This window comes from Ambystoma mexicanum, chromosome 8 (genome assembly GCF_040938575.1).
Source record: "Ambystoma mexicanum isolate Mex_15411 chromosome 8, UKY_AmexF1_1, whole genome shotgun sequence".
NCBI lineage: Eukaryota > Metazoa > Chordata > Amphibia > Caudata > Ambystomatidae > Ambystoma > Ambystoma mexicanum.
In genome coordinates, this window is record NC_090929.1 from 193349226 (window position 1) to 193493404 (window position 144179).

Consider the following 144179-nt stretch of genomic DNA (forward strand, 5'->3'; position numbering starts at 1 on the left):
GTCCTCACTGTCATATTGCTACACTGATTGAGAGCTGGTAGAATTGGAACCATTTGGACAGGGCCTCCAATAAATCTAGTGAAATCCTTTGGGTGCCTTAGCAACATCCTCAGGATTCAAAAAGCTTTCATCCAAAACTGTTCTACTGTCCCCTGTGTCTCTCATGGCAGGAGTATCCTGGCCATTTACAAGAACACTGTCCATATATTACCCTTTGGAGTTATCTGGTATGGAGCTATACACATCCATATTCTGCTTCTTACACAGACCCAGGGACTCTCAGGATACACTGACTTGAACACCCAAGGGATCTTCAGCCAGTAGGTGAAAGTGGACACTAGCCATTTATATTTCTCCCTCAGGGATGAAGGCTAAGGAGGCATTGCTAACCACTGCATGTTTACCCGGGCACCTGGGATCTCCTTTCAGATGGTCTAAAAACCCACAGGCATAGCATTTTCCAAATGCTCTCTAGAATGGGGATTTCTGCTGACTCCCTCTGGTGGGGCACCAGAGGGTTCACTAGACCTACCCATGGGATCTACCCTTATGTGGTTTGTGGGCCTCTTCTTGGTGGTTGGAATTAGAACTATCTTTATTTTCAACTGTGTACTGCTTTCTCTCCTCTTTTTTGTGAGAGGCCCCAGAATCCTTATGAATGGCCCAGTTGGCTACCCACGAGTCAGCTACTCTTGCTAACTTCTTGGAATTAATCTCATTTGAGTCAGCTAAATACTGTCTCAGTTCAGGAGAGCAGGCATCAAAAATAGATTCCAACAAAAATAGATTTCTCATTCCTTCAAAAGTAGTTACTCTGTAACCCTTAACCCATCCATTTAAGTATTTCAAACATTCAAATACCCAGGTAGCCAAAGGGGTACCATCAGTCTTGTTGAGGGTCCTAAACCTCTTAAGGTACTGGGAAGGATTTTTCCCAAATCTAGCTTTAAGAGCTAGCTTCACATTCTCATTCTCCAATCTTTCAAGTTCCCCACCTCCATTACAGCATCAGTTGCAATCTGGGGAAGGCTATATGTTAAGAAGAATTTTCCAGAATGGCTAATTTCCCTTACCTACTGAGTCCCTCGGCAGCTTTGCTGGATTTCTAGGATTTGATTTATTTTTTTCACCTGGTAAGAGTGTGCGCCTTTTTTCCACTCTTACATGTGTTTTGCTTTGTGTGTTTAACATTTTATGTGTTCATGGACTGTGGAGCCTCACCTACTCCATGGGCATCATTTGTTTACTGTGTGTCACACAGCACCTTTAGTGCAGTGACACAGGGTTGTCTTTTTCAGACTTCCCACTCTGAACTCCATTTTCTGAGACTGACTACTGTTTCTCAGAACATGTAAAGTTGCCTTTGACTTTATTTAGTCTTTTTAAATTCACAGACCCAGTACAAACTATCTTACATAGTGTACTGGAAAGGGTTAATAGTTATCCCTTTTTATCTGTCTCTCATGGAACATTATTTCATTCCCCTTTCTTTAAGATTTGGCTGGTGGCAGTGGTATCTACCCTATTTTTCCTACCGCAGTCTATTTAAATAGCCTTGGTACTGTTTTAGGCTAAGTTAGTAGCCTTGAAATTTAAACCCGCTGGACCCCTTTTATTTTATTTCGGTTCTGGCTGGATTTATTTGCCATTTCTTTTTGTAAAGGTCTTTCTCGTGTTTTACTCTGCCTGCCACACCAGGTTTGGTTCCTTTGTTCGGCGTCCTTTGGCGGGCTTCTGTACAGAAGCCCTCCTTATGCACCTGAATGTTTGAGGGGGACCGGATGTGAGGGAGGGGTTTGAGACTCCCTGCAAAGGGTCTCTTTGGAGACCCATGTCGCACTCTGTATGATTGGCTCTGGTGACTGTCCCGCTAGGACATCCACCCTGCTTTGTGATTGATAGCCAGGCTGTGTGAATGGGGGAAAACTGCATAAAAAGCAGGTTTCTGGGACTAGGACGGCAGTGTTGCCACTGGATTGAGAGAACCGAAGAAAATCTGACAGAAGATGACCTCTACCACGACTGAACATACCGGTGAAGCCCTGCTGCGGGTCCGAATCTCTAAACGTCAACACCATGGAAGATCTGCAAGGAATCCTCTCCCCTTGAACTGGTGGGACCAACCAGTTTGCCAAACTGCAAGCCAGGCCTCGGTCCTCTAGTTGAATTTGCTACAGTGAACCGGATAGCCAGAAGGATCAGACCCTGCTTGGGTTTTAAGGAGCGCACCTTTTATTCGTCGCTTTGCTCCGCTGCTGGTTTCTTCCCTGGGCAGTGCAGGAAACTCCAGTTTTCCTCCTTCTTGTCAGTTCGACAGTTGCTTCAGGAACCGTGAGACTGCAGGTTCTGCCAGGAACTTCCGCCTCAGCTACAGCAGTCTTCTGCTCTAAAGCTACTGGTCTAACCCGGTTGTTCGTTTCGTTCGACCGCGGTGAAAACTTTCTCCAATCCGAGGGCTTGTCCTTCTCTACTCTTTAAAGTAACTTTTCTTCCAACCAACTTCATTTCGAATTCTTGGCAAAGACTTATCCGCAAACTACTCTGAACTGTGTTATCCTCTGCAAAGACTCTGGTCCATTGACTTTGGCTCCAGCCCCCTCTTGATTTGATTGCCTCACCATAGTTGCCTTTTCTAGATTGCCATGCTTACTTACCTGTTGGTGCTGCTTAATTTGTGTCTAAACTTGTCTTTCCCTCCCTTTTAATTTAAGTGCCATTTTGCTCACACTTCCTTTTGAGCTTAACTTGTCCAGAATCTATTGGGTGGTGTGTAGTATAAATAGAGTTTCATTTTCTGATACTTTACTTTAGTGAATTGTTTTACAAATGATATGTAAATAAATATATATTCTTTTACTCAGAAAACTTGAGTCAGTGTTTGCTTGAACAATGGTAAATTGCAGTCCTTTGTGTAACTTCTGGTACTGCTCACTTTACTCTTGAGATAAGTCTGGCTGCTCAGCCATCGGTACCACTTTACTGTGTAGTACAAGCTTGTACCAAAGGTGAATTTGTACTGTCACTTGTAGTCTTAATTGTGTGTGCTGTTCCCAAAGGGTACTGCATATGATTCTGCCTAACAATGGGTGTGGCTGTTCTTTACCACTGTTGGGAATGTACCAAAGGCAAAAGCTACCAAAGTGAAATGAAATTAGTGCACCTTTGTACTCGGTTGCAGAATACCTGGACAGTACTCTTACGGGTACTGTACCCCCATGCACCACCACACCAAATCCAACCACTGCAATGCTCTCAGAAAGGTTGTTTGTTTCTTTGCAAGTAGTAGTTTGTGTTCCTCCACCTCATCTTCCTCATCCAATACTGTAACCTCACAGCCTACTTCTGTGGGACACAAAATCCCAGCAGCTACCGTGCAAGCAATAAAAGAGGCTGTTGATCCATATCTTTCGAAGAAAACAATCCTCTGTATATACGGCAACACACCACTCTGCAGGGGGAACAGTTTCAACATGCTTTGGAAGCTGTAATCAAGGAGCATGAGACACACTGCCCCTACCATAGAAGTAAAACACTTGCAACATCTTCCCCTTTCCCCTGTCCAGCTGCCCCTCCATATTAGTGCTTGGTGCCTCTTCCCTCATTTCCCTCCCCAACTTATGTTCTAACCTCTCCTGCAAAATAAAATACATCAAACAACAACAAAAGGAAGCACCTTTCACATTTAAAAAATAGAACTAAAAAACAAATCTTATAGAATCCATCTACTTTACATTTCTCAGTAAAGTACATAGACTCAATAAGATTTTCCAATGAGTCAATGAGCATTTTGTGTTCTGCTAATGGTAATAATGTGGCATTCATCCCCCGTTCCAGGGACTAGAATAGGGGATAACGGGCCGGCAGCCCAAGAGAAGCGAGGGTGGATAATGAGGGCTCTGGACCGTTATCCCCCGTTCCAGCCCCTTCGATAGGGGATGAAGACCATTAGAACACTGGGTTCCCAAAGCGGTAACCTGGGCTGCTAAAAACAAACAAAGGGGTGGTCTCAACCTGTTTAAATGGTTTATAACTTTGTTGCTGTATTACGAATGCGGACATACGTTTTCAGAAAGATTATAGACCCAACCTCGAATGTTTGTGCAAAGTCTGAATGGATTTGGCAAGTGGGTCCAAGTTATATGACTATTGTATGTACGTACATTTTCACACTTTTGAAAAAATAAAACATGGGTGGATTTGCAGCATACTTGTGTAAAGAGCATAGGAAAGGACCTGAAAGCATGGTTTTGCACATGTGTCTGTGTATTATTTTTTTTTAAGTGTTGTAATGTAGGTATAAATCATAGTGATATAGCTTTGGTGACTGAGGTATAGCCTGTGTCCATGGGCAGTGAATAGGATGTCTGGGGTATAGCTTAAGGCCATGACCCAGACAATCTGGCTACTGGCCATGACCACGAGGGTCCAGCAATGGTGTTAAATGGGCAAGACCACCAGGGACCAGCTATATGGTAAAGATTTTCGAAATTGGGATAGGTTTGAATGGGAAAAAGAAATGTGCTTGTGGATACAGGTTGAAGTGCTGGATGGGACTGCAGCAATATGCATGAGGAAGGTCAGCCAGAACTTGAAAGCATGGTTTTGCAAATATGTCCTGGGTTACATTTTTTTCAAAAGTGTAAAATGTAAGTACACAACACTGTGATATAACATTGCCATTAGCAAGAAGAAATGTGTATTGCAATTTGGTTATTGGGGCATGGGGCATGGTCTAAGCGGTAGGTTGAATGGGAAAAAATATTCTGCTTGGGGTTACAGCCTTAGGGTTAGCACCCTACAGGGTTACAGGGGGAGTAGATTACAACAGACTTGCACAACGAGTATTAGCAAGGACCTGAAAGCATGTTTTTATAAATAACTTTTTCACAAGTGTAAGAATGTAAGTACAAAAACTAGTGATATACATTCGGTGTGTGTGTAGTGGGTCTGGCTCTCGGCAAACGCAAATGTCTATTCTGATTTGCTTACTGGGGAATTCAGCATGGCGGAAGCCAATGTCCCATGGATTTGGAGACTGGCCATGGCTGCAAGTCATGAGCATTGGCCATTGGTTACATTATTAGGGTATAGGGGACACTGAGCTAGGATGCAGGGTAGGTCCAGTGAAAATAGGGGTGTTTTGGTTTGGCTGGGGTCATGGTGGAGCCTTATTCTGTAGGCAATTGAACAATGATATCCATCTCCAGCATGCGCTGCTGATAACGACAGACATAAGTATGTGTTGCAAAAAATATGTTTCTTAAAGGAGGTTAATAATTCTTTCATATATATGAAAAGAGGAATTAGTAATAACGTATATACAGTAATGTAACACCATGAAACATTTTGAGTTATAGAAACCTATTAAAGTGACAGAAAAAACTTTGTTAAAGGGATGTTACGGTAAAGATGCATCCCACCCTTGGGACTCCTCTGCATCAGTAGTGAGCCAGTGGCTTCCCACCTTGGCATCCCTTGCCATTTCTCTCTTGGGTTCTCATGAGCACCTGCCCATTCGTACTGCCTCTTCTATGCACTTCTCTCACTGAACAATGCATATGTGCATTTATAGGAGAATTGTGTACAATTGTTTTGTATAAATAACGGAAATGCAGATGCAAAAGATGTGTAGAAGATTGTTAAGTGGCAATTGGTGTGTGAAAGCTTAATATGGTCATAGGGTTCTATGTACAGTTTTTGGAAGTGATTGGTGGATGGATGTGTGACTGTTTGAAAGCAGGCATTGAAGGAGTGTTACAAATATACAATTAAAAAGAAAAAATTAAAAGGGGTGGAAGGGCTGCCCTGTGCGATGGTGTGCATGCACAATATGGGTCTTTCAATAATCCGTGGCCTGGAAAGGGAACTGTGGAGACCATGAATAGTTATAAAGATTCATTGATTATGGTCCTTATTGTATGCTAGAGAAAGGTATTTGGGACAGAAAATTGTTTCTGCCCTTTTATATTTTTCACTACTATTCAACTGTCTATTAACACCCTGAGTTGCGGAGCCAGCTAATCAGATGGCTAGAAACGTGGGCTAGAACCAAGGGTACAAGCCTGTGTTCAAAGCCGCTTGATGGCCAGCTCTCAACGCTGTCATCTTCCCCTCTCCACCCCCCAACCTCTGTCCCATTTATTTATTTTGTTCACCCCCACACCCTTAATTACCTCATTTCGGTGGTGGCGGGTGCCGCTGCCACATTCGCTCCTTCTCTTTGTCTCCTGCAAGCTGCCATAGAAAGGGAAGAGGGGCTCCGTATAGAGCCCCGACTTCCCTTCTCATGGTGGCCATCTTGGAAAAAGATTTTTTTTCCTATAGCTGTAGAACATTTGTGATGTCATCTTTCATGTGTTGGGTGTTAGTCTTAGCAGTGCTCAGTGGTGGCTCGAGTTATGGCTGCTTAGCTTACCATAACTGGCGAATTTCTGGGTTTTTTTGGCTTTACTTGCAACCATAACGACCCTTTAACAAAGATTTTTTATTGAATTTCATAGGTTTGTATTAGTGCAACTCAACCCTAACGTCACTTTGACAACGTTTTTTCAGTGAATTTATATACCAGTTGGCGTATTCTAACTGTTGATAGTTTCATATTTCTGAAGGGCATTTTTTAAAGTAGTTAGATACCTGTTGGTGTACTCTAAGGGCTCGATTCATGGTATAATTTGCGCAGAAAATCATGGACTTGCGTGTGAAATCGTGCACAAGTCTCTGTCTATAAATTCATGTAACACAATGCGCGTGGTTTACCCAGGAATCTGCGCCGGTCCAACACATCACTGCGACACCACAAACGCCTTGCCTGTGAATCCAAGCGAAGGGCCAGCCGGGGCTGTGCAGCCATCTAAAAAGGGTGTTGAACAAGTGAAATGAGGAAGAACAAGTGAACATGTGGGCGTTACGAGGGACGTTGCACAGTCAAACAATCGCACCACCCATACATGCAGAACAACTGTATTCATGGAATTGAACAGGGATTGCCGGCACACGAGAAAGCACCCACAAATAACAAAACAGCTACGCCACGCGATAGCCAGCATAAATCTCAACACGTACTCAAAGAAATGCATATAAAGCATGCACGGCGGCGATCCCGGTTCTGTGTTTCACGTGCCCTGATGCCTGCGGGCTATCTGTACGCTACAAGTACATAAACATAAACATGAACGCATCATTTGTTGCAGTAGTCATCCTGGGGCACTGCAGGAGGAGGAGGATGGCCAGGGACCGGATCTTCCACCCTAGGCCAGCCTTTTTGGGATGCCTGACGACCAGGGCTATGCCAGGCATAGGTTCTGCCCTCATATCAACCTGGACCTGGTCACAGAGTGGGAAGATGACCTCACATCACCCACCCAGTGCTCCCAAGCACTGAGCCCCTTGCAAAGGTGCTCACTGTATTGCATTTTTTGGCCACTGGCTCATTCCCACGGAGTACCACCAAAGTTGGTGGCATTTCACAACCCACACGGTCACACTGCCTACAACAGGTGTTGGCAATAATAACTGCACGTCCATCTGTCCGTTAGTATTCTCTATGCCCTGAAAATCTGCCAAAAGGAAGGCAGTGGTCCATGATTTTTATGTGGTGGTGCATTTCCCAAAAGTGGTAGATGCCAATCGATTGCACTTCTGTTGCTCTATGTCCACCTCGAGCAACAGAGCATATCTACTGCAACCGAAAACACTGGCACTCCATCAATGTTCAGGTTGTGTGTGATGCCAGGGGCATCATTACTTTAATCTATGTCAACTATCCTGGCAGCACCCATGATGGTTACATCTTCAAGATATCCCCCCTACACTGGGCCCTGGAAGCTTGGAACCATAGAAACACATGGCTCATTGGTTAGTAGGAATGGCCATGTACATGCATGAATATGTACATGCATGAATATTTCACACATACAAATAGACACTGTCAACAAATGACAACCATTCTGACCTCTACAGGGGACAGTACCTACCCTATGAGCACATACATGATGACGCCAATGTGCAAACCGAACACACCTGCCGAGGTAAGATACAACACTGCCCATATTGCAACTCAGGGCATAGTGGAGTGCACATTTAGACTGCTCAAGTCAAGTTTCTATTCCTGTGACCACCCTGGTGGTGTGTTGCTATATGCACCACCTGTAGTGTGCAGGATCGTTGTTGCTGCATGTGTCCTGCACAATGTTGCAACATAGCATGGTATCCCATCCACACCGCACAGACCCGCCGCTTGAGTATGGCTGGGCAAAGAGCACGAGGAAAATAACCACTATCTTTGTGTAAAAACGACTAAAAAATATATTAAATTAATGTCATTTCCTCTGATACAAATCATCCATAAATCAAGGGTTTCCTTCATGTCAATTGCATTGTTATAGGATTTAAAATATTTGGTTCTCAGGTCGATTAAACTTTCGCATGACATGATCAAATGGTAATATTTCTTGGAAATGCGTCTCACTATTTGCTCTGGATGCGATAGTGATCATATTTTGTTCATATCCCAAGTCATACAATTTCTTTTTTTTGTTCTTTTATTTTTTTTTAGCCACCTTTTCAAAACCATTATAGATGTTGTTCCTGGATCGCTCCCCAATCTCTGCAATGTGCCCATAGTGCCAATTAATACATTATCTTCTAGGCTTACAAATGCTTTCACGTAGGGCACTATAATTGTCTCTGTTTGCAAAATACACACCTTTTCATAGGATATAACACATTGGCACATATAGGCATTCCATATTCCTTTTATATTGAACTCTAGGTACAAATATTCAACACTTCCACATTGAGGCAAACGCAATAGCTTCCTCAGTAGTTTTGCTTCGAAAACCAGTTGTTTTTCAAATGTATGTCCCATATCTCCACAGCATACAGTAACATAGCCGTGACTTTTGCCATATAGATAGCTAATACTGCCGAGACAGAGTAGCCATTATTTCACCCAATATACATACTTAAAGCATTTGCTGCTACAAGACATCGATTTTTCAATGCTGACCATTGTAGGGCCCAGTCAAACTTCTCATCAATAATGATCCCGAGGTACTTATAGTAAGTAACTTGTTCGACCTTCTTTGAAACCAGATTTTTTTCCTCGGTCTAGGTTTTTTAGAAAATTCCATGATTTTACTTTTATCAATATTGATAGACAGCCCGTAATCAATAGAGTATGCGACTAGAGAGTCGAGCATACGCTGCAGACCTACCGCAGTATAATCTAAAATTAGCAGGTCGTCTGCATATGCAAGCCATCCAATAGCATCCTTGTTTTATCCCACAACAAGTTACCATGAAGTGAGAGAGTCTTCCGATTGCATTCAATCTTATTCGTACAGAGGTATCAGTGTGGAGTAGCATAAACATTCTTAATAAACCTTGTGGAATCCCCCAAGAATTCAGTTTCTGCCATAGTCTGTTACGTAAAATAGTTTCAAAAGCAGCAGAGAAATCAATATACGCACAATATCCATCTAAATTCCGCTTTCCCCATGAATGCTCTACTACAGTTGTTAACATCAGTAAATTGTGAGTAGTGCTAGATTTGTCCCTAAAGCCTATTTGGTTCAATGGTAGGATTTTTTCCTCGCCGATCCATGCATTCAATTCACAAAGCAATACCCTAGTAAAAATCTTAGAGGAGACATCAAGCATCGCTAACATTCGAAACTTTGCCGGCTTGTCCCACGGCCCTTTCTTATGTACTGTTAAGCTATGACTTGTTTTCCACAAGGGAGGAATCATACCAAATTTGGCAATTTCTTTGAATAGTAGCAATAACGCTGCTCGCCATAGATCAGGTTGTTTTTTAATCACAGAGTTGCAAACACCGTCAGGGACTGCATGCGTGAATTCATAAGATTTTCAATAATTGAGATGTCTAGTTCAGTGGCCTTACAATCCCAGATAACATTTGGAATAGGAAAAGATTTTTGGGACAGTTCTAACTTTTCCAAAATGTCATTTATATATTTTCCCCATGTGGAGAGGTTGCACATTCCCCGCCTTGTGCAAATGTGTTTTACCTCCCCTGTGGAGTGCACACGACCTGCTACAACCCAGGCGCCATTCAATGAAGACAATGGGCCAATCCACTGTGCCCACAAAACCACCGTGAGAAAGTGCCATTGGAAGTGCTAAATTGTTTGCATCCCTTAGAAATAAAAGACCTTTCATCTTGTGTTTCCAAAAGAAACATATTGAAGAGGGAGTACACCATTACCACCATACCACCATGCCAAACAATCAATTAAAACACCTCTGTGACACCAAAACCATCACATATTTAATATACAATGTTAATTATACTGTGCTATGGTACATTATGGTATGGTAACGTTTATTCAAAAAGAGTCTATACACAAGGCAACTGTTTCAAAGTGCTCAAGGAGGGATGGAATAAAGGGGAAAAAGAACACTCGTACAGAGCCCTTGATATTCTCAAACGATAATAGTCTGTACAGGCAGAGTAAGTTTATATTATACAATTAACAGTGGAGGTAACAGTGAATAGGTCTGACAATGATTCTACAGTTTTACCAAGTGCATCAATGTGCCATCATGGAAGGAGTGAGGACAGGGTGGAACAGACAGACGATCTACAGGCATGGTACAATCAGACCGAGCAAGTGCATAGATGTTTATAGGGGAGTGTAGGGGAGTGGTAGGTGGTGGATGGAGGGTGGGAACAAGTTTTAGGTGGTTTCCAAGTGCATCCAGTTGGTGGAGGATGGGGTAAGTGCAGAGAGATAGAACTCTCTAGGGTCATTTACAATGTGCAGTTATGATGAGGTGAGTGCAGGACCTGGAGACAAGAGAGCAAAATACTGGTGGGGGTTCAAGGGGCCTGTTAGACCCTGAGGTACATCAGGCAGCCAGTAGGCGAGCTGTACAGTACAAAGGAGGGAGATAGGGATCGAGCATAGGGATAGGTTAGCAGGGAAGAGGGAGCGAGAAGGAAGAGCACAAGAGGAAAGTGTTGAGAAGTTTCCAGAACTTAAGGGGATCTGGCTCCAGACAGAGGATCGCAGGGAGGCTATTCCACAGGTAGGTCCATGCTGAGGAAAAAGGTCTCCCTCCAAATCTCTGCTTGGAGAACTGGCTCACTCGAAGAAGGTTGGAGGTACATGAGGGGAGAGTTTGGGAAGGACAGTATTTAGGTAGGTATCATTACAGATAGGTAGGTCCCAGGCCCCAGAAAGAATCGTGGACAATGCAGAGGGTCTTAAATTTGACCCTTGCAGCCACAAGGAGCCAGTGGAGGGATTTCAGCACCACAGAGATGCGGTCCCTGTTCTTGAGGCCAAGGATAAGTCTTGCGGTTATGTTCTGGATGAGTTGTAGCAGGGTGGTTGATAAAGAGTCAGTTGCAGTAGCCCAGCCTGGAGATAAACAGGGCCCTGGAGACAGTGGGACTCATTATAAGGTTGCCGATCCAGTAATAACAATACCGGTAAGGGAATACTGGCATCGTTTAGCGGACCGGTGCATTATGATCCCTGATGCTGGTGCTACCAGCATCTGCAGGGACCTGTTGTGACTGGGTAGCACCTTCCCGGAATTGGGGCGGGCACGTGGCAGCCGTGACAGTAAGACCGGCTTGCCGTAAGGAAGTGCACATTATGAGGTTCAAGGACATGCACATACCAGCATCCAGATTCCGGTAAGAACGGGTACCATGATGCCGTTAACACCGAGATCGTGGGTCAGCCATTAATAGCAATCTGCTATGTCCAAACCTGCCACAGGGGCATGCAGTCAGCACAGGTGGAGGCAAGGGAGTCTGGCACAGTACGAAAGGTGCACACCCACACACCACACCCCTTCCAAACCCAAAATGCTACCATTACCAGTTGCAATACTAGGGCTGGAAGACATGCCTTCACTGCTACTACTCCAACAGACATTGAACCAGGGAATGCAGCGGAGGCGCAGGAGGAGAAGGAGAGTGAGACAGAGCCAACACATACCACCAGGACAGGCAGTTGTACCCCGCAGGCAGCCACCAATCCCTCGCTTAAGGGCCAGTCCATTTGACCTAACCCCTGCACAGATCCACACCCTGTACCGCCTGGACAGGGACACCATATGCGCAATAGTGGACCGCATCCATGACAACCTGGTAAGCCTCATCAACATCCGGACAGGCATCCCCCTTGCAGAAGGTAGTGTCTGTGCTGCACTTCCTTGCCACAGGCACCTACCAACACGCAGTGGGGCAGCTGCATGGCATCTCACAACCATGTTTCTCCCGTGTGCTGAACCAGGTGCTCGATGCCCTCTTGAAACATGATAGGGACCACAGATATGTACCTCGGACTGTGGAAGAGGTGAATGCATCCAAATTAGCATTCTATGCACTGGAAGGCATGCCAAACATAATTGGTGCTATCGACTGCATCCATCTAGAGCTTGTAGTCCGGCATGGCGAGGAGGTAGTGTACCGAAACAGGAAGTTCTACCATTTCCTGAATGTCCAGATGGGGTGCGATGCAAGGCAATTAATTATGCATTGCTGTGCAAGATTCCCGGGATCCACACATGATGCCATGGTGCTGTGCAACGCCACGCTTTCCCGCTACATTGCACAATGTGCTGCACAATGTACCTGGCTTTTGGGTAAGTCCAACAACAGGGCAATGAGGGGGGGTTGCCTGGGGGGGGACACACGCATAGGCAACCTGTCTGCTGGCTAGGGTATGAGGGGTGTTGCCTGGGGGGTAACACAAGCATAGGCAACCTGTCTGTTGGCTTGGGTATGAGGGGTGTTGTTCGAGGGTGGGGGGGACACAGCGACCTTGGTGGCAAAACTGTGACCCGAATCACCTCGACAGAATGTTCGACACATCCAATGGATGCAGATATGGCATTCCTACACAGCTGTGCATTAATGTAAGCAACATACACAGCACCCACCCCAGCACATGCACCTTGAAACCATCAGGAATGAAACACAAAGTACCACAATGCACCACCCTGCAGGCACAATGCCTGTAATACATGAGCGGAGCAAAGTCCATCACAGCCATGTGCAGCCATGGCAAATCCAACAGTCACACATGGACATTTCTGTCACTGCACCCACCCCACAGGTACACCACAGACCAGTATACCGTCCCAGGCCCCTCAAGTGACACTTACAATTGCAATGGTGCAAGCAAGGGAACTAATGTAATCACTGATCAGTTACCACCACTAACATGTGAGCGAGTGGCGCTGGACCCATCCACAGTACCTCTGCTCCACTATGCCAGTACACACCCATCCCCGTTACATAAATGTTTGCTGTCACTGGCGGACTATACCACCATTGCCATTGGGCCTTGGTCACATGGGGGAAGGCAGTGATGGACAAGGACATGGTGACATCAAGTAGTGGCAAACATGATTAGCAAACCACTGTCTATCATGAAGCACATCAGGCATATATGTCATGATGCACTCCACATGCATAGTACAAATGAACCACACCCATCAGATGTCAGCAGATCATTGTCATTATCGACTCATTTGTGTGAGTGCTGTACTAGGTGGAAAGGTCCCTAAGACTTGAACGGCACACATACCCTCCAAGCATAGACCATTCCTAAGTACACTTACCTAGGTCTTACTATAATGAAATGTGAAGTGCAGTCATGATGAATCTGTGGCATGTGACCATGAACACTATACAGGCATTGCACACAGGAATGACAACAATGTTTACAAATACACTTTCCATTGCTCCCGTGCAGGTGATGCCGGGTATCCCCTGAAGCCATGGCTCCTGACCGCCATCAGGCAACCAGTCAACAGGCACAAAGATGACTACAACCGTGCACATGAACACACTCGTGTCAAGATTGAGCAGACTTTTGGCCTGTTGAAGGCCTGTTGAAGGCCTGTTTTCGCTGCCTCAGCAGATCGGGTTGGGCACTCTTATACAGGCCTGAGAAGGTGGGCAAGATAATGTTGGCATATGCCATGCTGTACAACATGTGCATCCGGCGCAACGTACCCCTGTCCCCTGACACAGACCAGATTCCACCAGAAGATGAGGAGGATGATGGTGGAGAAGATGCATATCGACCACAGCACAATGTGAATGAAGGACATGTAGTATGCCAAACTTTGATTGCACATTACTTTTGATGGACTGGGTAACACAAGGCACTTAGAATGGGGCACACTGAGCAATGGGCACTGTTAAGAAATAAATTGACACACACTCAAAAAGCAATGTCCAGTTATGTGTTTTTTTTATGCATACCCGGTGTATTGAATGTATCAAAACTATGTACAGTGTACAGAAACCAACATGGACCTCTACCCCTCAATATGTAACAATCTACCCCCAACCCTCCACCCCTCAGCATCCCCACACACCCACACCCCCAAATTCCACCCCCCAACCCGCCAACATTCCCACACACCCACGCTCCCACACCCCACCCTCCGAGTGTTAGGGAAAATTCTCTGTTTAGGCTGAATTTCCTAACCTAGTGAGTCCCCCAGCAGCTTTGCTGGATTTCTGGAGTTTGTTTTTTCCATCCTGCCAAGAGTGAGACTCTTTTCTCTCCCACGCTTGGACATGAATGTGAGTAATTCCTTTAAATGTCAATGTGTTCTATGGGCTATGGGGTCTTTTACTCCATAGGGTCTCATGTGTTTTTCTATGTGTGTTACACCGCACCCTCCATGCCGTAGCACTGGGGCGTCCTAGCGGACCTCCATCATAGACTCCATACCCGGGGACTCACTACTGTCTCCCCGGGCATGTAAAGTCACCATTGGCTTTACTAGACCTAAATTTACTTACAGAACTAGTACAAACCATCCTATTGTGGACGTAATAGTAGGGGTAATTTGATTACTCCTGGGTCTGTTATTCGAGGGGGCACTGTCCCGTCCCCCCTCGTCGAGTTTTGGCTGGTGGCAGTGGAAACTACTTGTTATATTTGACCCCGAATATAACCCTATGGGATTCTTCCCATTGTTGGAGATTAATACTTTTTCTCGTTAATCTCTAACATACCACCGGTTTACTTATCTTAAATAAGTCTATCGGGTGGTATTTTCTGCCAGAACTCGGTTTTTAAAATGGTGTCTGTGTTCGTCTCTGTGACTCCTAACCCAAAGGTTGAACCCTTTGTTCCACTTTTGGCGGGCTTTTGTACAGAGACCCTCCAAAGTGGTGCCATTCTGTCTGGGTTACCACAGGGGTGTGGGAGGGGGTTTAGGCACCCTGGACTGAGTTGCCTTGCCAACTCCAGTCACACTCTGGTGTGATTGGCCCAAGTGGTGAGCCACCCCGCTCACCACTTAGCGTGTTTTGATCGACAGCTAGGCTGAATGAATGGGGGTTTTCTGCATAAAAGCAGGGCTTTTCGGACTGGATCTTCAGAAGTCGCCACAGGACCTAAGAATCCGACGAGGGTAAAGCTGAGCCAACCTGCAACGACGATACCTCCAGTGGAGCCCTGCTGAACCGACTCACCACTTCCCGACGACAGAGGAGATCTCCCTGCCGGAGAGTCTCTTCCCCTGACTGGTGGGAACAACCAGTCCCCCTTGCTTTTTCTTCGCTCCAGGACGCAGTGGTCGAATTGCCCGTGCAGAGCACCCCGGCAACCGGATAGCCACTACCCCTGCACCGTGACCAAAAGGTGGTGCCTTGTGACGGAGCACTCTGAGGCTGGTCTCTTCCCTGGTGGTGCAACGATCTTCAACTTTCCTTCGACTACGAGATCATCTCTTCTCTTGGCAAAGACCCGACGTGCATCCACCACCAGGAACAACTTCCCCCGCCAGAGCTGTCTCTCCACAAACAAGGTACCGTGTCCGCCTGGCTTCCCTTTCTGCCGGACAGAGTGAGGTGTCTTAATCCTCGCCTCTCCATTGGGTCGCCTCCAAGCTTTCTTTAACTGTCTGTGCCGAGTGATTTCATAACTTGCCTTTTTCTCTCCCGTCCTAATGAATACTAGAGTGCCATCTAGGTTAAAGCATTCACCTCTGTCTGCAAATAAGTGGTGCCGTTGAACCTAGACTTGTCGAACTATTGTTAGGGGGATTGATCTTTTTCTTATAGTAATCGTGATTGAAGTTGTTTGCCATATTAGTGCCAGAGTGTTTTTCATAGATGTGCTGTTATAAATAAATACCTTTATATCTTTACACCGAAGCCTTGTTCCGTGTTTGCTTGTTCTACTGTGTAGATTGCCCTATCTTGTATACTCCACATACTGCCTAACTCTTCTTGAGAGAAGTCTGACTGCTCAGCCACAGCTACCAAGTGAATCTGTGTAGTACAGACTGCTACCAAGTGGGTTTACTGCCAAACACCTGCAGTCCTAAATCTTTTGCAGTGGTCCCAGAGGGAACTGCACAGGTTTCCGCCTAACACCGGCATATCACACACCCACGCCCCCACCCCCTAACATCCTCACACACCCACACCCCTGATTCCCCACACCACCCCTGCACCCACTCCAAGTTCACTCAACCCCCTCCTGACATGTCAATGTGTGTCAGGCTATTGACGCCCCCTTTTAGGTGGAGGGGGTTGTTCGTCTGGGCGACGCAGACTGCACAGTGACCTCCACACCAGGCTTGTCTGAGTAGAGCATGGCAGTGTTGAGCTGGTCGATAGTGGGGGTTGTGGGTCGGCCTCTGCAGCACGATGTTGGGCCATGGTGGCAACCAACTGGGTGACAGCCTGTGTCATTGCTCCCATGCCCTCACGCACCTGCCGGGCCACACGGTAGACAGCACGGCTTATTGTCCGGTGTTCTCTTGCATGGCCAGGCATGTGGCTTCCCCTTCCACTATGTATTGCTTGACCATATCATGCATGGCCTGCTGGCACTCTTCCATGCGGGTCAACCGCCCCTCCATGGATTGCACCGCCGGTGTTTGCACGGGAGGTGGTGTGTGTGCATGATTGCGGGGCTGCGTGCTACTATGGGCATGTTATGTGTCCACCGGAGCCAGGCTCGGGTGAGAATTGTGGGTTGTCCAGCATGGTTGGGGTGTCCAGCATGTCCTCAGGCAAGCTATAGACTGTGGTGTCTTCTTCCTCCACCTCCTCCACCTCCTCTACGCTGTGTTGTGCAGATTGCGCTGCCTCTCCAAGGTGACTGGTGGCCGTCGACTGTGGCACCTCCACATCACTGGCCGCAGGTGATCCCTCCTCCTCCACCTGGGGAGTTTCCTGTGGGGCTGATGTTTTTTTTTTTTGGTGGGGAGATTTGTGGCTGGTGTGCTTTTGGCATGGGTGCCTTCATGGCAGCAGTGTGTCCTTGCTGGTGCTCCTTCCGGGGTTGTTGGTGGTGGCTGCTTGTAATGTTCTCCAGCCTGTGCGCCCTGGTGTCTGGGGGGCTGTGGCTTGGGAGCAGTGGTTTGCTTATGGCCAGCTTTTGATGTGGAGGGCCTGGAGGCGTTGTCATGGCCTCAGCTCAGGCGTGCTGGTTTCTTTGTTGGTGTTGCAGTGTGTTCTGCCTTGCTGTCTGATCCCATGACTGTGGGGGGGAGAGAGGCAGGGCATCAGTCATGGGTCAACGTACATCCTACATACATTGATGCTACTTCATTTTGAGTCCTGTGCATTCTCGTGTACATGTTGGTGGGGCGGCCATGGTTCTTACAGGAGTTGGGGGCGGGGGGTGCAGTGTTTGGGCATCCTTCTGGTGCAGCCATGATGGGTATGATGTCTGTTGGGTGGCCGAGAGGTGTATCGTGGCTTGCGTGTTGTGGCCATGCCTCAGGGGCCGTGTGCCATGTGGTGTCTAGATGTGGGTCAGACGTGCTTGCACAATGTGCGTTGTTGCACTGGTGTTTAGTGGTGATGTGTGCACCATGCTATGGGATGGCACAGTGGCCAGGCCTTCATCTGTACGGTGATGTATATGTGTGTGTGTGTGTGCATGCAGATGGTGCATGTGTCTGCTATTGGGGACTCATGTGGTTTGTGTCAGTGGGGTTTGTTATGTGTTGTCATGGCAGGGATTTTGGGGTTTTGTAGGGATTGACTTTAAGTCGATGGTGATGGGGCATGTATTTGCCATTTGGACTCCTCCATTGTACTTGGGGTATTGGGTGTGTGTGGTGACTTTTGTATTATGCTAAGGGTCACTCACTGTCATCATCTGATGATGGGACTCCCATCTCGGAATAGCCAATACCCTCGATGGACTCCATGTCAATGATGGAGCTGCAGGCTTCCTCCCAGCGTGCCAGCTTTAAAGGGATGATGCTCCGCCACCTGTTGCCTGAGCCTGGATGTGGTTTGCTGAGAGGATGTTGCAGACATGCAGTCGCAGATCGTCCCAGCGCTTCCTGCAGTGTTTTACTGTGTGTGGGGTCGTCCCCACTGCAGACACCTTCCGCGCCACCTCCTCCCAGATGTTTTTTTTTTATTTGTTACGCACGGCGCAGGTCTGCACAGAACACAACATCTGCGTGCTCGACCAGTGTGTCGGCGAGAATGTTGAGTTCCTCGTCGCTAAAATCTGGCTTCCACAGCCGCACGGTGCCTTTTCGGGTTGCCTTGGCCATCTCCTTGCTGACACAGTCCACAGTTTGCCAATCCATGTGCTGTAGGCAGAGGATTGCAATGTATTGTGTTTTTAATGGATTTCCCGTTCCAGCGCGATGACGTTGCTTCCAGTACCAGTGCTTCCGGTACCGGTATTTACGATACCGGTATCAACGGTACCATTCATTACGGCATCCAGGATGCCAGCGCCCTTATCTACGGCATTGATGATGCCGCTATCGGGGTTTGGAGGGCCTTACCAGCATGCCGGTGCAGCCATTACCGGCATGCCGGTAGGTGCGTGCACACTGACTCAGAATCAACCGTTGATTCTGGCAGCAGTGCTACACAGACACAGTTGCATCGGCATGCCGGTAATTAGATTTATTTTTACCAAGCTACTCGTAATGAGGCTCAGTGACACGCTTAGGGAAAGTGAGAAAATGTAAAGTACCTCTGAGGAGGCATAGCTGATAGTTGGACTTTTTTGAGATGTTCGAAATGTGACATGAGAAGGAGAGAGTGGAGTGGAAGATGACCCCAAGGTTGTTTAGCCTTGCAGGTGGGTGCTGCTGCAGGGACAAGGGAGTCTGGCCAGAGTGAAAGTGGTAAGGCTCGAGCAGGGGTCCCAATGCAAACACTCTCAGTGCTGGTGGTGTTAAGGCTGAGGTTGTTTGCAGCACACCATGACTGAATCGCGGACAGACAGTCGGATATGGTTGAGTAAGAGGAGGCGGCTGAGGGTAGACTGAAAGAAACATGTATGTCATCCATCTAACACTGGAAGTTAGAGATGAAAGTGGCAATCACACGTGCTATGGCAGCCATGTACATGTTTAAGAGCCAGGGGATAGGTTAGATCCCTGATGAATGCCACAGGTTGAAAGAGCGATAGAAGATGAAAAAAATGCTTCAAGTTCCACCTGGGATGGGCGGTCAGAAAGAAAGAAGGATAACCATGCCAGAGCCTGATCTGTGAACCCTATGCACCATACCCACTGTAGTGGTCCACTGCTGCTGTGGTGGATCTGAATAATTAACATACTGCTCAATTGTGTAAGCATTGATAAATCCAGAAGCATCATGCGAGAGCTGCAAGCCATACATGGCCTCAGCTATTTACATGTACATAATCTTCAACAAGCACAAATTACAGAGTGTGCATTATGCACTCAAACATGTCCCTATTGTGGGGTGTACAAACAAAGTGCAGTATACACCGACATTTCCATCAACATTCCATAACAATCTATATAAATTACCATCTTATCTATCCCCTTGGCATGCACTTAACAGTCAAATTTCATTCTAGGAAATAGCCATCATTCTCTGATGTAAGTCTCTGCAAACAAAGAACAACATTAAACATATTTCAGCTAACACATGCATGCCAAAACAAAATGAAGAGCCATGGGCACCCCCAAGTGACGTGGAATACATGCAAACAACTCCCAAGACAATCCTCAACATGTCTCCCTGTACACATCCACAAACACCTGCACACTGCATGCAAATCAAACACAGAATACACACACACTGACAACCAACATCCCCCACACAGCGTGTCCCCCTCAATGACATGCAGCAAATATGCATGCAACATATCCCATTCATTACACAATGTCACATACGCAATGCACACATCACACAACATGCTGCATGAAAATTTAAAGACAGCACATATGCAGATAATTGACAACAACAAAAATCTGGCACACCCCTGGAAGACTACCAATGACATTATAAGGCTGACCATCACCTGCGTAGTATTGGGACAGTGCACTGCACACAGTCATGGGAGCACATTATGAATAAACACATGCTGTTCATTTGTAAGGCACTTATCCAATAACCCCAAATCTTTCAAGTACACATAGGTCAACATGGTGGGGACAGGGGAAGGTAGCTAATGAATTACTAACAGAGATCCACAGTACAATCAATACTACAATGAAATCATAGCAATAACTGGGAGGGGAGACAAACCCACAATGCCTTGTGAGTGTTCACAACGTGCAAGTGTACTGGTGAGGGTGGTAATGGAAAAGGTTCTGATTAGTTCATGGAGAACATCTCGGGGTGAAGTGCTCAGAAAATAATAGAGACATGTAAGTGCAACCTCACGTGTTGAGGCTGAGCGTGAGCAAGTTCAGTATATACACAGTTGATTAGATGATACATGTGGAGGGTCACAGCACCAAGGACACATAAGGGCATGGACATCAGGCATGCTACTGTATCAATAGCACAGAAGAGACGAGGAGAAGGAAGTGGAGAAGAGAAAGGACGATGATTATTAGGAACTTAAGGGGTTCCTGCTCAAGATGCAGAGGGAGAGTGAGGCTATTACACATAAGCCATCACGCAGAGGATATGGATCCACCAACAGCCCTTTCAATACCAAAGTGCTTCACATGCAGGGAGTAGTTGCCAGAGGAACACAGGAATATAGAAGTGGAGTATCTGATCAGTAAGCATTGAAGATAAAGTGGAACTCTGTCCCAGATAGACCTGCGGATGATACACACGGATTACAATGTAGTCAGTGCTGAGACTGTGAACCACTGAAGGCTTTCTAGTGCAGGAGAGATGCGGTCCCTGGGCCAAAGGACAATAATGAATTTTGCCAACCTAATGAGTAAGCTGTAGGGGTCACAGGGTGGACCAAGGAACACTAAGGAGGAGGATGTTGCAATAGTGTAGCCTGTAGAGAACCACAGCACGTGTAACTTTGCGTCTCTGTGTAAAAGACTGGAAGGGTACAGTTAATATGAGACGCAAGAGCTGCTAGTCAGACTTCTTGACAATGTCCCGAATGTGAGGGATGATGGAAAGGGGTAGTCGAAGATGACTCCAAGATTCCTGGCGTACAAGCCGAGGACATTTGCAGTGCTCCAGCCCAGGATGGCTCAGAGGCAGTCAGTGGGAAGGAGGTTGCAAGTGTATCAGTAGGAACTTTGCTGAAGAGTATTGTGTTGTCAGCATAGCACTGGAATTTGTCGGCGATTGAGGAAAGGAAGCGTTGCAACAGGGAAATGTTAAAGATGCATGGCAAAAGAATGCAGACTTGCTGGATGCCACAGGTGGAGGATGAAGTCAGGAAGTAGAAATAGCACATAATGGTTTAGTAGGAATGGTTGGTTAAGAATTAGCCAAACAAGTCCACTGTCCGCTCGTGGTACATTTTAATGAGGATGGAATGGCTCACTGTGTGCAAAGCGGATGAGATATCAAGGACGATGAGACAGCAGGGGATTATGAGTTGAGGGATGCTACCATTTGTTCATGGGTGTTCTGGAGAGCAGTGTCTGTGGTACAGGAAGGTTGGAATCCACACTAGTGTACATGTACACCACCAACAAGTATGTCATGGGCATCCATTTGTGGGAGGGCAAACTTCTCTAGCAGTTTCCTCGGGAAGGCAGTGTTTGAAATGGGGCAGTCATTTGCTGGGCAGGAAGGCTCTGCAGATGGTGTATTAAGGATTGGGCACGCAAGGCGGTGCTTCATTGAGGATGGGAACTATTAGGGAGAATTCTCTGTTTAGGCTGAATTTCCTAACCTAGTGAGTCCCCCAGCAGCTTCCCTGGATTTTTGGGGTTTATTTTTTTCTCCTGCCAAGAGTGAGACTCTTTTACCCTCACTCTTGGGCATGATTTGAGTGTGTTTCTTTGAATCTGGATGTGTTTAATGGGCTATGGGGTCTTTACCTCCATAGGGCTTCATGTGTATTTGTGATGTGTGTTACACAGCACCCTCCGTGCAGTAACACAGGGGTGTCATAGTGACCCCCCAATATAGACTCCATACCCTGGGACTGACTACTGTCTCCCAGGGCATGTAAAGTCACCATTGACTTTACTAGTCTTAAATTCTGAACAAAACCAGTACAAACCATCATATTGTGGACATACTGGCTGGGGCAATTCAATTGCCCCGGGGTCTGTTAGTCGAGGGGGCACGTCTATGTCCCCCCTGATCGAGTTTTGGCTGGTGGCAATGGATACTACTTTTTTATATTCAACCGTGAATATTTTCCTATGGGATTTCCCATTGTTTTAGGCTACTACCTTTATTTAATTATTTACGGTAGCCTCGAACATACCGCCGGTTTATTTGATTAATATTAATTCTCCGGTTGGTATTTTTTGCCAAAACTTGATTCTAAAATGGCGTTTGTGTTCCCTTCTGTGACTCCAACCCAAGTCGAGCCCTTTGTTCCACTTTTTGGCAGGTATCTCCACAGAAGCCCTCACAAAGTGGTGCCACTCTGTCTGGGGTACTTAGGAGGGGTGGAGGCAAATTTAGGCACCCTGGACTGAGTTGCCTAGGTAAATTAAGTCGCACTCTATCCTGATTGGCCCAAGTGGTGAGCCGGCCGGCTCACCACTTAGCATGTTTGAGTGACAGCTAGGCTGAGTGAATGGGGGTTTGCTGCATAAAAGCAGGGCTTTGGGGACTGGAACTTCAGAAGTCGCCAAAGGACCTAAGAATCCGACGAGGGAGAAGCTGAGCCGACCTGCCACGACACCACTAACGGTGGAGTCCTGCTGGACTGCGTCACCACTTTTCCCAACGACAGAGGAGATCTCCCGCCGGAGAGTCTTCTTCCTTTGACTGGTGGGGATAACCAGTTTCACCGTCTTTTTCGCTTTCCCGACATACCTCATGGCCGCCTTGCCCATGCCAAGCACCCCGGCAACCGGGATACCACGTTTTACCACGACCGCAAAACAAAGGTACCACCTTTAACCGGAAAACTCCACCGCTGGTTTCTGCCCTGGTAGTGCAACAACCTTCATCTTTCCTCCAAGTCGAGATTTTCTCTTCCCCTGGACGACGACGCAACGTGCACCCACTACCAGGAACAACTGCCACCGCTTGAGTATCCTTCCCACTTAAGCCCCCGGCTTTCGAACCTGGGTTAGCCTGGGACACCCTGGCTAAACTTTCCTAAGCCTCTCTAAACTCTTTTTGAACCCTCTGCAAGACTTTCTAAGCCTAGTGCAACTGTGTGATCTTGGGCACATTTGTGCTCTGCTCTCTCTAAGAGTTGGCCCAGCCTTTGGACATTGGCTCACCAGTGACTTTTGCTCTTCTGCCTTGCTTGTTGTGTTCCTGAACCTTAGAGTGGTGTACCTTTCCATATTCTGTCTTTCTCTCTCCCTTTCTCACAAACTTATTGGAGTGCAATCTAGTTAAGCACTCACCTCTGTATGAAAATAAGTGGTGTTTTACTGTGTCTTATCCTATAATGGAAAAGGGGTGTATATATTACAATAGTAACTGTGTTTAGAATATTTTACAATAAGAGTGCTGGAGTGTTTCAAACTGTGTGTTTTTAAATAAATAATTATATACTTTGATACCAAAGCTCTGGTCAGTGTGTGCCTGTATTGTTGTATCTGAGTGCCTATTGTGTATACTTTGCATACTGCCTAACTCTTCTTGAGGGAAGTCTGACTGCTCAGCCACAGCTACCAGGTAAATCTGGGTGGTACAGACTGCTACCAAGTGGGTTTGCTGCCAACACCTGTAGTACTAAATCTTTTGCAGTGGTCCCTAAGGGAACTGCACAGGTTTCTGCCTAACAGGAACTAAACAGCAGGAAAGGAGTGGTTGCAGAGACCAGCAAGAGCAGGAGCCAGAGAGCAAATATTCCCCTTGATGGTTCTGGATGAACCAGCACACAATTTTGGATGAGACCTTCAAGGAGTTGACTCCTCTGTTGACTTCTTCTGGGGAGACATGATTGAAGGAGGAGAATGAGAAATGAGGAAGGTGAGTGGTGAGGGGGCATAGGCGCGGATGGTTGTGTTGGAAGAGCCTGTCAAGTAGATTTAGTAAGTCCTGGATATTTAACAAATACATGCTATCCAAGCACATTACAAAGGCACTGTGAAGGAGAAGGTGCAGACGATACAGTGGATGTGTTGGCAAGTACACAAATACTCACCTCTTGCACTCCTGCCAGGACCATGCTTGATGTTACAATGGAATACTGGCCACCGAGGTAACTGGTATCGAGAACATAAGCAGAAGACACAAAGCAATGTGATCCAGCAAACAACAATAAATGCATGCTAAACGTAGGATGAAATACAAAAGATCATGGTCAATGCAGACTTCATTGTGACAACATACAAATGGTCAAATACTGCATTCAAGCAAATGCAGCATTACCATGCACCCAGCTGTGGTGAACTTGAAAATGCAAACACCATGGTGCAGCATGCATGCTGCATGCATGAGAAAACACCAACACCACTAACCCTAATGTGCTTGTACACAACATCACCTCACAAAAAAATGCTTAAATAATCAAGACAGGCCAAATGTGTCATCAACCTATATACCCACAAACACTGCAAATGATGTGAAGTGTCACTCATTGCACATGATCAACGTGCCATGAGACACACATCAGCACAACCAGCATAACCAGTAACAAGCCACAAACAGTCGGCCATGCTACCTACTTCCATACAGCCATGAAAGCCCCACACAGTTAGAATACCCACATATTATATTTTGAAAACAGTGGACCCAGCAATCCATGAAAACACCATGCCCAGACCCATCATCAGAAGAACACCCTGTGAAACATGAACCCCTTTAGAAGTACTGGTGGACCACAAGACAAAGCAAACCCAAGTGAACACACACAGTGCTAGACTCCCAAGCAAACACCACACAATTCTCTGCTAATGGCATTCACTTACTTGTACAGGGAACGCACCTGCCTTGCATTCGATGCACACCATCGGGAGACGCTTCCCCTAAATGAAATAACATGCATAGTAACAACACAAACAACATGCACATCCATGAGAACACATGATTTGATACAGAAAATATGCAGAGACCACCCACTGCAGGAGGAACAAAGTGTGCCAGAGGGTGACTTGCATAGGTGTACAGTGTACCACAACAGAGAGAGGGAGAGAGAGTGACACAGAGAGGAAAGGCCAAGGAAATGCCAGATCAAGGAACACACTGCCTGGATTGGAGATGGACAATGACATGCTGTAACAGCACAATAGGAGCGGCCATAGAGGAATACACATAGAAAGGTAACACAGTGATATGAGCACCACTTAAATAACCATACCGGCATGTTAGCATGCAAAGCATATATAAAACAAGCAAGACATGCAGCAAACATGCACACCAATAACGCAAGCTCAACATGCAAGGCAGTGCCCAAGCTTACCCGCTGACTGCACCGGCATGGCGTCCATCCTGCATCACCTTCACCCAGAACTGTGTCTCCTAATCAGGTACAGGAGGACCAGTGGCTTGTTAGCGCCTTGATGCCTCCAGTTTTTTGATGCGCTCTACAAATCCTATTACATTATATTACTACATTACACAGTGCCTGGTGGAGGGTATGGAGAGCATGGACATCAAAGGGTGCAGGGTGTTTCCCTCGAGACAGCAGTCACCGCCAGATCACAGATTACTGAAACAACCTGGGAGAAGAAATTAAAACAGCCATAGTGAAGTACCATTGACGCAGCACACATTTGCAACGCAACACTAAAACCATAATAACGTGCACATGCCATCCTGTGCACCACCATGCAAACATGCAAGTTGACCTCATTATGCATGCCTGCATGTACACCACTGCACACATCATGGCCTTGAGATGTTAAAAGCACACCTCAAGGAAAATAAAGGAAACACATTTAAAAAAAGAAACCAGGAAAGGGCAAATCAAAAAATACAATGCCAGCACCCAGGCCTGGGGTGAACATAAGTATCTAAAGAAAATATATTAAACAATTCTAAAATGTCCATCGTGGACTGGGGGGGTGGGGCTTAGGTGGTGTCCACCCAGGAGAGGGAGGGGCAGGGTGCATGTCAACTTCCACATGGGTGGATTTTAAAAAAGATGTGCCTGTCGGATACTGATGTTAGCCTCCATGCAAAGCCTGTGGGGGCAACAAGTGGACCGTATTACCTGCAGCTGTTGCTCCACCTGTGTTGCTGGTGGGATCATGGAACTGGTCATCCTATCCATGCCCTCAGTCAAACTATCATAGGCAGCACCCTTTTGGTGCCCGGCACGCAACATCTGCTGCTCCTACACTGTCTGCCCAGCCTTCACACATCCCCTAAGTGTGCAGGGCCCACACCTGACGGAACCAAGAGAGCATGGCCTTTGCTGTGATGCCACTGTCTCTGGCTGCAGGACTGCAACCCTCCCTTAGACATCTGACCCAGGACCAGAAACCAATGCATGGGAGTGTGGCCTTGCATCCGTAACAACCACAGACGGCCCTGACACCACTGACTGGCCTTGTGAAGGCACCTGTCCCCCTACAGATTCACGGGTCCCAACTGCTCCAACAATTGGTGCACTCACATCCACCAGCATTGAGTATTGCACGTACGGTTGAGCACAAGAGCTTCTGGTTTCCCAAGAGTCAGTGTTGTATGCTGAAAATCCCAGGATGTCTGTAGCACAACTGGATTCAACTGGCCTGCCACACCACATCCTCCACTGGTGGTCTGGACCGGCACAGACTCTTCTTCCTGCTCTTCCTCCTCTTCTGCATCTGGTGCCTCCTTACCTGCACAGGGACAGAAAAAAGACATGAGGAGTCATGTGAAACTTGCTGTCATGCAACACAATGCAGGGCGTGGTCATGTGGCTCTATGACATGCTATTACATGTCAACAGGTAGACACACATATTCACATTCAAGTATGCATCCATCACATGGCTCAGCAGTATTTAACTGGCACAGAGACTGCACACAATGGGCACATGTCCTAAGTGTGGAAAAAGGTAAACAGTCCTAGATGAAGTATGACTGTATGAGTAACACCTAGGCAAGGTCTGTGAAGTGGAGAGAGTAAATAAATGCAGTTGGAGATAGGAAGAAGTCACAGTGACCCACACGAGGGACAGGGGCATGGACCCATGGAGTTTATGCTGAGTGTGGGAGGGTAACAGGAATCAGTCCTCACAAAGATTTGACACCAGAGTCATTGCCATAGCTGCAGCGTGGTTGTGCAATCTAGAAATATGCACTGTCAGTCATGGCACGCTATGAGGCGTGTTGGCAGTCTTCTTTGAAGTTCTCTGTAGCATGGAAACACCTACGTACATGTGTGTATAAACAATCTATTCACACATGTATAGACAATCTATACCATGAAGTGCATGAAGTGTAACTGCTTCAGACACAAGCACATGTCTAGCAGAGCAGAGTCACTAACATCACTGATGCAACTAACTAGATGGCACGTTGTGGTAGCATGTTGCAGATTTTGGTTGGGTGTGCTAGTGGGGGATAAGTACTGTCACATGGCCATTTACAACACATGGGTTGTATCCACTCTTGAGTACACTGGACAGGGGTCAGTACACCATGACATGGTTAACCCACGGCAGTCATTATAATGCATGCAGAAGCACAACACAATCATACATCTCCCCACGCTGGTCCAATCGATCAGGAACCTGGGGGTTAAAATCTCTGTCCTTGGATGAGCAGGTGGCCGCAGTATGCAGGGCTGGTCACTTCAAACTCTGCATTTTGCAGAAAGTCCTGCCCTAAATCCCGTTCGAGTATCATGCCCAGGTGGTGGCGGCTCTGGTCTTAAGCAACCTCGAATATTGCAACTCTCTTTATCTGCCACAAATGCGCTACCTGATTAAGAGGCTCCAGTTTTTGTAGAAATGTGGCTGCTCGCTCCATACTTTGCACCCTTTCGGATCTCACATGCCCCCTCTGCCAAATAAACTTCATTGGCTTTTCTTTAAATCCATGTGTATTGTTCACTGTGCTTTTTATGGCATGGGAGCTGAGTATTTGCAAGCTAAATTCATCCCCTATCTTCCGACCTGTCTGTTGAGATCTCAATCTGCTCTTATAGCAGTTCCTCATTACCCTCTGTCATGTAAGGGTGGGCAAGCCATTTCTGTGGTGGCTGCAAGAGCCTGGAATGGCCTTTCTCTGGCCCATCGGTGTACTAGGGACCATCTCACCTTCCACAGATTATTGAAAACCACTCTGTTTTGTAATGGTCAGACTCTGTTATGCTTAAAGTTCTTCTCTACTCACGCGACAGTACCAAGATGTCCTCGGGTGTACATGCGCTTTATCAAGTTTACTTAACATAACATACCATAACATAACTTTGTTATGTTTACCTATACTTACTCAGGATGCAAAATCTTGCTCACTCATCAGACGTGCCTGCGTAATCTGGCAGGCCTGCCATGCCTTGCACATGTTCCAGTAGAATGAATTGGCTCACAGCATGCTCATGCAGGGTGTGCTCCTCCTCCTCTGGTGAACCCCCACCAGTTGCCATAGCAGAGGCAAGGTTGCCACCCATCTTGGACTTGGTGTGATGGGTGAGGTAATTCCAGTGCTTCATGACCTGAGCAAGAGTGTGCTTCTCATACCCTAAGGTGTTTATCTCATCCGTGACATGCTGCCAATGCACCATACATTTAGCAGGTTTATGTGTGCTCCTCGGTTGCAGGCACATGTCATGGTGGTGATCGGTCACGTAGTGCATGAGGATCTGGAGTTCTTCATCATTGAAGTTCTTCTTCCTCAACGTGCCAGTGTGCTGTGCCGTGCCATGGGTTTGAGCCTGTTCCTGCTGTGCAGCCTTTGTCTTCTTGGCACGTGGTTTCAGTGTTGACCCTCTGTGGCTGGGACCACTCAGGGTCCCAGATGCCAGACCACCAGTGGCCTGGGGCAAACAATCACCCACTGGAGCGGGGACAGCAGCTCCCACTGCACGTTTCTTACCCTTCTGGGCTGGGACAGCAGTTTACACTGTGCATCCCTTACCCTTTGGGGCTGGGACAGCAGCTTCCACTGCACATCCTTTACCCTTTGGGACTGGAACAGCAGTTTCCACTGCACGTCCCTCACCCTTCGGTGCTGGGACAGTAGCTTCCACTGCACGTCCCTTACCCTTTGGGGCTGAGACAGCAGATTCCACTGCACGTTCCTTACCCTTCGGGGCTGGCACAGCAGCTTCCACTGGACGTCCCTTATCCTTTGGGACTGGGACAGCAGCTTCCACTGCACGACCCTGGCCACATCTGCCACCTTTCCCTCTTGGTCCCTTTCCACTCATGTTACAGGTGTAAACAGGTGTAATTGAAGAATGGAACGCACATAAATAATTGTCCTGGGCAGTTAGAGTGGGGGGGTAGTGTATGTGATGGAAAACGTACTTTCAAAAAAGTATGTTCAAATATACCCAAGGTGACAAAGACACAGGATGCATAACGCAAAGGCACCCCATAAAAAAGAAAATTCTTATGTGAGACCTCGATAGCTTCCGTGAGAAGAAAAAACATTACACGATACGCAGTGGCACCCAGCAACACAAAAAATGTGTATGCAAACCCCAGAAAGCTACTGTAAAGGTAAGAATAGAGGTACGCAATACACAGGGGCACCCAGAGTATGAACAATGCATACATGACTCATTGTTAGCCTCTGAAAATAAATCCAAAAGTAGATGTGCTTATGTGTGGAGGCAAATCCCCCACCAAAATAAGAAGTTTGTACAGTCCCTGAAGTGAACAAACTCCATGGCACTCCAAAAATCGCAGTCTTTCACTCATCTCTTTACTCCCTTTTGCACATACGATTGGATTTGCTTCTACGCATACTTATGTATCCCCAATTCTGTCGTGCTCAACGCCAGTGTGCAGCGCATTTCACGTAAGTGCCTTTCCTCAGTTTTGATGTGTCTGTGCTTTTTTCTTACACGCTAAGTCCAGTCACCATTTTTCCGGCTGCCCAAGCATTACTACATGGAAGACTCACGCTCCGGCCTCTGAGTGATTTAACCTGCCTCAGACTGCCCTGAGCTACCTACTACCGAGCCATCTGCTGCTGCCTGCCAAGTGTGTGTGCCTGCTGCCCACCTTCCCTGCATTTTGAGTGCCTGCACTTCAGCCATTGTCAGTGCTCCTTTCCTTGGCCCTATGACCATCACAACTGCTTCACTGGATTCCCACTGTGCCATACCACCACCACTGCTCCACAGCCCATCTCCAGGACCACCTTACCCACCCACACCTGCCTCAGGGGTTGCCAGGTCTGCACCATCATCCTGAGACCAAAGTGGCAACCCCATGGCAGCGAGGCAGAGTGGTGGAGAAGGTGTTGGAGAATGTTGATGCTCTCTTCAACCCACCTATGCAACGCAACAGGGAAGGACGTTAGTGGATCTGGGATCGGATAACGGATCCCATCAATGTGGCATCCCAGACCTTCAAGATCGTGCACAAGCGCTGGGAGGACCTGAAATCCAGGACCCACAGCAAAGACCTGCGCTTCTTCAAGGCCGGTGCCATCGCAGAGGTGCACCGTGCATGCAGGTGCTGGCTGTCCATTACCAACATGTTGATCCTGTAGACGTTTTACCCGGCTCTGCACACTCAGGTCTTCGAATTGCGTCAATGTCTGGAGTCGACTGGTGTGTATCCATGTGTTGCTATGCTCTACGGTGCCTGTGCATGTTGCTGCATGCTGGCAGTGAGCCTCTTACACTTACAGCAAGTATATCTCTGAGACGGATATCTGCGTGCATCCCCCAGTCAATGCTATCCTTATGTGAATTGTACCATATGTAATTTGAATGAGATATCACTTGCATTGTGTGTTGTAAGGCTGCCTTTCTGACTGTCCACATGTTTTGCTAATTGTGTCTGAGACATGCCGGTTTGACAAGTGTGACAGTTGAGGTAGTGTTGCATGCGTCATGTGCATACATGATGTTCATGTGTATGTGGCAAAGATGGGAATGTGTGTCTGGCCATCGCTTAGCCCTGGATGCAACACGTGCATTTCAATGTCTGACATAGTTATGTAGCGGGATTACAATTAACGGGTCTCTGATGTGATTGCTCATCACACTGCTTGTAGATTCTCTGTTGATGTGTGTGCATGACATGTGTATGTGCATATGATGCATGTGTGTGTGTATAGCACACACAATTGATTGGTCATGAGAGTGGCACATAGCCTGATGTCAATGTCTGGAGTGATGGGCCCGCATGTATCTGCATGGATGTGGATTGCATGTCCATGTGTGAGGGGGTGGAGGATGATGCTTGTTCCCTTGACTAGTCACGTTCATGTGAATGTTGGTATTGCCACGCACACATTGGTGCAGTACACTGATGTTTCTGTTTTGTGTCTACTTTTCCACAGTTCCATCTGATGAAGAGGGTGGAAGCAGTGCTGTGGAGCATGACAGCAGGGATGCTTGCACCAGGCAGAGGTACAAGGCCCAGCCATGCCCCCATGAGACACATATTCGGGGAGGGAGGCGGCTGGTGCTGCGCGGGTAACATCGGACGATGCTGCTGGGGGTAGGTCCAAGAAGGCGAAGGTGGGAGTGGACTCCTCATCAGCGGGGCAGAGGAGGACAGGTAATACCACGCAGGGGCTATCCATTGGAGGTGGCCGTTGAAGCATAGCCCATGGGCAGAGGTGACAGTGTTGATGTGGCCGTGCCTACTTTGGGGTATGAGGCTGTGCAGGCCACCCTGGGGGTGCCTGTGCAAAGTCTTGATCCTGGGCCAGCGGATGCAACTGTATGAGCCTGTTAGGGAGAATTCTCTGTTTAGGCTGAATTTCCTAACCTAGTGAGTCCCCCAGCTGCTTTGCTGGATTTCTGGAGTTTGTTTTTCCATCCTGCCAAGAGTGAGACTCTTTTTCTCCCACTCTTGGACATGAATGTGTGTAATTCCTTTGAATGTCAATGTGTTCTATGGGCTATGGGGTCTTTTACTCCATAGGGTCTCATATGTTTTGCTATGTGTGTTACACCGCACCCTACGTGCCGTAACACTGGGGCGTCCTAGTGGACCTCCACCATAGACTCCATACCCGGGAACTGACTTTTGTTTCCCCGGGCATGTAAAGTCACCATTGGCTTTACTAGACCTAAATTTACTAACAGAAATAGTACACACCATCTTATTGTGGACGTGCTAGTAGGGGTAATTCGATTACTCCTAGGTCTGTTATTCGAGGGGGCACTGTCCCGTCCCCCCTCATCGAGTTTTGGCTGGTGGCAGTGGAAACTACTTGTTATGTTCGACCCCGGACATAACCCTATGGGATTCTTCCCATTGTTGGAGATTGATACTTTTCCTCGTTAATCTCTAACATACCATCAGTTTACTTATCTTAAATAAGTTTACCGGATGGTATTTTCTGCCAGAACTCGGTTTTTAAAATGGCGTCTGTGTTCGTCTCTGTGACTCCTAAACCAAAGGTTGAGCCCTTTGTTCCACTTTTGGCGGGCTTCTGTACAGAGACCCTCCAAAGTGGTGCCATTCTGTCTGGGTTACCACAGGGGTGTGGGAGGGGGTTTAGGCACCCTGGACCGAGTTGCCTTGCCAACTCCGGTCGTACTCTGGTGTGATTGGCCCAAGTGGTGAGCATCCCCACTCACCACTTAGCATGTGTTGATTGACAGCTAGGCTGAATGAATGGGGGTTTTCTGCATAAAAGCAGGGCTTTTGGGCCTGGATCTTCAGAAGTCACCACAGGACCTAAGAATCAGACGAGGGTAACGCTGAGCCGACCTGCACGACGACACCTCCGGTGGATCCCTGCGGAACCGACTCACCACTTCCCGACGACAGAGGAGATCTCCCTGCCGGAGAGTCTCTTCCCCTGACTGGCGGGAACAACCAGTCCCCTTTGCTTTTTCTTCACTCCAGGACGCAGTGGTCGAATTGCCCGTGCAGAAGCACCTCGGCAACCGGATAGCCACCACCCCTGTACCACGACCAAAAGGTGGTGCCTTGTGACGGAGCACTCCGCGGCTGGTCTCTTCCCTGGTGGTGCACCGGACTTCACTTTTCTTCGACAACGAGATCATCTCTACTCTTGGCAAAGACCCGACGTGCATCCACCACCAGGAACAACTGCCCCGACCGGAGCTGACTCTCCACAATCAAGGTACCGTGTCCACCTGGCTTCCCTTTCTGCCGGATCGAGTGGGGTGTCTTAATCCTCGCCTTTCCTTTGGGTTGCCTCCAAGCTTTCTTTAGCGTATTGTTCTGAACTGGTCCAATCTTCCAATAACAATTTGCTACAAAGACTCGAACGCATTTCCACAAAGAGACTTTTTGGGACATATCGCCTTGCCTCTCTACGAGTGGGCCTGGCCTCTGATCTTTATGATCTATTGTGGTTCTTGGCTTCTTGCCTTGCATTTTCCCGTGAAGTATTGAACTGTGTTGATTTCTTAACCTACTTATTTTTCTCTCTCGCCCTAACGAATACTAGAGTGCCATCTAGGTTGAAGCATACACCTCTGTCTGCAAATAAGTGATGCTGGTAGAAACTAGACTTGTCGAACTATTGTTAGGGGGATTGAACTGGTTTCTTCGTAGAGTAATTGTAATTGAATTGTTTGCCGTGATAGTGCCAGAGTGTTTTCTATAGATGTTTCGTTATAAATAAATACCTTATATCTTTACACCGAAGCCTTGTTGCGTGTTTGCTTGTCTTACTGTGTAGAATTGCCCTATATTGTATACTCCACATACTGCCTAACTCTTCTTGAGGGAAGTCTGACTGCTCAGCCACAGCTACCAAGTGAATCTGTGTGGTACAGACTGCTACCAAGTGGGTTTACTGCCAAACACATGTAGTCCTAAATCTTTTGCAGTGGTCCCAGAGGGAACTGCACAGGTTTCCGCTTAACACTGGTGTACAGCGGTGGGATTTGTATCGAGTATACAGTTTAGAGTGCTTTTCGACACTTTAGGATAACTAACCACAAAGCTTCGCACTAAAAAGCAACTTTCAAAAACATTTCTTCTATGGAAACTTACAGTCAAGAGTCCTTGTCCGGTGAAAATACTGAGAGTTTACGAGCTCTCTGTAGACAAGAGAATCTTTCTGTAAGAGGCAAGAAGTTAGAACTTATAGCGAGATTTCTGGAAAACCAAAGTCTGGGTACGGGTTCCGAGGAACCAATTTCTCCAGCAAATGTAGATAACAGTGATGGTGTTGATCAAAATCATAATTGTGTTGATAGCGATGAAGAGGCTGAAGAGGAAGGAGAGGCTAACGAAACTGTCTCCCCTGCTCCTCTACCTGCCTTACCAGCTGTGCCTACGGGGCCCATACCAGGTCTCACATGTAACCCTGCTTATTTTGAACTTGAAAAAATGAAGCTCGAATTAGAATACAAACGGTTCTTGGCTCAATCTGAATGAAACCAAGAGCTCGAGTTCAGACGGATGAATGCCCAGGCTGAGCAGAAGCAAGCTGAGTTAAGACTCAGAGAAATAGAACTTAATCACGAGTTAGAGATGAAAAAGTTGTCTGTGGAAAATGCTTCTCTCTCCTATGGTTCCTCTAGGAGCTCCAGTCCCAAAAGACCCCGGATGCCGAAGGAATTAGTGGGTATGTATGAACCGAGATTGGATGTGTTGAATTGGTTAAAACTGTTTGAATACAATCATGGGCTCCAGGACATCACCAGGAATGAGTTACTTCCCTGGTTGTTCTCTAGGCTCCCCCCTGTTGCGACTGATGTGGTAATGGAGTTGGAGGAGGCGGATAAGACGGATTACGAAAGTGTGAAACTAGCTTTAATAGCTAGATTCGGGAAGACCCCTTCCCAGTATCTTAAGAGGTTTAGAACCCTCAAAAAGCATGATGGTACCCCTTGGGCTACCTGGGTGAGTGAAGGGTTGAAACACTTAGAGGGATGGATTAAGGGTTACAAAGTGAACACTTATGAGGGTATGAAGAATCTTTTTATGTTGGAGTTGATTTATGATGCCTGTTCTCCTGAGCTCAGACAGCACTTGGCTGATTCGAAGGAATTGGATTCCCGGGAGCTGGCTAAGGCTGCTGACTTATGGGTTGCCAACAGGGCTACTCATAAGGTTTCTGGGGCAACTCAGAAGAAGGATGAGGGAAAACAGCCTAAAAAAGACTCAAAAGAGAATTCGAATAACCCAAATTCCAAAGAGGGCCCCAAACAAAACCAGAAGGGTAAGCCACAAGGAAAACCGCAGCAGAATAGTGTGCCTTCTGGTGTCAAACCGGTAGGGGGCCAGAACAAGCCACCATTCCAAAAAGCATTCGGAAAATGCTTTGTTTGTGGCTCGACTGACCACGTGAAAGGAGATCCCAGATGTAAGGGTAAACCTTCGGGGGTCCAGCTTATCTCCTTAGCCTTCGCTCCAGAGGAGGAAGTCCAAATGGCAAGTGGAAACTTTCTACTGCTAGCTGATGAACCCATTGGAGTCTCAGCCATCGTTTCTTTAGTATCTCTGGGGTTGTGGGAACAACAGAATTTAGATGTCTATAATTCTATCCCCGATAATACTAAAGAGTATTATAAGGACAGTGTCCAGGTGAATGGTCAGGAGACTCCTGCCATTAGAGACACTTGGGCCAGCATAACTGTGGTGTATAAAACGTTTTTTCAGGCTGAGGATGTTGCTAAGGCACCCAAACGCCTCACCAAGTTAGCTGGAGGGCCTGTGCAGATGCTTCCCCAATTACCAGTTCTCATCCAGTGTAACGACATGACTGTGAAGATACCTGTCAGCATACAGAGTGAGGTACCAGGACGCGTACTGTTGGGTAATGATTTGAAAACTCTCGGAGTTGTATCGCATACTCCCAGACCTCCTAGTAAACGGTTACAGGAGCTAACCAGACCCGCAAGAGAGAGGAACATGCGCAGTACTCTCGGGGAGATGATGAAGAAAGATATCACTCCTGCTCCACTGGAATTGTCGGCCGCGGTCTCGAAGAAATCAGAAGCAAAAGGGAAACCTAAGACTTCAACCCCGAAACCCTCAGCCAGCATTTCAGTGCAGCCAACACAGACTTCCCAGCGGTTGTCCAAAGTTACACCCGTAACTCCATCTCCAGCTGAGGCTGAGAGAGAGGTACAACCCTGTGTGGTAGAATTAGACTCTGAGGAAGAGCTAATGGAAGGCCAGGAACTCATTGGAGATCTGGATCCTGTTGACCATCCTGAGCTGCAATCTTTACTGGCAGAAGGTGGACCCAGCAGGGCAGACTTCAGAAAGGGACAGAGAGAATGTCCAACTCTGGAAGGTCTTCGCCACCAGGCAGAAGCTCAGGCTGAAGGGCAAGAGCCTGGGAAATACAGGTTGCACTGGGAAGATGGCCTCTTCTACAGTGAACCGACCGAGTCTGCACCTGGAGACTGCCGACGACTTGTAGTACCCCAAGAGAACAGACCACAGTTCTTGCAGTTAGCCCACGAGATTCCTTTGGCTGGTCACTTGAGTTTCAAGAAGACTAAGGAAAGGCTCTCCCTCTACTTCTATTGGCCAAAGATGGGGGCCGAAGTAGAAAAACACTGCAGGAGCTCCCACACCTGCCAGACCTCTGGTAAGGTTGGCTCCAAGAATGTGGCACCTTTAGTGCCCCTCCCAGTTGTGGGAGTCCTGTTTGAGAGAGTAGGGATTGACACTGTTGGTCCCCTTGATCCTCCAACCTCCTCAGGCAACACCTTTATACTTGTTGTAGTAGACCATGCTACTAGTGTCATGATCACTGCTTCCAAGGAGCCAGGACCAGCCCAACGTCCTTGGAAGCAGGCCCCTAACCCTAATCCTAGGCACCAGCCGGTCCCCACTGGGACCTTTTGGACCTTGTCCTGGCGCCGGTGGCACCAGGCTCATCAAAACCATTGGTCCCGGCACTGGAAGTGCTGGGCTCATAATAGGTGTGAGGATGCTTGGGTGGACTTACCTGCAGCAGACCATGCTGCTTACTTACCAGCCACTTAGAAGCTATCCAAGAACAGGAACTACTTTCTTACCTGGGTGGGGCAGCTCCACTCCCTGGATACAGCACTGGAACTCTTCTGGAAACTGGAACTCTTTTCTTACCTAGGCGGGGCCGTGGAAGAAGACGCCTCATCACTCCAAGGCTATTTAAACCACACCCGATAGATGAAGCGTGCTTCGCGTTATTCTGCATCTGCAGCAGAACGCTCACCGAGTCTGCTCCGGCTTTTCTTCTTCTGATCCTCGACCTGCAAGAATCCTACTTACCATTTCAGTATCCAGACATCATCAGCACCTGCAAAGAACAGAAACAACAGGTTAGCAAGGCGAACTTTACACGCAGTACTTACTCACCTGATCCATCGGCTGTGGCCGCTTCGTCACGCCGCATCTCCACCTGCAAAGGCAAAAGCATTGCCATACTTACCGGCACGCTGTGGATTCCGGATTTCTTCGTTCTGCATCGCCGCCTGTAAAGACAAAGCATCGTTAACAACTTACTGGCATTCCGCGGACTCCGGCGCTGCAAACCAACATCTGAAAGGCAAAAGAAAAGACATTAAGCAGGTATTTACTTACGTCCATCCCGCTCGTCGCAATAAAACGCCTGCAGATACTCCAGCGTCTCTTTAACACAAACTAAGCTGCAAGGAAAGAGACAATTAGAGCGCTTGCCATACTTACAAACTTCCAGGCGCTTTACCTCATCTTCCATCTCAAGAGCCCTGCAATACATAAGGGAAAAGCATTATATAGAGTCTGCATATAAACGTGCCACGCATTTAAAGACTATAAAGACAAAAGGTGTCCAGAAACTCACCGCTCGTGCAGACAACGACGGTAACCATCCTCTGAATTCAAGAGGTCTATGTTTCACCAGTGAAGGAACTGGCAACGGCACCCTGCACCAGACGCAGATGGAGAGCCCAGCATTCACCTATATAAGGTGAGCACGTTGACCTGGGGGCTCTACGAAAAAGCTGGGAAGAGAGAGGGAGAGAGGGACATTCAACTACCCAGACCATTAACCCCCATATTCTTTCACCTGCAGAAACCTCACTCTTCGAGTCCGACACACAGTGCGAAGAGGTTCGACCCCAGAAGCCAATCGAGTCCTGCACATCACTTTTCGAGTCACAGACAGCTTCCTGCCAAGACCTGCGCTTCCGTGGGAATCAGGTGAGCGTTACAGAACGCGAAGCCCACCACAAAACTCCTACCCAGGCGCAATGGAAACCTTAGACACTGATCGACTAGCCCAGTTGCTTGGGGAATTAAGAGCAGAAGTACATGCAGCTCGTCAGGAAACAAACTCTCTAAGAAGAGAACTGATAATTTCCAAGGAGCGAACAGAGGACCTTGCTAGGCAGTTGTTACAAACGCAGGCAGGACAGACACCTTTGCCCGTTCCAGGAGGGAGTTATCCTTCTGCATCAGCTTCAAATCCAGTGCAAATCAATCTGCCCGGTAATGTGCCCTTGGCTCCGCCCGAACGCTTTTCTGGTGATCCAAAGAAATTCGCAGTGTTCATCAACCAGTGCCGCCTACACTTCTTATGTCGACCAGCTGCATTCCCAACAGACCAGACCAAGGTGGCTTTCGTGCTTTCTTATCTCAGTGGCAGCGCTGCAGATTGGTCGATCCCGTTAGTCACCCAGGATGATCCGGTTTTACATGATTTTCAGGCCTTCCAGTCCAGCATGGAGAAACTGTTTGCAAGACATGCACAAGGGCAGGCCTTGGACAATGAACTTCTCTCATTACGACAGGGCAATCAAGACCTCTTGACTTATATAGCCTCCTTCAATAGACTCATAGTGGAAACACAATGGCCCGAGGACAAGAGAATAACGCTTTTCTACAGAGGCCTGCGTGGAGAGCTCAAGGATGTGTTAGCGCAAGTTGTGAATCCTCCACAAGAATGTTCTGATTATATTTACTTAGTTGTCCAATTGGACCATAGACATAGAACAGGAAGGCAGATCGTTCCAGATTTGATACCCGAGTGTTTTCTAAACCACAGACCTCGAATAAGGGAGCTGACACTGTGGAACCCATGCAAATAGGGGGCATGAAAGGACCTTTAACCCAGAAAGAGCGGGAAAGAAGAAGGCAGCTGCAATTATGCCTCTATTGCGGAAACTCAGGACACTTTCTTCGGGACTGTCCAGTGAAACCAGCTAAGAAGACTGTAGGAGCCGCGGATACCTGTACCACAAAGTCAGAGCAGGGAAACGACCTCGCCCGACAAGAGTAGAGGTCCTCTTGCCGAGCGTTAAGATCTGTCCCGTAACCTCGCATTTCGTGATACCCATGGTCCTCATTAGTCCTAAACGTCCGGATCGTTTGCATGCAATTGAAGCTTACATTGACAGCGGAGCAATCGGTAACTATGTGGACCGTGAAATGGTATCAAGGATGAATCTACCCCTTGTCCCTAAGGCAGTAAAAGACGTCATCACTACTGTGGATGGCACGGAGATAGCCTCCGGACCAGTAAAGCATGCCACCAAAGAAGTGACGCTAGTGAGTCAAGATGGACACCGGGAGAGACTCGTGTTCGATGTAATCAAGGCCCCTCAGTTCCAGATCATTCTGGGAATCCCTTGGTTAGAGAAGCACAATCCTCAGATTGAGGAACCAGTTTCCAGAGTGTTTTACCACTTGTTATCCTCGGTCTGATGTTTCACTGGCGGCAATCTCTTCTGAGGAGGTTCCCAAATTACTTCCCGAATACCAGGAATTCCAAGACGTCTTCCGGAAGGATCAAGCTAACACCCTGCTTCCTCATAGGTCTTACGACTGTCAAATAGATCTGATACCTGGAACAACTCCTCCTTGCAGCAGGATTTATGCCCTCACTGAGCCAGAGAACCTTCACCTCAGACAGTATCTGGACCAATACCTAGCTAACGGGTTTATCCGTCCTTCAAAATCTCCAGCTTCATCGGCTTTGTTCTTCGTTCCGAAAAAGGAAGGAGACCTTAGGACTTGCATAGATTACTGCGCCCTGAATCAGATCACCATTAAAAACAGATACCCGTTACCTTTGATCCCTGAACTCCTGGACCAAGTCAAAGATGCATGTATATACAAAAAGCTGGATCTCAGAGGAGCCTACCACTTGGTACGGATAAAAGAGGGCGATGAATGGAAAACGGCCTTCCGCACCAAGTACGGGCTATTCGAATATCAAGTGATGCCCTTTGGACTGTGTAATGCTCCTGCTGCTTTCCAATATTTTATGAACGATGTCCTTAGAGAACTCATAGACGTGTGTGTTGTTGTCTACATTGATGACATCCTCGTCTATTCATCATCTGAAGAAGAACATCAGAGACACGTTAAAAAGGTTCTCGAGAGATTGCGTCAACATAATCTTTTTGCTAAGCTTGAGAAATGCGTTTTTAACGTAACGGAAGTCGAGTTCCTGGGATTCATATTGTCGCCTAACGGAGTCCATATGGATTCAAAGAAAGTTGATGCAATTATCAAGTGGCCATCACCAACCTCTGTAAAAGGAGTTCAAAGCATGTTAGGATTCGCTAACTTTTACCGCAGATTCATTCCTGAATTTTCTCGGATAGTCCAGCCCATCACCGCTCTGTTGAAAAAGAACAAACGTTTTGAGTGGTCTTCTGAAGCAGAACAAGCTTTTCAGGACTTAAAAGCTAAATTCATTTCTGCACCTGTTTTAAAACATCCTCGCCCAGAACTTCCTTACATCGTGGAAACGGATGCTTCTAGTCTTGCAATGGGGGCAGTGTTATCACAAAGAGATCCGGTCACACACCAACTACATCCTGTTGCCTTTTGGTCCCGCAATTTTTCGCCTCCCGAGATCAACTATTCAATTACAGATAAGGAACTTTTGGCCATCAGATCGGCCTTTAAAGCCTAGCGGCATTATCTTCTAGGAGCCAGACACACAGTCACCGTAATGACTGACCACCGCAATTTACAATATCTAAAGACAGCCAAAGCTCAATCTTCCAGACAGCTTCGCTGGGCTCTGTTTCTAGCCGAATTTGACTTTATAATTACTTATCGACCAGGCAGTAAGAACGGAAAAGCAGATGCCCTCTCCCGGATGGGGGTAGATGAACATTTGACCAATCCAGAACCAATACCCATAATTCCAGAACAAAGAATTTTGGGTTTGGTCAGCGCTCAATCTTTTGAAGACATCAAGACCATGGTTAAATCACTCCTAACTCCGGGCGATTTACAAGATTGGCAATTAAAGGGGAAAGAATTTTCAGTGGATCAAGACCTACCATATTTCCGAGGACGATTGCATTTACCATGTGAGAAAATACAAAAACAAGTAATCTCCTGTTATCACGACTCTCTAATGGAGGGTCACCCTGGCATTACCAAAACCATGGAAAAGATTAAAAGACATTTCTGGTGGCCGTCATGGAAAAAGGATATTAGAGACTTTGTAATCTCCTGCGGTGTTTGTGCCCAGAATAAAAGTCAGAAGGAAAAACCAGCCGGCCTACTACAGCCACTAGACATCCCTCCCTGTCCATGGCATACCCTGTCCATGGATTTCATCACGGATTTACCTCCATGCTCGGGGTAAACTACCATTCTAGTAGTCGTGGATCTATTCTCCAAGATGGCTCACTTCATTCCCCTAAAGGGTCTACCATCAGCCTCAGTATTGGCCCGAGAATTCTTAGAAAACATTGTTCGGCTACACGGTTTTCCCTCGGTTTTAGTCTCCGATAGGGGAAGTCAATTCATCTCTCACTTCTGGCGCAGTTGCTGTCGTCTAGCCCAAATTGATGTAAGACTTTCAACTAGTCACCATCCCCAAACTGACGGATAAACAGAAAGGACAAATCAAACTCTAGAGCAATATCTACGTTGCATGCTCCAACAAACTGAAAACCCCTGGAAGGATATTCTTTGGATCGCTGAATACGCTTACAATAATTCGATTCATTCTGGAACAGGGAAGACTCCCTTCTTCTTACTATACGGACACCATCCTAGAACCTCTAACCTGGATCCTCCCCAAGAATTCGAAGCACCTGCTGTGGATCACTTGCACTCGGAGATCACCCGTGCTTTTAAGGAAGCCTCGGCCCATCTGCAAAGAGCTAAAGCTCAATTCAAAAGAGGAGCAGATCGACACCGTAAAGAGGCTCCTCATTACGCTGTAAGAGATCAAGTCTGGCTATCCACTAAGCACCTGCCTCTAAAGGGACCCCGCACCTTCATCCCGAGATACCTTGGACCCTATCTCATATCTGCCATAATTAATCCGGTGGCTGTCAAATTGGAGTTACCTACGCATATGAAAATACACCCAGTATTCCATGTCTCCTTATTAAAACCTGTGCAACCAGAAACCCGATTGACTGAACTCCCAGAACCAGTTTTAGTAGATGGAGAACTTGAATTCGAAGTAAAGAACATCCTAGACTCCAGAATCTCCAAATCTAAGTTATATTATCTGGTTGATTGGAAAGGTTACGGCCCCCAGGAAAGGTCTTGGGAACCTTCAGAATACGTCCACGAACCTCGTCTGGTCAAAAAATTCCATCTGAATCACCCCGACAAGCCGAAACCCCCGGAGAAGACACGCTTAGGAGGGGCCTTGAGGGGGGGTACTGTCATGATCACTGCTTCCAAGGAGCCATGACCAGCCCAAAGTCCTTGGAAGCAGGCCCCTAACCCTAATCCTAGGCACCAGCCGGTCCCCACTGGGACCTTTTGGACCTTGTCCTGGCGCCGGTGGCACCAGGCTCATCAAAACCATTGGTCCCGGCACTGGAAGCGCCGGGCTCATAATAGGTGTGAGGATGCTTGGGTGGACTTACCTGCAGCAGACCATGCTGCTTACTTACCAGCCACTTAGAAGCTATCCAAGAACAGGAACTACTTTCTTACCTGGGTGGGTCAGCTCCACTCCCTGGATACAGCACTGGAACTCTTCTGGAAACTGGAACTCTTTTCTTACCTAGGCGGGGCCGTGGAAGAAGACGCCTCATCACTCCAAGGCTATTTAAACCACACCCGATAGATGAAGCGTGCTTCGCGTTATTCTGCATCTACAGCAGAACGCTCACCGAGTCTGCTCCGGCTTTTCTTCTTCTGATCCTGGACCTGCAAGAATCCTACTTACCATTTCAGTATCCAGACATCATCAGCACCTGCAAAGAGCAGAAACAACAGGTTAGCAAGGCAAACTTTACAAGCAGTACTTACTCACCTGATCCATCGGCTGCGGCCGCTTCATCACGCCGCATCTCCACCTGCAAAGGCAAAAGCATTGCCATACTTACCGGCACGCTGTGGATTCCGGATTTCTTCGTTCTGCATCGCTGCCTGTAAAGACAAAGCATTGTTAACAACTTACTGGCATTCCGCGGACTCCGGCGCTGCAAACCAACATCTGAAAGGCAAAAGAAAAGACATTAAGCAGGTATTTACTTACGTCCATCCCGCTCATCGCAATAAAACGCCTGCAAATACTCAGGCGTCTCTTTAACACGAACTAAGCTGCAAGGAAAGAGACAATTAGAGTGCTTGCCATACTTACAAACTTCCAGGCGCTTTACCTCAACTTCCATCTCAAGAGCCCTGCAATACATAAGGGAAAAGCATTATATAGAGTCTGCATATAAACGTGCCACGCATTTAAAGACTATAAAGACAAAAGGTGTCCAGAAACTCACCGCTCATGCAGACAACGACGGTAACCATCCTCTGAATTCAAGAGGCCTATGTTTCACCAGTGAAGGAACTGGCAACGGCACCCTGCACCAGACGCAGATGGAGAGCCCAGCATTCACCTATATAAGGTGAGCACGTTGACCTGGGGGCTCTACGAAAAAGCTGGGAAGAGAGAGGGAGAGAGGGACATTCAACTACCCAGACCATTAACCCCCATATTCTTTCACCTGCAGAAACCTCACTCTTCGAGTCCGACACACAGTGCGAAGAGGTTCGACCCCAGAAGCCAATCGAGTCCTGCACATCACTTTTCGAGTCACAAACAGCTTCCTGCCAAGACCCGCGCCTCCGTGGGAATCAGGTGAGCATTACAACTAGGTATCCTGAGACAATTCCTATGAGGACTGTCACAGCTCCGGCTGTGGCTAAGGCCCTCCTTGGTATTTTTACTAGGGTCGGGTTTCCTAAGGAAGTAATCTCTGACAGGGGGTCAAACTTTATGTCCCACTACATGAAAGCCATGTGGAAAACCTGTGGAGTTACTTACAAGTTCTCAACGGCTTACCACCCACAAACCAATGGGTTGGTAGAACGGTTCAACCGAACCATGAAGAGCATGATAGGTGCTTAAGAGGAACCCCTTAAACGTAAGTGGGACCTTCTACTGCCATGCCTTCTCTTTGCTTATAGAGAAATCCCTCAGGAGGGAGTAGGTTACTCTCCCTTCGAACCTCTCTATGGTCATCCCGTCAGAGGTCCATTGGCCCTGAATAAGGAGGGGTTGGAGAGTGCTCCTTCCCCCAAGCCAGTCAGAGTGACTGACTACGTGATAGGTCTCCGGAGGAGAATGTCGCACATGATGAAAGAAGCAAGTGGTAACTTGAAAGCTGGACAAGCATTGATCAAGCACCGGCACGATCAAAAGGCTAACATGGTTGAGTTCACTCAAGACCAGCTCGTTCTCGTTATGATCCCAACAAGGCAGAGGGCCTTGCAAGACAAATGGATGGGACCCTTCAGAGTTGTGGGTAAACTCGGAGAGGTTAACTATCTGGTGGACTTGGGCAATCCCAAGGAGGCTCTGACAGTCTTCCACTCCAACCAACTCAAAGCGTATGTCTCACGACCTGATGCAGGAGCGTTGCTTCTAGCATCATCTGAGGAAGAAGAAGAGAGTGAAGCTCTTCCGGATCTCCTCAGAGGCTTGCCTTTGGACGAAAAAATTGAAGGAGTAAATCTATCTTCCAATCTGACACCCGAGCAACAAGAAGAGTGCAAATCCATGTTGAATCAGTTTGCCTCTCTGTTCTCGCTTTCACCAGGCTTGACCCCTTGGGGCCAGCATGACATACTCACTGGTGACTGTCTGCCAGTCAAAAGCAGAGGATACCGAATGTCAGAACACGTACGAACCCATATCAAAGGTGAGGTCAGCAAGATGCTTGATCTCGGGGTAATAGAGCCCTCTACTAGTCCATGGTGTAGCCCAGTTGTATTAGTACCAAAGGCCGGATCTAAAGAGCTTAGATTCTGCGTAGATTATAGAGCTCTTAATGCAGTCACCAAGACTGATGCCCACACTTTGCCAAGAACAGATGAGTTGGTGGATAAACTTGGCGCCACCAAGTTCCTAAGCACATTTGACTTGACGTCAGGCTATTGGCAAATAGCCCTGACAGACCATGACAAGGAGAAAACTGCATTTTCTACCCCCGTTGGCTTATACCAGTTTAAGGTAATGCCTTTCGGATTGAAGAATGCACCTGCTACGTTTCAACTGATGGTAAACCAGGTTCTGAACGGGATGGAGGACTTCTGCCTGGCATACTTGGATGACATCGCAGTGTTCAGCAATTCCTGGGAAGAACATGTAACCCACCTGAGAGATGTTTTGCAGGCTCTTGGACGAGCCAATCTGACCATAAAGGCGAGTAAATGCCAAAGTGGACAGAGTAAGGGAGTTTATCTTGGACATGAGGTAGGAGGTGGAGAAATAAGGCCTTTGCTCCGTAAGATTGAAGCTGTGCAAAATTGGACAACATCTACTACTCAAACCCACGTGAGAGCCTTCCTAGGCCTCACTGGGTATTACAGGAATTTCATAGAGAACTATGGGACCATAGCTTCTCCACTGAATGTCATCACCTCGCCCAAATTTCCTAAAAAGGTTAGATGGAACGAGGAGTGCAATCAGGCTTTTGAAAACCTGAAAAAGGTTCTTTGCCAAGCCCCAGTACTCAGAGCTCCTGATTACCGCCAACACTTCATTGTGCAGACAGATGCTTCAAATGTAGGGATAGGTGCCGTACTCAGTCAACTGGATGGGAAAGGTAGGGAGCACCCCATTTGCTTAATCAGCCGCAAGCTGAAGGATCCTGAAACAAGGTGGGCAACAATCGAAAGAGAGTGCTTTGCTATTGTTTGGGCTCTGAAGAAGTTTAGGCCGTACTTGTATGGTTCTACTTTTGTCATTCAGACTGACCACCAACCCTTGAGATGGTTAATGCAAATGAAAGGGGAAAACCCAAAACTATTGAGATGGTCGATCTGCCTGCAAGGGTTTGATTTCACCATTGAGCACAGGACAGGATGTCACCACCAAAATGCTGATGGTCTCTCTAGGATGTATGTCATTGACTAGAGGTATGAGATTCATCCAGGAGTGGATTAAATCCTCCTGTCCCTTAGTCTGGGGGGGGGGGGCGAGTGTTAGGGAGAATTCTCTGTTTAGGCTGAATTTCCTAACCTAGTGAGTCCCCCAGCAGCTTTGCTGGACTTCTGGAGTTTGTTTTTTCCATCCTGCCAAGAGTGAGACTCTTTTTCTCCCACTCTTGGACATGAATGTGTGTAATTCCTTTGAATGTCAATGTGTTCTATGGGCTATGGGGTCTTTTACTCCATAGGGTCTCATATGTTTTGCTATGTGTGTTACACCGCACCCTATGTGCCGTAACACTGGGGCGTCCTAGCGGACCTCCACCATAGACTCCATACCCGGGGACTGACTACTGTCTCCCCGGGCATGTAAAGTCACCATTGGCTTTACTAGACCTAAATTTACTAACAGAACTAGTACACACCATCTTATTGTGGACGTGCTAGTAGGGGTAATTCGATTACTCCTAGGTCTGTTATTCGAGGGGGCACTGTCCCATCCCCCCACGTCGAGTTTTGGCTGGTGGCAGTGGAAACTACTTGTTATGTTCGACCCCGGACATAACCCTATGGGATTCTTCCCATTGTTGGAGAGTGATACTTTTCCTCGTTAATCTCTAACATACCATCAGTTTACTTATCTTAAATAAGTTTACCGGACGGTATTTTCTGCCAGAACTCGGTTTTTAAAATGGCATCTGTGTTCGTCTCTGTGACTCCTAAACCAAAGGTTGAGCCCTTTGTTCCACTTTTGGCGGGCTTCTGTACAGAGACCCTCCAAAGTGGTGCCATTCTGTCTTGGTTACCACAGGGGTGTGGGAGTGGGTTTAGGCACCATGGACCGAGTTGCATTGCCAACTCCGGTCGCACTCTGGTGTGATTGGCCCAAGTGGTGAGCATCCCCGCTCACCACTTAGCGTGTGTTGATTGACAGCTAGGCTGAATGAATGGGGGTTTTCTGCATAAAAGCAGGGCTTTTGGGACTGGACCCTCAGAAGTCGCCACAGGACCTAAGAATCCGACGAGGGTAACGCTGAGCCGACCTGCACGACGACACCTCTTCCCGACGACAGAGGAGATCTCCCTGCCAGAGAGTCTCTTCCCCTGACTGGTGGGAACAACCAGTCCCCTTTGCTTTTTCTTCGCTCCAGGACGCATTTGTCGAATTGCCCGTGCAGAAGCACCTCGGCAACCGGATAGCCACCACCCCTGTACCGCGAACAAAAGGTGGTGCCTTGTGACAGAGCACTCCGCGGCTGGTCTCTTCCCTGGTGGTGTACCGGACTTCACTTTTCTTGGACGACAAGATCATCTCTACTCTTGGCAAAGACCCGACGTGCATCCACCACCAGGAACAACTGCCCCCGCCGGAGCTGACTCTCCACAATCAAGGTACCGTGTCCACCTGGCTTCCCTTTCTGCCGGATCGAGTGGGGTGTCTTAATCCTCGCCTTTCCTTTGGGTCGCCTCCAAGCTTTCTTTAGCGTATTGTTCTGAACTGGTCCAATCTTCCAATAACAATTTGCTACAAAGACTCGAACGCATTTCCACAAAGAGACTTTTTGGGACATATCGCCTTGCCTCTCTACGAGTGGGCCTGGCCTATGAACTTCATGATGTATTGTGGTTCTTGTCTTCTTGCCTTGCATTTTCCCGTGAAGTATTGAACTGTGTTGATTTCTTAACCTACTTATTTTTCTCTCCCGCCCTAACGAATACTAGAGTGCCATCTAGGTTGAAGCATACACCTCTGTCTGCAAATAAGTGATGCTGGTAGAACCTAGACTTGTCGAACTATTGTTAGGGGGATTGAACTGGTTTCTTCGTAGAGTAATTGTAATTGAATTGTTTGCCGTGATAGTGCCAGAGTGTTTTCTATAGATGTTTCGTTATAAATAAATACCTTTATATCTTTACACCAAAGCCTTGTTGCGTGTTGGCTTGTCTTACTGTGTAGAATTGCCCTATATTGTATACTCCACATACTGCCTAACTCTTCTTGAGGGAAGTCTGACTGCTCAGCCACAGCTACCAAGTGAATCTGTGTGGTACAGACTGCTACCAAGTGGGTTTACTGCCAAACACATGTAGTCCTAAATCTTTTGCAGTGGTCCCAGAGCGAACTGCACAGGCTTCCGCCTAACAGAGCCTGCCAGTATGCCTCCACCCAGAACCAGCCCCTGGTGTCGGCTGTGTCCACACAGACCAACACCCCCTTACCATCTCCTGTTGTCATTCAGCACTATGTTCTACCCCTGCAGGCCGTGGTGGCATGGTGTACAGCCGTCAAACGTGATCTTGTGCAGGCTATACGTAAACTGGCTGCCAATTGAAAAACTTGCACCTGTAACTGGTAATTTCTGTAACCGCTAATGTCTGTAACTTGTAACTGTAACCTGTAACTTATGCTCTAAGCTGTATATATTCTTACTTTTGCGCCCTTATACTCCAGGGTCTGGTGCGCACAATAAATTCCAAACAAACAAACAAACATAATCACGATGAGGTATGCCACCTCATCAGCAGGCTTGCATCATGCCTGTTCTGATTTGTGATGCATGGTCTGTTCACAGATGTGACCCCGTTTCATCTTTCTCCTCTGTGCACCAGTTGTTCTAAGGGGTGCCTTCCGTCCCAGATACCATCAGGGCCCCCTGTGCACCAGTCTCACCCACATTGCCCAGTCTGGTAGAGCCAACACTCCTGCCCGAGTTGGGAGTCGAAGGACAACTGGCTGAGGTGGTCACTGTGCCTACCGAGGCACTGACAGGGTCACAGGCAATGGAGGGACAGCAGACACCCAGAAGCAGGCCACGACCTGTACGCCCCCGGGTATCGGCATCAGCCCGGAGGGCGTACACACAAAGCAGGCACCGGGCACTGTGCCAGCAGCACGCATTAAGGAGTTGGCTACATTTCTCATGGCCCAACATCGAAAGGGGGTAGAAACATGTGGATCTCAGGCAAAGGATGTCTTCCGTGTTCCGGCTACATGGGCAGCAAACCGGATCAGAGAGGCAGCGTGCTCGGGAAGCAAGGAATATGTTGGTCATGGCTGGTCTTGCACTGCGTTGGATGAGGAGGCAGGCTGCCGAGGTGATAGAGACACACATTCTTGAGGCCCTGCAAGCCTTCCAGGCAACAACAGAGGCCCGCCTGGGGGATGAGGGAGTGGTGCTGGACTCAGCCCTGATGGAGAGCCTGAGCGAGATTGTGGATGAGGGGATGGACGAGTCGGCTGCCTGTGTACATAGTTATTTAGGTGTAGGTTTCTTTTCTTTATTTATTATTTTCTCCAGATTTTTCTCACATTCCTTCCCCTTTTTTACTGTATAAAGTTATTAGGTGTAAGGATTCTATTTTTTTACAAATTGTACCTGGATAACTTTAAGCTTCATTTGAACATTTTTCCTCTACATATTTATTCAATATATATATTTGCGTTTGTAAAATTCAACTCTTGGTGCAGTTCACTTTTGTGTCAGCTTGTTTGCTAGTTCTATTTTGAGCCAGTGCATCTCTCCATTGCAAGTCATGTGTCTTGTTGTGTTGTTTAGTTGTTACTGGGTTGGTTGTGGATGGCAGGATGCACATGTGCCTGACATGTGGTGGTGTGTCAGTCAGACGTATGGGTGTGCATTATCTATTTGGATTTGCATTGACCTGTGCTACATCACTCTGTCTTTGGCATCACTGTGGTTGGGGTGGAGGGAGGTGGGCTCACAGTGAGAGTGTACAATGGTCACCGTCATAGCACTTTACTTTGTTATTCCTGTGTAAAACACATGTCATGCATACGCCTTCACCAGCATGTGCTATCACACAATGCCTTCTCTCATGTGTTGGTCAACCTCTGCCACTGGAATGCAGTAATGGCACATATTTGATATTCCAGAGTGGCTGCTCAATTCACCAGTCTCTGTGAGTCATGCTCTCTCTGACTGCCCTACCATCACTCATGCATGGACTGGTCATGTGATAGTTCTGTGACAGGTGTTTTGCCACCCAGCTCACTAATGCTGAGGCTGGGACACACCTGGTCATTGTTTGTGGATCTTGCAACAGGTTTGGGTATGTTTGCTTCTGTTGTGGACACATATTCTTTCACTGTGCTGTGCTTTGATGCCATGACAATGTGGCATAGGCTGCATGCACATGTTTTTGCACTCACTTGTCACATATGTATGTTGGGGGATGATTAAGGTCTAGAAGGTTATGTGAGCATTTCATTTCAGCCACAGACATTCATTGCAGTGGTGATCTGTCAGACTGTCAGGGTACTGCCTGTGGGTGGTGTCCCTTCTGGGGGGAGCTGCCTGGGGGGGATGTGCCATCTGGAGGGGGCTGCCTGTGCGAGTGTCTTCTCTGGAGGGGGCTGCCTGTGGGAGGTGTCACAGGTGGGGGGGCTGAGGGGTTGTGTACCATCTGGAGGGGGCTGCCTGTTTGGGGTTTCACAGGTGAGGGGTCTGAGGGGTGGTGTCCTGTCTGGAGGGAGCTGCCTGTGCGGGGTGTCCCTTGTGTAGGGGGCTGCCTGTGGGGGGTGTTCCTTCTGGAGGGGGCAGCCTGTGGGGGTTGTACCATCTGGAGGGGTTGTCTGTGGGGTGTGTCACAGGTGATGGGTGCTTGGGGTGGTCTCCTGTCTGGAGGGGGCTAACTATGAGGGGGTGTTCCTTCTGAAGAGGGCTGCCTCTGGGGGTTGTCCCAACTGGAGGGGGACTGCCTGTGGAGGGGCCTGCCTGTATCATAGGTGAGGGGTGTCAATCTTGAAAAAATAGACACCCCTCGATCGGAAGGCTGTGTATTATGTTGGCCAAAGACCAACCGTCTCATGCATCTAGTATTAGAAATATATAGCCATAAGCTTGACTAAGGTGCGGCCATTTTGAAGCGACTGAAATCGACATTTTGTTTTTCTCTAACATTTGCTTTTTGCCTCATTTAAAACTGCTTTGCTGAAATGTTATTCTGCTTCACTGGTGCACAATACAAGGCTGCGAGTGGCATGTTGAAACATAACGCAGTAACTCAGACAGAAATGCCCGGTCCCCTCCCTCGCATATCCTTGGAGAGCGAGCAACAAGGCATTTTAATCAGTACAGCAGGTGCCAGCTAGTCTTGGTAAGCACAGTAGAAATGCTAGAGCAAACATTAAATGACTTCAATTATGCTCTTCTTTGCGGCCCCCCTTCCCTGAGCCCGGTACAGCCCTGGAGAGCAAGTTGACCCCCGGCGCTGGAATAGAAACTAGGAGATAGCAAGGCCTGGAATGTGTCTCTCCCTATGCACAGCTTGCTTGCAGAAAACAGAAACATTGTGTTCTTTAAAACACAGACTTAATGTCTGTGGACTTACAAAATTGCAAACTGCTACACAATGAATGTTTGAAGGTATCAAACTCGTCACCATTGTCAATCATCGTGCCTAGTTCAAAGGAAAATGCAATAGGGGCGGTATAAATTGTGACACTACTGATTACTAGATGCTTGTTTTGTATATATGTAACTGTTGTATGAATTTCGCTCTCTTGCGTCCCCCGAGGTCTGGTAGACACACGTTGCGGGACGTGGGTCCAGTTGGCCAACTGAGACTATTTGCTTTGCAATAAACCCTAGATTTTGGGAATACAATCTTGTGTCTGGTATATCAGTTTGTGTGTGGTGATTGTGCCTTGTTGCCACAAACGAGGGTCCCTCAGGGGCTCCTTCAAGGGACCCTCACCCACTTGTTCCATCGTGTACATTGTAAAATAAGGAAGGCAGAAAGAACGGCGAGGATGGGACGATCGAGCCGGGATCAAGAGGTGTTCGGGGTGCCCCTGCATAAGCGATGAGACTCCTATGCAGATCTGCACACATCTGATCCCTGATCAATGTTACCGGCCAGAGAACAAGGAAGCGAGGGTCCCGAAACGAGGCAGAGTGACCCAAGATACGCAGACACAACGTCATTGGTTGTGTCAGTATACAGACGAATTGTGTCTTGAAAAGACAAATTGATTGATCAGATGAGTCGTGCCCCGATTCGTAAGTAATCCTGATATTGGTTGAGAGTTGATTTTGCAAAATCAAACACCCAGTGTAAGTTTGATTAGCCAAGGGTAAGGTTAAAACATGCCTGGGGTATTGTCCACCCTAGTGGTGTTTTCCGCTGCGGCGGACAGTCTTTGGAAACTGGCCAGGTCGCGCCACCGGTGGGAACGCCGGCATATGAGATGTATGTGAAATATGGTGTGGGAGCGATAATGTTTTGTTAGATTTGGCATAAGCAAACCAGAAAGCAGTGGCCGAATCATGGGAGTTTTGAGATGATGAGGATAGATAATTTGGAGAAGGTTATAATAAAAAAGAAAACACGCCCTGCAGCATTTGATATCCTTAGGGACTGGAGGAGGGAAGCCATGCTTCATTTCAGAAGTAGAGAGAAACATGCGCGCAGGCATAACTTGAAGTCAGAAAGAGCAGAAGAAAAAGAGGAGGAGGAGTGGAGTAATAGTTTGAGAAGTTCAAATAGACGCGACCAGTTGAGTATAGAAAAAATATATCCACAACAAGAATTGCATTCATCAGATGAATTGATAGAAAAAATATTGACTGATACGAAACAAGGCCCAAGACGAGAGACGCAAAAGACCGCGTCAGTGGCTATTGCTCAACCCCCTCCTGTTGCTCAGCCCCTCTCATCTGTTCAGATGCTAGCACAGCCACAGGCTGCACATACAGCGCCTCTTGTTAGCCAATCAGCATCGCAACAGATACAGCCCGTTCCCTTTGGTCCCATCCGCACCTCCCTCTCTAGAGATCGTTTCTGTCCCATCTGTCCCTCCTCTAATTGAACTTGAATTTGTTGAAAAAGAAGAAGGGGCCGGACAAAGTGGATGTGCGAGAGTGACTCGTAGTGCGATTAGCAAGGAGAGGAAGTGAGAGTTGCAAGAACAGGCCGAAATGTATATAGATGGGAATGATGAAACGGCAGCGATGGCTTCAATATTTGACTTCAGGAGGAGCAACGAAAGACAGGTAGTGTTGGAATTCATGGGTGAATATTTAGTGGCTAGATGGAAACAGTTAATTGCGAGGTTACCGCCACAACGATTGTTAGATTTGAATGCATTGGCACGTTGTAGAGGGAGAGATGAAGAGATGAGGGAACATGTAGATCGGCTTTTTGAACTGAAGAATGAACTTGATAATGAATATGCTGAAATGTTTGCCACACCTGGGTATGGGAGTAGGGATATTAGAAGAGATAAAACTGAAGCGGTAGAGCCATATATACAGCAGCGATATTTATCGTCATCAAGACAGACAGGTGACCGACTAAGAGTGTGTATACGAGAGGTATTGAAATGGATTTCAGATCCTAGTATTTCCACAATGGAGAAACAAGATATTTGATGAATATACCTTTCCCATGAAAAGAAAAGCACTGCAGATAATGGCTGAACATCTGATAACAACGATATAAATGAGAATAAAGCCAGTCTCTCCGAAATAATAACAGTATATAAGAGGACATTTGAACGCACAACAGGAGAATCAGCCTTATCACTTGACTTGGGAATATTATTAGAGATGAGAGAGGGGGGAGGAAAAGTGAGCGCTGTATTCCCCATGAGAGAAGTCCCACCTACCTTTGTGCCAAAAGTAGAGATTCCTGCATCAGACACAGCAGCAGCGCAGGTAACGCCAGCCCATTATACCTCCCAATAAGTACATGTCCCCTTTTCCAGACAGGAAGTGAACAACATAAAACAGACGATTCCCAATATAAGAAAGAATCCCGCGGGATTTTATAAAGAAGTAGAGTCCTGCTTGCAATCATCCGTGCTCACTATGGGTGACATAGATTTAATATTCCCAGTAATATTACCAGCAGATATATGGAAGCAAATAAGGAAAGTGGATGATGCAACGGCCTATGGCGCCACATGGGCGGATTTAGTACTAGAGGATAGGAATAAAAAGGTGGGAGGGAAACTGGGGCAAATATGGTGGCATTACCAGCACGAATAATACGGAAATTGAAATGTATTGTACCAGAAAAGAGAATTCAATGGGACAAATTGACTGCATGTGTTCAGGGCAAGGATGAGCTAGCCACAGATTATTTTAATAGATTTGAGGAAGTATTTACAGATTTTAGTGGACAGGATGTAAGTACAGAAGCGGGAAAAAGGCTATTTGTTGATAAATATGTGAGAGGGTTAATACTTCCCATACAAAACTTAATAATGACATCGGAAAGTGCATGGCAAGCGAAAACATTGAGTGAAGTGCTACATATGGCTCAATATTATGAGAATAGAGTGAACGCCGAGAAAGAGAGGCGAAGGATAGAACAAATTTAAAGACAAGGGTGCTACTCCAGCAAGTAGCGGGACACAATAGAGGTAGAGAAAATGCCCAAGGCAGAGGTAATTCGAGCATGCATGGAGGGCCCCTGGGATTGAATCAGTGTGCGTATTGCAGAGAGGAAGGTCACTGACGAGCACAATGCCCACATTTGCAAAATAGAAATGGGTATGTCCAGAAAAGACAGCATAGAGGGCATCCAGGAGCAAATGGGCATAACAGGAATAACATGCAGGAACACCATAATAGTCAAGGGAATGGTGCCCAAAACCAGAATAAAACCTCTACTCAGAATCAGAGCCAGGAGAATATGCAAAATGGAAATAGAGGAAGGGGCGGAAATATTTTCGATACATGTGTGAATGAATATCATAATAACAGCAGTGATTACACATCGGATGATGTGTTGTTTCCCCAATAGGACAGCCCAAGACAGGGGTTGGAACCGGTGTCTATTCCCGTTAATCAGAAAGGACCCTATGTAGAAATGAAAGTCGGGGATAGTGAGCACAGATTCCTCATGGATACAGGGGCACAAAAGTGTTCGATAGACCATCACTTGGTTCCAGAGATACCGCTGTCAGGGCAAAGAAATATTTCAGTAGGGTTTGCAGGTACCCCAGTGATTAATCCAGTGTCCCAACCAGTAGCAGTAACATTAGGCCCATTCACTGAATACTGTCCATTCCTTTTAACAGAGAACTGCGGGGAGAATCTGTTGGGATTGAATTTATTGAAAAAACTAAGTGCAGTTATCCACTGTATGCCAGATGGAGTATTTTTGACCATTTTTACACAGGATGTGCCAGTATCTGCATTTTTGTCTAAACCTTTGCCAGGGGAATTAAGTGAAGTGCCAACTTGTATATGGGCGGAAAATGACAATGATGTGGGATGTTTGAAGATAGAGCCAGTGAAAATTACACTAAAAGAAGGAGTAATGTTACCACGCATTCTGCAGTACAAAATCTCAGCGGAAGGAGAAAAAGGATTGAAAAGTATTATGTCTGATTTGGTAAAATTGGGAGTGATTGAAGAAATTACAGGCAGCACGTGTAACAGTCCCATTCTCACGGTGTATAAGAAAGGCGGTAATGAGGTACCATGCCGTTTTATAATTGATCTGCGTGCATTAAACAAGGAAGTAGATCCTCATTTTCCATTGGTCCCAGATGTTACCACAATTTTGACAATGATTCCTGCTTCAGCAGAATATTTTAGCGTTATTGATTTGAAGAATGCTTTCTTCAGTATTCCAGTGCACCAAGAGAGTAGATATTTGTTCGCCTTCACATTAGGAGGACGATCATTTACATTTACGCGCATTCCACAAGGCTACACAGAAAGTCCAGGTATTTACAGTAGAGCTTTGAAAGAACAACTAGATATGCTAGAGTTATCAACAGGTTGTGTATTGTTATACCATATAGACGACTTGTTGATCGTTACAGATACAGAAGAGATTTGTAAAGAGAATACTGTTTTGTTGTTAACACATTTGGCAGTGCATGGCCACAAAGCAAGCTTAAAGAAGTTTCAGTATTGTCAAAAGGAGGTGGTTTATTTGGGTTACCTACTTTCGAGAGAAGGGAGAAGGCTAACGCCAGAGCGAATAGAGAGTATTTCTGGTATGCCTATTCCAAAAACACAAAAAGGAGTCAGAGCTATAATAGGCATGGCTTCTTATTGTCGGCAGTGGATAGTGAATGTTGCTCTAATTGTGAAGCCAATAGTGGAGTTGACGAAGAAGGATGCTGTGATGCCTTTGCAGTGGAGTGAAGAATGTCAGAGAGCATTTGGGTTGCTCAAAACTGCGTTGTGTTCCGCTCCAGTTTTGGGCACACCAAATTATGACATTTTTTTTAGATTGTTTGTACATGAGAATGCCGGCTGCGCGCTGGCTGTTCTAACACAGGAACAAGGTGGAAGAAATAGGCCGTGCAGCTATTTTTCTTTTGCGCTTATGCTATCACCACATTAAAAAGTATTGTGGAAAGTAAAAGAATCCCCTACAACTCCGCACAAGCAGCGGAGATAATAGCCTTGACCAGAGATTGTGAGATTTCAGAGAATTTGAGTGTAAACATATATACTGAAAGCCAATACGCCTTTGGCGTGCTTCAAAGTTATGAAGTAACTTTGGCCGAGTTTGGGCTGTGAGAGGTTTCCTAACATCACATGGGGCTAGAATACAACTTGGCCCTTTGATTGTACGATTATTGTCTGCACTTATGTGTCCAAAGCACCTGGCGATAGTGAAATGGGAGGCGCATAAAAAAGTAACATGCAAAGTGGGAGAGGGAAACGCATTTGCAGACAGAATTGCGAAACAAACTGCCACAGACTTGAATACCAAAATGTTAACAGTACAGACGCAGGAAGTGCCCTGCATGATAGAGAATGGTATTGCCACTGTCAAAGAGATGCAGGCGGAGGCCACTGCTGATGAAATACAAGAGTGGGCTGTGGGCTCTGCTGAATTAGATCTGGAGGGTTGCTGGGTAGACAAGAAGAGTAGGAATTGGATGCTGCCCAACTCCTACGTAACTGCAATCGTCACAATGGCTCACAGCCCTATTCATATTTGTGCCAAAAAGATAGTTCAACACTTAGCCACAGTATGGGAGAATGCGCACATAAAGAAAAATGCTGAGAGGTTGGAGCAAAATTGTATCACGTGTCTACAACACAATGTGGGGAAGGGAATGGTGACTCCAACAGGCAGTTTTTGGCCTCCCTCTATGCCGTTTGAGGTAATCCATTTTGATTTCATAGAAATGGAGAGATGCCAAAACTTGAAGTATTTCCTAGTGGTCATATGTGCATTTAGCAAATGGGTGGAAGCATATCCATTGAAAGACTGCACTGCTATGAGCACGGCGAAAGTAATGTTGAAAGAATACTTCTTCCGTTTTGGCTTGCCCCGTGTCATATGGTCAGATAATGGTCCACATTTTGTGGGCGCAGTAATACTACAGATTTGTGCAGGTCTGCAGATTGAGAAGCGATTCCATTGTTCTAGGCACCCCGTGTCTGCTGGTCTTATTGAACACCACAAGGGCATCTTAAAATCTAAGATAAGTAAGATATGTGCAGGCAACAAGTTAAGCTGGGTAGATGAATTACCGCTAGAGCTACTGTGCACGCGCACTTCTGTGCAGGCAAGAACTGGGCTCTCCCCTTACAAAATCATTATTGGGAGGCCGGCGAATGTATGGTGTGCACCTCAGCCAAAAAGGCTGAGGGAAATCGAATACCCTGTGCTCAGCATCTACTGTAATCTTTTAATACAGAAATTGTGTTTGATTCATCAGCAGGTGCAGGAGGCGTTGCCAATAAGATACACTGGGCAGGGACATGCACTGGAGCCAGGAAACTGGGTGCTAATGAAACAAAAATTTTGAGTGAAAGACATCATTAGCACCCAGATGGCATGGGCCCTATCTGATCCTCCTAACGACGCAGACGGCAATTCGGGTGGATCGGAGGAAAGCGTGGATACACGCGACACACGCCAAGAAGGTCCCACCACCGCTTGAAAAACTGACTGATCAGGACGACCAGAAAGAGACAGCGGTCCCAGAAACGAAAGAAACGATTGCCAGTTCTTTGCCACAAAAAATGGCTGATCCCGAAACAAAGAGGTTTGAAGAGATTGCTGTGAAAGAGGAAGGACAAAGAGCACCCCAACATTGTCCAGCAGATCCTGCATCCCTGCTGGCCGACAACAAGCGTGTACCGCTTTGGGGCCCACCATCTATTACTGCACCACAGCCTGAAACGAAATCTGCATCATCACGTGGGCGCCCGCCATCATCTATCAGAGTGCCACAGGCAGACTCCGAGTTTCAGTCTGGAAGTGCATCCGCACTGTTCATTGATCACACGATACCAGGAGCAAAGCAATACAATTTGCGGCCCAGGAAGAAGGAGTGATCGAACCTGCATTCCTGTTGATTTTCTTTTTGTTGCCTCTCTTTCCTATTCTCGGATGAAGTGGTAACCGGAGGCCTAGAGGAGAGCGTCGTGAGGGTTGTGCAAATCGGACAGCCAATAATCGAGACTCCTCGGTGCTAACACAAAATCCATGTGTCCTGAACCCGTACAGACAAACCGGACGCACATGGTATGAAGGCAATTGATAACTACTCTGGTGTTCTTTTGAGCAAATGTGCAGATGCACAGAGATCTTGCCCAACGTGTAGCAATCTAGGCTGCTAAGAACTGGCAGGAAAGACTGTTGACATTATCAAACTTATTGACATTCCAACGAGTGCAACAACAAGAGACATTCACGACGAACACTGCAGAGGAAGAAGGACTGCGAGAGAAAATGCCGGAACCAGCTTTTGCCTCCTCCCGCACCACTGCTGATAATGAATTAAACATAGAAACTGAAAGATTACACAAAAAGAGTTATCGAAAAAATTGTATGCTAATTCTAACAATAATAATGTACGTAATGAGGATAATAGCCCCAGAAACGACAGTACTGGTATTATGGTACCTGGAAGAAATGCACCCCTTAGAAAGTCTCTTGCCCATAAGAAACAACTCCACCACTGAAAGCCCTGTTCATATAATTACTTACACTCTGTCCCCAATGGAAGAAAGACATAGAGAAGGTTATGGGAATAACACATTACTGCAAATAATGAATATGACACATTCAATTTTGAAAAAGAATAACTGTTTGGTGTGTGCTCACAGCATGGTGGCAAAGGAATTCGTTGATACGTGCAGCCACTAACATTAAGTTCTGCATGCAGTTAATCTCTGAGCAAATTATATTATGGAAAATGGAATAAAAGTGAAACGGGTCAATAAGATAGCACAAACATGAATGAATTTGACGAGATAATTATGAGACCCATTGGTTGCTCCATATTTCATAGAGCACGAATGATAATGCCAAAAGCTACGCCCAAACCAATGCCACAAGACAGATTGTTTGTGCTGGAAAAATCATCAGTAATCATATTTCGTATGAGATCAGAGGGAAATAAAGATGCAGTGCCTCCCTCCTATACAGTAAACTACAGCCCACATTCTGTTCCTTTTTGTTTAAAGAAGAAGGGCTCTTATTCAGTACGGACATTCACTAGATGTATGAATACAGCGATTCTTACTAGGGAAGTAGAACCAGTATATGTAGGTGACCCTGTATATTTTATATGTGGAGAAAAAGTGTATCCTTGGTTGCCTAGAAACTGGGGAGGTACTTGTTATTTAGGACTTTTGTTCCCCGGAGTGTTTCTTCTAAAAACAACGGATATAGCCAAACTATCTAGATCTAGGCCACGAAGGAGTAATGAGGATGGATTAATAGTAGAAGACGTAGCAAAATCATTTGTACCATTTTTGACCCAAGCAATAAACTCCTATAATATACGACAACTATCCAGAATCTTAGAAAAATAAATAAATGGAACAACAGATATATTATACAACATGACATTAGAGGAGAAAGGGATTAGATTAATGACACTTCAGAACAGAATGGCTCTTGATGTAATCCTGATTGATCGTGGTGGTGTTTGGGATCAGCGTGCTGTGTATTTGTAAATGACTCCTCTCCCGCGATTTTTGAAGCGATAAGAAAGCTACATGTCTTAAGCTCTGAACTCCATACCCAAGAAGGAGGATGGGATATAGGCTCTTGGTTCTGGGAGTTATTATATTCATGGGAATGGAAACTATTTGCGATCCTAGTAGCAGTACTAGGAATATTTATGACATGTTGTTGTTGCATACACTGCTTACCTGTAATATGCACCGAAAGTAGTGAAGAGTGTGTGCAGATGATAGAAAAAAAGAGCACTATTAAATCGAGTACCGATGGTAATGAGGAAACAAAGACAGTGAAAGAATTCATGTCCATCAACGTAGATGACAATGAGGAGGAAACTAAAAATGCACAAGATTCAGAATCAGAATCTGAATCAGATACTTGGTCAGAAGAGGATGCAAAGTACGGATAAGACTTTTGGCATACGGCCAAAAGGAGGGTTTGTCGATCTTGAAAAAATAGACACCCCTCGATCGGAAGGCTATGTATTATGTTGGCCGAAGACCAACCGTCTAATGCATCTAGTATTAGAAATATATAGCCATAAGCTTGACTAAGGTGTGGCCATTTTGAAGCGACTGAAATCGCCATTTTGTTTTTTCTCTAACATTTGCTTTTTGCCTCATGTAAAACTTCTTTGCTGAAATGTTATTCTGCTTCACTGGTGCACAATGCAAGGCCGCAAGTGGCATGTTGAAACATAACCCAGTAACTCAGACAGAAATGTCCGGTACCCTCCCTCGCATATCCTTGGAGAGCGAGCAACAAGGCATTTGAATCAGTACAGCAGGTGCCAGCTAGTCTCGGTAAGCAAAGTAGAAATGCTGGAGCAAACATTAAATGACTTGAATTATGCTCTTCTTTGTGGCCCCCCTTCCCTGAGCCCGGAACAGCCCTGGAGAGCAAGTTGACCCCCCGGCGCAGGAACAGAAACTAGGAGATAGCATGGCCTGGAATGTGTCTCTCCCTACGCACAGCTTGCTTGCAGAAAACAGAAGCATTGTGTTCTTTAAAACACAGACTTAATGTCTGTGGGCTTACAAAATAGCAAACTGTTACACAATGAATGTTTGAAGGTATCAAACTCATCACCATTGTCAATCATTGTGCCTAGTTCAAAGGAAAATGCAATAGGGGAGGTATACGTTGTGACGCTACTGATTACTAGATGCTTGTTTTGTATATATGTAACTGTTGTATAAATTTCGCTCTCTTGCGTCCCCCGAAGTCTGGTAGACACACGTCGCGGGGCGTGGGACCAGTTGGACAACTGAGACTATTTGCTTTGCAATAAACCCTAGATTTTGGGAATGCAACCTTGTGTATGGCGTATCAGTTCGTGTGTGGTGATTGTGCCTTGTTTCCACAAACAAGTGTCCCTCAGGCGCCCCTTCAGGGGGGCTGGTGTGTGGACTAAAGTTATTCATAAGCAGTAGGGGGGTATGTGGACAGGATGGGTGCCGAGGGTGTAGAGGGGAACTAATGTTTTTGTAAGGGATGTAGCCTACACTTACAGGGGGGTGCAATTTTGCTGGGGTGAGGGCTGGGCTTGTGAGGGAGGGCATGCATTATCTGGGGTGTGGACTGGGATTGCGAAGTTTTGACCGACAGTTTTTCTGGGGTATGGGCTGGGCTTGCGAGGAAGGGCATGCATTTTTTCTCTGGGGTGCGGCCTGGGATTGCAAGGTTTTGTCATGTGTGCGATTTCATTAGGGTACAGGCTGGGCTTGCGAGGGAGGGCACGTGTTTATGATGGGGTGTAGCCTGGGATTGCAAGGTCTTGTCAAGCAATTTCGCCAGGGTATGGGCTGGGCTTGCGAGGGAGGGCACAGGTTTTCTCTTGGGTGCAGGCTGGGATTGCAAGGTTTTGTTGTTCAATTTTGCTGGGGTACGGCCTGAGATTGCAAGGTTTTATCACATGTTTTCTCTGGGGTGCTGGATGCTGGGCCTGGGGTGGTGCGGAGGCTTGCACTGTGTTAGTCCTTTAACTTGCTTTTTGGTGTGCCTGGGGGTGTGTTGTGGGCATTCCTTGCGCAGCATGTTGTTACTTGTGCAATGGCTAGTAATGCGCCTTGAAATCCATGAATATGCATGGCACGCATTTTTTTTCCACCACTACTCATGCAGAGACCTTCTTGCCGCGCCAGCATTCATCATTTCTGCGCCCCATTCCATGAATCGAGCCCTAAGTATTTTGCTATTCCAAAGTAACATTTTAGTATTATGGATGCTGTTAGATACCAGTTGGCGTATTCTAACTGTTGATAGTTTTATAGTTCTGAAGGGTATTTTTTCAAGCAGTATGGTACATATTGCTCTATTCTAACTATTTTTCTATTCAAAAGTATCATTGCAGTACTATGGATGCAGTTAGATACCTGTTGGGGTATTCTAACTGTTGATTGTTCTACAGGTCAGTGACTAAACTTTGTAGACCTTCATAATCAGTACATTGTAAGTCCTATGGGTGAAACAACAATACTGTGTGTTTTGCACAGTTGTTGTTTTTGTTTGCATAATCGTTGGTTATTAGAAAAAAAATCTAAAAACCATTAAAAGAAATGTACCACATTTATGTGAATTTAACATTCACAGTACTATGTTGGATTGAAGTGTGCAGTCCTTAAGGGAATGTTTAAAGTGCACTAACTGTTGATCGTTTCACTGCTCAGTGACTACATTTAGGTTTAAAGAATATTAAGTAGGCATGTGTTAGATTTGCTGGTAATCTTTGTTATAGAGTAATTGAAGTGTTGTTGCATTCAAACCAACAATATGTTTTGTTAATATATGCAGTTTAGTGAACTGCAGTGGTTGTTGCACCAGCATGGTAGATTATGCCTTCTGTTTTGAAGGTTTTCTTGCCAAGACATACTTGCCCGTGTGTGAAGCTAGTTAGCTTGCAGTTGTTTTTGGTGCCAATTGCATTGTACCTTAAAAGCATTAGTATTATTTGAGTTTTTGTGCAAGGTGGAACGATTGTCTGAATTGCAAAAAGTGCATAATATGGAATGATTTGCATTTTGCACCGGCTGATGAAATGGAATGGATTCACACTTTTTGTCTAGATACATACACAAATTGTTCATTTGGGACGTTCTCCTGTGCAACATGGTTGCAGAGAGTGCATGTCTGTTTCCATGTGTATGAAGTCTGGAAGATTTCATTCATAGGTATCTTTTTGGTATCCAGTACTTGCAGTAAGTACATTAGAAATTATTGTGGATCTTCCAATGTGTTTATGGTGAATTTTAGCTTTCCTGCACAGTAGTCCAATTCTTGCCTTATTCCTGAGACACTGTAAGTATTGTTAGGATTGTTTGTGGCATTTCTATGAAGGACACGCATTTGTAGACATAACTGGTCTGAGCTGTTCAAGTAAATGTTTTGAATGATTGGTGGCAAATGAAACTGCAGGTTGATTGTTACATTTGCATAGCAATTTACAACTGTTGTGTTGGAAAAGTTAAGTGGACCAGAGAGTTCTGACTCTGTCTCATTTGCTGGACCTCCACTTGTTTTAAAAAAAATAATATTCCTCTTTATATCTGCTGCTGGATGTGCACTTGTGTTTGCACTAGCTAGTTTTGTGGTTGTACTACTTCATGGAGTAGCAGTTGATTTTAGTTTCTTTTGTGGTATTGCTCGAAGATATGTTATAAGTTCTGTTTGCATTAATTTTCTTTTCAAAACTTTACTTTTTCAGGAACAGGGTGCATATCGAGATGGGGTGTTTAAAAAGTGTGCATTGGCTGTTGTACTCTAGGATTCAAGGAATGTCAGCCTTGACTTTGTTTGCATCATAATTGACTAGAAACAGTCCTTTGAGTGTATGTAGACATGAACATGCTACATAACTCATACCTTCTTTGAAGACTTTGCATCCAATGTCAATCAATGCCTGATCTAGGGTTAGACCTTGTGATTTGTGAATAGTGACTGCATATGCAAGAGACAGAGAGAATTGCTCTCTTCGTATATACATGTCTTTGAAAAGAAGGAACTGTGCTTTTGAGTGTCCTATCCTTTTAAATTCTGAAAGTTTGTCAAAGTGAATGTTGACAAACTGAATGTTGCTGTCATGTGGATATGTTTGGAAGCCAACAACTGTACAAATTGCTCCATTGACTAAACCTTACTCCAAGACAAGATCATGTTTTAGAATTACTCTGCAGTTTAAATACAACTTTAACATTTTCTCCAAACCAGCTGTTTCGGAGATGTCTCTAAACTATTTAGTCATGCTGTTGCTTGTTGACACATAGGAAGTGTCATGTACTATTGGTTGCATTTATTTTTTAACATTGTTTCATTGAATTGACTACAGCTTGCTAGGGTTGGCATTAAGGACATACATTTTACATTTGCGTGTGCTAAATGTGTCATGCCCATATAGATCATGAATGTGTCTACTGTTTAAGATGGATTGTACATATTTAGAAAGAAGACCAGTTCTAATGCTTTTTAAAATGTTAGTTTAGGCGAGGTCTGCAGACTGACACATGTTTTGAGTTAGTTCTCTGTATTGGAAATGTTGCCAGCGATTTAAATGTTCTTTACTGCCAAGTGTGCTGCTGCACTTTTTGTGTCCTCAGGTTCTAAACATAGGTTCACCTTTCACTGGTGTTTATTGAAAATTGTAGGATATCTCCAAAAACAATAATGTGTTTTCCTGCTAAGAGTTTTTAGCAGTCCATTTTAAGGACTTCTTTAGTCTGAGGTGAATTAAAGCCAACATTTGTTTGGAAACCATGCTTACCTCATCTTTTCAGAGTATGTTCATTTGCTTCAGAATTGTGTATACTTCAGTTGCAGTTTCTGTTTATAGTTTGTAGTACTCTAATTTGTAACAACTCCTATGTTTTAGGCAGCTAAACCTGTGGTGGCTGTTACAACAGCTGAAAGGTTGTTGTTTGTTAACTTTGTAGGAATTTGCTGATGATTTTAATTAAGAATGTTTTTCCAGAACCAGCTTCACCACTTACATAGAGGAGTAGAGGTTTATCGTTTTTCCAGCTACAAGTTTTACTTTCCTGCTTCAAACCATGTTCAATTTCTTTACTCACTTCTAGGAAAATCCTACATTGCTGATCATTTATCTGTGATTTCAGCACTGACAAGTTTTATTCTGATTGCTCATATTGATACATGGTGTCCTCTACTTAAGTCATGGGTAATTTTGCTTCATTTACAATGACTGGCTCTCAACGGGTTTCTTGGCTTCCTGTAACAGAAGGTTGACTGCTTCCGGAGTGTCTTCATTGTGTTGTGCTTGAAATTCTTCCTCTTGTTGGCATTCATTGTCCAACATGTTTTTGTGTTGCTTGAAATATTTGGTATACTGCTTTCATTTGCATTGAATGCAGCTTCAAATGATTCATGATTACCTAATACATCCTCTTCTTTTCTCCATGGTTTAAAATGTTTCAGGTGGGCCTAGTTCTCTATGTTGCAGAGTTTTACATGATAATTTCATATGATTAATTAGGCTGGGTTTGGTAAGTTTGACGAGGCTTCCTTCACAAGCTGAGTCCGTGTATTTTACACATTTGTCATCTGTTTTCACTTTATTTGTGCAGAAGAAATGTTGGGCTATGTGGTACAGGCACAGGTTTTCCAAAGCAGTACTTCTGTTTGGGTAGTATGTGTCTAATACATTGTTTTTTAAAATGTCCTGGCTGTTGGGATCATTTATGGCTATTGTTTCTATGTCTTGGTAGGATTTCAGAACTCTTTTTCTGGATGCAGTTGAACCAAGGCTTAGCCAGACTATGTGTTCAGATTTACTATACAAGGCTCTGTCTGTTAAACGGTCTGCAGCTTCATAGCATCCACATTTTCTATGCGACAGAATTTGTATGCCAAATGCTGTAAAATGTTGTGACAGTGTTTTGTCAGATGATATGTCATCTCAGAGGTCTTTTAGGTCAGTTTTTCAGCTTTGGTTAGGTAGGCTGTGACATATCTTGCAACAGCAGTGGAATTATCTGCAGTATATTGTATATCTATGTTTGCATTCCACAAGAAGGCAATGATTGCATTGTAATAATTTATGTACTTTGAAGCTTCGCTTCTTTTAATGCTGTGTTTTTAGGTGATTGCCTTTCACACTGTGTCTAACAGAAGAAAAGAGGCTGTTTACTTGGCCTTTTGCTCTAAATGGTCTAGGGAAACTAAAGCAGCATTCTGTGTACTATTTACCTTTTTTTATAATCTGCACCAGAAGTATTTGCCACACTTATGTTTTTGGAAGTGTAAAATGTGTGTACGTAGGTCAGTATGTGTGGTTTCTGAAGGGATGTCGCAGGATATGTATTTGTGAATAAACTGCAAAGCAGTGGCATCACTGTCATGACCACATTTAGGAGCATCTTTTATCCACAAAGGCATGTGGATACATGGTGATCCTATTGATTGATATTCTTTTCTCCAAAAGAAGTGTTACACTTCTCCAAGGAGAGGGATATTTGTATTACAGATGAAGTGCAGCATGGCAATAATGCAGTGGTGAAAGTATCTTGGTACATTCACAGGGTCAAGAGAGCAGAGTTCTCCTGGTGTGTTTATCTCTATTCCTTCTTTGTTTTGGTTTGCTATCCATAGGCTGTCGTGCAAGTCATCTCACAAGTCATCTCACTCAAAAATTGTTTATATTAATTTTAATCAGAATGTATCCACTAACAAAATTAGTCAGCAAATTACAAAAAGTAATATAAGGTATATCAGTGCAATATGTTTGCAAATTGCAGTGAAAGGTGTGAAAAAATAACACTTGGTAGATTTTAATTTGTCATATTGGCAAGTGTGCATGCACTGTTAATATGCTGAACTTTGATACAGGATCTGGCAATTAAACATGCTGTGGAAATGTGGTTTTCTTTTCTATACCAAAAAAGACACAGAGAATGCTGCTGAAATTGCAAATCTATGTTTTAAAACTGTTATGAAAATGCTCATTAAATGAAAACATTGCAACCACACAACATTATAAGTAATTGCCAATTGATGTCAGGAGGTGGACAAATGAGAGTATGATTATTGAGTAGGTTAATGCAGGGTAAGTGGTAGGAATCCTGTTTATATGCATTTGTAAAAGAGTTGGAAATGTAATTTAAAAAATGTATGCATACATGTACTTTGTGCTGATAGATGCAGATGTGGTTGAATCTGCAAATAGACATCTTGGAGATTTTTACAGTAGTTTTTGATGCAGTTGCTTTTGAGTAGCAGGAGACATGTACTCTGAGTATTCAACAGTACATCTGAAGTGTTGAACTGAGATGAAAGAGTTAAATGTATAGTTTTTGGATGTGATTGGTGAATGGGTGTGTGACTGCTTTAAAGTAGCCAATGAGGGAGTTCTACAAGGATTGAAGTGGAAAGGGAACAAGGGATGTCCTGTTTTATTGTGTCCGTGGATAGTGCGGTAGTCCGCAGACATGGTGTGCCACATCCAGTTCTTTTAAGGGGAAAAGGGGAATGTGGGGATTAGCCAATTAGGTCTTCTGGTTGTGCTTTATAGGAAGAGAGAGTAATAGTTCTTTTCATTGCTGTGTGTAAGGAAGATGGTTGTGTTTGTACAGATGAGAAGGCTTACTTTGTGGATGGTGGGATATTCTTGAATGGAAATTTGAAAAGGTACACATAAATGTGTGGCATTTCTGGTAACTTTGGATTGGAGGGAGTGGAGGCAGTTTGGTGTGATGTGCCTGGGCAAAACTGGGAGACTTTATTTGCACATTGCAAAAATATGTCCAGATTTCATTGTGGTGTATTGTGGAGGACATAGTTTGGGGTATGTCAATGCAATATGTTTGCAAATTGCAGTGATAGCTATGCTGAAAGCACTAATGGAACTGTTTCCATGTGGAAATCTAATCTTTTCACAGACCTCCTAGGGCACTATGGAGATGCACCAATGTCTTTTGTTGTCAACAAGACACAGGAAGGTGCCTTGTGAACAAAGGGGTATGTTTATTTTTGATGGTGTTTGGATGACATCCTTCCCAAATGACAACATTCTGGAGGGTGGTGGATGTACTTTTTTCAGTGATGGCATCACTTTTACTGATTGTGGTAATGCAATCTTTTACGACAATATTCAAAATGCACTCAGAAAGTTCTTGTGAAAATGATGTAGAGTACATGTGAGTAGGTGTAGGAAAGAAAATCTGAAAAGTCCCAAAAAAATAAAAACACAAAAAAAAAGTTTATTTTCAGCGCCACCATAAAGGAGTAAGGGGCCGATTTATGGAGCAAACGTGCGCCGAAATTCCCAGAGCAATCAGGCGCAAGGAGGCGCAAGCGTGAGAAAGCAAGTGCACGCGTGCGATTCAAGGAAGGCGCTCTGCTACTTTCCCACTGGTTGAGTGCCAAATCCGTGCATGGCGCACACTGGCGCACACGTCTCCAAAGAGCGTGCGCTAAGCGCACAGCGAAAGCGCACATAGCGCAGCGCACACAACAAAAGTAGGCGGAACAGGGGGCGTAACACGCGGAATGGGGAATAACGTGTGAAAAAGAAGGCGTAACTGGGGAAGTACTGCAGGGAACTAGTCGGAACGCCCACACGCACGCAAACAACCCGTATTCATGGATTCGAATACGGGAAACCCGCGCACTGCAAAAGACGCGCACAGGCGTCAACGCGTCCACCACACGAAGGCAGGCGGAAGCCACCCCATCCGTGCCCCCTTGTGACTGTCGTTTTTTAATATAATGGTTTTGTAGCTTGGTAATATAATGGTTTGCGCACAGTATAAAAGTGTGCGCAAACAACAAACACGTATATAGAGCTACAATGAATGCCCCATTTGTCGCAGCAGTGATCGTGGGACACCGCAGGAACAGGAGAATAGCCAGGGCACGCATTTTATCACCACGGACAAGCCTTTTTGGCATGCCTGACAACCAGGTCTATGGCAGGTATAGGTTTCCACCCCGTATCATCCTAGAATGGTTAGGGAGTGGGAAGATGACCTAACATCCCCCACCCTCTGCTCCCAAGCATTGAGCCCCTTGGAGAAGGTGCTCAATGTCCTGCATTTTTTGGCCACTGTGTCTTTTCAGTGGACTACTGCCATAGTGGGGGGGGTCTCACAGGCCACGCAGTCACGCTGCCTACACCAGGTCTTGGCAATCATGACTGCACACCCCTCAGTCCGCAGGCACATATACATGCCCAGAACACCCGCAGAAAGGCAGGCCATTTTCCAGGACTTTTACAGGGTGGCACACTTCCCCAAAGTGCTCGGTGCCATAGATTGCACCCATGTGGCCCTACGTCCACCTAGGGCCACTGAGCACATCTACCGAAACCGCAAGCACTGGCATTCCATCACTGTACAGGTGGTATGCGATGCAGAGGGAATCATCACCTCTGTCTATGCAACTACCCTGGCTCCACCCATGACAGTTTCATATACAGAATGTCCACCCTGAGCCGGGCCCTGGAAGCTGGCCAGCATGGCGACACATGGCTCCTATGTGAGTACAAATGCCCGTGCACATGCATGCATGTCACACACACACAGAAATATACAAACCCGAATAATCACAACCATTATCAGCTCTACAGGGGACAGTGCCTACCCTCTGAGGAACCACATGATGACGCCAATCCGGAACCCCACCACACCACCCCAGGTAAGATACAATGCGGCCCATATTGCAACCAGGGCCATAGTGGAGCGCACATTCGGAGTGCTCAAGTCACGCTTCCGCTCCCTTGACCGCTCTGGCGGGCAGCTACTCTATGCACCCCCAGTAGTGTGCAGGATCATTGTGGCAGCATGTGTCCTGCACAATGTCGCAACACGGCAGGGCGTACCGGTGGACATGGTGGTGCCCCCACATCCCCAACCACAGGCACAGGCGCTGCAGATGGGAGGGGATAGGGCACGTGGCGAGGAAGCACGGACCCAGCTTGTGGACAGATTTTTTACCTAAACTCCCCACCCTGCAGAGTCCACACAGGCCTGGCACATACCAGGTGACAATCGATGATGACAAAGAGACAGTGAACTGTATGTCACTCAAACTCTCCAAAACCACAACATGACATGGCAAGTAATAGCCATACACCAACACAGTAACAATAAGGTACACATTGCAATGTGAAAAATGTAAATTGGCATCAGACAATGATACCTGACATGGAAACAGATGAAATGACTAACCAACAACCTCCCCACCAAAATAAGTCATACCCAAATGCATTCTAAAAGTTGCACTTGAAACATAACTATGAATGCCTGTCTACATGCACAATGTGCACTGCAAAATCAACACTGCAGCTACTGTGTGCCGTGTCCACCTCCTGCAACACACTGCTCAGTGCACAGCACAGTGAACAGCCATTGTGTGTGATGCACACCCTGAGCATGACATCTAAGCGACAAACTACATAAAACAACAAATTAGGCATGTACAGGATCCACAAATGGTCAGAGAACATATGCTGCAGGGACACAGTGGGTACCAGAAGGCAAACAGAGTGTACACGTGGACATGGAAGGGTGGTTGTACATGTAGTGAATCATAGTGCGAGCGTATGGGTCAGTAGCGACATGCACTCAACATATGCATGTGAAATCAAGTGACTATCAGTGTCATCTACACATCACATGTCAACATTCACCATGTGTATACCTCAGCATGTCAAACCACAACTATCCCCTCACACCTGAAAGGTAAACACAACACATGAACAGGCATTGATCAGCAGAATACATCATGTACATAGGTAAGCACAATTACAATTTCAGGGTGCCCATCATACTGCAGGGCAAGGCAACTATCAACAACAAAACACCCCCCTCCCTCACAAATCACCATGACCCACTGAACAACTGCATCTGGGTCATTCATCGTACATCCTTGAATTTCACCTGGCCACAGGATCACCCTTCCCCTTTGTCACCATCTCCCACCTTGTGTGTAAAAAGTTGCCAGCACCCTCATAGTCCACCTAGATTTGCAAAAGCACAAAATCCAAGAGAATTCAAAGCAGGACAACACAGAAGCCAAGCAAATACCCTGCAGGCAGTAAAACAAACCAGAACAGCCTCCAGTAGATGACTTCAAGTAGCAGTACGCCACAAAGGCCAAGTACCACCACAATGATGTCAACAACCAAGGTAGCACAGTAAAACAATGTCACAACAGGATCTGAACCATGTATGGTATATAACATAGAATGATGCAACACAAACAGATGTCTACTGTCACAGCTCCTGTGTACAGGCGCAGGAGTGGCACAAAACAACCACACCCACTGTGGTCTGGGTGCCTGCAAGGTCTAACTCACACAGGCCTCTGAGACCCCGAAGGGGAAGGAGGGTCAGGGATATGCAGTCGGCACAGGCACTGGCATACTGGATAACGGGAATGAGGGGCAGCAGAGGGGAGTAGTATTGACAAGGGAAAGTAGGGAATGCACCAAAATGTAGTACACACATTAACACATACACAAATCGACAAAACTTGTTCACATGCACATAGCAGCAAATTACTCAAATGGAAGTCAAAGAGAAACTTATCTCTGGGGTGAGTGCTGGCCTCCTGCCTGCGCACTCTCCCGTCCGGTAACAAGGGGAGTTCAATGCTGCAAAGAGAGCCACAGTAATAATCTGTGCGTGCCCAAAACACACAAACACACTACCGAATATGCCCCAAAGTAACAAAATACAATACAAACAGACAAACTTGTGTGGATGCTTCATACCCATACGTAACATTACCCCTCTGATGGTTCATACACAGTCAATGCAGTAAGTCAGGCACTGGTGGATGCATGGCAAATGGAACAGCAATGTGTCACAATTCACACGACATGCAATGCTCCCTGTGTAAGCAGACAGACGCATATATCAAGGTCTGACTTCAGAACAAGTCCTGTACCACCATGACCAAAATAAAGTAGCCAGTGCATGTATCAATTTCTACTTGGAAATGAAATGCACTGCACCCGAGTCTGTCCCTTGCTGTCTGTCCCTGTGAGCTGCTTCATTCCATATCTCGGAATGCTATATGGCTAATACAAGTGCCTCAATGGACCATGGTGGACCGGAGGGTATGTGCCACATCCCCTGCAGGTGCCCCAGACAACTTTCACATCAACTAGCCATCAGTCCATTAACACATCTGAGCTGCATTGTGCGTTTCTACACAAATATTTGTCCAAGTTCACCATCAGTGCTGCTACTAAGCATGCATGGTCAACTGGCCAGGTGGAAGGTTTGCTGTGTTGTGACCCCCCTGTGCTGCTCACCTTGCCTGGAGTCCCTTGAAACACTTCATCGATTTTCGGATGTATGATCGAAATCCCTGTGCCTTTGCCTGCGAACACATGCGCATGTCGGCAGCACCAAACGTGTCCTGATTCCAGACGTCCAATGGCCTACGTCTGCTGGCAAAGGTGGTCTTGAGGCTCATCCCCCTGCAGAAAGTGCATGAAATAAATGATTAATGCTTAATATTCATCTGTGTGTGTCTCTTCAGGCATTACATGACTGGACCATGTCAGAGACGTACATCAGAAATCACACCATCAGTCTGTCTTTCACAGCAACAGTGTGGAACACACTATCTACGGCATGATTTGCAACAAGCACATGTTCATTAAAGATAAGAATCATACTACACAATGCATAGCAATGAATGTACACATGAATCATTAAACACCCTATCTAGCAAAAGAAGGACAGTGGACAATTGCACCCCAATCATCCCCACTAGGGGTGTTAACACAAGTTCCACAGCAGCAGACATGCCACAGATATGACAGTCCATTGCCCTTGTGTAATAGGCTGTTACACCGAACCATCCTTGCGAGCCCATGGATAAGGAAAGCAGGGCTGGCATATGTGAGTGAAGGACCCCAAGCAGCAAATACATACACAAGACAAGCTTGAAGGGCCCAGCTGGAACAGACAGTGGATGCTTTCAAAAGCCACAAAGCACCACACCGTCACATGAAAGCACAATAGACTAGCAATTTTAAACTATATTAACTAATTACACTAACTATGAAAAACCTACTTTACCTATTTAAACTAACTATCAAACAGAAACTTAACTAACTAAACTAAAAGAAAAATCAAAAATAGCCACATACGACCCGGGGGGGTTAGGCATCCAGGAGGGGGAAGGTACAGGGTGCTACTCAATACCCACATGCGATGATGCTGAGGAAAAAAAAAACCTCCATGGGCTCAACGCAACGCCTGCACAGCCCGACCTATGTGGGAGATAGATTGTCATCCTAGTCTGGCTCTTCCTGGAAAGGAGGACGTGGCACAGGAGCATGACCACGCCTAGCCACAGCTTGCCCCTCGTAGGCAGCAGGCCTGCTGGATGGGTGAGTCTGGTTCTGTGTGGTGATGACATGTAGGTCTGCATGCAGAACCTCCCGTGATACACGTGCTTCCTCTTGCAAGGTAGCACGTGTAACACAGAGTTCCTCCTGCAAGGCCTGGCTTGACAAATGCTGCACCTCCCGGCAAGCATGTAGCTCAGCCAAGATGGTACGCTCAAGTTGTGCAAACCTATCCTCTGCCCGCTCCCTCTGGGACATCAGAAGAACACCCAGAGTGGATCTGAGGGAAGCATGCTCCTCATTCAGGGCCTTCATGTGTGCCTCTGCGTGAGCAGCAATTGCTTGACGCAGGGACGACATTTCAGCCTGGCGTGCCCTGACTGAGGCCACCATGCCCAGCCTGAGTGAGCGGGCCGTGGACCGTGCCGCCTGCTGCTGGAGAAGCACCTGCCTAGCAGGGGCAGCACAGATTGGGCCACACGCTCCATGCTCTCAGCGATGTTCTCCATTACTGCCCCCTGTCGTTCAGAATGGGCAGTCATGTCTTGCTCCCACTCAGTATACTGTGGTTGCGCGTGGTGACCACGTTGCTGGGCTTGACTCCAGCGTGACTCAAGGACCGTGTGTCCTCGTTGTGTTGGCACCGCCCGTGGCTGCACGACTACATGCCCCCGTCAACGTGATGTCCCAGGTGTGATGCTGGAAATGCATCTGAAGGACAGGCCTCTGAATCCTTGTCCTTTACTGCTTTTTACCGTGTGTTCTGTCATGTTTTCTGCCCAGGAGTCCATATGGGACTCCTGGCAGTGCAGCTCTCTCTTTTGGTTTGGTGAACAGACCCATGGGATACCCTTATGGCACCCATGGGTAGGGGTACAACCCTGTACCCCTAGTGTATGTTTTTGGGCGCCTGTGGGTGGCCCACAGAGCAGGGTATGGGCTGGTGGCAGCTCCATGCTGAATTCGACAGGTGCTCTGGGTGTCCTCCATTTTGGGATACCCAGGCCCTGCCATTGGGATCAGTTGATTCCTGATAGGAAACAAGATGGCCCCTGTGGCCTCTTGCTTTCTATTGCCTGTTATCTTGTTTTCCCAAAGTCCTGGGAAGCCCTGTCTCTGTCCCTTCCCCCTGACTGGCTGTTGGGTGGAAGTTCCATATATGGTGTTGTTGTGAAGGCCCAGCTAGACTGACTGGAGCCTTCCCAGTGACTGTATGTTGTGGGTACCTCCTGTGGGTGGGACCTGGGTGAATGGAGTGTGTGACCAATATACACTCCTTGTTGTGGTTGTCTGGTTTCTGGCATGAGAGACAAAGACTGAGACAGCCCTGCCCGAAACTGGCCTGAATGCAGTGTGTAGTGTTGAACGGCTGGGTACTTGTCCCAATCCACATTCCTTGTTGTGAGTGTCTGGAAGGGAGGAGTATGGCCTGAATGCACTGTGTGCATGATTGGTTGACTGACTGCATGAATGCCCCTCTGTATGATTGGCTGCTGAGTGTGTGCCAACAGTGTGGATGAGAGACAGAATAGTATATCTGGGGACCTCTCACCACTGATAGTTGTTTCAGGAACGTGCAGAAACGTTCAGAAGCATCCAGGGGAGTCAGAAGTGTCCAGGAAGGCTCAGGAACGTGCAGACACGTTCAGAAGCGTTCTGGAGTTGAGTCTCCACTCTAAGAGTAACTGGAACTGCTGATCCTCGACGTCCAGCTGGAAGAAGAAGACTTGCTGTGGCATTTGCTTCGACCGATCCGAAGGCTGTCGAAATCGTCGAAGACTGACCCGAGAGAGGACCTGGTAAGGCGCCCTCTTCCCGTGCTCCGAGGGACCATCGAGCACCGCTCCATCTTCGCCGAAGCGCCCTGGAAGACAGACCCCCGAAAGGCTGTCGACCCGAGACGGGACCGCCGAGGAGATCGAAGTGAAGCACCCGGACATCGATGTCGTCGAAGTCCATTGCCGTCGACCAGGGTTCGCAAGTTTGTGTAACCGCTGGAGGCCCATCGAAGTTGTGTTGCCCAGCCGTGGGAACCACTTGACGCTGTGCCGCCGACGACCGGAGCCGTCCGCTCCTTTGCCTAAGAACATTCAATCGAAGGACTCTCTCGACCGCATCGTCGACCGCTTATCCTGCCGGAGAAAGTTGAGGAATACCGACGCGCCGAGGAGAAACCTGCCGGTGGGTTTCCCGCCACCCGAAGACCACAAAGACTCGAACGACTCGACGCCCTTGCTGGGCCCCCGTCTCCACAATCTTTGCGGTCCAGAACTATTGTCACCGAGGCACCCCGCACGCCTCTGCCTTGCAGGACGCCGACGCTCCGACGCCGACGAGCACCGCTCGGACGAAGCTGCCGCCTCATCGACGCCGTTCTACCTTGTTTGTCGACGGACGTTCGACGCCCCGTGTCTCCCGCTTGAAAGGGAAGGCATTCAAGAAGGGCCGTCGATTCCCCGTCGCCGAACACCGAGTTCCTCGACGTTTCTCGACGCCTCTCGACGATCCATGACTCCCGCCTGAAAGGGGGGTCGCTCAAGAAGGATCTGTCGACGCCTCTTCGAAGAACTCGACTCCACCAGGTACATTGGGGGGTAAAAACATTATAGGAGGGAATAAGACTTGCAGAACAATATATGGACTGGGCTGGTGCTACATCTTTATTTTACAGGTTGCCCAGGTGGGGGATCTCCACACAGAGCTGTGCCTAGTGGTAGGGGCCAGTATTCTGCCTATTGCTCAACCATCTTATTTCCCCTCCTCACTCTATTGCTGGTTTCACTCTATTGATCTGTGTGCCATTGCTACAGTATTGTTGATGCACTTTACTAAGATCTAGTACAAAGGGTGGTACCACTTTAGAATTGTATATATTTGTCATTGTTGATTTTCCGGAGTACAAAGTGAGTTATTGTGATAAGTGTACATAACCTTAACTATTGATTATATAAAGACTGTGTTCTAACCAATACAGTGTGTGGATATTCCTTTGTGGGGGCTTGGGGACTACACTGTCCTTAAGAACCAGCCTGCATCACCTCCTGAGAAGCTAGGCCTTGATTGCTCGTCCATTGCTACCGTATTAGAGAATCTTGGCTGGGGTCCTCTGTGCCTCTCTTCTACCATATAGGGAGCAGAAGCACAGACACCCCCCACCGGTGCGTTGCACTGGTGGCCAGCGGTGGGATGCTTATGGTTTTAAGAATCAGTGTATAACGTGCCACTTACAAAGGATATCTGCACTTTATTAAATTAAGGTTTAGTTGTGTACAAGATAACTGCATTACAAACAATGGAATCTATTGCAAATGGCAAATTGACTTGGATGAGCTTGGAGGCTCTCCAGAGTGCTTGTGAAGCCAGGGAGTTAGACTTTGTGGATAAGTCTAGGGCGGAGCTGATAGCTGCCCTGGTGGACTACCAGACTGATGGTGAAACTCTTGATGAGGGGGGGAATGCAACCAATGAGGACTCTGCCCCTGGGGTTTCTGCTGAATCTGTTTCTGGGAATGCCGCCATTCCTGCTGCCTCTGTTCCAAACCCCAGCAATTCCTTGGAGCTTGAGTTATTAAGGATGAAATTGGCCTTTGAATACCGCAAGCTGGAAATAGATGCTGAACTTAAGAAAGAGGAGTTGGCTCAACAAGTAGAGCTCAAGAATAAGGACCTTGAACTCAAGAACCGGGACACTGAATGTCAGAGGATCCAGCTAGAGAAAGCTAGAGTGGAGACTTCAGCTAAAACCAGTGAGAGTGTCAGGTCCCCAGCCACCAAGTTTATGAAAGATTTGGTGGGTGTATTTGTGGAGGGTTCAGATATCCTCCAATGGATTGAAGCGTTTGAAATGGCTTGTGAGATTCATGATGTTGATAAAAGAGATTGGGCTAAGTGTTTGTTAAGCAGAGTGCCTCAAACTGGATATGACTGTATTCTGAAGCTGAGTGTGGAAGAAAGGGGTCAGTATGAGTGTATGAAGTCTGCTTTGATTGCCAAGTTTGGCAAGACACCTACCCAATACCTTAGAAGGTTCAGGGATTTTAAGAAAAAAGAGAATGTGTCTTGGGTTGACTGGGTGAGTGCTGCGCACATGAACATGATGGGGTGGATCGATGGATACAAGGTTAAGACTTTTGTTGAATTGTCCCACCTCTTGTTTTTTGAGCATTTTTCTGAAGCCTGTTCACCAGAGCAGCGTCAGTATGTGGCTGACCAGAACATTTTGGACCCCTTTAAGCTGGCTAGGTTGGCTGACAAGTGGGTCTCCCACCGGGTGTCCCCTAAGGACTCCAGTGGGAAGGACAAGGACAAAGAAAAGGGGGCCTCTCAGAAAGCTGAGGAGTCCCACAAGCAGTCACAGTCGGGTAAACCTAAACCTTCCTCTCCCAAGACCCAAAAATCTAGTGGGGATAAGTCCTCTGTGGGTGGGAATAAGAGTAGTGGTCCACCTGCTGCAAAGCAGGCTCCCAGTGGTTCCAGTACCGTATCCCGCGCTCCTGGCGCTTGTTGGGACTGTGGGGCTCTGGATCACAAAAGGGGTGACTCCAAGTGTAAAGGTAAGGCACTTGGAGTACAGGCTGTCAGCCTGACCTACCCTTACCCCGTGTCTGAGGTGGAGGCCTCTGTCCGCCCCTCCTCTACCGGGATCACATTTTGTGCTCCGGCAGAGATTTCCTTAGTGTCCCTTGGGGCCTGGGACCAGTATGCAGAAGTACTGGCGACTATCCCACAGAACACCCGTAGGTTTTTGAGAAGTGTCCTCTTGAATGGCCAGCCTTCTACTGGTTTGAGAGACACTGGGGCAAGCATGACAGTGGTGGACAGGACCCTGCTCAAGCCAGAGGACTATGTAGGTGCTCCTCTGAGAACCACCAGGTTAGCTGGTGGGCCTCCCAAATCATCACCTGTAGCCTTAGTCACACTCATGATTGGAGACAAGACAGCAAAGCTTCCTGTCCTGGTTCAGGACAATGTCCCTGCTAACATTCTGTTAGGAAATGATCTAGTAGAGTTGGGGTTGATCTCGGATGGTCTCCCCCTGACTGCTGCTGCAGTCACTAGGTCACAGGTGACACAGGGTCTGGCTGTGGGTCAGATACCCGAGCCAAAGGCGAGGCCGAAGGCAAGAAGAAGGAAGACCAAGAAGGCCACCTCTGTGGAGGGAACACCTTCTCTTCCTGCTGTTCCGACAGCACCCATTGGGATCCATGCTCCGGACGAGCTGGGTCCAGTGGAAAACCCAAACTCAACTCCTGTGGGAGAAGAGACAGAAGACTCTCCTGTGGGAGAGGTTCTCAACCCGGAGGATCATCCCGACCTTCAATGCTTGTTAGCTGAAGGGGGACCCTCCCGGGCAGACTTCTGTAAGGGACAGAGAGAGTGCCACTCTCTCGAGGGACTGAGGAGACAGGCCCTGTCCCAGGCACAAGGAGAAGTGCCTAAGGCATTCCGGATTTATTTGGAGGGTGAGCTCCTTGTTTGTGAGCCCACTAAGCCCGAACCTGGTGCCCTCAAGAGGTTGGTGGTACCCCAGGTTTACAGGCCCTTCCTACTGCAGTTGGCGCCTGAGGTGCCCTTGGCTGGTCATCTTGGGACCAAGAAGACTAAGCAGAGGCTCTCTGCCCATTTCTACTGGCCACGGATGGGAGTAGAGGTGGAGTCCCACTGCAGGACCTGCCCAACTTGTCAGTTGTCTGGCAAGACTGGAGGCAGTGTCATTGCCCCACTGCAGCCATTGCCAGTGGTTGGCACACCATTTGAGAGGGTGGGCATCGACATCGTCGGTCCCCTTGACCCTCCCACTTCAGGTGGACATCGGTTCATCCTGGTCTTGGTAGATCATGCCACCAGGTACCCTGAGGCAATACCCCTTCGGACTGTTACTGCCAAGGTGGTTGCCAGGGCTCTCCTGGGCATTTTCACCCGTGTTGGATTCCCCAAGGAGGTTGTCTCTGACAGAGGGTCCAACTTCATGTCTAGTTACATGAAAACCATGTGGAAGGAGTGAGGGATAACCTACAAGTTCTCCACCTCTTACCACCCCCAGACCAATGGTCTGGTCGAGAGATTTAATAAAACTCTCAAGGGCATGCTAGGGGCTTTGGAGGAACCCCTAAGGAGGAAATGGGATCTCCTCCTGCCATGCCTGCTGTTTGCTTACAGAGAGGTACCTCAAGAGGGTGTTGGTTTCAGCCCCTTTGAGTTACTCTTTGGACATCCCGTGAGGGGGCCCCTTGCCTTGATCAGAGAGGGCTTGGAAGCCACCCCTCCCGGTCCCGCCAAGCAAGTGGGGGACTATGTGTTAGGCCTCAGACGAAGGATGACACAGATGATGGGCCAGGCAACAGCAAACCTCAAGGCCAGCCAGGAATTGAATAAGTACTGGCATGACCTTAAAGCCTCGCAAGTGGATTGGACTCCGGGACAGGAAATCCTTGTGATGGAGCCTACCAAGCCTAGAGCTTTGGCGGACAAGTGGACTGGACCCTTCAGGATCATCTCCAAGATGGGCGAAGTCAATTATCTGGTTGACATGGGAGCCTCTGGGGTAGCCCCTCAGATATTCCATGTCAACAGGCTCAAGCCTTTCCACCGGCGAGCAGAAGTCTCATGTCTCTTGCTAGCTTCAGGGCAAGAAGAGGATGAGAGTGAGCCCCTTCCTGATTTGCTGCATAGCAAACCTCAGGATGGCTCAGTGGAGGGAGTACATCTCTCTCCGGATTTGACAACAGAGCAACAGAGGGCCTGCAGGGCTTTGCTCCAACAGTATGCCTCTCTGTTTTCACTGAAGCCAGGCCTTACACCGTGGTGTAAGCATGAAATTGACACTGGTGACAGTGTACCTGTCAAAAGCAGGTGCTACCGTATGTCAGATACCGTCAAGAACCACATCCAGGCTGAGGGCGCCAAGATGTTGGATCTGGGTGTTATTGAACCCTCAACCAGTCCCTGGTCCAGTCCAGTGGTCCTTGTCCCCAAGGCAAGTTCCCAGGCGGGTACCAAGGATTGGAGGTTCTGTGTAGACTACCGAGGAGTCAATGCCGTCACCAAGACTGACGCGCACCCATTGCCCAGGACTGATGAGCTCGTGGACACCATAGGTGCTGCCAAATTTGTGAGCACCTTTGACCTTACCTCAGGCTATTGGCAAATAGCTCTGACGGACCATGCCAAGGAAAAGACGGCCTTCTCAACACCTGAGGGACTCTACCAGTTTAGGGTCATGCCTTTTGGGTTGAAGAATGCCCCTGCCACCTTCCAGAGATTGGTCAACCATGCGCTCAGTGGGCTGGAAGCCTTTTGTGTGGCTTACTTAGACGACATTGCCGTCTACAGTTCCACCTGGGAAGAGCATTTGACACATCTGGATAAGGTGTTGCAGGCCTTGAAAAGGGCTAACCTCACTATCAAGGCCACCAAGTGCCAGATAGCTCAGGGGAAAGTTACCTATCTTGGTCATGAGGTTGGAGGGGGTCAAATCCAACCTCTCTCCAGTAAAGTACAGGATGTACAGAACTGGGAGACTCCCACTACTCAAACCCAGGTGAGAGCCTTTTTGGGCCTCACTGGGTACTATCGCAATTTCGTGGCAGACTATGGAACCATAGCTGCCCCCCTGACAGCTCTGACTTCACCCAAACAGCCTAGGAAGGTTAATTAGACCGAAGACTGTCAGAGGGCCTTTGATGGCTTGAAAGAAAGTCTGTGTAGGGCACATGTGTTGTGTGCGCCTGACTACAGCCGACCCTTTATCGTCCAGACGGATGCCTGCGACACCAGAATTGGAGCTGTCTTGTCCCAGTTAGATGACAAAGGGAGAGAACATCCTATCATATTCATCAGTAGACAACTCAAGGGTAGAGAACTTAGGTGGGCTACTGTTGAAAAGGAGTGTTTTAGCATAGTTTGGAGCCTTAGGCGTTTTAGGCCCTACCTTACGGGGTCTACCTTCAGGGTCCAAACAGATCATAAGCCCCTGAAGTGGCTTATGCAGATGAAGGGTGAGAATCCGAAATTGCTCAGGTGGTCCATTAGCCTGCAAGGGCTAGACTTCACCATAGAGCACAGACCAGGGAAGAGTCACGATAATGCAGATGGCCTTTCCAGAAGGTATGTTGACCGTCTGGATGAGGGTGTCTATCCCGTGGGAGATTAGACACCCTCCACCTCAGTCTGGGGGGGGCGACTGTGATGCTGGAAATGCATCTGAAGGACAGGGCCTCTGAATCCTTGTCCTTTAATGCTTTTTACCGTGTGTTCTGTCATGTTTTCTGCCCAGGAGTCCATATGGGACTCCCGGCAGTGCAGCTCTCTCTTTTGGTTTGGTGAACAGACCCATGGGATACCCTTATGGCACCCATGGGCAGGGGTACAACCCTGTACCCCTAGTGTATGTTTTTGGGCACCTGTGGGTGGCCCACAGAGCAGGGTATGGGCTGGTGGCAGCTCCATGCTGAATTCGACAGGTGCTCTGGGTGTCCTCCATTTTGGGATACCCAGGCCCTGCCATTGGGATCAGTTGATTCCTGATAGGAAACAAGATGGCCCCTGTGGCCTCTTGCTTTCTATTGCCTGTTATCTTGTTTTCCCAAAGTCCTGGGAAGCCCTGTCTCTGTCCCTTCCCCCTGACTGGCTGTTGGGTGGAAGTTCCATATATGGTGTTGTTGTGAAGGCCCAGCTAGACTGACTGGAGCCTTCCCAGTGACTGTATGTTGTGGGTACCTCCTGTGGGTGGGACCTGGGTGAATGGAGTGTGTGACCAATATACACTCCGTGTTGTGGTTGTCTGGTTTCTGGCATGAGAGACAAAGACTGAGACAGCCCCGCCCGAAACTGGCCTGAATGCAGTGTGTAGTGTTGAACGGCTGGGTACTTGTCCCAATCCACATTCCTTATTGTGAGTGTCTGGAAGGGAGGAGTATGGCCTGAATGCACTGTGTGCCTGATTGGTTGACTGACTGCATGAATGCCCCTCTGTATGATTGGCTGCTGAGTGTGTGCCAACAGTGTGGATGAGAGACAGAATAGTATGTCTGCGGACCTCTCACCACTGATAGTTGGTTCAGGAACGTGCAGAAACGTTCAGAAGCATCCAGGGGAGTCAGAAGCATCCAGGAAGGCTCAGGAACGTGCAGACATGTTCAGAAGCGTTCTGGAGTTGAGTCTCCGCTCTAAGAGTAACTGGAACTGATGATCCTCGACGTCCAGCTGGAAGAAGAAGACTTACTGTGGCATTTGCTTCGACCGATCCGAAGGCTGTCGAAATCGTCGAAGACTGCCCCGAGAGAGGACCTGGTAAGGCGTCCTCTTCCCGTGCTCTGAGGGACCATCGAGCACCGCTCCATCTTCGCCGAAGCGCCCTGGAAGACAGACCCCCGAAAGGCTGTCGACCCAAGACGGGACCGCCGAGGAGATCGAAGTGAAGCACCCGGACATCGACGTCGTCGAAGTCCATTGCCGTCGACCAGGGTTCGCAAGTTTGTGTAACCGCTGGAGGCCCGTCGAAGTTGTGTTGCCCAGCCGTGGGAACCACTTGACGCTGTGCCGCCGACGACCGGAGCCGTCCGCTCCTTTGCCTAAGAACATTCAATCGAAGGACTCTCTCGACCGCATCGTCGACCGCTTATCCTGCCGGAGAAAGACGAGGACGACCGACGCGCCGAGGAGAAACCTGCCGGTGGGTTTCCCGCCACCCGAAGACCACAAAGACTCGAACGACTTGATGCCCTTGCTGGGCCCCCGTCTCCACAATCTTTGCGGTCCAGAACTATTGTCACCGAGGCGCCCCGCACGCCTCTGCCTTGCAGGACGCCGACGCTCCGACGCCGACGAGCACCGCTCGGACGAAGCTGCCGCCTCATCGACGCCGTTCTACCTTGTTTGTCGACAGACGTTCGACGCCCCGTGTCTCCCGCTTGAAAGGGAAGGCATTCAAGAAGGGCCGTCGATTCCCCGTCGCCGAACACCGAGTTCCTCGACGTTTCTCGACGCCTCTCGACGATCCATGACTCCCGCCTGAAAGGGGGGTCGCTCAAGAAGGATCTGTCGACGCCTCTTCGAAGAACTCGACTCCACCAGGTACATTGGGGGGGTAAAAACATTATAGGAGGGAATAAGACTTGCAGAACAATATATGGACTGGGCTGGTGCTACATCTTTATTTTACAGGTTGCCCAGGTGGGGGGATCTCCACACAGAGCTGTGCCTAGTGGAAGGGGCCAGTATTCTGCCTATTGCTCAACCATCTTATTTCCCCTCCTCTCTCTATTGCTGGTTTCACTCTATTGATCTGTGTGCCATTGCTACAGTATTGTTGATGCACTTACTAAGATCTAGTACAAAGGGTGGTACCACTTTAGAATTGTATATATTTGTCATTGTTGATTTTCCGGAGTACAAAATGAGTTATTGTGATAAGTGTACATAACCTTAACTATTGATTATATAAAGACTGTGTTCTAACCAATACAGTGTGTGGATATTCCTTTGTGGGGGCTTGGGGACTACACTGTACTTAAGAACCAGCCTGCATCACCTCCTGAGAAGCTAGGCCTTGATTGCTCGTCCATTGCTACCGTATTAGAGAATCTTGGCTGGGGTCCTCTGTGCCTCTCTTCTACCATATAGGGAGCAGAAGCACAGACACCCCCCACCGGTTCGTTGCACCAGGCACATCAGTGACTGGTGTGGAGGGTGACCCTGTGTCCCGATCCACCACGGGCGGACGTACTAAGACTGTCTGACTCCTCAGTGCAGGTGTCGCAGACAGAGGAGTGTCCACATCAGAATCACTCAACCCTGACATATGGACCTGATGCTCATCCAACTCGACATGGTCGTCAGAGTGTTCTTCAGGGCTGGACTCATAGGCAGCCAGAGACAAGATGGACTGTAGCACTTGGGGTTTTTCGTGGACTACCACCCCACGACCCCCACTTGTGCCTGGTTGTGGTAGTGATAACAACCCTGTGCCTGGCATGACAACGCCATCCTCCGGCTCCATTGCGTCATCATCTAAAAAATATAGAGAAAAAAGATCACTACACATGTTAGAAGCACACAACACACATACACACCGACAACAAACACATCAGGCAGACATGTGACACACAAAATAGAACCTGGCATGCATGCTGGGTCAACTTGAATTTGCTTCTGTGATTAGACCTATTGAAAGGTGATAGTTTGCACTGAAGTGGGTCTATGCAGTGCAGAAAATATATATGTTACTCACTACCTACATGTACAAGGACTCCATGGTGTGTCAGAAAATGTGAAGGAGGTGCAAGGGCAATTTCAGACATCACGTGCAATGTGCATTCAATGGGTAGCATATCTACAAGCAAAGCACCCCTCCACCCAAGTGCAAAAGCAGGGATGCCTAGCAAGTCTCAAAAGGCTGAGCATAGACATGTGTATTGACAGCCATTGTTGACTAGCATCAACAGCTTCATGTGAGTCAAGTGAAAACACTGCAAATGATGATGGGACAGTAAGCAGGACACATGATGAAACCTCTGGCGTCCACCCACGTGTGAAGAAGGCACTACACCAGTTGGACAGAGTCATTGGCCTTTAAACAGGCTGAGGCCTGTGACCCTCACAGATTGTCAGACCCTAAACATGTATGCAACGCAGTAATGAGCAACAGTTGACATGGGAAGGCAGATGAAATGCCATGCAATTTAGGTCATCCTGGACTTGTATTACAGTCATCATCCAGTTATGGACACATATGGGCATGTGTGGAATGCACATGGTGCATGAATGGGCACTCATGTCCCTGTGGGGGATCTGACCTCTGCACAGTCCAAGTGAGACACCCTGCATCAAGTACTAAGGATGTACCACAATGGATATGTCTGGCAGATTGGCTGCTGGATGTTAACATGTACACAGGAGGCATGAACAGGGAAGTACCCAACGGCAATATTGTAGCAGACCAGTGCTAAGGTAGAATTGGGGTGCAGAGCAGGGGTTTGAGGGGCAAGGGAGCATGCCTACATTGGGTACCCCCTTGCAGGCAGAGTACACATGCACGACAGTCATGCTATGCACAGTTCCTGGGCTGAGAGGAAGCTCACCCCACGCTACATGCAGAAGTGCCAGTGAGCTGGAACATGGACCGGAGGGGCAAACTGGTAACCAGAATGTGAGTAGGGTGCAAAAGTGGTGATGTGGGCAGTCCCCGTCTGCTCCACATGTCCTCCATCCAGCAGAGTAGACATGCATCAGGGAAGCATTGCATTACTCACACATCATAACCATGTACACATGACATGTAGTGGCCGTCATGCACATCACATCACACCAGTAAAACACACACATCCTCGACAAACATGCATCAACACTCACTGGACTGTGCATCAAAGTCCGGCATCTCTTCCACTCCTTCGACCGATTCTGATGGTATGAACTCCGCAACGAGTGACTCATGCGGAGTGAGGTCTTCCTCCTCCGGTGCAGGCCCACCGCCAGTCACCAGAGTCAAGTTGTAATTTGAAGCATGCTTAGCCTTAGCGCTGCGTTTGAGGTCATTCCAATGCTTTTTTCACTATTGCGCCATGCACACCCCCTGGCCGTATGCACTCTTCCTCCTCTTGGATTGTGGCGCAGACCCTGGCCGGCTGATTGCACCCTGATCAGTATGGCCAGTGGGACTGGTGGATTGAGCCAAGGGAGTGGCAGGTGGCGGGACGACCAAAGGGCTGACTTGTGTCAGTGGCAGCTGGGTGCCCTCTAATGGACCCTGCACAGCAACATCCGCTGTGGCAGGGTCATTGACCACGACTGTTCTGGTTGGCAGACTCACAACCGGGGTGTTGTTGGGTGCATCTGCCCCTGCACTTGCCAACACCCGGCTGTTCGGGCAGCAGATGACATTACTGCCCCAGGGACAAGTGTCTTGGTCAGGGCAGCCCTGCGTGCCGCTACGGTTTCCCTCTGGGACTGTTGGAAATCTTCCAAGGGCTCTTCAATTGCCAATGCAGCCTGCGCTGGAAGACCCTGAGCCTGGGTGGTGGTGTCCACAGCTACACCTGCAGCTACCACTACCCTTGGGCTCATGGCAGTCGAGGAAACAGACTGCCGGGTCACACGGGCGCCAGTGCCAGATGCAGAAGCTGCATCTCCCAGAACCACAGGGGGTGGTGGCATGACTGCAGCGACACATGACACAACATCGTGCTCAAGTGGCGCACCCCTGCCTCTTCCCCCTCTGTGGCCACCCTGGACACCCTGGAGTCCCCCTACTCCCTGGAAATCCTGGCCACGTCCCTGACCACGCCCGCCACAAGGAGTACACCAAGCTGAGGTGCCCCTCACCTTTGGTGGCCTCCCAACCATGGCACAGATGGAGTAGTGCCGGCACAGATGGAGTAGTGCCAATGGGAGGTGTACACCCCAATTGACCTGGGCAATTGGGGTGAAGGGGGTGGGATGCAAGATGTTAACAGCCCCCCTGCACCTGCAAGGCCTTATGTGACCCCGGTGATGTAGTGACAGGTGACGCTACGCTCAGGCACCCCAAAAACGCAGTAAAACCATGCATGCAACCCTGCAGCCTCCGTGCGTGGAATCAACCTCCCGCAGTATGCGGTGGCACCCAGTAACATGAAAAACACGTACGCGTGGGACACGCAGGCTACTATGACCTTGTAAACGGGTGCGATACACAGGGGCACCCGCAGTGGGAAAAATAGCGTGCGCGACTCACCACCTGACTAGCGCGATGCAGGAAAACACGCGTAGCCAATACTCCCGCCAAAAGAAGAGATACGTCCTTGATCGCTGTGAAGATGTGTTGGCACGCGAAACAACACGAAGCAGCTACACACGTCGGTCTCCACAAAAGGCTCATACAGTGAACTGCTGGCCCCGCTCACCTTTAACCCATGCTGAGGGAAACGCCCACGCGCGTCACGTCACTTATGCGCATAGGCCCTACACACATTCACACGCGGACGTGCAGTTTTTACACGTGCCCTGGAGCACTATGCCCACGTCACAAGGGAAACACCCACGCGCGTACGCGCTTACGCGCTAAGGGCCTTTGGTCCAATGAAAACACGTACGTGTGCTGACGCGCTTACGCGCTAAAGGCCTTTCCTCAAATTACACACTGACGTGCAATTTTTTCACGTGCCAAATCACTCCGTATCAAGCTGGCCATGCAAAAACACACAGAAGACCACGCTCCTGCCCAGAAGGCCGAATTACTGCACCCCGGGGCCCCGAGCATGCTCCCACCTGCAATCTGCTGCTACCTGACTGCCTGCTGCCCACGTGCCCTGCCATTTGCTGCCTGCACGTCAGTCAGGGGTGCAGTTGCTGTGACGACCCCTGCTGGAACTGAAGACTCCCGACTGGGATTCCATCACTCCACAGCCCAGCTCCAGGACCCAGTTGCCCATCCACTCATGCCTCAGGGATTGCCATGTCCAGCAGAACACCATCGGGCAGCACTGGCAACCCCCAGCCAGAGAGGCAGAGGGTCACCAGCTTCAGTGCCAGGGAAGTTGGTGTCCTGGTGGAGAAAGTCCTGGGGCAGTATGATGCCCTCTTTGGAAGTTTGTGTGCCGCCAATGAAGGACGGACCAGGATCGGGATGGAGATTGTGACTGCCATCAACGCGGAGGGGGTGGCAGTCCGCAACTTACATCATGTCAAGAAGCACTGGGAGGACTTCAGGTCCAGGACCCTCAACAAGGCCCGGCGCCACGCAAAGGCAGCAGATGCCGAGGGGTGCCGGGGCCAGCTGTCGGACCACCAAATGAGGGTCCTGGAACGCATATGCCCAGCGCTCTACGTCCAGATCCTTGAGAGGCAGACCCGTCTGGAGTCGAGCGGTAAGTGTACATGTAGAGTGATTGGACGCTGTGCGTGTCGTGGTGTGCCAGTAGTGTGCAGGTTGCACATGTGTTTTTGTAGGGTCTGTAGGGATGTGTATGAACATGGGCGTGAGGCTGCCACATGTGTGTCCTCTCATGTGTGAGACACATTGATGGTTTATGTGTTGGTAAGCATGCTGGACAAATGCAGGTGTGGGAGCACACATGTTTGAATTTCTGTGTATGTACATTGGCATGGTTGTGGCATGGATGGTGCTTCCTAATGCATGAATCTGCACTGTGTACATGTGCATGTGTGTGTACTTGACAAGTGTGCAACTGTGATGCAACATGGATGCATGTGACACTGATATGTAGAAGGCTGAATGGCAGATCTGACATGTATGGCGATCTCATCACTGCAACAGTTGGAGGAGATGTAGACATGCATGTAAGTGTGGTGGCGTGCTGCACTCCCTGTGTTTCATGTGATGCCTGGCTCACCTTTGGATTCTCATGCTGTTGTATGTGTATGGATGGTGCTGCCTGTTGTGATATGGCTGTGGAATTGCTTATGTGTGTGATTTGAAATGACATGTGTGTTGGGGATTGTGATGCCATGTCTGAAGTTTGACACTGCCACTCATGTGAAACTGTCATGTGTGTATCAGTCCATTGTACAGTGCCCTGATGCCTGTGTCCTATCTCTCCCTGTCTTCAGCACCAACTGATGAAGAGGGTGGAGAGGGTGCTGTGGAGCACAGCTGCAGGGATCGCACCGTCAGCCGGAGACGCAAGGCCCGGCTCCCCTCCGAGGTTGAGCCGCAGGACTTGCCCGCCACCATTGTATATAGTTAGATAGTGTTAGGTTTCCTTTCCTTTCCTTTTCTTTTTTATTTTGGTTGCACTTGGACAATGCACCATGTTTATGTATATAGTTTTTTTTTAGGTAGTATTTTTGGTAGGTTTCATTTCATCAGTTGGGCTCAAGGACCCTGGATTGTTCATGTGTTCATAGTTGGATTATTCACATTTTTTTTTATTTTCACCATGGAGCAGTGGATTTCTTTTTTCCCTTGGTTTTGCTTTGTTGGACTGTGACTTTGGACACCATTTCTTTTGGATTTCTTTGGATTGTGATTTCTTGTTTTTTAATATTTTACGGACAAGCAGCATTTCTTTAATTATTCCCATTGTTGTGTGTTTTTTTAATTACATTCATGTTGTGTTTAATACATTTATTTCTTCATACTTCAATGTGTGGTATTATCTCATTGGTTTCATGCATGTCATGATATGGGTTTTCACATTCACTTCCACCCATTGTGTGTGTTTGACGGACATGTGTTCATTTACATACTTGCCTTTGGGGTTGTATCATATAATTGCCTTTTCTATGTGGGTGGATGCAATACTTGGTTGGGTCTTTGGGCTGGGGAGGCTGGCCATAAGGGCCATGATTGAGGATCGTCACGAGGGGGCAGGGGGACATGAGTGGGACATGAGTGGGGGCCTGCTGGCTGGTGCCCCTCACTGCTGGGGGGTGGGGGTGCAGTGGGACATGAGTGGGGGCCTGCTGGCAGGTGCCCTACACTGCTGGGGGGTGGGGGTGCAGGGGGACATGAGTGGGGGCCTGCTGGCAGGTGCCCCGCACTGCTGGGGGGTGGGGGTACACGGGGGCATGAGTGGGACATGTGTGGGGGCCTGCTGGCAGGTGCCCCGCACTGCTGGGGGGTGGGGGTGCAGGGGGACATGAGTGGGGGCCTGCTGGCAGGTGCCCTGCACTGCTGGGGGGTGGGGGTGCAGGGGGACATGAGTGGGGGCCTGCTGGCAGGTGCCCTGCACACTGCTGGGGGTGGGGGTGCAGGGGGAAGTGAGTGGGGGCCTGCTGGCAGGTGCCCTGCACTGCTGGGGGGTGGGGGTGCAGGGGGACATGAGTGGGGGCCTGCTGGCAGGTGCCCCGCACTGCTGGGGGGTGGGGGTGCAGGGGGACATGAGTGGGGGCCTGCTGGCAGGTGCCCCGCACTGCCGGGGGGTGGGGGTGCAGGGGGACATGAGTGGGACATGAGTAGGGGCCTGCTGGCAGGTGCCCCGCACTGCTGGGGGGTGGGGGTACAGGGGGACATGAGTGGGACATGTGTGGGGGCCTGCTGGCAGGTGCCCCGCACTGCTGGGGGTTGGGGGTGCAGGGGGACATGAGTGGGGGCCTGCTGGCAGGTTCCCTGCACTGCTGGGGGTTGGGGGTGCAGGGGGACATGAGTGGGGGCCTGCTGGCAGGTGCCCTCCACTGCTGGGGGGTGGGGGTGCTGGGGGACATGAGTGGGGGCCTGCTGGCAGGTGCCCCGCACTGCTGGGGGGTGGGGGTGCAGGGAGACATGAGTTGGTGATCAGTAGTGCAAGCTGACATGTGGCTTGGCTGGGCGGCATGCCCATGGTGGATGGGCTGCCTGCGGGACATGACCAGGGGTACAGGGTAGTCCCATGTGGTGTGGGCTGCCTGCAGGGGCCGTGGAGGGTGTAGAGGGAACACCTGGGAGGACCCACACTGCCAATTCATGTGTAGGACTCCCCTCGCACCCCCGAAATACACATACCCTGCTCATATCACGTGTGAGACTTCACGCGAACCCCAGTTATACACGTACCCTGCTCGCAGAGGGCCAATCGTGTGTGAAACTTCCCACGAACCACAGTAATACACGTACCCCACTCGCACAGGGCCAATCGCGTGTGAAACTTCCCGCGAACCCCAGTAATACACGTACCTCACTCGCACAGGGCCAATCGCGTGTGAAACTTCCCGCAAACCCCAGTAATACACGTACCCCACTCACACAGGGCCAATTGCGTGTGAAACTTCCCGCGAACCCCAGTAATACATGTACCCCACTCGCACAGGGCCAATCGCATGTGAAACTTCCCGCGCACCCACAAAATACACATACCCCACTCACACAGGGCCAATTGCGTGTGAAACTTCCCATGAACCCCAGTAATACACGTACCCCACTCGCACAGGGCCAATCGCGTGTGAAACTTCCCGCGAACCCCAGTAATACATGTACCCCACTCGCACAGGCCCTTTCGCCTGTGAAACTTCCCGTGGACCCCCAAAATACATGTACCCCACTCGCACAGGGCCAATCGCGTGTGAAACTTCCTGCAAACCCAAGTATTACACGTCCCCCACTCGCACAGAGGCAATCGCATGTGAAACTTCCCCCGCACCTCTGAAATACACATACCCCACTCGCACAGGGCCAATCGCATGTGAAACTTCCCGCGAACCCCAGTAATACACATACCCCACTCGCACATGGCCAATCGCGTGTGAAACTTCCCGCGAACCCCAGTAATACATGTACCCCACTCGCACAGGCCCTTTCGCCTGTGAAACTTCCCGTGGACCCCCAAAATACATGTACCCCACTCGCACAGGGCCAATCGCGTGTGAAACTTCCTGCAAACCCAAGTATTACACGTCCCCCACTCGCACAGAGGCAATCGCATGTGAAACTTCCCCTGCACCTCTGAAATACACATACTCCACTCGCACAGGGCCAATCGCGTGTGAAACTTCCCGCGAACCCCAGTAATACACATACCCCACTCGCACATGGCCAATCGCGTGTGAAACTTCCCGCAAACCCCAGTAATAAATGTACCCCACTCGCACAGGCCCTTTCGCGTGTGAAACTTCCCGTGGACCCTCAAAATACATGTACCCCACTCGCACAGGGCCAATCGCGTGTGAAACTTCCAGCGAACCCGAGTAATACACGTACCCCACTCGCACAGGGCCAATCGCATGTGAAACTTCCCCCGCACCCCTGAAATACACACACCCCACTCGCACAGGGCCAATCGCGTGTGAAACTTCCCGCAAACCCCAGTAATACACGTACCCCACTCACACAGGCCATTTCGCGTGTGAAACTTCCTGCGCACCCCCGAAATACACGTACCCCACTCGCACAGGGCCAATCGCGTGTGAAACTTCCTGCAAACCCCAGTAATACACGTACCCTACTCGCACAGGCCCTTTCGCGTGTGAAACTTCCTGCGCACTCCCGAAATACACGTACCCCACTCGCACAGGGCCAATCGCGTGTGAAACTTCCCGCAAACCCCAGTTATACACATACCCCACTCGCACAGGCCCTTTCGCGTGTGAAACATCCTGCGCACCCCCGAAATACACATACCCCACTCGCACAGGGCCAATCGCACGTGAAACTTCCCGCGAACCCCAGTAATACACGTACCCCACTCGCACAGGGCCAATCGCATGTGAAACTTCCCCCACACCCCTGAAATACACATACCCCACTCGCACAGGGCCAATCGCGTGTGAAACTTCCCGCGAACCCCAGTAATACACATACCCCATTCGCACATGGCCAATCGCGTGTGAAACTTCCCGCAAACCCCAGTAATACACATATCCCACTCGCACAGGCCCTTTTGCGTGTGAAACTTCCTGCGCACCCCCGAAATACATGTACCCCACTCGCACAGGGCCAATCGCGTGTGAAACATCCCGCAAACCCCAGTAATACACGTACCCCACTCGCACAGGCCCTTTCGCGTGTGAAACTTCCTGCGCACCCCCGAAATACATGTACCCCACTCGCACAGGGCCAATCGCGTGTGAAACTTCCCGCAAACCCCAGTAATACACATATCCCACTCGCACAGGCCCTTTCGCGTGTGAAACTTCCTGCGCACCCCCGAAATACATGTACCCCACTCGCACAGGGACAATCGCGTGTGAAACTTCCCGCAAACCCCAGTAATACACGTACCCCACTCGCACAGGCCCTTTTGCGTGTGAAACTTCCTGCGCACCCCCGAAATACACGTACCCCACTCGCACAGGGCCAATCGCGTGTGAAACTTCCCGCAAACCCCAGTTATACACGTACCCCACTCGCACAGGCCCTTTCACGTGTGAAACATCCTGCGCACCCCCGAAATACACATACCCCACTCGCACAGGGCCAATCGCATGTGAAACTTACCGCGAACCCCAGTAATAAACGTACCCCACTCGCACAGGGCCAATTGCGTGTGAAACTTCCCACGAACCCCAGAAATACACGTACCCCACTCACACAGGCCCTTTCGCGTGTGAAACTTCCCGCGCACCCCCGAAATACACGTACCCCACTCGCACAGGGCCAAACGCGTGTGAAACTTCCCACGAACCCCAGTAATACACGTACCCCACTCGCACTGGCCCTTTTGTGTGTGAAACTTCCCGCAGGCCCCAGTAATACACGTACCCCACTCGCACAGGGCCAATTGCATGTGAAACTTCCCGCAAACCCCAGTAATACACATACCCCACTCTCACAGGGCCAATTGCGTGTGAAACTTCCCACGAACCGCAGTAATACACGTACCCCACTCGCACAGGCCCTGTCTCATGTGAAACTTCCCACGCACCCTGAAATACACGCACCCCACTCGCACAGGACCAATCACATGTGAAACTTCCTGCGAACCCCAGTAATACACGTACCCCACTTACACAGGCCCTTTCGCGTGTGAAATTTCCCGCGAACCCCAGTAATACATGTACCCCACTCGCACAGGGCCAATCGCATGTGAAACTTCCCATGAACCCCAGTAATACACGTACCCCACTCGCACAGGGCCAATCGCGTGTGAAACTTCCCGCGAACCCCAGTAATACATGTACCCCACTCGCACAGGCCCTTTCGCCTGTGAAACTTCCCGTGGACCCCCAAAATACATGTACCCTACTCGCACAGGGCCAATCGCGTGTGAAACTTCCTGCAAACCCAAGTATTACACGTCCCCCACTCGCACAGAGGCAATCGCATGTGAAACTTCCCCCGCACCTCTGAAATACACATACCCCACTCGCACAGGGCCAATCGCATGTGAAACTTCCCGCGAACCCCAGTAATATACATACCCCACTCGCACATGGCCAATCGCGTGTGAAACTTCCCGCGAACCCCAGTAATACATGTACCCCACTCGCACAGGCCCTTTCGCCTGTGAAACTTCCCGTGGACCCCCAAAATACATGTACCCCACTCGCACAGGGCCAATCGCGTGTGAAACTTCCTGCAAACCCAAGTATTACACGTCCCCCACTCGCACAGAGGCAATCGCATGTGAAACTTCCCCCGCACCTCTGAAATACACATACCCCACTCGCACAGGGCCAATCGCGTGTGAAACTTCCCGCGAACCCCAGTAATACACATACCCCACTCGCACATGGCCAATCGCGTGTGAAACTTCCCGCAAACCCCAGTAATAAATGTACCCCACTCGCACAGGCCCTTTCGCGTGTGAAACTTCCCGTGGACCCTCAAAATACATGTACCCCACTCGCACAGGGCCAATCGCGTGTGAAACTTCCAGCGAACCCCAGTAATACACGTACCCCACTCGCACAGGGCCAATCGCATGTGAAACTTCCCCCGCACCCCTGAAATACACACACCCCACTCGCACAGGGCCAATCGCGTGTGAAACTTCCCGCAAACCCCAGTAATACACGTACCCCACTCACACAGGCCATTTCGCGTGTGAAACTTCCTGCGCACCCCCGAAATACACGTACCCCACTCGCACAGGGCCAATCGCGTGTGAAACTTCCTGCAAACCCCAGTAATACACGTACCCTACTCGCACAGGCCCTTTCGCGTGTGAAACTTCCTGCGCACTCCCGAAATACACGTACCCCACTCGCACAGGGCCAATCGCGTGTGAAACTTCCCGCAAACCCCAGTTATACACATACCCCACTCGCACAGGCCCTTTCGCGTGTGAAACATCCTGCGCACCCCCGAAATACACATACCCCACTCGCACAGGGCCAATCGCACGTGAAACTTCCCGCGAACCCCAGTAATACATGTACCCCACTCGCACAGGGCCAATCGCATGTGAAACTTCCCCCACACCCCTGAAATACACATACCCCACTCGCACAGGGCCAATCGCGTGTGAAACTTCCCGCGAACCCCAGTAATACACATACCCCATTCGCACATGGCCAATCGCGTGTGAAACTTCCCGCAAACCCTGTAATACACATATCCCACTCGCACAGGCCCTTTTGCGTGTGAAACTTCCTGCGCACCCCCGAAATACATGTACCCCACTCGCACAGGGCCAATCGCGTGTGAAACTTCCCGCAAACCCCAGTAATACACGTACCCCACTCGCACAGGCCCTTTCGCGTGTGAAACTTCCTGCGCACCCCCGAAATACATGTACCCCACTCGCACAGGGCCAATCGCGTGTGAAACTTCCCGCAAACCCCAGTAATACACATATCCCACTCGCACAGGCCCTTTCGCGTGTGAAACTTCCTGCGCACCCCCGAAATACATGTACCCCACTCGCACAGGGCCAATCGCGTGTGAAACTTCCCGCAAACCCCAGTAATACATGTACCCCACTCGCACAGGCCCTTTTGCGTGTGAAACTTCCTGCGCACCCCCGAAATACACGTACCCCACTCGCACAGGGCCAATCGCGTGTGAAACTTCCCGCAAACCCCAGTTATACACGTACCCCACTCGCACAGGCCCTTTCACGTGTGAAACATCCTGCGCACCCCCGAAATACACATACCCCACTCGCACAGGGCCAATCGCATGTGAAACTTACCGCGAACCCCAGTAATAAACGTACCCCACTCGCACAGGGCCAATTGCGTGTGAAACTTCCCACGAACCCCAGAAATACACGTACCCCACTCACACAGGCCCTTTCGCGTGTGAAACTTCCCGCGCACCCCCGAAATACACGTACCCCACTCGCACAGGGCCAAACGCGTGTGAAACTTCCCACGAACCCCAGTAATACACGTACCCCACTCGCACTGGCCCTTTTGTGTGTGAAACTTCCCGCAGGCCCCAGTAATACACGTACCCCACTCGCACAGGGCCAATTGCATGTGAAACTTCCCGCAAACCCCAGTAATACACATACCCCACTCTCACAGGGCCAATTGCGTGTGAAACTTCCCACGAACCGCAGTAATACACGTACCCCACTCGCACAGGCCCTGTCTCATGTGAAACTTCCCACGCACCCTGAAATACACGCACCCCACTCGCACAAGACCAATCACATGTGAAACTTCCTGCGAACCCCAGTAATACACGTACCCCACTTACACAGGCCCTTTCGCGTGTGAAACTTCCCGCGAACCCCAGTAATACATGTACCCCACTCGCACAGGGCCAATCGCATGTGAAACTTCCCGCGCACCCACAAAATACACATAACCCACTCACACAGGGCCAATCGCGTGTGAAACTTCCCCCGCGAACCCCAGTAATATACATACCCCACTCGCACATGGCCAATCGCGTATGAAACTTCCCGCGAACCCCAGTAATACATGTACCCCACTCGCACAGGCCCTTTCGCCTGTGAAACTTCCCGTGGACCCCCAAAATACATGTACCCCACTCGCACAGGGCCAATCGCGTGTGAAACTTCCTGCAAACCCAAGTATTACACGTCCCCCACTCGCACAGAGGCAATCGCATGTGAAACTTCCCCCGCACCTCTGAAATACACATACCCCACTCGCACAGGGCCAATCGCGTGTGAAACTTCCCGCGAACCCCAGTAATACACATACCCCACTCGCACATGGCCAATCGCGTGTGAAACTTCCCGCAAACCCCAGTAATAAATGTACCCCACTCGCACAGGCCCTTTCGCGTGTGAAACTTCCCGTGGACCCTCAAAATACATGTACCCCACTCGCACAGGGCCAATCGCGTGTGAAAATTCCAGCGAACCCCAGTAATACATGTACCCCACTCGCACAGGGCCAATCGCGTGTGAAACTTCCCACGAACCGCAGTAATACACGTACCCCACTCGCACAGGCCCTGTCTCATGTGAAACTTCCCACGCACCCTGAAATACACGCACCCCACTCGCACAGGACCAATCACATGTGAAACTTCCCGCGAACCCCAGTAATACACATACCCCACTCGCACATGGCCAATCGCGTGTGAAACTTCCCGCGAACCCCAGTAATACATGTACCCCACTCGCACAGGCCCTTTCGCCTGTGAAACTTCCCGTGGACCCCCAAAATACATGTACCCCACTCGCACAGGGCCAATCGCGTGTGAAACTTCCTGCAAACCCAAGTATTACACGTCCCCCACTCGCACAGAGGCAATCGCATGTGAAACTTCCCCTGCACCTCTGAAATACACATACTCCACTCGCACAGGGCCAATCGCGTGTGAAACTTCCCGCGAACCCCAGTAATACACATACCCCACTCGCACATGGCCAATCGCGTGTGAAACTTCCCGCAAACCCCAGTAATAAATGTACCCCACTCGCACAGGCCCTTTCGCGTGTGAAACTTCCCGTGGACCCTCAAAATACATGTACCCCACTCGCACAGGGCCAATCGCGTGTGAAACTTCCAGCGAACCCGAGTAATACACGTACCCCACTCGCACAGGGCCAATCGCATGTGAAACTTCCCCCGCACCCCTGAAATACACACACCCCACTCGCACAGGGCCAATCGCGTGTGAAACTTCCCGCAAACCCCAGTAATACACGTACCCCACTCACACAGGCCATTTCGCGTGTGAAACTTCCTGCGCACCCCCGAAATACACGTACCCCACTCGCACAGGGCCAATCGCGTGTGAAACTTCCTGCAAACCCCAGTAATACACGTACCCTACTCGCACAGGCCCTTTCGCGTGTGAAACTTCCTGCGCACTCCCGAAATACACGTACCCCACTCGCACAGGGCCAATCGCGTGTGAAACTTCCCGCAAACCCCAGTTATACACATACCCCACTCGCACAGGCCCTTTCGCGTGTGAAACATCCTGCGCACCCCCGAAATACACATACCCCACTCGCACAGGGCCAATCGCACGTGAAACTTCCCGCGAACCCCAGTAATACATGTACCCCACTCGCACAGGGCCAATCGCATGTGAAACTTCCCCCACACCCCTGAAATACACATACCCCACTCGCACAGGGCCAATCGCGTGTGAAACTTCCCGCGAACCCCAGTAATACACATACCCCATTCGCACATGGCCAATCGCGTGTGAAACTTCCCGCAAACCCCAGTAATACACATATCCCACTCGCACAGGCCCTTTTGCGTGTGAAACTTCCTGCGCACCCCCGAAATACATGTACCCCACTCGCACAGGGCCAATCGCGTGTGAAACATCCCGCAAACCCCAGTAATACACGTACCCCACTCGCACAGGCCCTTTCGCGTGTGAAACTTCCTGCGCACCCCCGAAATACATGTACCCCACTCGCACAGGGCCAATCGCGTGTGAAACTTCCCGCAAACCCCAGTAATACACATATCCCACTCGCACAGGCCCTTTCGCGTGTGAAACTTCCTGCGCACCCCCGAAATACATGTACCCCACTCGCACAGGGACAATCGCGTGTGAAACTTCCCGCAAACCCCAGTAATACACGTACCCCACTCGCACAGGCCCTTTTGCGTGTGAAACTTCCTGCGCACCCCCGAAATACACGTACCCCACTCGCACAGGGCCAATCGCGTGTGAAACTTCCCGCAAACCCCAGTTATACACGTACCCCACTCGCACAGGCCCTTTCACGTGTGAAACATCCTGCGCACCCCCGAAATACACATACCCCACTCGCACAGGGCCAATCGCATGTGAAACTTACCGCGAACCCCAGTAATAAACGTACCCCACTCGCACAGGGCCAATTGCGTGTGAAACTTCCCACGAACCCCAGAAATACACGTACCCCACTCACACAGGCCCTTTCGCGTGTGAAACTTCCCGCGCACCCCCGAAATACACGTACCCCACTCGCACAGGGCCAAACGCGTGTGAAACTTCCCACGAACCCCAGTAATACACGTACCCCACTCGCACTGGCCCTTTTGTGTGTGAAACTTCCCGCAGGCCCCAGTAATACACGTACCCCACTCGCACAGGGCCAATTGCATGTGAAACTTCCCGCAAACCCCAGTAATACACATACCCCACTCTCACAGGGCCAATTGCGTGTGAAACTTCCCACGAACCGCAGTAATACACGTACCCCACTCGCACAGGCCCTGTCTCATGTGAAACTTCCCACGCACCCTGAAATACACGCACCCCACTCGCACAGGACCAATCACATGTGAAACTTCCTGCGAACCCCAGTAATACACGTACCCCACTTACACAGGCCCTTTCGCGTGTGAAACTTCCCGCGAACCCCAGTAATACATGTACCCCACTCGCACAGGGCCAATCGCATGTGAAACTTCCCATGAACCCCAGTAATACAGGTACCCCACTCGCACAGGGCCAATCGCGTGTGAAACTTCCCGCGAACCCCAGTAATACATGTACCCCACTCGCACAGGCCCTTTCGCCTGTGAAACTTCCCGTGGACCCCCAAAATACATGTACCCCACTCGCACAGGGCCAATCGCGTGTGAAACTTCCTGCAAACCCAAGTATTACACGTCCCCCACTCGCACAGAGGCAATCGCATGTGAAACTTCCCCCGCACCTCTGAAATACACATACCCCACTCGCACAGGGCCAATCGCATGTGAAACTTCCCGCGAACCCCAGTAATATACATACCCCACTCGCACATGGCCAATCGCGTGTGAAACTTCCCGCGAACCCCAGTAATACATGTACCCCACTCGCACAGGCCCTTTCGCCTGTGAAACTTCCCGTGGACCCCCAAAATACATGTACCCCACTCGCACAGGGCCAATCGCGTGTGAAACTTCCTGCAAACCCAAGTATTACACGTCCCCCACTCGCACAGAGGCAATCGCATGTGAAACTTCCCCCGCACCTCTGAAATACACATACCCCACTCGCACAGGGCCAATCGCGTGTGAAACTTCCCGCGAACCCCAGTAATACACATACCCCACTCGCACATGGCCAATCGCGTGTGAAACTTCCCGCAAACCCCAGTAATAAATGTACCCCACTCGCACAGGCCCTTTCGCGTGTGAAACTTCCCGTGGACCCTCAAAATACATGTACCCCACTCGCACAGGGCCAATCGCGTGTGAAACTTCCAGCGAACCCCAGTAATACACGTACCCCACTCGCACAGGGCCAATCGCATGTGAAACTTCCCCCGCACCCCTGAAATACACACACCCCACTCGCACAGGGCCAATCGCGTGTGAAACTTCCCGCAAACCCCAGTAATACACGTACCCCACTCACACAGGCCATTTCGCGTGTGAAACTTCCTGCGCACCCCCGAAATACACGTACCCCACTCGCACAGGGCCAATCGCGTGTGAAACTTCCTGCAAACCCCAGTAATACACGTACCCTACTCGCACAGGCCCTTTCGCGTGTGAAACTTCCTGCGCACTCCCGAAATACACGTACCCCACTCGCACAGGGCCAATCGCGTGTGAAACTTCCCGCAAACCCCAGTTATACACATACCCCACTCGCACAGGCCCTTTCGCGTGTGAAACATCCTGCGCACCCCCGAAATACACATACCCCACTCGCACAGGGCCAATCGCACGTGAAACTTCCCGCGAACCCCAGTAATACATGTACCCCACTCGCACAGGGCCAATCGCATGTGAAACTTCCCCCACACCCCTGAAATACACATACCCCACTCGCACAGGGCCAATCGCGTGTGAAACTTCCCGCGAACCCAAGTAATACACATACCCCATTCGCACATGGCCAATCGCGTGTGAAACTTCCCGCAAACCCTGTAATACACATATCCCACTCGCACAGGCCCTTTTGCGTGTGAAACTTCCTGCGCACCCCCGAAATACATGTACCCCACTCGCACAGGGCCAATCGCGTGTGAAACTTCCCGCAAACCCCAGTAATACACGTACCCCACTCGCACAGGCCCTTTCGCGTGTGAAACTTCCTGCGCACCCCCGAAATACATGTACCCCACTCGCACAGGGCCAATCGCGTGTGAAACTTCCCGCAAACCCCAGTAATACACATATCCCACTCGCACAGGCCCTTTCGCGTGTGAAACTTCCTGCGCACCCCCGAAATACATGTACCCCACTCGCACAGGGCCAATCGCGTGTGAAACTTCCCGCAAACCCCAGTAATACATGTACCCCACTCGCACAGGCCCTTTTGCGTGTGAAACTTCCTGCGCACCCCCGAAATACACGTACCCCACTCGCACAGGGCCAATCGCGTGTGAAACTTCCCGCAAACCCCAGTTATACACGTACCCCACTCGCACAGGCCCTTTCACGTGTGAAACATCCTGCGCACCCCCGAAATACACATACCCCACTCGCACAGGGCCAATCGCATGTGAAACTTACCGCGAACCCCAGTAATAAACGTACCCCACTCGCACAGGGCCAATTGCGTGTGAAACTTCCCACGAACCCCAGAAATACACGTACCCCACTCACACAGGCCCTTTCGCGTGTGAAACTTCCCGCGCACCCCCGAAATACACGTACCCCACTCGCACAGGGCCAAACGCGTGTGAAACTTCCCACGAACCCCAGTAATACACGTACCCCACTCGCACTGGCCCTTTTGTGTGTGAAACTTCCCGCAGGCCCCAGTAATACACGTACCCCACTCGCACAGGGCCAATTGCATGTGAAACTTCCCGCAAACCCCAGTAATACACATACCCCACTCTCACAGGGCCAATTGCGTGTGAAACTTCCCACGAACCGCAGTAATACACGTACCCCACTCGCACAGGCCCTGTCTCATGTGAAACTTCCCACGCACCCTGAAATACACGCACCCCACTCGCACAAGACCAATCACATGTGAAACTTCCTGCGAACCCCAGTAATACACGTACCCCACTTACACAGGCCCTTTCGCGTGTGAAACTTCCCGCGAACCCCAGTAATACATGTACCCCACTCGCACAGGGCCAATCGCATGTGAAACTTCCCGCGCACCCACAAAATACACATAACCCACTCACACAGGGCCAATCGCGTGTGAAACTTCCCCCGCGAACCCCAGTAATATACATACCCCACTCGCACATGGCCAATCGCGTATGAAACTTCCCGCGAACCCCAGTAATACATGTACCCCACTCGCACAGGCCCTTTCGCCTGTGAAACTTCCCGTGGACCCCCAAAATACATGTACCCCACTCGCACAGGGCCAATCGCGTGTGAAACTTCCTGCAAACCCAAGTATTACACGTCCCCCACTCGCACAGAGGCAATCGCATGTGAAACTTCCCCCGCACCTCTGAAATACACATACCCCACTCGCACAGGGCCAATCGCGTGTGAAACTTCCCGCGAACCCCAGTAATACACATACCCCACTCGCACATGGCCAATCGCGTGTGAAACTTCCCGCAAACCCCAGTAATAAATGTACCCCACTCGCACAGGCCCTTTCGCGTGTGAAACTTCCCGTGGACCCTCAAAATACATGTACCCCACTCGCACAGGGCCAATCGCGTGTGAAAATTCCAGCGAACCCCAGTAATACATGTACCCCACTCGCACAGGGCCAATCGCGTGTGAAACTTCCCACGAACCGCAGTAATACACGTACCCCACTCGCACAGGCCCTGTCTCATGTGAAACTTCCCACGCACCCTGAAATACACGCACCCCACTCGCACAGGACCAATCACATGTGAAACTTCCTGCGAACCCCAGTAATACACGTACCCCACTTACACAGGCCCTTTCGCGTGTGAAACTTCCCGCAAACCCCAGTAATACACGTACCCCACTCACACAGGGCCAATTGCGTGTGAAACTTCCCGCGAACCCCAGTAATACATGTACCCCACTCGCACAGGGCCAATCGCATGTGAAACTTCCCGCGCACCCACAAAATACACATACCCCACTCACACAGGGCCAATCGCGTGTGAAACTTCCCATGAACCCCAGTAATACACGTACCCCACTCGCACAGGGCCAATCGCGTGTGAAACTTCCCGCGAACCCCAGTAATACATGTACCCCACTCGCACAGGCCCTTTCGCCTGTGAAACTTCCCGTGGACCCCCAAAATACATGTACCCCACTCGCACAGGGCCAATCGCGTGTGAAACTTCCTGCAAACCCAAGTATTACACGTCCCCCACTCGCACAGAGGCAATCGCATGTGAAACCTCCCCCGCACCTCTGAAATACACATACCCCACTCGCACAGGGCCAATCGCATGTGAAACTTCCCGCGAACCCCAGTAATACACATACCCCACTCGCACATGGCCAATCGCGTGTGAAACTTCCCGCGAACCCCAGTAATACATGTACCCCACTCGCACAGGCCCTTTCGCCTGTGAAACTTCCCGTGGACCCCCAAAATACATGTACCCCACTCGCACAGGGCCAATCGCATGTGAAACTTCCTGCAAACCCAAGTATTACACGTCCCCCACTCGCACAGAGGCAATCGCATGTGAAACTTCCCCCGCACCTCTGAAATACACATACCCCACTCGCACAGGGCCAATCGCGTGTGAAACTTCCCGCAAACCCCAGTAATACACATACCCCACTCGCACATAGCCAATCGCGTGTGAAACTTCCCGCAAACCCCAGTAATAAATGTACCCCACTCGCACAGGCCCTTTCGCGTGTGAAACTTCCCGTGGACCCTCAAAATACATGTACCCCACTCGCACAGGGCCAATCGCGTGTGAAACTTCCAGCGAACCCCAGTAATACACGTACCCCACTCGCACAGGGCCAATCGCATGTGAAACTTCCCCCACACCCCTGAAATACACACACCCCACTCGCACAGGGCCATTCGCGTGTGAAACTTCCCGCAAACCCCAGTAATACACGTACCCCATTCACACAAGCCATTTCGCGTGTGAAACTTCCTGCGCACCCCCGAAATACACGTACCCCACTCGCACAGGGCCAATCGCGTGTGAAACTTCCTGCAAACCCCAGTAATACACGTACCCTACTCGCACAGGCCCTTTCGCGTGTGAAACTTCCTGCGCACTCCCGAAATACACGTACCCCACTCGCACAGGGCCAATCGCGTGTGAAACTTCCCGCAAACCCCAGTTATACACATACCCCACTCGCACAGGCCCTTTCGCGTGTGAAACATCCTGCGCACCCCCGAAATACACATACCCCACTCGCACAGGGCCAATCGCACGTGAAACTTCCCGCGAACCCCAGTAATACATGTACCCCACTCGCACAGGGCCAATCGCATGTGAAACTTCCCCCACACCCCTGAAATACACATACCCCACTCGCACAGGGCCAATCGCGTGTGAAACTTCCCGCAAACCCCAGTAATACACATACCCCATTCGCACATGGCCAATCGCGTGTGAAACTTCCCGCAAACCCCAGTAATACACATATCCCACTCGCACAGGCCCTTTCGCGTGTGAAACTTCCTGCGCACCCCCGAAATACATGTACCCCACTCGCACAGGGCCAATCGCGTGTGAAACTTCCCGCAAACCCCAGTAATACACGTACCCCACTCGCACAGGCCCTTTCGCGTGTGAAACTTCCTGCGCACCCCCGAAATACACGTACCCCACTCGCACAGGGCCAATCGCGTGTGAAACTTCCCGCAAACCCCAGTAATACACATATCCCACTCGCACAGGCCCTTTCGCGTGTGAAACTTCCTGTGCACCCCCGAAATACATGTACCCCACTCGCACAGGGCCAATCGCGTGTGAAACTTCCCGCAAACCCCAGTAATACACGTACCCCACTCGCACAGGCCCTTTTGCGTGTGAAACTTCCTGCGCACCCCCGAAATACACGTACCCCACTCGCACAGGGCCAATCGCGTGTGAAACTTCCCGCAAACCCCAGTTATACACGTACCCCACTCGCACAGGCCCTTTCACGTGTGAAACATCCTGCGCGCCCCGAAATACACATACCCCACTCGCACAGGGCCAATCGCATGTGAAACTTACCGCGAACCCCAGTAATAAACGTACCCCACTCGCACAGGGCCAATTGCGTGTGAAACTTCCCACGAACCCCAGAAATACACGTACCCCACTCACACAGGCCCTTTCGCGTGTGAAACTTCCCGCGCACCCCCGAAATACACGTACCCCACTCGCACAGGGCCAAACGCGTGTGAAACTTCCCACGAACCCCAGTAATACACGTACCCCACTCGCACTGGCCCTTTTGTGTGTGAAACTTCCCGCAGGCCCCAGTAATACACGTACCCCACTCGCACAGGGCCAATTGCATGTGAAACTTCCCGCAAACCCCAGTAATACACATACCCCACTCTCACAGGGCCAATTGCGTGTGAAACTTCCCACGAACCGCAGTAATACACGTACCCCACTCGCACAGGCCCTGTCTCATGTGAAACTTCCCACGCACCCTGAAATACACGCACCCCACTCGCACAGGACCAATCACATGTGAAACTTCCTGCGAACCCCAGTAATACACGTACCCCACTTACACAGGCCCTTTCGCGTGTGAAACTTCCCGCAAACCCCAGTAATACACGTACCCCACTCGCACAGGGCCAATCGCGTGTGAAACTTCCCGCGAACCCCAGTAATACACATACCCCATTCGCACAGGGCCAATCGCGTGTGAAACTTCCCACAAACCCCAGTAATACACGTACCCCACTCGCACAGGCCTTTTTGCATGTGAAACTTACCGCGCACCACCGAAATACACATAACCCACTCGCACAGGGCCAATTGCGTGTGAAACTTCCTGCGAACCCTAGTAATACACGTACCCCACTTGCACAGGCCCTTTCGCGTGTGAAACTTACCGCGCACCACCGAAATACACATACCCCATTCGCACAGGGCCAATTGCGTGTGAAACTTCCCACGAACCCCAGTAATACACTAACCCCACACAGGCCCTTTCGCGTGTGAAACTTCCCGCGCACCCCCGAAATACACGTACCTCACTCGCACAGGGCCAAATGCGTGTGAAACTTCCAGCGAACCCCAGTAATACACGTACCCCACCCGCACAGGCCCTTTCGCGTGTGAAACTTTCCGCGAACCCCAGTAATACACGTACCCCACTCGCACAGGGCCAATCGCGTGTGAAACTTCCCGCGAAGCCCAGTAAAACACGTACCCCACTCTCACAGGGCCAATCGTGTGTGAAACTTCCCACGAACCCCAGTAATACACGTACCCCACTCGCACAGGCCCTTTCTCATGTGAACATTCTCACGCTCCCCCGAAATACACGTACCCCACTCGCACAGGGCCAATCGCGTGTGAAACTTCCCGCGAACCCCAGTAATACATGTACCCCACTCGCACAGGCCCTTTCGCCTGTGAAACTTCCCATGGACCCCCAAAATACATGTACCCCACTCGCACAGGGCCAATCGAGTGTGAAACTTCCTGCAAACCCAAGTATTACACGTCCCCCACTCGCACAGAGGCAATCGCATGTGAAAGTTCCCCCGCACCTCTGAAATACACATACCCCACTCGCACAGGGCCAATCGCGTGTGAAACTTCCCGCGAACCCCAGTAATACACATACCCCACTCGCACATGGCCAATCGCGTGTGAAACTTCCCGCGAACCCCAGTAATACATGTACCCCACTCGCACAGGCCCTTTCGCCTGTGAAACTTCCCGTGGACCCCCAAAATACATGTACCCCACTCGCACAGGGCCAATCGCGTGTGAAACTTCCTGCAAACCCAAGTATTACACGTCCCCCACTCGCACAGAGGCAATCGCATGTGAAACTTCCCCCGCACCTCTGAAATACACATACCCCACTCGCACAGGGCCAATCGCGTGTGAAACTTCCCGCGAACCCCAGTAATACACGTACCTCACTCGCACAGGGCCAATCGCGTGTGAAACTTCCCGCAAACCCCAGTAATACACGTACCCCACTCACACAGGGCCAATTGCGTGTGAAACTTCCCGCGAACCCCAGTAATACATGTACCCCACTCGCACAGGGCCAATCGCATGTGAAACTTCCCATGAACCCCAGTAATACACGTACCCCACTCGCACAGGGCCAATCGCGTGTGAAACTTCCCGCGAACCCCAGTAATACATGTACCCCACTCGCACAGGCCCTTTCGCCTGTGAAACTTCCCGTGGACCCCCAAAATACATGTACCCCACTCGCACAGGGCCAATCGCGTGCGAAACTTCCTGCAAACCCAAGTATTACACGTCCCCCACTCGCACAGAGGCAATCGCATGTGAAACTTCCCCCGCACCTCTGAAATACACATACCCCACTCGCACAGGGCCAATCGCATGTGAAACTTCCCGCGAACCCCAGTAATACACATACCCCACTCGCACATGGCCAATCGCGTGTGAAACTTCCCGCGAACCCCAGTAATACATGTACCCCACTCGCACAGGCCCTTTCGCCTGTGAAACTTCCCGTGGACCCCCAAAATACATGTACCCCACTCGCACAGGGCCAATCGCGTGTGAAACTTCCTGCAAACCCAAGTATTACACGTCCCCCACTCGCACAGAGGCAATCGCATGTGAAACTTCCCCCGCACCTCTGAAATACACATACCCCACTCGCACAGGGCCAATCGCGTGTGAAACTTCCCGCAAACCCCAGTAATAAATGTACCCCACTCGCACAGGCCCTTTCGCGTGTGAAACTTCCCGTGGACCCTCAAAATACATGTACCCCACTCGCACAGGGCCAATCGCGTGTGAAACTTCCAGCGAACCCCAGTAAGACACGTACCCCACTCGCACAGGGCCAATCGCATGTGAAACTTCCCCCGCACCCCTGAAATACACACACCCCACTCGCACAGGGCCAATCGCGTGTGAAACTTCCCGCAAACCCCAGTAATACACGTACCCCACTCACACAGGCCATTTCGCGTGTGAAACTTCCTGCGCACCCCCGAAATACACGTACCCCACTCGCACAGGGCCAATCGCGTGTGAAACTTCCTGCAAACCCCAGTAATACACGTACCCTACTTGCACAGGCCCTTTCGCGTGTGAAACTTCCTGCGCGCTCCCGAAATACACGTACCCCACTCGCACAGGGCCAATCGCGTGTGAAACTTCCCGCAAACCCCAGTTATACACATACCCCACTCGCACAGGCCCTTTCGCGTGTGAAACATCCTGCGCACCCCCGAAATACACATACCCCACTCGCACAGGGCCAATCGCACGTGAAACTTCCCGCGAACCCCAGTAATACATGTACCCCACTCGCACAGGGCCAATCGCATGTGAAACTTCCCCCACACCCCTGAAATACACATACCCCACTCGCACAGGGCCAATCGCGTGTGAAACTTCCCGCGAACCCCAGTAATACACATACCCCATTCGCACATGGCCAATCGCGTGTGAAACTTCCCGCAAACCCCAGTAATACACATATCCCACTCGCACAGGCCCTTTCGCGTGTGAAACTTCCTGCGCACCCCCGAAATACATGTACCCCACTCGCACAGGGCCAATCGCATGTGAAACTTCCCGCAAACCCCAGTAATACACGTACCCCACTCGCACAGGCCCTTTCGCGTGTGAAACTTCCTGCGCACCCCCGAAATACACGTACCCCACTCGCACAGGGCCAATCGCGTGTGAAACTTCCCGCAAACCCCAGTAATACACATATCCCACTCGCACAGGCCCTTTCGCGTGTGAAACTTCCTGCGCACCCCCGAAATACATGTACCCCACTCACACAGGGCCAATCGCGTGTGAAACTTCCCGCAAACCCCAGTAAAACACGTACCCCACTCGCACAGGCCCTTTTGCGTGTGAAACTTCCTGCGCACCCCCGAAATACACGTACCCCACTCGCACAGGGCCAATCGCGTGTGAAACTTCCCGCAAACCCCAGTTATACACGTACCCCACTTGCACAGGCCCTTTCACGTGTGAAACATCCTGCGCACCCCCGAAATACACATACCCCACTCGCACAGGGCCAATCGCATGTGAAACTTACCGCGAACCCCAGTAATAAACGTACCCCACTCGCACAGGGCCAATTGCGTGTGAAACTTCCCACGAACCCCAGAAATACACGTACCCCACTCACACAGGCCCTTTCGCGTGTGAAACTTCCCGCGCACCCCCGAAATACACGTACCCCACTCGCACAGGGCCAAACGCATGTGAAACTTCCCACGAACCCCAGTAATACACGTACCCCACTCGCACTGGCCCTTTTGTGTGTGAAACTTCCCGCAGGCCCCAGTAATACACGTACCCCACTCGCACAGGGCCAATTGCATGTGAAACTTCCCGCAAACCCCAGTAATACACATACCCCACTCTCACAGGGCCAATTGCGTGTGAAACTTCCCACGAACCCCAGAAATACACGTACCCCACTCACACAGGCCCTTTCGCGTGTGAAACTTCCCGCGCACCCCCGAAATACACGTACCCCACTCGCACAGGGCCAAACGCATGTGAAACTTCCCACGAACCCCAGTAATACACGTACCCCACTCGCACAGGGCCAATTGCATGTGAAACTTCCCGCAAACCCCAGTAATACACATACCCCACTCTCACAGGGCCAATCGCGTGTGAAACTTCCCGCAAACCCCAGTTATACACATACCCCACTCGCACAGGCCCTTTCGCGTGTGAAACATCCTGCGCACCCCCGAAATACACATACCCCACTCGCACAGGGCCAATCGCACGTGAAACTTCCCGCGAACCCCAGTAATACATGTACCCCACTCGCACAGGGCCAATCGCATGTGAAACTTCCCCCACAGCCCTGAAATACACATACCCCACTCGCACAGGGCCAATCGCGTGTGAAACTTCCCGCGAACCCCAGTAATACACATACCCCATTCGCACATGGCCAATCGCGTGTGAAACTTCCCGCAAACCCCAGTAATACACATATCCCACTCGCACAGGCCCTTTCGCGTGTGAAACTTCCTGCGCACCCCCGAAATACATGTACCCCACTCGCACAGGGCCAATCGCATGTGAAACTTCCCGCAAACCCCAGTAATACACGTACCCCACTCGCACAGGCCCTTTCGCGTGTGAAACTTCCTGCGCACCCCCGAAATACACGTACCCCACTCGCACAGGGCCAATCGCGTGTGAAACTTCCCGCAAACCCCAGTAATACACATATCCCACTCGCACAGGCCCTTTCGCGTGTGAAACTTCCTGCGCACCCCCGAAATACATGTACCCCACTCACACAGGGCCAATCGCGTGTGAAACTTCCCGCAAACCCCAGTAAAACACGTACCCCACTCGCACAGGCCCTTTTGCGTGTGAAACTTCCTGCGCACCCCCGAAATACACGTACCCCACTCGCACAGGGCCAATCGCGTGTGAAACTTCCCGCAAACCCCAGTTATACACGTACCCCACTTGCACAGGCCCTTTCACGTGTGAAACATCCTGCGCACCCCCGAAATACACATACCCCACTCGCACAGGGCCAATCGCATGTGAAACTTACCGCGAACCCCAGTAATAAACGTACCCCACTCGCACAGGGCCAATTGCGTGTGAAACTTCCCACGAACCCCAGAAATACACGTACCCCACTCACACAGGCCCTTTCGCGTGTGAAACTTCCCGCGCACCCCCGAAATACACGTACCCCACTCGCACAGGGCCAAACGCATGTGAAACTTCCCACGAACCCCAGTAATACACGTACCCCACTCGCACTGGCCCTTTTGTGTGTGAAACTTCCCGCAGGCCCCAGTAATACACGTACCCCACTCGCACAGGGCCAATTGCATGTGAAACTTCCCGCAAACCCCAGTAATACACATACCCCACTCTCACAGGGCCAATTGCGTGTGAAACTTCCCACGAACCCCAGAAATACACGTACCCCACTCACACAGGCCCTTTCGCGTGTGAAACTTCCCGCGCACCCCCGAAATACACGTACCCCACTCGCACAGGGCCAAACGCATGTGAAACTTCCCACGAACCCCAGTAATACACGTACCCCACTCGCACAGGGCCAATTGCATGTGAAACTTCCCGCAAACCCCAGTAATACACATACCCCACTCTCACAGGGCCAATTGCGTGTGAAACTTCCCACGAACCGCAGTAATACATGTACCCCACTCGCACAGGCCCTGTCTCATGTGAAACTTCCCACGCACCCTGAAATACACGCACCCCACTCGCACAGGACCAATCACATGTGAAACTTCCTGCGAACCCCAGTAATACACGTACCCCACTTACACAGGCCCTTTCGCGTGTGAAACTTCCCGCAAACCCCAGTAATACACGTACCCCACTCGCGCAGGGCCAATCGCGTGTGAAACTTCCCGTGAACCCCAGTAATACACATACCCCATTCGCACAGGGCCAATCGCGTGTGAAACTTCCCACAAACCCCAGTAATACACGTACCCCACTCGCACAGGCCTTTTTGCATGTGAAACTTACCGCGCACCACCGAAATACACATACCCCATTCGCACAGGGCCAATTGCGTGTGAAACTTCCCACGAACCCCAGTAATACACTAACCCCACACAGGCCCTTTCGCGTGTGAAACTTCCCGCGCACCCCCGAAATACACGTACCTCACTCGCACAGGGCCAAATGCGTGTGAAACTTCCAGCGAACCCCAGTAATACACGTACCCCACCCGCACAGGCCCTTTCGCGTGTGAAACTTTCCGCGAACCCCAGTAATACACGTACCCCACTCGCACAGGGCCAATCGCGTGTGAAACTTCCCGCAAACCCCAGTAATACACGTACCCCACTCACACAGGGCCAATTGCGTGTGAAACTTCCCGCGAACCCCAGTAATACATGTACCCCACTCGCACAGGGCCAATCGCATGTGAAACTTCCCGCGCACCCACAAAATACACATACCCCACTCACACAGGGCCAATCGCGTGTGAAACTTCCCATGAACCCCAGTAATACACGTACCCCACTCGCACAGGGCCAATCGCGTGTGAAACTTCCCGCGAACCCCAGTAATACATGTACCCCACTCGCACAGGCCCTTTCGCCTGTGAAACTTCCCGTGGACCCCCAAAATACATGTACCCCACTCGCACAGGGCCAATCGCGTGTGAAACTTCCTGCAAACCCAAGTATTACACGTCCCCCACTCGCACAGAGGCAATCGCATGTGAAACTTCCCCCGCACCTCTGAAATACACATACCCCACTCGCACAGGGCCAATCGCATGTGAAACTTCCCGCGAACCCCAGTAATACACATACCCCACTCGCACATGGCCAATCGCGTGTGAAACTTCCCGCGAACCCCAGTAATACATGTACCCCACTCGCACAGGCCCTTTCGCCTGTGAAACTTCCCGTGGACCCCCAAAATACATGTACCCCACTCGCACAGGGCCAATCGCGTGTGAAACTTCCTGCAAACCCAAGTATTACACGTCCCCCACTCGCACAGAGGCAATCGCATGTGAAACTTCCCCCGCACCTCTGAAATACACATACCCCACTCGCACAGGGCCAATCGCGTGTGAAACTTCCCGCAAACCCCAGTAATAAATGTACCCCACTCGCACAGGCCCTTTCGCGTGTGAAACTTCCCGTGGACCCTCAAAATACATGTACCCCACTCGCACAGGGCCAATCGCGTGTGAAACTTCCAGCGAACCCCAGTAATACACGTACCCCACTCGCACAGGGCCAATCGCATGTGAAACTTCCCCCGCACCCCTGAAATACACACACCCCACTCGCACAGGGCCAATCGCGTGTGAAACTTCCAGCAAACCCCAGTAATACACGTACCCCACTCACACAGGCCATTTCGCGTGTGAAACTTCCTGCGCACCCCCGAAATACACGTACCCCACTCGCACAGGGCCAATCGCGTGTGAAACTTCCTGCAAACCCCAGTAATACACGTACCCTACTCGCACAGGCCCTTTCGCGTGTGAAACTTCCTGCGCGCTCCCAAAATACACGTACCCCACTCGCACAGGGCCAATCGCGTGTGAAACTTCCCGCAAACCCCAGTTATACACATACCCCACTCGCACAGGCCCTTTCACGTGTGAAACATCCTGCGCACCCCCGAAATACACATACCCCACTCGCACAGGGCCAATCGCACGTGAAACTTCCCGCGAACCCCAGTAATACATGTACCCCACTCGCACAGGGCCAATCGCATGTGAAACTTCCCCCACACCCCTGAAATACACATACCCCACTCGCACAGGGCCAATCGCGTGTGAAACTTCCCGCGAACCCCAGTAATACACATACCCCATTCGCACATGGCCAATCGCGTGTGAAACTTCCCGCAAACCCCAGTAATACACATATCCCACTCGCACAGGCCCTTTCGCGTGTGAAACTTCCTGCGCACCCCCGAAATACATGTACCCCACTCGCACAGGGCCAATCGCATGTGAAACTTCCCGCAAACCCCAGTAATACACGTACCCCACTCGCACAGGCCCTTTCGCGTGTGAAACTTCCTGCGCACCCCCGAAATACACGTACCCCACTCGCACAGGGCCAATCGCGTGTGAAACTTCCCGCAAACCCCAGTAATACACATATCCCACTCGCACAGGCCCTTTCGCGTGTGAAACTTCCTGCGCACCTCCGAAATACATGTACCCCACTCGCACAGGGCCAATCGCGTGTGAAACTTCCCGCAAACCCCAGTAAAACACGTACCCCACTCGCACAGGCCCTTTTGCGTGTGAAACTTCCTGCGCACCCCCGAAATACACGTACCCCACTCGCACAGGGCCAATCGCGTGTGAAACTTCCCGCAAACCCCAGTTATACACGTACCCCACTCGCACAGGCCCTTTCACGTGTGAAACATCCTGCGCACCCCCGAAATACACATACCCCACTCGCACAGGGCCAATCGCATGTGAAACTTACCGCGAACCCCAGTAATAAACGTACCCCACTCGCACAGGGCCAATTGCGTGTGAAACTTCCCACGAACCCCAGAAATACACGTACCCCACTCACACAGGCCCTTTCGCGTGTGAAACTTCCCGCGCACCCCCGAAATACACGTACCCCACTCGCACAGGGCCAAACGCGTGTGAAACTTCCCACGAACCCCAGTAATACACGTACCCCACTCGCACTGGCCCTTTTGTGTGTGAAACTTCCCGCAGGCCCCAGTAATACACGTACCCCACTCGCACAGGGCCAATTGCATGTGAAACTTCCCGCAAACCCCAGTAATACACATACCCCACTCTCACAGGGCCAATTGCGTGTGAAACTTCCCACAAACCGCAGTAATACACGTACCCCACTCGCACAGGCCCTGTCTCATGTGAAACTTCCCACGCACCCTGAAATACACGCACCCCACTCGCACAGGACCAATCACATGTGAAACTTCCTGCGAACCCCAGTAATACACGTACCCCACTTACACAGGCCCTTTCGCGTGTGAAACTTCCCGCAAACCCCAGTAATACACGTACCCCACTCGCACAGGGCCAATCGCGTGTGAAACTTCCCGCGAACCCCAGTAATACACATACCCCATTCGCACAGGGCCAATCGCGTGTGAAACTTCCCACAAACCCCAGTAATACACGTACCCCACTCGCACAGGCCTTTTTGCATGTGAAACTTACCGCGCACCACCGAAATACACATAACCCACTCGCACAGGGCCAATTGCGTGTGAAACTTCCTGCGAACCCCAGTAATACACGTACCCCACTTGCACAGGCCCTTTCGCGTGTGAAACTTACCGCGCACCACCGAAATACACATACCCCATTCGCACAGGGCCAATTGCGTGTGAAACTTCCCACGAACCCCAGTAATACACTAACCCCACACAGGCCCTTTCGCGTGTGAAACTTCCCGCGCACCCCCGAAATACACGTACCTCACTCGCACAGGGCCAAATGCGTGTGAAACTTCCAGCGAACCCCAGTAATACACGTACCCCACCCGCACAGGCCCTTTCGCGTGTGAAACTTTCCGCGAACCCCAGTAATACACGTACCCCACTCGCACAGGGCCAATCGCGTGTGAAACTTCCCGCGAAGCCCAGTAAAACACGTACCCCACTCTCACAGGGCCAATCGTGTGTGAAACTTCCCACGAACCCCAGTAATACACGTACCCCACTCGCACAGGCCCTTTCTCATGTGAACATTCTCACGCTCCCCCGAAATACACGTACCCCACTCGCACAGGGCCAATCGCGTGTGAAACTTCCCGCGAACCCCAGTAATACATGTACCCCACTCGCACAGGCCCTTTCGCCTGTGAAACTTCCCGTGGACCCCCAAAATACATGTACCCCACTCGCACAGGGCCAATCGCGTGTGAAACTTCCTGCAAACCCAAGTATTACACGTCCCCCACTCGCACAGAGGCAATCGCATGTGAAACCTCCCCCGCACCTCTGAAATACACATACCCCACTCGCACAGGGCCAATCGCATGTGAAACTTCCCGCGAACCCCAGTAATACACATACCCCACTCGCACATGGCCAATCGCGTGTGAAACTTCCCGCGAACCCCAGTAATACATGTACCCCACTCGCACAGGCCCTTTCGCCTGTGAAACTTCCCGTGGACCCCCAAAATACATGTACCCCACTCGCACAGGGCCAATCGCGTGTGAAACTTCCTGCAAACCCAAGTATTACACGTCCCCCACTCGCACAGAGGCAATCGCATGTGAAACCTCCCCCGCACCTCTGAAATACACATACCCCACTCGCACAGGGCCAATCGCATGTGAAACTTCCCGCGAACCCCAGTAATACACAAACCCCACTCGCACATGGCCAATCGCGTGTGAAACTTCCCGCGAACCCCAGTAATACATGTACCCCACTCGCACAGGCCCTTTCGCCTGTGAAACTTCCCGTGGACCCCCAAAATACATGTACCCCACTCGCACAGGGCCAATCGCATGTGAAACTTCCTGCAAACCCAAGTATTACACGTCCCCCACTCGCACAGAGGCAATCGCATGTGAAACTTCCCCCGCACCTCTGAAATACACATACCCCACTCGCACAGGGCCAATCGCGTGTGAAACTTCCCGCAAACCCCAGTAATACACATACCCCACTCGCACATAGCCAATCGCGTGTGAAACTTCCCGCAAACCCCAGTAATAAATGTACCCCACTCGCACAGGCCCTTTCGCGTGTGAAACTTCCCGTGGACCCTCAAAATACATGTACCCCACTCGCACAGGGCCAATCGCGTGTGAAACTTCCAGCGAACCCCAGTAATACACGTACCCCACTCGCACAGGGCCAATCGCATGTGAAACTTCCCCCACACCCCTGAAATACACACACCCCACTCGCACAGGGCCATTCGCGTGTGAAACTTCCCGCAAACCCCAGTAATACACGTACCCCATTCACACAAGCCATTTCGCGTGTGAAACTTCCTGCGCACCCCCGAAATACACGTACCCCACTCGCACAGGGCCAATCGCGTGTGAAACTTCCTGCAAACCCCAGTAATACACGTACCCTACTCGCACAGGCCCTTTCGCGTGTGAAACTTCCTGCGCACTCCCGAAATACACGTACCCCACTCGCACAGGGCCAATCGCGTGTGAAACTTCCCGCAAACCCCAGTTATACACATACCCCACTCGCACAGGCCCTTTCGCGTGTGAAACATCCTGCGCACCCCCGAAATACACATACCCCACTCGCACAGGGCCAATCGCACGTGAAACTTCCCGCGAACCCCAGTAATACATGTACCCCACTCGCACAGGGCCAATCGCATGTGAAACTTCCCCCACACCCCTGAAATACACATACCCCACTCGCACAGGGCCAATCGCGTGTGAAACTTCCCGCAAACCCCAGTAATACACATACCCCATTCGCACATGGCCAATCGCGTGTGAAACTTCCCGCAAACCCCAGTAATACACATATCCCACTCGCACAGGCCCTTTCGCGTGTGAAACTTCCTGCGCACCCCCGAAATACATGTACCCCACTCGCACAGGGCCAATCGCGTGTGAAACTTCCCGCAAACCCCAGTAATACACGTACCCCACTCGCACAGGCCCTTTCGCGTGTGAAACTTCCTGCGCACCCCCGAAATACACGTACCCCACTCGCACAGGGCCAATCGCGTGTGAAACTTCCCGCAAACCCCAGTAATACACATATCCCACTCGCACAGGCCCTTTCGCGTGTGAAACTTCCTGTGCACCCCCGAAATACATGTACCCCACTCGCACAGGGCCAATCGCGTGTGAAACTTCCCGCAAACCCCAGTAATACACGTACCCCACTCGCACAGGCCCTTTTGCGTGTGAAACTTCCTGCGCACCCCCGAAATACACGTACCCCACTCGCACAGGGCCAATCGCGTGTGAAACTTCCCGCAAACCCCAGTTATACACGTACCCCACTCGCACAGGCCCTTTCACGTGTGAAACATCCTGCGCGCCCCGAAATACACATACCCCACTCGCACAGGGCCAATCGCATGTGAAACTTACCGCGAACCCCAGTAATAAACGTACCCCACTCGCACAGGGCCAATTGCGTGTGAAACTTCCCACGAACCCCAGAAATACACGTACCCCACTCACACAGGCCCTTTCGCGTGTGAAACTTCCCGCGCACCCCCGAAATACACGTACCCCACTCGCACAGGGCCAAACGCGTGTGAAACTTCCCACGAACCCCAGTAATACACGTACCCCACTCGCACTGGCCCTTTTGTGTGTGAAACTTCCCGCAGGCCCCAGTAATACACGTACCCCACTCGCACAGGGCCAATTGCATGTGAAACTTCCCGCAAACCCCAGTAATACACATACCCCACTCTCACAGGGCCAATTGCGTGTGAAACTTCCCACGAACCGCAGTAATACACGTACCCCACTCGCACAGGCCCTGTCTCATGTGAAACTTCCCACGCACCCTGAAATACACGCACCCCACTCGCACAGGACCAATCACATGTGAAACTTCCTGCGAACCCCAGTAATACACGTACCCCACTTACACAGGCCCTTTCGCGTGTGAAACTTCCCGCAAACCCCAGTAATACACGTACCCCACTCGCACAGGGCCAATCGCGTGTGAAACTTCCCGCGAACCCCAGTAATACACATACCCCATTCGCACAGGGCCAATCGCGTGTGAAACTTCCCACAAACCCCAGTAATACACGTACCCCACTCGCACAGGCCTTTTTGCATGTGAAACTTACCGCGCACCACCGAAATACACATAACCCACTCGCACAGGGCCAATTGCGTGTGAAACTTCCTGCGAACCCTAGTAATACACGTACCCCACTTGCACAGGCCCTTTCGCGTGTGAAAATTACCGCGCACCACCGAAATACACATACCCCATTCGCACAGGGCCAATTGCGTGTGAAACTTCCCACGAACCCCAGTAATACACTAACCCCACACAGGCCCTTTCGCGTGTGAAACTTCCCGCGCACCCCCGAAATACACGTACCTCACTCGCACAGGGCCAAATGCGTGTGAAACTTCCAGCGAACCCCAGTAATACACGTACCCCACCCGCACAGGCCCTTTCGCGTGTGAAACTTTCCGCGAACCCCAGTAATACACGTACCCCACTCGCACAGGGCCAATCGCGTGTGAAACTTCCCGCGAAGCCCAGTAAAACACGTACCCCACTCTCACAGGGCCAATCGTGTGTGAAACTTCCCACGAACCCCAGTAATACACGTACCCCACTCGCACAGGCCCTTTCTCATGTGAACATTCTCACGCTCCCCCGAAATACACGTACCCCACTCGCACAGGGCCAATCGCGTGTGAAACTTCCCGCGAACCCCAGTAATACATGTACCCCACTCGCACAGGCCCTTTCGCCTGTGAAACTTCCCGTGGACCCCCAAAATACATGTACCCCACTCGCACAGGGCCAATCGAGTGTGAAACTTCCTGCAAACCCAAGTATTACACGTCCCCCACTCGCACAGAGGCAATCGCATGTGAAACTTCCCCCGCACCTCTGAAATACACATACCCCACTCGCACAGGGCCAATCGCGTGTGAAACTTCCCGCGAACCCCAGTAATACACATACCCCACTCGCACATGGCCAATCGCGTGTGAAACTTCCCGCGAACCCCAGTAATACATGTACCCCACTCGCACAGGCCCTTTCGCCTGTGAAACTTCCCGTGGACCCCCAAAATACATGTACCCCACTCGCACAGGGCCAATCGCGTGTGAAACTTCCTGCAAACCCAAGTATTACACGTCCCCCACTCGCACAGAGGCAATCGCATGTGAAACTTCCCCCGCACCTCTGAAATACACATACCCCACTCGCACAGGGCCAATCGCGTGTGAAACTTCCCGCGAACCCCAGTAATACACGTACCTCACTCGCACAGGGCCAATCGCGTGTGAAACTTCCCGCAAACCCCAGTAATACACGTACCCCACTCACACAGGGCCAATTGCGTGTGAAACTTCCCGCGAACCCCAGTAATACATGTACCCCACTCGCACAGGGCCAATCGCATGTGAAACTTCCCATGAACCCCAGTAATACACGTACCCCACTCGCACAGGGCCAATCGCGTGTGAAACTTCCCGCGAACCCCAGTAATACATGTACCCCACTCGCACAGGCCCTTTCGCCTGTGAAACTTCCCGTGGACCCCCAAAATACATGTACCCCACTCGCACAGGGCCAATCGCGTGCGAAACTTCCTGCAAACCCAAGTATTACACGTCCCCCACTCGCACAGAGGCAATCGCATGTGAAACTTCCCCCGCACCTCTGAAATACACATACCCCACTCGCACAGGGCCAATCGCATGTGAAACTTCCCGCGAACCCCAGTAATACACATACCCCACTCGCACATGGCCAATCGCGTGTGAAACTTCCCGCGAACCCCAGTAATACATGTACCCCACTCACACAGGCCCTTTCGCCTGTGAAACTTCCCGTGGACCCCCAAAATACATGTACCCCACTCGCACAGGGCCAATCGCGTGTGAAACTTCCTGCAAACCCAAGTATTACACGTCCCCCACTCGCACAGAGGCAATCGCATGTGAAACTTCCCCCGCACCTCTGAAATACACATACCCCACTCGCACAGGGCCAATCGCGTGTGAAACTTCCCGCAAACCCCAGTAATAAATGTACCCCACTCGCACAGGCCCTTTCGCGTGTGAAACTTCCCGTGGACCCTCAAAATACATGTACCCCACTCGCACAGGGCCAATCGCGTGTGAAACTTCCAGCGAACCCCAGTAAGACACGTACCCCACTCGCACAGGGCCAATCGCATGTGAAACTTCCCCCGCACCCCTGAAATACACACACCCCACTCGCACAGGGCCAATCGCGTGTGAAACTTCCCGCAAACCCCAGTAATACACGTACCCCACTCACACAGGCCATTTCGCGTGTGAAACTTCCTGCGCACCCCCGAAATACACGTACCCCACTCGCACAGGGCCAATCGCGTGTGAAACTTCCTGCAAACCCCAGTAATACACGTACCCTACTTGCACAGGCCCTTTCGCGTGTGAAACTTCCTGCGCGCTCCCGAAATACACGTACCCCACTCGCACAGGGCCAATCGCGTGTGAAACTTCCCGCAAACCCCAGTTATACACATACCCCACTCGCACAGGCCCTTTCGCGTGTGAAACATCCTGCGCACGCCCGAAATACACATACCCCACTCGCACAGGGCCAATCGCACGTGAAACTTCCCGCGAACCCCAGTAATACATGTACCCCACTCGCACAGGGCCAATCGCATGTGAAACTTCCCCCACACCCCTGAAATACACATACCCCACTCGCACAGGGCCAATCGCGTGTGAAACTTCCCGCAAACCCCAGTAATACACATACCCCATTCGCACATGGCCAATCGCGTGTGAAACTTCCCGCAAACCCCAGTAATACACATATCCCACTCGCACAGGCCCTTTCGCGTGTGAAACTTCCTGCGCACCCCCGAAATACATGTACCCCACTCGCACAGGGCCAATCGCGTGTGAAACTTCCCGCAAACCCCAGTAATACACGTACCCCACTCGCACAGGCCCTTTCGCGTGTGAAACTTCCTGCGCACCCCCGAAATACACGTACCCCACTCGCACAGGGCCAATCGCGTGTGAAACTTCCCGCAAACCCCAGTAATACACATATCCCACTCGCACAGGCCCTTTCGCGTGTGAAACTTCCTGTGCACCCCCGAAATACATGTACCCCACTCGCACAGGGCCAATCGCGTGTGAAACTTCCCGCAAACCCCAGTAATACACGTACCCCACTCGCACAGGCCCTTTTGCGTGTGAAACTTCCTGCGCACCCCCGAAATACACGTACCCCACTCGCACAGGGCCAATCGCGTGTGAAACTTCCCGCAAACCCCAGTTATACACGTACCCCACTCGCACAGGCCCTTTCACGTGTGAAACATCCTGCGCGCCCCGAAATACACATACCCCACTCGCACAGGGCCAATCGCATGTGAAACTTACCGCGAACCCCAGTAATAAACGTACCCCACTCGCACAGGGCCAATTGCGTGTGAAACTTCCCACGAACCCCAGAAATACACGTACCCCACTCACACAGGCCCTTTCGCGTGTGAAACTTCCCGCGCACCCCCGAAATACACGTACCCCACTCGCACAGGGCCAAACGCGTGTGAAACTTCCCACGAACCCCAGTAATACACGTACCCCACTCGCACTGGCCCTTTTGTGTGTGAAACTTCCCGCAGGCCCCAGTAATACACGTACCCCACTCGCACAGGGCCAATTGCATGTGAAACTTCCCGCAAACCCCAGTAATACACATACCCCACTCTCACAGGGCCAATTGCGTGTGAAACTTTCCACGAACCGCAGTAATACACGTACCCCACTCGCACAGGCCCTGTCTCATGTGAAACTTCCCACGCACCCTGAAATACACGCACCCCACTCGCACAGGACCAATCACATGTGAAACTTCCTGCGAACCCCAGTAATACACGTACCCCACTTACACAGGCCCTTTCGCGTGTGAAACTTCCCGCAAACCCCAGTAATACACGTACCCCACTCGCACAGGGCCAATCGCGTGTGAAACTTCCCGCGAACCCCAGTAATACACATACCCCATTCGCACAGGGCCAATCGCGTGTGAAACTTCCCACAAACCCCAGTAATACACGTACCCCACTCGCACAGGCCTTTTTGCATGTGAAACTTACCGCGCACCACCGAAATACACATAACCCACTCGCACAGGGCCAATTGCGTGTGAAACTTCCTGCGAACCCTAGTAATACACGTACCCCACTTGCACAGGCCCTTTCGCGTGTGAAACTTACCGCGCACCACCGAAATACACATACCCCATTCGCACAGGGCCAATTGCGTGTGAAACTTCCCACGAACCCCAGTAATACACTAACCCCACACAGGCCCTTTCGCGTGTGAAACTTCCCGCGCACCCCCGAAATACACGTACCTCACTCGCACAGGGCCAAATGCGTGTGAAACTTCCAGCGAACCCCAGTAATACACGTACCCCACCCGCACAGGCCCTTTCGCGTGTGAAACTTTCCGCGAACCCCAGTAATACACGTACCCCACTCGCACAGGGCCAATCGCGTGTGAAACTTCCCGCGAAGCCCAGTAAAACACGTACCCCACTCTCACAGGGCCAATCTTGTGTGAAACTTCCCACGAACCCCAGTAATACACGTACCCCACTCGCACAGGCCCTTTCTCATGTGAACATTCTCACGCTCCCCCGAAATACACGTACCCCACTCGCACAGGGCCAATCGCGTGTGAAACTTCCCGCGAACCCCAGTAATACATGTACCCCACTCGCACAGGCCCTTTCGCCTGTGAAACTTCCCGTGGACCCCCAAAATACATGTACCCCACTCGCACAGGGCCAATCGAGTGTGAAACTTCCTGCAAACCCAAGTATTACACGTCCCCCACTCGCACAGAGGCAATCGCATGTGAAACTTCCCCCGCACCTCTGAAATACACATACCCCACTCGCACAGGGCCAATCGCGTGTGAAACTTCCCGCGAACCCCAGTAATACACATACCCCACTCGCACATGGCCAATCGCGTGTGAAACTTCCCGCGAACCCCAGTAATACATGTACCCCACTCGCACAGGCCCTTTCGCCTGTGAAACTTCCCGTGGACCCCCAAAATACATGTACCCCACTCGCACAGGGCCAATCGCGTGTGAAACTTCCTGCAAACCCAAGTATTACACGTCCCCCACTCGCACAGAGGCAATCGCATGTGAAACTTCCCCCGCACCTCTGAAATACACATACCCCACTCGCACAGGGCCAATCGCGTGTGAAACTTCCCGCGAACCCCAGTAATACACGTACCTCACTCGCACAGGGCCAATCGCGTGTGAAACTTCCCGCAAACCCCAGTAATACACGTACCCCACTCACACAGGGCCAATTGCGTGTGAAACTTCCCGCGAACCCCAGTAATACATGTACCCCACTCGCACAGGGCCAATCGCATGTGAAACTTCCCATGAACCCCAGTAATACACGTACCCCACTCGCACAGGGCCAATCGCGTGTGAAACTTCCCGCGAACCCCAGTAATACATGTACCCCACTCGCACAGGCCCTTTCGCCTGTGAAACTTCCCGTGGACCCCCAAAATACATGTACCCCACTCGCACAGGGCCAATCGCGTGCGAAACTTCCTGCAAACCCAAGTATTACACGTCCCCCACTCGCACAGAGGCAATCGCATGTGAAACTTCCCCCGCACCTCTGAAATACACATACCCCACTCGCACAGGGCCAATCGCATGTGAAACTTCCCGCGAACCCCAGTAATACACATACCCCACTCGCACATGGCCAATCGCGTGTGAAACTTCCCGCGAACCCCAGTAATACATGTACCCCACTCGCACAGGCCCTTTCGCCTGTGAAACTTCCCGTGGACCCCCAAAATACATGTACCCCACTCGCACAGGGCCAATCGCGTGTGAAACTTCCTGCAAACCCAAGTATTACACGTCCCCCACTCGCACAGAGGCAATCGCATGTGAAACTTCCCCCGCACCTCTGAAATACACATACCCCACTCGCACAGGGCCAATCGCGTGTGAAACTTCCCGCAAACCCCAGTAATAAATGTACCCCACTCGCACAGGCCCTTTCGCGTGTGAAACTTCCCGTGGACCCTCAAAATACATGTACCCCACTCGCACAGGGCCAATCGCGTGTGAAACTTCCAGCGAACCCCAGTAAGACACGTACCCCACTCGCACAGGGCCAATCGCATGTGAAACTTCCCCCGCACCCCTGAAATACACACACCCCACTCGCACAGGGCCAATCGCGTGTGAAACTTCCCGCAAACCCCAGTAATACACGTACCCCACTCACACAGGCCATTTCAGGTGTGAAACTTCCTGCGCACCCCCGAAATACACGTACCCCACTCGCACAGGGCCAATCGCGTGTGAAACTTCCTGCAAACCCCAGTAATACACGTACCCTACTTGCACAGGCCCTTTCGCGTGTGAAACTTCCTGCGCGCTCCCGAAATACACGTACCCCACTCGCACAGGGCCAATCGCGTGTGAAACTTCCCGCAAACCCCAGTTATACACATACCCCACTCGCACAGGCCCTTTCGCGTGTGAAACATCCTGCGCACCCCCGAAATACACATACCCCACTCGCACAGGGCCAATCGCACGTGAAACTTCCCGCGAACCCCAGTAATACATGTACCCCACTCGCACAGGGCCAATCGCATGTGAAACTTCCCCCACACCCCTGAAATACACATACCCCACTCGCACAGGGCCAATCGCGTGTGAAACTTCCCGCGAACCCCAGTAATACACATACCCCATTCGCACATGGCCAATCGCGTGTGAAACTTCCCGCAAACCCCAGTAATACACATATCCCACTCGCACAGGCCCTTTCGCGTGTGAAACTTCCTGCGCACCCCCGAAATACAGGTACCCCACTCGCACAGGGCCAATCGCATGTGAAACTTCCCGCAAACCCCAGTAATACACGTAACCCACTCGCACAGGCCCTTTCGCGTGTGAAACTTCCTGCGCACCCCCGAAATACACGTACCCCACTCGCACAGGGCCAATCGCGTGTGAAACTTCCCGCAAACCCCAGTAATACACATATCCCACTCGCACAGGCCCTTTCGCGTGTGAAACTTCCTGCGCACCCCCGAAATACATGTACCCCACTCACACAGGGCCAATCGCGTGTGAAACTTCCCGCAAACCCCAGTAAAACACGTACCCCACTCGCACAGGCCCTTTTGCGTGTGAAACTTCCTGCGCACCCCCGAAATACACGTACCCCACTCGCACAGGGCCAATCGCGTGTGAAACTTCCCGCAAACCCCAGTTATACACGTACCCCACTTGCACAGGCCCTTTCACGTGTGAAACATCCTGCGCACCCCCGAAATACACATACCCCACTCGCACAGGGCCAATCGCATGTGAAACTTACCGCGAACCCCAGTAATAAACGTACCCCACTCGCACAGGGCCAATTGCGTGTGAAACTTCCCACGAACCCCAGAAATACACGTACCCCACTCACACAGGCCCTTTCGCGTGTGAAACTTCCCGCGCACCCCCGAAATACACGTACCCCACTCGCACAGGGCCAAACGCATGTGAAACTTCCCACGAACCCCAGTAATACACGTACCCCACTCGCACTGGCCCTTTTGTGTGTGAAACTTCCCGCAGGCCCCAGTAATACACGTACCCCACTCGCACAGGGCCAATTGCATGTGAAACTTCCCGCAAACCCCAGTAATACACATACCCCACTCTCACAGGGCCAATTGCGTGTGAAACTTCCCACGAACCCCAGAAATACACGTACCCCACTCACACAGGCCCTTTCGCGTGTGAAACTTCCCGCGCACCCCCGAAATACACGTACCCCACTCGCACAGGGCCAAACGCATGTGAAACTTCCCACGAACCCCAGTAATACACGTACCCCACTCGCACAGGGCCAATTGCATGTGAAACTTCCCGCAAACCCCAGTAATACACATACCCCACTCTCACAGGGCCAATTGCGTGTGAAACTTCCCACGAACCGCAGTAATACATGTACCCCACTCGCACAGGCCCTTTCTCATGTGAAACTTCCCCCGCACCCTGAAATACACGCACCCCACTCGCACAGGACCAATCACATGTGAAACTTCCTGCGAACCCCAGTAATACACGTACCCCACTTACACAGGCCCTTTCGCGTGTGAAACTTCCCGCAAACCCCAGTAATACACGTACCCCACTCGCACAGGGCCAATCGCGTGTGAAACTTCCCGCGAACCCCAGTAATACACATACCCCATTCGCACAGGGCCAATCGCGTGTGAAACTTCCCACAAACCCCAGTAATACACGTACCCCACTCGCACAGGCCTTTTTGCATGTGAAACTTACCGCGCACCACCGAAATACACATACCCCATTCGCACAGGGCCAATTGCGTGTGAAACTTCCCACGAACCCCAGTAATACACTAACCCCACACAGGCCCTTTCGCGTGTGAAACTTCCCGCGCACCCCCGAAATACACGTACCTCACTCGCACAGGGCCAAATGCGTGTGAAACTTCCAGCGAACCCCAGTAATACACGTACCCCACCCGCACAGGCCCTTTCGCGTGTGAAACTTTCCGCGAACCCCAGTAATACACGTACCCCACTCGCACAGGGCCAATCGCGTGTGAAACTTCCCGCAAACCCCAGTAATACACGTACCCCACTCACACAGGGCCAATTGCGTGTGAAACTTCCCGCGAACCCCAGTAATACATGTACCCCACTCGCACAGGGCCAATCGCATGTGAAACTTCCCGCGCACCCACAAAATACACATACCCCACTCACACAGGGCCAATCGCGTGTGAAACTTCCCATGAACCCCAGTAATACACGTACCCCACTCGCACAGGGCCAATCGCGTGTGAAACTTCCCGCGAACCCCAGTAATACATGTACCCCACTCGCACAGGCCCTTTCGCCTGTGAAACTTCCCGTGGACCCCCAAAATACATGTACCCCACTCGCACAGGGCCAATCGCGTGTGAAACTTCCTGCAAACCCAAGTATTACACGTCCCCCACTCGCACAGAGGCAATCGCATGTGAAACTTCCCCCGCACCTCTGAAATACACATACCCCACTCGCACAGGGCCAATCGCATGTGAAACTTCCCGCGAACCCCAGTAATACACATACCCCACTCGCACATGGCCAATCGCGTGTGAAACTTCCCGCGAACCCCAGTAATACATGTACCCCACTCGCACAGGCCCTTTCGCCTGTGAAACTTCCCGTGGACCCCCAAAATACATGTACCCCACTCGCACAGGGCCAATCGCGTGTGAAACTTCCTGCAAACCCAAGTATTACACGTCCCCCACTCGCACAGAGGCAATCGCATGTGAAACTTCCCCCGCACCTCTGAAATACACATACCCCACTCGCACAGGGCCAATCGCGTGTGAAACTTCCCGCAAACCCCAGTAATAAATGTACCCCACTCGCACAGGCCCTTTCGCGTGTGAAACTTCCCGTGGACCCTCAAAATACATGTACCCCACTCGCACAGGGCCAATCGCGTGTGAAACTTCCAGCGAACCCCAGTAATACACGTACCCCACTCGCACAGGGCCAATCGCATGTGAAACTTCCCCCGCACCCCTGAAATACACACACCCCACTCGCACAGGGCCAATCGCGTGTGAAACTTCCAGCAAACCCCAGTAATACACGTACCCCACTCACACAGGCCATTTCGCGTGTGAAACTTCCTGCGCACCCCCGAAATACACGTACCCCACTCGCACAGGGCCAATCGCGTGTGAAACTTCCTGCAAACCCCAGTAATACACGTACCCTACTCGCACAGGCCCTTTCGCGTGTGAAACTTCCTGCGCGCTCCCAAAATACACGTACCCCACTCGCACAGGGCCAATCGCGTGTGAAACTTCCCGCAAACCCCAGTTATACACATACCCCACTCGGACAGGCCCTTTCACGTGTGAAACATCCTGCGCACCCCCGAAATACACATACCCCACTCGCACAGGGCCAATCGCACGTGAAACTTCCCGCGAACCCCAGTAATACATGTACCCCACTCGCACAGGGCCAATCGCATGTGAAACTTCCCCCACACCCCTGAAATACACATACCCCACTCGCACAGGGCCAATCGCGTGTGAAACTTCCCGCGAACCCCAGTAATACACATACCCCATTCGCACATGGCCAATCGCGTGTGAAACTTCCCGCAAACCCCAGTAATACACATATCCCACTCGCACAGGCCCTTTCGCGTGTGAAACTTCCTGCGCACCCCCGAAATACATGTACCCCACTCGCACAGGGCCAATCGCATGTGAAACTTCCCGCAAACCCCAGTAATACACGTACCCCACTCGCACAGGCCCTTTCGCGTGTGAAACTTCCTGCGCACCCCCGAAATACACGTACCCCACTCGCACAGGGCCAATCGCGTGTGAAACTTCCCGCAAACCCCAGTAATACACATATCCCACTCGCACAGGCCCTTTCGCGTGTGAAACTTCCTGCGCACCTCCGAAATACATGTACCCCACTCGCACAGGGCCAATCGCGTGTGAAACTTCCCGCAAACCCCAGTAAAACACGTACCCCACTCGCACAGGCCCTTTTGCGTGTGAAACTTCCTGCGCACCCCCGAAATACACGTACCCCACTCGCACAGGGCCAATCGCGTGTGAAACTTCCCGCAAACCCCAGTAATACACGTACCCCACTCGCACAGGCCCTTTCACGTGTGAAACATCCTGCGCACCCCCGAAATACACATACCCCACTCGCACAGGGCCAATCGCATGTGAAACTTACCGCGAACCCCAGTAATAAACGTACCCCACTCGCACAGGGCCAATTGCGTGTGAAACTTCCCACGAACCCCAGAAATACACGTACCCCACTCACACAGGCCCTTTCGCGTGTGAAACTTCCCGCGCACCCCCGAAATACACGTACCCCACTCGCACAGGGCCAAACGCATGTGAAACTTCCCACGAACCCCAGTAATACACGTACCCCACTCGCACAGGGCCAATTGCATGTGAAACTTCCCGCAAACCCCAGTAATACACATACCCCACTCTCACAGGGCCAATTGCGTGTGAAACTTCCCACGAACCGCAGTAATACATGTACCCCACTCGCACAGGCCCTTTCTCATGTGAAACTTCCCACGCACCCTGAAATACACGCACCCCACTCGCACAGGACCAATCACATGTGAAACTTCCTGCGAACCCCAGTAATACACGTACCCCACTTACACAGGCCCTTTCGCGTGTGAAACTTCCCGCAAACCCGAGTAATACACGTACCCCACTCGCACAGGGCCAATCTCGTGTGAAACTTCCCGCGAACCCCAGTAATACACATACCCCATTCGCACAGGGCCAATCGCGTGTGAAACTTCCCACAAACCCCAGTAATACACGTACCCCACTCGCACAGGCCTTTTTGCATGTGAAACTTACCGCGCACCACCGAAATACACATACCCCATTCGCACAGGGCCAATTGCGTGTGAAACTTCCCACGAACCCCAGTAATACACTAACCCCACACAGGCCCTTTCGCGTGTGAAACTTCCCGCGCACCCCCGAAATACACGTACCTCACTCGCACAGGGCCAAATGCGTGTGAAACTTCCAGCGAACCCCAGTAATACACGTACCCCACCCGCACAGGCCCTTTCGCGTGTGAAACTTTCCGCGAACCCCAGTAATACACGTACCCCACTCGCACAGGGCCAATCGCGTGTGAAACTTCCCGCAAACCCCAGTAATACACGTACCCCACTCACACAGGGCCAATTGCGTGTGAAACTTCCCGCGAACCCCAGTAATACATGTACCCCACTCGCACAGGGCCAATCGCATGTGAAACTTCCCGCGCACCCACAAAATACACATACCCCACTCACACAGGGCCAATCGCGTGTGAAACTTCCCATGAACCCCAGTAATACACGTACCCCACTCGCACAGGGCCAATCGCGTGTGAAACTTCCCGCGAACCCCAGTAATACATGTACCCCACTCGCACAGGCCCTTTCGCCTGTGAAACTTCCCGTGGACCCCCAAAATACATGTACCCCACTCGCACAGGGCCAATCGCGTGTGAAACTTCCTGCAAACCCAAGTATTACACGTCCCCCACTCGCACAGAGGCAATCGCATGTGAAACTTCCCCCGCACCTCTGAAATACACATACCCCACTCGCACAGGGCCAATCGCATGTGAAACTTCCCGCGAACCCCAGTAATACACATACCCCACTCGCACATGGCCAATCGCATGTGAAACTTCCCGCGAACCCCAGTAATACATGTACCCCACTCGCACAGGCCCTTTCGCCTGTGAAACTTCCCGTGGACCCCCAAAATACATGTACCCCACTCGCACAGGGCCAATCGCGTGTGAAACTTCCTGCAAACCCAAGTATTACACGTCCCCCACTCGCACAGAGGCAATCGCATGTGAAACTTCCCCCGCACCTCTGAAATACACATACCCCACTCGCACAGGGCCAATCGCGTGTGAAACTTCCCGCAAACCCCAGTAATAAATGTACCCCACTCGCACAGGCCCTTTCGCGTGTGAAACTTCCCGTGGACCCTCAAAATACATGTACCCCACTCGCACAGGGCCAATCGCGTGTGAAACTTCCAGCGAACCCCAGTAATACACGTACCCCACTCGCACAGGGCCAATCGCATGTGAAACTTCCCCCGCACCCCTGAAATACACACACCCCACTCGCACAGGGCCAATCGCGTGTGAAACTTCCAGCAAACCCCAGTAATACACGTACCCCACTCACACAGGCCATTTCGCGTGTGAAACTTCCTGCGCACCCCCGAAATACACGTACCCCACTCGCACAGGGCCAATCGCGTGTGAAACTTCCTGCAAACCCCAGTAATACACGTACCCTACTCGCACAGGCCCTTTCGCGTGTGAAACTTCCTGCGCGCTCCCAAAATACACGTACCCCACTCGCACAGGGCCAATCGCGTGTGAAACTTCCCGCAAACCCCAGTTATACACATACCCCACTCGGACAGGCCCTTTCACGTGTGAAACATCCTGCGCACCCCCGAAATACACATACCCCACTCGCACAGGGCCAATCGCACGTGAAACTTCCCGCGAACCCCAGTAATACATGTACCCCACTCGCACAGGGCCAATCGCATGTGAAACTTCCCCCACACCCCTGAAATACACATACCCCACTCGCACAGGGCCAATCGCGTGTGAAACTTCCCGCGAACCCCAGTAATACACATACCCCATTCGCACATGGCCAATCGCGTGTGAAACTTCCCGCAAACCCCAGTAATACACATATCCCACTCGCACAGGCCCTTTCGCGTGTGAAACTTCCTGCGCACCCCCGAAATACATGTACCCCACTCGCACAGGGCCAATCGCATGTGAAACTTCCCGCAAACCCCAGTAATACACGTACCCCACTCGCACAGGCCCTTTCGCGTGTGAAACTTCCTGCGCACCCCCGAAATACACGTACCCCACTCGCACAGGGCCAATCGCGTGTGAAACTTCCCGCAAACCCCAGTAATACACATATCCCACTCGCACAGGCCCTTTCGCGTGTGAAACTTCCTGCGCACCTCCGAAATACATGTACCCCACTCGCACAGGGCCAATCGCGTGTGAAACTTCCCGCAAACCCCAGTAAAACACGTACCCCACTCGCACAGGCCCTTTTGCGTGTGAAACTTCCTGCGCACCCCCGAAATACACGTACCCCACTCGCACAGGGCCAATCGCGTGTGAAACTTCCCGCAAACCCCAGTAATACACGTACCCCACTCGCACAGGCCCTTTCACGTGTGAAACATCCTGCGCACCCCCGAAATACACATACCCCACTCGCACAGGGCCAATCGCATGTGAAACTTACCGCGAACCCCAGTAATAAACGTACCCCACTCGCACAGGGCCAATTGCGTGTGAAACTTCCCACGAACCCCAGAAATACACGTACCCCACTCACACAGGCCCTTTCGCGTGTGAAACTTCCCGCGCACCCCCGAAATACACGTACCCCACTCGCACAGGGCCAAACGCGTGTGAAACTTCCCACGAACCCCAGTAATACACGTACCCCACTCGCACTGGCCCTTTTGTGTGTGAAACTTCCCGCAGGCCCCAGTAATACACGTACCCCACTCGCACAGGGCCAATTGCATGTGAAACTTCCCGCAAACCCCAGTAATACACATACCCCACTCTCACAGGGCCAATTGCGTGTGAAACTTCCCACAAACCGCAGTAATACACGTACCCCACTCGCACAGGCCCTGTCTCATGTGAAACTTCCCACGCACCCTGAAATACACGCACCCCACTCGCACAGGACCAATCACATGTGAAACTTCCTGCGAACCCCAGTAATACACGTACCCCACTTACACAGGCCCTTTCGCGTGTGAAACTTCCCGCAAACCCCAGTAATACACGTACCCCACTCGCACAGGGCCAATCGCGTGTGAAACTTCCCGCGAACCCCAGTAATACACATACCCCATTCGCACAGGGCCAATCGCGTGTGAAACTTCCCACAAACCCCAGTAATACACGTACCCCACTCGCACAGGCCTTTTTGCATGTGAAACTTACCGCGCACCACCGAAATACACATAACCCACTCGCACAGGGCCAATTGCGTGTGAAACTTCCTGCGAACCCCAGTAATACACGTACCCCACTTGCACAGGCCCTTTCGCGTGTGAAACTTACCGCGCACCACCGAAATACACATACCCCATTCGCACAGGGCCAATTGCGTGTGAAACTTCCCACGAACCCCAGTAATACACTAACCCCACACAGGCCCTTTCGCGTGTGAAACTTCCCACGCACCCCCGAAATACACGTACCTCACTCGCACAGGGCCAAATGCGTGTGAAACTTCCAGCGAACCCCAGTAATACACGTACCCCACCCGCACAGGCCCTTTCGCGTGTGAAACTTTCCGCGAACCCCAGTAATACACGTACCCCACTCGCACAGGGCCAATCGCGTGTGAAACTTCCCGCGAAGCCCAGTAAAACACGTACCCCACTCTCACAGGGCCAATCGTGTGTGAAACTTCCCACGAACCCCAGTAATACACGTACCCCACTCGCACAGGCCCTTTCTCATGTGAACATTCTCACGCTCCCCCGAAATACACGTACCCCACTCGCACAGGGCCAATCGCGTGTGAAACTTCCCGCGAACCCCAGTAATACATGTACCCCACTCGCACAGGCCCTTTCGCCTGTGAAACTTCCCGTGGACCCCCAAAATACATGTACCCCACTCGCACAGGGCCAATCGAGTGTGAAACTTCCTGCAAACTCAAGTATTACACGTCCCCCACTCGCACAGAGGCAATCGCATGTGAAACTTCCCCCGCACCTCTGAAATACACATACCCCACTCGCACAGGGCCAATCGCGTGTGAAACTTCCCACAAACCGCAGTAATACACGTACCCCACTCGCACAGGCCCTGTCTCATGTGAAACTTCCCACGCACCCTGAAATACACGCACCCCACTCGCACAGGACCAATCACATGTGAAACTTCCTGCGAACCCCAGTAATACACGTACCCCACTTACACAGGCCCTTTCGCGTGTGAAACTTCCCGCAAACCCCAGTAATACACGTACCCCACTCGCACAGGGCCAATCGCGTGTGAAACTTCCCGCGAACCCCAGTAATACACATACCCCATTCGCACAGGGCCAATCGCGTGTGAAACTTCCCACAAACCCCAGTAATACACGTACCCCACTCGCACAGGCCTTTTTGCATGTGAAACTTACCGCGCACCACCGAAATACACATAACCCACTCGCACAGGGCCAATTGCGTGTGAAACTTCCTGCGAACCCCAGTAATACACGTACCCCACTTGCACAGGCCCTTTCGCGTGTGAAACTTACCGCGCACCACCGAAATACACATACCCCATTCGCACAGGGCCAATTGCGTGTGAAACTTCCCACGAACCCCAGTAATACACTAACCCCACACAGGCCCTTTCGCGTGTGAAACTTCCCGCGCACCCCCGAAATACACGTACCTCACTCGCACAGGGCCAAATGCGTGTGAAACTTCCAGCGAACCCCAGTAATACACGTACCCCACCCGCACAGGCCCTTTCGCGTGTGAAACTTTCCGCGAACCCCAGTAATACACGTACCCCACTCGCACAGGGCCAATCGCGTGTGAAACTTCCCGCGAAGCCCAGTAAAACACGTACCCCACTCTCACAGGGCCAATCGTGTGTGAAACTTCCCACGAACCCCAGTAATACACGTACCCCACTCGCACAGGCCCTTTCTCATGTGAACATTCTCACGCTCCCCCGAAATACACGTACCCCACTCGCACAGGGCCAATCGCGTGTGAAACTTCCCGCGAACCCCAGTAATACATGTACCCCACTCGCACAGGCCCTTTCGCCTGTGAAACTTCCCGTGGACCCCCAAAATACATGTACCCCACTCGCACAGGGCCAATCGAGTGTGAAACTTCCTGCAAACTCAAGTATTACACGTCCCCCACTCGCACAGAGGCAATCGCATGTGAAACTTCCCCCGCACCTCTGAAATACACATACCCCACTCGCACAGGGCCAATCGCGTGTGAAACTTCCCGCGAACCCCAGTAATACACATACCCCACTCGCACATGGCCAATCGCGTGTGAAACTTCCCGCAAACCCCAGTAATAAATGTACCCCACTCGCACAGGCCCTTTCGCGTGTGAAACTTCCCGTGGACCCTCAAAATACATGTACCCCACTCGCACAGGGCCAATCGTGTGTAAAACTTCCCGCGAACCCCAGTAATACACGTACCCCACTCGCACAGGGCCAATCGCATGTGAAACTTCCCCCGCACCCATGAAATACACACACCCCACTCGCACAGGGCCAATCGCGTGTGAAACTTCCCGCAAACCCCAGTAATACACGTACCCCACTCACACAGGCCATTTCGCGTGTGAAACTTCCTGCGCACCCCCGAAATACACGTACCTCACTCGCACAGGGCCAATCGCGTGTGAAACTTCCTGCAAACCCCAGTAATACACGTACCCTACTCGCACAGGCCCTTTCGCGTGTGAAACTTCCTGCGCACTCCCGAAATACACGTACCCCACTCGCACAGGGCCAATCGCGTGTGAAACTTCCCGCAAACCCCAGTTATACACGTGCCCCACTCGCACAGGCCCTTTCGCGTGTGAAACATCCTGCGCACCCCCGAAATACACATACCCCACTCGCACAGGGCCAATCGCACGTGAAACTTCCCGCGAACCCCAGTAATACACGTACCCCACTCGCACAGGGCCAATCGCATGTGAAACTTCCCCCACACCCCTGAAATACACATACACCACTCGCAGAGGGCCAATCGTGTGTGAAACTTCCCGCGAACCCCAGTAATACACATACCCCACTCGCACATGGCCAATCGCGTGTGAAACTTCCCGCAAACCCCAGTAATACACATATCCCACTCGCACAGGCCCTTTCGCGTGTGAAACTTCCTGCGCACCCCCGAAATACATGTACCCCACTCGCACAGGGCCAATCGCGTGTGAAACTTCCCGCAAACCCCAGTAATACACGTACCCCACTTGCACAGGCCCTTTCGCGTGTGAAACTTCCTGCGCACCCCCGAAATACACGTACCCCACTCGCACAGGGCCAATCGCGTGTGAAACTTCCCGCAAACCCCAGTAATACACATATCCCACTCGCACAGGCCCTTTCGCGTGTGAAACTTCCTGCGCACCCCCGAAATACACGTACCCCACTCGCACAAGGCCAATCGCGGGTGAAACTTCCCGCAAACCCCAGTTATACACGTACCCCACTCGCACAGGCCCTTTCGCGTGTGAAACATCCTGCGCACCCCCGAAATACACATACCTCACTCGCACAGGGCCAATCGCATGTGAAACTTACCGCGAACCCCAGTAATAAACGTACCCCACTCGCACAGGGCCAATTGCGTGTGAAACTTCCCACGAACCCCAGTAATACACGTACCCCACTCACACAGGCCCTTTCGCGTGTGAAACTTCCCGCGCACCCCCGAAATACACGTACCCCACTCGCACAGGGCCAAACGCGTGTGAAACTTCCCACGAACCCCAGTAATACACGTACCCCACTCGCACTGGCCCTTTTGTGTGTGAAACTTCCCGCAGGCCCCAGTAATACACGTACCCCACTCGCACAGGGCCAATTGCGTGTGAAACTTCCCGCAAACCCCAGTAATACACATACCCCACTCTCACAGGGCCAATTGCGTGTGAAACTTCCCACGAACCGCAGTAATACACGTACCCCACTCGCACAGGCCCTGTCTCATGTGAAACTTCCCACGCACCCTGAAATACACGCACCCCACTCGCACAGGACCAATCACATGTGAAACTTCCTGCGAACCCCAGTAATACACGTACCCCACTTACACAGGCCCTTTCGCGTGTGAAACTTCCCGCAAACCCCAGTAATACACGTTCCCCACTCGCACAGGGCCAATCGCGTGTGAAACTTCCCGCGAACCCCAGTAATACACATACCCCATTCGCACAGGGCCAATCACGTGTGAAACTTCCCACAAACCCCAGTAATACACGTACCCCACTCGCACAGGCCTTTTTGCATGTGAAACTTACCGCGCACCACCGAAATACACATAACCCACTCGCACAGGGCCAATTGCGTGTGAAACTTCCTGCGAACCCCAGTAATACACGTACCCCACTTGCACAGGCCCTTTCGCGTGTGAAACTTACCGCCCACCACCGAAATACACATACCCCACTCGCACAGGGCCAATTGCGTGTGAAACTTCCCACGAACCCCAGTAATACACTAACCCCACACAGGCCCTTTCGCGTGTGAAACTTCCCCCGCACCCCCGAAATACACGTACCTCACTCGCACAGGGCCAAATGCGTGTGAAACTTCCAGCGAACCCCAGTAATACACATACCCCACCCGCACAGGCCCTTTCGCGTGTGAAACTTCCCACGAACCACAGTAATACACGTACCCCACTCGCACAGGGCCAATCGCGTGTGAAACTTCCCACGAACCGCAGTAATACACGTACCCCACTCGCACAGGCCCTGTCTCATGTGAAACTTCCCACGCACCCTGAAATACACGCACCCCACTCGCACAGGACCAATCACATGTGAAACTTCCTGCGAACCCCAGTAATACACGTACCCCACTTACACAGGCCCTTTCGCGTGTGAAACTTCCCGCAAACCCCAGTAATACACGTACCCCACTCGCACAGGGCCAATCGCGTGTGAAACTTCCCGCGAACCCCAGTAATACACATACCCCATTCGCACAGGGCCAATCGCGTGTGAAACTTCCCACAAACCCCAGTAATACACGTACCCCACTCGAACAGGCCTTTTTGCATGTGAAACTTACCGCGCACCACCGAAATACACATAACCCACTCGCACAGGGCCAATTGCGTGTGAAACTTCCTGCGAACCCCAGTAATACACGTACCCCACTTGCACAGGCCCTTTCGCGTGTGAAACTTACCGCGCACCACCGAAATACACATACCCCACTCGCACAGGGCCAATTGCGTGTGAAACTTCCCACGAACCCCAGTAATACACTAACCCCACACAGGCCCTTTCGCGTGTGAAACTTCCCGCGCACCCCCGAAATACACGTACCTCACTCGCACAGGGCCAAATGCGTGTGAAACTTCCAGCGAACCCCAGTAATACACATACCCCACCCGCACAGGCCCTTTCGCGTGTGAAACTTTCCGCGAACCCCAGTAATACACGTACCCCACTCGCACAGGGCCAATCGCGTGTGAAACTTCCCGCGAAGCCCAGTAAAACACGTACCCCACTCTCACAGGGCCAATCGTGTGTGAAACTTCCCACGAACCCCAGTAATACACGTACCCCACTCGCACAGGCCCTTTCTCATGTGAACATTCTCACGCTCCCCCGAAATACACGTGCCCCACTCGCACAGGGCCAATCGCGTGTGAAACTTCCCGCGAACCCCAGTACTACACGTACCCCACTCGCACAGGCCCTTTCGCGTGTGAAACTTCCCGCGAACCCCAGTAATACACATAACCTACAGGCACAGGGCCAATCGCGTGTGAAACTTCCCGCGAACACCAGTAATACATGTACCCCATTTGCACAGGGCCAATCGCGTGTGAAACTTCCCACGAACCCCAGTAATACACGTACCCCACTTGCACAGACCCTTTCGCGTGTGAAACTTACCACGCACCACCAAAATACACGTACCCCACTCGCACAGGGCCAATCACGTGTGAAACTTCCCGCGAACCCCAGTAATACACGTACCCCACTCGCACAGGCCCTTTCGCGTGTGAAACTTCCCGCGAACCCCAGTAATACACGTATCCCACTCGCACAGGGCCAATCGCGTGTGAAACTTCCCGCGAACCCCAGTAATACACGTTCCCCGCTTGCCGTGCTGGTACAGGGTTAGTGCAGCCCTTTGCACTGGATTGGGGATTTTGATGGCTTTTCCCTGCATGAGGGCATTCTTGGGGGCGTAACTGGCGCTGCTGCAGGGTTGCTGCGCCACTGTGCGCCACGGCTGGTTTCGGTAGCTAAAATCCATGAATACGCTGTGCGCGGAAATTGATTTTAGCGCACGCGGCTGGTGCAGAGATTCGCACGCGCACACTGTGTGCCAGCCGCGTGCGCCACTTGTGCACTAAATTCTATGAATTACCCCCAAAATATCTTACATTGAGTTTAATTTCTGTCTCCACCCCCTTCAGTAGGACAATCTGTCCACGGACACTGCCATAGTCCGCTTTTGGCACATGCCATATCCGGGTCTTTTGCAGATGCCAGGCATGGGAAATGGGATTGTGTAGCCTAGGGGATTAGCCAATCAGGTTTCCTGGGTGTGGTATGCAAGGAGAGAGTTTGGCAGAAGGTGTGTTTGCTGAGAGGAGTGCAGATGGATATGGCTATTTCTTGGCAGAGTGTGCGGATTTTGGGGGACTCGTGGATCCATTGGTTGAAATTGTATGCAGAGCAATGTGGAGTGGCTGAAAATATTAGATTTCATGATGTTCATGTCAAATAGTATGGAGTGTGTGACATGAAGTGGGTGGACTTGCTCCCATTTTGTGTCCATTTGGTCACACTGCAACATCCGGACATTTTCATTGTTCATTGGGGAGGGAACAGTTTAGGGCATGTAACTGGAATTTCACTGCAGTTTGCAATGAAGGAGACATGTGGCAAATTGACAGAAATGTTCCCCCTAATTCTCGAGTGATTTTTTTCTTGCATTGCCAGAGACAGATGTGGGTGCGCTTGAGTTAATTTGCTCCGCAAATGAAGAAATCGAGGCGCAATGTCAACAAGCATATGTGTGCATTTTTGGGAGATGTTGGCATGATGTCTTTCAATATTGAAAATATTAAATTTGACATTCCCAATATTTTCCGCAGAGATGGAGTACATCTTACCAATGCTGATAATCAGCTTTTTCTGCAAAACTTTCAAAATGCTCTGAAGCACTTTTTGTAAATATAGAGAGCATTTTCCAGTAGGTGGAAAAACGAAATGCATGGAAGCACAGCGAAAAAAATGCCTACTGTTTTGGAAGTTGAAAGAAAACATTTAGTTCACAGAATGTTGCTTAGTTTACTTTAAAACTTTCAAAAACCTTCAAAAACAAAGAATACAAAAAATTCTTCACAGGCTACGTAGGGGCCTGTACATTTTTTTGGTACTTCTATATTTGAACTGTAAAAGATGGCTCAGAAAATAACATTTTTTTTATTTTTTGAGTTTTATATTTTCTTTGGCTTTTTTTCACAAGAGAGACAAGGGAGAGTAGGGAAGGGAGGGAAAGGGCACCAACCACAGGAATGGAGGGGCAGGTGGAGAGAGGAAGATGTTTCTCATGCTCCTTGACCACAGCCTCGAAAGCACTCTGAAACTGCTCCCCCCTACAGAGAGGTGTGTCACATTACATACAGAGCACTGTCACCCTCGAAAGATAAGGGTTGACTGTGTCATGGATGGCCTGCAAGGCTTCCACAGGGATCCTCTGCCCCACAGGAGTGTCCCTTGTGGTGGTAGGAGTGGATGATGAGGCTGCAGTAGTGGCCATCAGCCTAGTCACCCCTTCGAAAGGTATGACCTTTTGCAATGCTCCCTTGTGATTTGATCTGAGGTGGCACCACATGGAGGTGGTCCCATGGCTGCACAGGCCTGGTTTTCCATGACTGAGTACCATCTTGCACGCAGTGCATCTAACTTTGTCCACCAGAGCCTTAGGTAAATCCCCAACAGTGGTAAAACACTGTCAAATCAAGATTCACATCAGCAGCTGGAGAGAAGAACTTCCAGTACCTCATACTCCTCTTGATCCACTTCTGTATCACCATGCCTGTTCACCTCTCCAGCCCCTCCAGATGGTGGTGGTGGGGCAGCTGCAGTGGCTATGGAATACATTGTCTCCAACAAGCCGAGGGCAGGGATAGCTAATACCAAAGTCAGCAGCAGGTGCTCTCACCTGGACAGCCAGAAACAAAATGAGGAGCAGTAGTGGCCGGATCCCTTCGGAGGGGCTGTCCGCATATTGTGCGACTATCCACAGACAGTCGTTCCGCATATAGGGGTTTAAAAGTTATAGAAGGTTGCCAGATCAAATAAGACATGTCGTAGGAGCCTTGCAAAGGTAATTCTTTCAGCTTCAAAGACTCTGAATTGGCCAAAAATAAAATGTTTAACTGTCCCGGGGTAAGGACACTGTCCACAGATACTCGCGACGTGCAGCACAGGTGCAGTTACATGATGACATTCCCGAATGGCCACAGACAGGGCGGCTGTCCTGCAGACACCTATAGCATGGGAGACTGTGAGCGCATGCGTGCTAGTGTCCGTTGGACAGGGGTGGTGTCCCCGAACTAATAAAAAATGCAACACATGCGAGTGGACATGTAAGACAGGCAAGATGTCCGGGGGAAAAATGAGATCAGGTGCACATGCCTGCCAGTGTCCGTAGGACAGTGCTGGATTCCCGAACGTATTACGAATTAAAAGTGTGACACGTGTAAGCAGAAATGTCTGAACAGGCGCAGTGTCCGGGGCACAATGAGATTGTGTGTGCATGTGTGCTAGTGTCCGTAGGACAGGGCTGGAGTCCTCTAACTAATTAAAAGTGTGACACATGCGAGCGGACATCTCCAGACAGGTGTGGTGTCCGGTGGCACAGTGAGATCAGGTGCGCATGAGTGCTTGTGTCCGTAGGACAGGCGTGGAGTCACAAACTAATTAAAAGTTACAACGTGCAAGCGGACATGTCCAGCCAGGTGCGATGTCTAGGGGCACAGCGAGATCAGGTGTGCATGTGTGCTAGTGTCCGAAGCACAGGGGTGGAGTCCCCAAACCAATTAAAAGTGTGCTACATCCGAGTGTACTTGTGCAGACAGGTACAATTCCGGGGCACCTCCATTTTGGTTACAGACAGCCCAGACAGTCGCGCAGTCCGCGGACTCCAAATTGGGCTTTAAAAAAAAGCACATACACACAAATATTTATTAAAACAAAAACATACAATCAACTAGGATAGAGATGGGCAATCAGAATGGGGAACATATATAGGAGAGTGGGGGTTTTCTATTCACTGTTCATGAGGGCAGGAAGGGATTACGGTTTCATCATAGCGTCTTTCATTTAGGGAATTTAATGGAGATGATTGGGACAGGGTGAATGGGCACAGGTACAAGTCGGGCAGTGATATTGGATATTTTCTTTGACATGATTTTTAACAAATGCCATCAACTGTATACAATTATTATTTAGCTCATTCATTTTTGCAGATATGTTTATTAGTTAATTTTGTGTATTTGCAGTTAGGGGCTGTCTGTGACCATCTTCAGGTTAATTTAATTGTAATTCGGGCCCACTTTTTTCATTCCCACTATGTACTGTTAAAAAGAAAACCATGTTTTAGTGACATCTCAACACATTAAATCATTTTTTCTGCTTTAAAAATTATTCTGTACCATTAGAGTTGTTTCCTTCACTCATTTCGTCATGAGGGAAATGTTCCTCAAACCACTCCAGTGTGCTTGCCATTTCTGTTAAAAGAAAACAATACTGCTATTTCTTACAGGTTATGTATACCTAATAAATTGTAAGGGTACATAAAGAAATATAGTGCACTAAATCTTTTTCTAAGGGTTTCTTCCTGAATAATTGCTAGCTGATTCTCAGTGTGTAAGGAGGTTTCCCCTGTGCTTTTGGGCAGTCTGAATGCTGTCTGAAGTCCGCGGACAGTCACACAGTTTCATTTTGGGGGCATGGGGTTCAGTATGATGTAAGGGACATGTAGAAAATTAAGGATATCTTGATAAAACCCCATGAAATTCAGTGAAAATTCAGTGAAAATCATTATTAAAGGGACGCTGTGGTTAAGTTGCACTAATAAAAATGTAACACATTCAGTGGAGAAACATTGTTAAAGGGATGTTATTGTTACAAGTAAAACCGAAAAACCCCAGCAATTCACCAGTTATGGTAAGGTAAGCAACAATTTGAAGTTTGGTCAATATACACACAAAAACAGTCACTTACCTTACATAATTAAATATATAGAAAAGAAATGAAGATTATTAATATTTGTATTCATTCCTTTTGAAAAGATTTTCTGAATTTGCATTCAAATATATTAGGTTTCTTTCCAAAGTACACAAATGCTTACACACTATTCTTATTTGTATTGAACACATATACATACAATATCACCAAACTGGATCAACTACTCATTTATAGACCTTGTAAGTATGAAAGGCAGAGTTTGCCTTGCCAGTATTCAAACCTGCGACCTGCAAAGCACACACAGATTGCAGCAGCAAGCACTCAACCCACTGAGATATCTTGCTGGTCTCTAGTTGTGTATGTCACTGTGAATCCCATCTGTTAAATATGTCTTCATGGGCTTTGAAACAGGGGGGATGCCGAGTTAAGATGTTCATCACGTCCCGCCTCAGCTGAATTTCAAGGGTTTTGTTGCATTAAATCTGATCACCTTAACTGTCCCTTAACTAAAGTTTTTTTCAGTGAACTTCATTGGATTTGTTATACTAAACTTTATTCAGGGGGCACTAGTCATGGCCTTCGGCTGTGGCCCCTGTGCATGTACATGTTAAACCAATAGGTTTCTTTGGGGCCCACATGGCCTTCGATGTGCACAGTAACCACGCTGAACCGTTCCATGACTAGTGCATC